This window comes from Styela clava, chromosome 8, assembly GCF_964204865.1.
Source record: "Styela clava chromosome 8, kaStyClav1.hap1.2, whole genome shotgun sequence".
NCBI lineage: Eukaryota > Metazoa > Chordata > Ascidiacea > Stolidobranchia > Styelidae > Styela > Styela clava.
In genome coordinates, this window is record NC_135257.1 from 11,980,170 (window position 1) to 12,124,348 (window position 144,179).

General features: G+C 34.9%; 10 protein-coding genes across 13 annotated transcripts; 4 read left to right on the forward strand and 6 right to left on the reverse strand.

Annotated features, from left to right (window-relative positions):
* Positions 1-337: 337 nt before the first annotated feature.
* On the reverse strand, positions 338-30,048 carry LOC120346427 (centlein-like). Its single transcript, XM_039416161.2, has 30 exons — positions 29,843-30,048; positions 29,617-29,747; positions 28,131-28,282; positions 27,247-27,372; positions 26,051-26,105; positions 25,483-25,629; positions 19,612-19,788; positions 18,276-18,379; positions 17,180-17,339; positions 16,494-16,621; positions 15,643-15,721; positions 15,078-15,200; positions 14,432-14,508; positions 14,016-14,186; positions 13,112-13,239; positions 11,693-11,882; positions 10,793-11,011; positions 10,157-10,343; positions 8,657-8,801; positions 8,094-8,147; positions 7,094-7,245; positions 6,340-6,420; positions 5,612-5,758; positions 4,875-4,981; positions 4,422-4,521; positions 4,194-4,349; positions 3,482-3,667; positions 3,050-3,144; positions 1,616-1,808; positions 338-1,179 (listed from the first exon to the last, which is right to left on the reverse strand). Exons 1-30 carry the CDS (start codon positions 29,865-29,867, stop codon positions 1,066-1,068), a joined length of 3,909 nt encoding a protein of 1,302 aa, XP_039272095.2. The 5' UTR covers positions 29,868-30,048; the 3' UTR covers positions 338-1,065.
* Positions 30,049-42,778: 12,730 nt separating this feature from the next.
* LOC120346451 (uncharacterized) lies at positions 42,779-48,218 on the forward strand. 2 transcript variants are annotated; one of them, XM_039416193.2, is made up of 4 exons: positions 42,779-43,080; positions 43,515-43,662; positions 44,421-44,530; positions 47,389-48,218. In XM_039416193.2, exons 1-4 carry the CDS (start codon positions 42,829-42,831, stop codon positions 47,677-47,679), a joined length of 801 nt encoding a protein of 266 aa, XP_039272127.1. In that variant the 5' UTR covers positions 42,779-42,828; the 3' UTR covers positions 47,680-48,218. The 2 variants fall into 2 exon arrangements, with proteins under 2 accessions (XP_039272127.1, XP_039272128.2); XM_039416194.2 differs by having other exon boundaries at positions 47,493-48,218.
* Positions 48,219-51,864: 3,646 nt separating this feature from the next.
* LOC120346450 (uronyl 2-sulfotransferase-like) lies at positions 51,865-57,708 on the forward strand. 2 transcript variants are annotated; one of them, XM_039416192.2, is made up of 9 exons: positions 51,867-51,883; positions 52,093-52,333; positions 52,926-53,197; positions 53,937-54,016; positions 55,036-55,192; positions 55,488-55,585; positions 55,910-56,029; positions 56,237-56,280; positions 57,052-57,706. In XM_039416192.2, the coding sequence occupies exons 2-9, from the start codon at positions 52,189-52,191 to the stop codon at positions 57,210-57,212; spliced, it is 1,077 nt and encodes a 358-aa protein (XP_039272126.1). In that variant the 5' UTR covers positions 51,867-51,883; positions 52,093-52,188; the 3' UTR covers positions 57,213-57,706. The 2 variants fall into 2 exon arrangements, with proteins under 2 accessions (XP_077971616.1, XP_039272126.1); XM_078115490.1 differs by lacking the exon at positions 55,910-56,029 and having other exon boundaries at positions 51,865-51,883; positions 57,052-57,708.
* An 11,245-nt stretch (positions 57,709-68,953) lies between these two features.
* LOC120346429 (uncharacterized) lies at positions 68,954-72,283 on the forward strand. Its single transcript, XM_039416163.2, has one exon. The coding sequence runs from the start codon at positions 69,011-69,013 to the stop codon at positions 72,179-72,181; it is 3,171 nt and encodes a 1,056-aa protein (XP_039272097.2). The 5' UTR covers positions 68,954-69,010; the 3' UTR covers positions 72,182-72,283.
* Positions 72,284-72,988: 705 nt separating this feature from the next.
* On the reverse strand, positions 72,989-77,045 carry LOC120346452 (ras-related protein Rab-12-like). The gene is made up of 7 exons (XM_039416196.2): positions 76,849-77,045; positions 76,181-76,326; positions 75,345-75,405; positions 74,623-74,761; positions 74,456-74,542; positions 73,989-74,090; positions 72,989-73,434 (listed from the first exon to the last, which is right to left on the reverse strand). The coding sequence occupies exons 1-7, from the start codon at positions 76,995-76,997 to the stop codon at positions 73,327-73,329; spliced, it is 792 nt and encodes a 263-aa protein (XP_039272130.2). The 5' UTR covers positions 76,998-77,045; the 3' UTR covers positions 72,989-73,326.
* Positions 77,046-80,583: 3,538 nt separating this feature from the next.
* LOC120346430 (uncharacterized) lies at positions 80,584-110,553 on the reverse strand. Its single transcript, XM_039416164.2, has 12 exons — positions 110,374-110,553; positions 109,916-110,062; positions 109,682-109,805; positions 109,100-109,341; positions 108,439-108,632; positions 84,911-85,167; positions 83,531-83,641; positions 82,989-83,279; positions 82,748-82,839; positions 82,473-82,633; positions 81,989-82,400; positions 80,584-81,664 (listed from the first exon to the last, which is right to left on the reverse strand). The coding sequence occupies exons 1-12, from the start codon at positions 110,536-110,538 to the stop codon at positions 81,158-81,160; spliced, it is 2,703 nt and encodes a 900-aa protein (XP_039272098.2). The 5' UTR covers positions 110,539-110,553; the 3' UTR covers positions 80,584-81,157.
* Positions 110,554-111,878: 1,325 nt separating this feature from the next.
* On the forward strand, positions 111,879-124,803 carry LOC120346448 (electron transfer flavoprotein subunit alpha, mitochondrial-like). Of its 2 annotated transcripts, none has more exons than XM_078114950.1 (8): positions 111,879-111,888; positions 121,617-121,695; positions 122,038-122,190; positions 122,456-122,720; positions 123,106-123,210; positions 123,711-123,815; positions 124,119-124,270; positions 124,358-124,803. In XM_078114950.1, the coding sequence occupies exons 2-8, from the start codon at positions 121,657-121,659 to the stop codon at positions 124,538-124,540; spliced, it is 1,002 nt and encodes a 333-aa protein (XP_077971076.1). In that variant the 5' UTR covers positions 111,879-111,888; positions 121,617-121,656; the 3' UTR covers positions 124,541-124,803. The 2 variants fall into 2 exon arrangements, with proteins under 2 accessions (XP_077971076.1, XP_039272124.2); XM_039416190.2 differs by lacking the exon at positions 111,879-111,888 and adding an exon at positions 121,357-121,507 and having other exon boundaries at positions 121,619-121,695.
* LOC120346440 (FAD synthase-like) lies at positions 112,637-120,786 on the reverse strand. The gene is made up of 13 exons (XM_039416180.2): positions 120,620-120,786; positions 119,394-119,524; positions 119,100-119,245; positions 118,398-118,546; positions 117,648-117,707; positions 116,963-117,041; positions 116,620-116,774; positions 115,829-115,920; positions 115,387-115,502; positions 115,051-115,149; positions 114,256-114,445; positions 113,696-113,769; positions 112,637-113,276 (listed from the first exon to the last, which is right to left on the reverse strand). The coding sequence occupies exons 1-13, from the start codon at positions 120,714-120,716 to the stop codon at positions 113,141-113,143; spliced, it is 1,524 nt and encodes a 507-aa protein (XP_039272114.2). The 5' UTR covers positions 120,717-120,786; the 3' UTR covers positions 112,637-113,140.
* LOC120346457 (COMM domain-containing protein 10-like) lies at positions 124,550-126,012 on the reverse strand. The gene is made up of 5 exons (XM_039416201.2): positions 125,906-126,012; positions 125,226-125,427; positions 124,997-125,152; positions 124,752-124,922; positions 124,550-124,677 (listed from the first exon to the last, which is right to left on the reverse strand). The coding sequence occupies exons 1-5, from the start codon at positions 125,926-125,928 to the stop codon at positions 124,639-124,641; spliced, it is 591 nt and encodes a 196-aa protein (XP_039272135.2). The 5' UTR covers positions 125,929-126,012; the 3' UTR covers positions 124,550-124,638.
* Positions 125,964-128,450, reverse strand: LOC120346442 (putative NADH dehydrogenase). Its single transcript, XM_039416184.2, has one exon. It carries the CDS (start codon positions 127,624-127,626, stop codon positions 126,226-126,228), a length of 1,401 nt encoding a protein of 466 aa, XP_039272118.2. The 5' UTR covers positions 127,627-128,450; the 3' UTR covers positions 125,964-126,225.
* Between the last annotated feature and the right edge of the window lie 15,729 nt (positions 128,451-144,179).

Below are 144,179 nucleotides of genomic sequence, written 5' to 3' on the forward strand. Positions count from 1 at the left end.
CTGCAATTAATGTGCTCAAGAATAGGTCCATCGAAAAAAAAAATCCGTTTAAAATGCGAATATTATACTGCCAAGTAGTCCTACATACTTTATAATTGGGCAGACTGCACATCGCATGGGTCAAATACGCAGTTATGACATCATGAAAGCTAAAAAAATTCGCGGGCGCGCTCATCAACCCCCATGTGGCCGTATTGAATACAAAAAATGCAATGTGGCCGCCAATAGCAAAAAGGTTGTGCACCCCTGGACTAGGGTAACTTTAGGTCTTTATTAAAGGTGACCCCAGTCTACCCATCGACGTTCTTCCTGTTCCAACGAAAAAGAGACCGTCAACTTCGTCATGAAAATATATGTATTTCTATAATTCGGAAAACATCCCAACAGTTCAACAGAGAGCAGCAATCTTTAAAGCAGCAAAATAGATTGTAAAGTTTCAAACGCACCACAGTCCGATAGGTGATTTTTGTCTCAGAAAATTGAAGATGAAAGTAATAATACAAGTAAGTTGTCGGGATAATACGAAGAGAAGAGCAGAAACATCGAATTGATGTATACAATTCAGAGTTATATAGGAATCAAGCATACTCCATTGCGCAATGATTTTAATACCTGAATTTGACATGAAATACCCTGTATATGACCATTTCTTAGTCTATGCAGAGTTCTACTTTTGCAACATTTAACAAAAGATCACACCACCAAAAATATAATTTTGCCATAGAAACCGAATAGATTGTGTGCAAATTACTGAACAAAAAAAATAATTTTCATTAATTTATAATATACAGGATTGAACTAAATGTTGAAAAGGATTTGATGAAATCTAAAACGCTAATTTCAACTTCTATTATGATGGTAATAAAACATACGAGGCAGATGTATATTATTATGAAAAACTACTTTACTAAGGCCACACCTATGAATTAAAATATCAAAATCTAACCAGTATTATTAAATATAATTTAATTCTAAACCCCTACCTGAACATAAGGTAAAAATAATAATAAACAATATCTTTGGATATATGAAAATAAAAAAAATTATGGTTTAAATGGTAAAACATCAAGTCTTTTCCGCAGCAATTTCATACTGCAAACGACATTTTTCTTCCGCCATATGAATAGCATCTTGTATTTTATCCCACAGCAAACGATTGAGCGACTTCGCAAATGGTGGCTAAAATAAAGCAAAGAAGAATTAAGTTTGACAATGTTGCTCAATGTTAAGAATAGTGAATCAGATACTTTAGAAATATTGTCAAACGAAGTAAAATTGAAAACTAGTAAGGGTATTGATGTTGAAATCTTTCCTTTGCAATAAACTTCAATGTCAACTGAAAATGAACTGTTGATGAAGGCTTCTCCATATGCTGTCTATGCCCTTCTCTCTATACAAGGCTAGCTAGCACCAATGTTAGGTAGGGAGTTATTATATATTTTTTCGCTAAAAGGCAAATTCCCTTATTAATACACATAAGTTGAAGATACGGTAATTAGGAGAAAAGTAGAAAACTGAAGAATGTATGTTGTCACATATAGATATACGAGACAGCTTAACCATACATAGGGTGAGCAAGTCACACCTTGAAATTTTGAGATATTAAATTCTATACCGTTTCAGCAGCTATTTCTTCTACTTTCATTTTCCAATCTCTATCTAATCTCTTTTCATCAGATTTGTTTTGTTCTTCTTCGTCTCTTTTCTTAGAATCGACTGGTGTCATCAATTCTTCGAAATCTGCTTTTGACATGTTTAATATGGAACAGGCAATTGACTGTGCACGAGACATAGAAGGATCAGATTCCCTGTAATATCAGATAATAAATATTGTAACATAGACTTCTATGATAACAAGGTAATATGATAAGCTGTATCAACAATAAACGTTGTTAAATTGACATATCAATTCCAAGGTGATAGGATAATAGGTTTTATTTTGCATATCATAAACCACATAACTGTTTCAAATAGTGTCATTTTCAAATTTAAGATAAAAGTATCAAATAAAACAGCGCTCCTAACTAGTTTCTTTGTGATTGAACGATTGGCATACTGATCTGACATTCTTGTCAAACCGAAACAGGATATACATTTGAATATTAAAAGAGAAAGCCTGCGAAGTCATTAGGAATAGGGATATGGTCTCAATCACCATCTGCAGGCATCTTTATTGGTAGGCTATCGAAATACCAAATACCAGATTTGATATCAAGACACCTACACAATAAGTGAACTGCCAATCACTATAATCGAACACAATTCAGAAATTCAATGTTTTAATCAGCTTTTAACATACCGTAGTTTAGTTTAATTCAATTGGACAATGCCGATCGAATCAATAAATATTTCCAATATTATAAATGATATATATTAGCGAAGGCCTAAGATAGGATTGGAGTTACATATTTATCTCGGGGGAGAGGAAAGCCGATTAGACAACCTAATCATATGGCGAACCAAGGCATCTCTTCCGGTTACCAGTCCATATTGGTTATTTGTTTTCAGATGCATGGACTTGCGTGACAAACCTAGTGGTTGGGCTGACATGGACAAACTACGGCCCACGGGCCAAATCCGGTCCGTTGGGTATTCAATCTGGCCGGCCTGATGCTGTCACAACCAAACTAAAGCCAAATTTCAATGTTTTTAGCTGAAAAACACATCAAGGAATTTGACGAGATTGCGATTAAATTTAGTTTAGGCATGAGGCTCATTGTTTTCCACTTTTGCTTTTGTAACACTGCAAATGAAATTCTGTTCATAAAATGTTATTTTTTATGTCCTGTTTATATGTCCCGCCAATCTAGATGGGTAAAATTTTTGGCCCCTGGTCGAAAAACCTTGCCCACCCCTGGGTTAGAGTGACAAACTATGGAGGCATCGCAGCCATGCCCACCATTCAAACCCCGGATGTATTAAATTGGGTGGACAACACTGAACCGTAAAGATTGTGATCCCTCAAAAAGTAGTTCCTCACTGATCTAGGAAGGCTTCTACAGAGCCCAGAGTCTTGTCTGATTTGAAACATGTATTAAAAAAATGTTACCTCATAATTTGTGCTTCCTGTCTTGCAGTCTGTTTCTGGTTATATATTGTGTTTCTTATATGACTCAGATGATCCAATAATTGACTTGATAAGATCTGGAATGTATATAATGGGGTAATCATCAAGAGTTATTTTGGGTAGAAATGAATACAACAGATTTAAACATATGAACTGAGATCAGGACATGAATTGAAAGTCTGTGTGATTTAGATTAGATTGTTAAAAATGATCTTCGATTCTGAAAATGCATAATGTCTACTGATTTGAATTAGGTCAAGTATTCATGATATTTGAACTGAGTCCAAAATAAATCATCATACGATATTGAACAATTGTCTTTCACAACAAAATAACTGGGAAAAAATGGAAGTTAAAAGTTAACAAAAACAGTGAAAAACCACCAAAACGTGCAAAAACGTAAAATAAGCATACCTGTATACAAGTTGAATATTCTCTATTCTTTTCCTGGCTGATGGAAAGTTGCGTTTGCATCTTTTCTAATGCTTGCTCACTTTTTGAAGCGAGAGTATTTAGTTGTTGTTCTACAGTATTTTCTAATTGACTCGCAAGATTTTCAGCCTCAAGCTTTCGAGCTTGTTCAACCGATACTTGCTCACGCTGAAAAAATATATAAAATAAGAAAATATATACTTGTGTTCACAAAGTCCTATTGTTTCGAAACAGTGGTTCCAAACCTTTTCAGTGCTATCGACACTTTTCCTGAATGTTATTGACTCCTCTCTAAGTAGTAAGTAATTAACGCCAATTACCGTAATCAACGTATTCGCCGAAGTTATCAAAATTTATATTAAGTGGAACTTGTAGTCGATTGTAAATTTCCCCAACTCCGAAAGCCTGCTCCACATATTATTTAGTTACTAATGTATCATACCCAGTGGCACGGTTTAAAATCAACAATTTCTGTGTGTCGTTTTGTAATTAAGAAATGGTATTCAATCCCCTGACATAATGCTAATAAATATTGTACATTGCAACAGTTACTGACCTAAAATTACTAGCATTTTAAAAATACAAATCTGTTAAACTGCTTCTGCAGAAGAACTTCATTATCATATCAATTAGTAGCTATAAAATCTTCTTATTCAAAGAACCCAATGTCAGACAACCACTACCCACAACTCACCCTTTTTTCTAACTCTGATTTAGTTTCATTATAAGATTGTTCATATCTTGCTTTGTCTCTTCCAACAGCTTGGACTTGTTTTTTCAATGAATCAATGTAATTCTTCTTATGGGAAAGTTCTTCTGATAATTGTCTTATTTGTGCTTCTAGTTCAGACTGAAACAATCAAGAAAGCCAGTGTTTAATTTGGGTAGACTATATAAAAAAATATTTACAATAAAAATATACCATAGTCTCTTGCTCAGTCTGGTTACTCTGTTCTGCTGCTTTTATTTTTGCTCTTTGTTCTTCTATAAGTTGTCGTTTCATTGTAATGTCACGTTCAAGCCTTTGTTGATAGAAATAGAATTATGAAATGTGGAATGAATGTCTATTTGTTCTTTGTCGGTGTGATTTTATTCAATAATTCGTTTGATTCAACATTACCTTTTGTATAAAGTCAGCAATATCCAATCAAACGGACTTCCCATTTGTTATAACACACATCGCAAATGCAAAGTAACAAAAATTTGAAAAACTTGCAAGTATGCTGCAATTTTATGAAATATTTTTTGTAGTGCATCGTAAGTTGAAAAAATTAGAGAACCACGGACATATCTAACGAACAGAAGGAAAATATAAAAAAATGCAGATTTGTGAGACTGACAAACTGGTAAAAAATGAGTTGCTGAACTCTATTACCTGGTAAGTTTTTCTTTCATACCAGTAACTGTTTCTATTTTTTCTTCATTTTCCTTTTGCAATTTTTTCATTTGATCCATATAGTGATGAGCATCAGCATTAGCCATCTGTGCAAAACAAATTTGAACTATACAGTCTGAGAGAATGCGCTATACCACCAAATGAGTCCCTTTAATATTCACCAAATAAATCCAGAGGCAAGCTCGAATCCTTATTTGGAAATCCCAAGTTTAAACAAATGGCCAGAGAAATTCCAAAAAAAAAAAAAAATAGGCCAATCTGCTTATAATAAGTAGCGATAAGAATTGATGAAAAAAATTCAAATCAACAAAAGAATATGGACCATTTAAATGCTGAATACTATTAGACAATCGGTTTTCAAAGGGTCCCAATGTACATGTCTATGATACTCGCTACTTAAACAAATTTCAGAAATGAAAGGTAATGAGAAATAGCACTGTCCTAAACTAAACTCAAAATGGACGAACTGCTGGAAGCTAAGCAATTGCACCAATTGAACTGTACAATGACATACAATGAATGAATGCTTAATATAAAGCATTGCTATTTGATTTCAATTCTTCAGTAGACCACGAGTCATCAGAAAAATTGTAAGGGGACTGTTACGCAAAATTTTTCAGAAAATTTGAGAACCAGTGTATCAGTGAGACTTAATTTTTTTAATTTCTGTGAGTTTTGTTCATATTACTCCAAAAAAATGAAAAATATAAAGATACCCTCAGTTTATTTTCCAACAGTCTATAGTCAGTATCTGAATGTTTCTGCGGTTCAGGCATAGAATTTTTAACAGATTCCAAATTGCGTTGAAGTTCTTCTTTTTCTCTTGATATTACTTCTACTTCTCTATGTAACTTTTGGATTGACTGCAACAAAAAATAAATTTTTACAATCAAAAGACATGCTTTCACAAAAATAAGCAATTCCACTCCTTGACGTCGTAGGGTGGTTCATGAAACCGCTTGCTTTTCATTGGTTGACTAATCCTAGAAATGGACTAGTAATCGTACACGGTGCCGAGATTTGGCATATGATTAATCTTCTTATCTGCATTCCTTTCCCCCCCAAAAAACAAAGTCCTATCCTATCTTAAAATGCATGTGATATGTAATTGTAGAGTATAGTTATAAACCCAGTGTTTTAGTCTGTAAGGTACAACTGGACAGTGGACACACAAAGATACAAAATGAAAAACAGCAGTGGACATACTTAATTAGTTCATATTTTCATGAGCTTTAGTGAATTATACTTAAAAACTTTTATCTCAAAAGTTGTGTACATTGTGCAAACTACTTCAACTGCTGCCTGAATTTAAATTCAAACTAATATTTAATGCCGCAGTAAGGGTGGCTTTTTGTGTGACGTATTTGGATTAGACTACTACAATAATATACTGATGTTTTTTACGAGCTGGCGAGAAGAGATATACGAAAGAAAGAAAACTCACTGCTTTTGCAGATTTCAGTCTATTTTGAACACCTTGAATCTCAGATTCCAGAAGTGTATTCTTGTCTTTCTCATCACTGACCTGGAAATTGAGAAGGATTCCATGAAATAGTATTTTTCAGAACTCAATCAGCACGTTAGCATTATTTGCTTGTATACTGCCTTAGGAAATGCAGAATGAATGTCTCTCAGCCTTGAATCCAACTGATAATGAAATGCTAAAGGGTATTGCTTCATATAGGCTACTGTTGTGGAAAACATTGTTTTTCCTATTCAGTAGAGAAAAAAGAAGCAGATTTCCGAGATTTTACATCTTGTATTACCTGAAGAAGTTAGACTATGATCTAACGAAAACTCATAAATAAACTTACTATTTCGAGGAAAGAGATTATGCTATTCATATGAATGTGACAGCATATAACAAAAAACACAATTTATCAACCACTAACTAACTAAAAGACAGATTTTAATCTTCTTTTTTCATTAAAACAAGCAAATATATAAGGACAATGAGAATGGAATGTTTTTGAACTTTTCAAATATTATGGGTATGAAAAAAATCACTATCATACTGTATATGTGTATGCATAAGCACGATGACTGACAAAAAATTTCAAAGTTGATATTATAAAACACAGCATTTTCTTGTATCAAAAAATGATGATCGTCTCATCATTAACTCTCTTATACAAGAGATGAGCACTGAATATAGTCATTAACACTACTATGCTATTCATAGACCTAGCAAAATCTACCTCTTTTAAAGCATTCTGTCTTTCTGTAATCAAAGTAGAACATTGTCTCTGCATTGAGGATAATCTTTGTCTGAGTGAAGTGAGATCATTAACTCCATATTTAGAAGATGACTTGGTTCGTTTTGGAAGCTTAGAAGAAACTGGTCTTAAATCTGGAAGAAAATTGATTTTGAAATTAAATATTAATTAAACTCTTACTCTCTAAACATGTCCTAAAAAGGGTTGAAATCCAATTGAAGACACTCTGGAAAAGCACTGAAAAATCAAGACGTCATCGCTTATAACAGGGGTATGCAACCTTCAATACAGGAGGGCCAGATACAGATATGTCGGTGAAACCGTGGGGCTTCCCTTCATTTAACAAAGACTTTCCAGTAGTTACACGCACAAAAATTTTGCTCATCGGTCCTAGGATATGCTTTGTTCGCTTTGCAAAAGCTAGTTGTAGGGCATTGAAACATCATAGGCATAGATAATAAATTGGACTCAAGTGTAGGCTTTGTAATGCAAAGGGATTGGAATTACTAGCTTGTAACAGATTAAAATAAAAACTCATTCCCCGGGCCACACCATTCAAAATTGGAAATTCTCCACAGGCCGCAGGTTGCACACCCCTGCTGGATACCAGCAGGCTGGTGAGGTGCCATACTTGCAGACTTGGCAATGCTCAATAACTTTAGCTGTTCCTTATAATTCCTCGCTGGATGTCGTGGAATATAGATAACGTAAAATTTCTATCTAATTATATGATTATAAATTTTTAAGAAGAGAAAAAAGTACCAAAATTGGACAAGAATTAATTTTATATTTTTTTGCAAAGTACTTGTAATCTGCACATGTGTCAAGCTAGAATCAACTCTGAAACCAATTTTTTTCAATTTGACCTAATATGGAATTCAATGAGGGAATAATACCAATTTTGATTTGCTATATTTAAAAAAAATCTCCTAAATGAAATATTTTCGAAAGTAATTTTTATACAAGAATAATATTTACTAACCAGGAACATCATCTTTAGTTAACGTATCATCATCATCGTCAGATGCTTGTGAATCTGAGAGAAAAAAAAAAATATGAAGATTTAAAAAAATGAACGAAAATTTCAACAATGCAAAAATTGTACATTCTGTGTTGCTCTAACGAGCAGGAGCAGCAAACTTGCATTGTATTACATCTAATAGGGAAATTCGAATATCAGGAGCTTCAAGTCAAAAAGATAAAACCTGAAAACGATTTTTTAAGACAATGAGAAAAACATATATTTTTCATTTTTGAGTCTCTGTCATTTTTTTTATTGAAATACCCCAGTAAATATGATTAAATTGGCATTACTTTTGTTAAAGTAGACATTCCATAGTAACAAATTTTATGAAAATACCGAAATTTTGATAGCCATATGATTTTAAAAGCAGTTTTATTGGCTTTCCTCTTCCCAAAAATAAATATGAAAATCCTATCCTAATCCTAGTGATTAATGAACTCAATTTATGAGCTGTTGGTACATTATTTATCTTAAAAGTAGTTATCACTTTTTTATACACTGAAGTCAAAAGAGATTCCAACCTGTTAATCCAGGTACAGATCGTGCAGCTCTCACAATTCTTTCACCGAGACTAGCTGAATCAGAATCATTTTCAGAGTCAACAGTTGATTCTTTGCCGAATGCTTCTCTCATGTTTCTGATTGAATTATTCAAAAATTTCTGATGCTGAAAACGAAAAAAATATTAAAAATTATTTATCGGAATAAATAAAAATAAACTACTGCAAAACACTGGCTAATAAAAAATAATAGTTATATCAAATATATTTTAAATTTAATTTCTAATTGCTCACAAATTAGCAAGTTCTAAGATATGGCCCACAAATAGATTACCTATAACAGGGGACAGGGGTGGCCGAACTATCGTGGACTGAGATCAACTAAAATCTTCATAACATCTTGCTATTGACTCATCGACAATGAAGCCATGCACAAAAATAAATGACTACCAAAAATCCTTAGAATTCTCCTTAAAATCTCAGAATTAATAAAAAAAAATAGAAACTGAAATGGACATTCTAATGTCACTGCTGCAGTTATGAATAAAATATATTACACTTCAGAGAATATCTTCCTTTGGGCATGTACCTCAAATTATTAGCAATTTTAGCAAGTTCCACTCCAACTGCGGTGATTGGCGTGTTGGCCACCGATACAGTATAAAGAACTAACTATTTGGTATTAACAAGAAAGATATAAATAATCATATATGAAGAGAGAGTAATCCTAATAGAACACAACCTATGGGTAGATTTACTAAATTTTTGTGTTGTTGGGAAAAAAACACTTTTCTCCACATCTAATGGAACAATCGGTTTCAAATTTTCAGTACTTGAAGATGAAAAGAGTCACTAGTGAGCTATTTTAGTCCTATGGGCCCCGATATTTCACCAAAAATGTTTCTGTTTTATTTTAATTGAATAGGAACACTTTTTATTGCATATTGTTCGACCGCCTTCGTATTGTTTATCAACCCATTGTTCCAGCAAACTCAGTGGATAGGATTTATATATTTATCTCAGAGGAGAACAGCTTAATCATATAACACACCAAAGCCTCTTGTTACCAGTTCATGTCAGGTATGGGATTCGTTGACCAGTTATTTGTTTTCAGTGGCATGGACTGAGATATAACCGACAAAAGCCGTAACCAACGAGTAGTGCGTACTCAAATGTGAGGAGTCCAGCATTCCTCTTGCACATAATTATCAGCCAGACCACCACAAGATTCAAAGTCATGCACGGTAAACAGAAGTGCGGTGACGAGCGTGACCCAGACTCTACCCACACATGGTGTAGTGAGCCGGTGGCAAGCGCATTCCTAATGCCTAGCACGATGCGCCACACCACCCCTCTCAAGTTCTACCATACCAATATTCGACCATCCTGCCCATATATTTGACCATAGTTCTCTTAAACAAAGTAAACCAATGATTCAAGCTACAGCTTGTTACAGACTGTTATATGGATAAAAAAATATTAATATGATATGTTGTTGATTTTTTTCTTCATATATTGTTACCTTTCTAGCAGAATCTGTGCTCAATTTGGTAGATGATGTTCTTGCTGAAAGTGAAGGTATTGTGTTGCGAGCACTAGTCTGTGTTCTTGAAGTAGCTTCCACTTCAGCAGCTTCGAGAGAATTTGTTATTTCTCTCAATTCAGCTTTCAGATCAGTCAATTCTGCACGCAAATCATTATTCTCGGCCCTTCAGAAAAATAAAAATTTTTAAACAGCGAAACGTGTACAAAAAAGTTTAAATTATAATAGGATTAAAAGATAAATAAGACGCAGACACAGAATAGCATAACCTTTGCACGAACGATTTATTATTCTGATATTACCGTACTTTTCTCAAGTTACTGTATTTTGTGAGGCGCACTCCACTGTCAATAAATTGGTTAAATCGACTTTTTATTCAGATATAGGACGTATAGGACTTTAAGATGCAACGATTACTGATTTTGAGTTTAAGCAATAAAGAATTAAGCACTAACTGATCCGTACTTTAGGTGCACCAACTTTTATGGCGTATAAATTATACGGTATAATCAATTTTTGAGAAAGAAGGGTTTGAAAGCGCACCTTATGGTCTGTAAAATACGGTACTCAGAAATGAACTCTTGGAGACACACGACACACACACAAAAGACCTACCTGAGTGCATTTATTTCTTCTCTGCTTTCTATATTACTTGCTCTTTCATTTGCAGCTTCTTTTAGTTTATTCTTTGCTTCAAATTCTGCTTCAAGTTTTTTGTCTTCTGCTAATTCAACTTTATGCCGAAGTTCAACAATATCTCTGCGTAGATTTGCACTCGATTGTCGACTGTCTGTGACATCACGCTTCAGTGATTTATTTTCTTCTTTAATCACCCTGGTAGTCAAAGTTAAGCATGTTCAAATCTCAAAACACAAAAACAACATAGGGCTGCCTGGCAGAAGATTACAGGTACAGAGTCAGAGATGAGTATTTTCAGTCATATTTTTCAAAGACTCGCAATGAAATTTTGGGTCAGTTGTTGTTGGGTGAGTGATCTCCTCTTGCCTACCACCTAACTCATGAGTAAGAAATGAGTAGCTTTATAAGAGTGGGTTTTTGTGAAAGGCCAACAACAACAATTTTAATACAGGTAGTACTGGGATATTGTATTTCTTCTTTCTACTGTGGATCCGTCTGTAAAGATTGCCACGAGGATGCTTGAACGAGATAGTTTTAAAATTGTGATAAATTAGAATGATATAATCTTTCTCCACGAAATAGCAAGTGTATTTGTGAGCTTTCATCAGATCATAGTCTAACTTCTTCAGACAAAACAAGATACAAACTCAATAGAAAAGGTGTTCTGATGAAAGATTGTTGAAAGAGATTATTGTCTGTATTTAACAATTTTAATCTTAATTAAAACGAAATTTTATATATATATGTAATTGTATTATTTGAATTTAAACAAGCAAAAAGACACCGATCGCTACAAACGAAATTATGGCTAATGAAAACAGTAACTCATATTCAATGGTGTCATTTCGTGAAGCATGGTACATGCTACCAGCATACCTTATGTCCTTGAGAAGCTGGCTTTTTTCTTTTTTCAATAGTCTTGTATCTTCTGTTGCATTTTCTAATTTTCTTTCAAGATTTTTTACGATATGACGAAGAGTTGTGTTTAAGAATGAAACAGGGGAACCTGCTTTATCAGGAGATGTTTCTCTTTTCTTAGGTGTGCTACTCAATCTATTTCCATTCACTGAAATAGGAAAATTTTCATTGTTAAATGCTGGAAATCATAACAAGCAACTACATCCCAAACAAAAAGAATTTCCAAGGAACTGAGCTAAGTATACTTTGGATATTTTCTAAGGATTTTCATACGGCTGCTAAATTGCGAGGCAAACCACGACATCTTATTGAGTTACCAGTCTTGTTTACTAGTAATGCAGAAGCAGGTCAAGTACCCCGACCTTTAATTTTTGGGTACAACAAATCTCCGCAGATATTGCAAAATGTTTTTGTGCAAAACTTTCCTGCCCCGGGAACCCCAACCCAGGCTATAATAGCCAATTAATGATTGAACATTCAACATTTTACAAATATAATAAAAGGGTTCATTTAATTTTTTATCATGGTCCTACGCTACCTATAAGTGGTTGCCAGTGGCCAGTGGTTCTCAACCTGTGGTACGCGAATTATTGCAACAATTAACTTTTGCGTTGGCCAAAATATGGCGGCAACGCTTTCTCTTCATCATTATTACTGAATAAATTTGCTGAACGGGAATATAGATAGAGATCGCCCCCACCCACTCCTGCCCACCTAAAATGAATCCTGACCCCGACGTGTGACGTCCACAATGCATCTCCAGAAATTGACATCGAAGAGCCAAGATACCATGAAAGCGCCTTTATACATCATACTGTTGTTACTATTGCTACCTGATGTATATGTTGGCTGATCGGCATAATCTTGAGTTTTATTATTAAATAATTTGGAGACTAGGTTAGGCAGTTCCTGATAGCGGCTAGAGTCCATCAAAATGTGTTCACCAGAGTCTTTCAGCTCAGACGGTAGACAACGCAAATTCTCTCGCCATTTTGCACGCAAGTAATATGTTGTTACTGGCTTACTGCATATAATTAATATGTTAAAAATTTGCACGAAGGTCTAAAAATGGATGTCACATTAAATACTCCCATAGCGCGTTTCTTGTGCCACTGTTCCCCATCTCAACAGGGGGTTTTGTCGGTGGTAAGCGGCCAAAGTAAAAACACAAAAGCGGTACGCAGTCAGTAAAAGGTTGAGAACTACTGCTATACACACTACACAGTGATTCATGGCCCCTTTGGTAAAAAAAAATTGTATGCAAGAAGCTTATGATCTGACAAAAGAATTCATTACAATTGAGAAGATTATATTATGACATGAATCAGAATTTTCTATGTTATTATCCTATTTTTCAAAAATATTATGTTCACATACTATTATTTCTCAGTTTTGTCATGAGATCATCTTTTTCTTGTTTTAAACACATATTCAATTCTTGAACTGTTGCTTTATCCATTGCTGCTTGCACTCTCAAATTATCCAAGTCTTCTTCTAATGAAAGTCTGTAATCGTTGGAAGCAAAAATATTAAAAATAAAATTTGTTTGAGTCAAACCTTTTCACAAGAGGGGTTTAAATTAATGTTAAATTAAAGAGCTGTGACATTTGGGTGAAGCTGGAGTAGGAGCTACCAGAAATTTTAGTGGCTCAATATCCTAACCATCCTATTGTTTATTCACATTTATAATTTGGTAATTCATACTTCATACAAATAAATCGAATTTTTAGTTAAATTTATATTTTTTTTTTTAAAAGTTCAATTTTGATACCCTTATAAAATAGCTTTGAGTCCTGCTGTCACAAAACTGCATTTAGGCTGATGGTTTAAAGGTAGTGGTAACACCGAAAAATCGGGAATGGGTATGAAGCCTAAGTTGGAGCGCAGCTCTGACGCAAAAAATACAATATGGGTCCGAAGCCCATTGTGATTTCGAACCAAATCCCCAGCCCTGTGTTCATATTCGGAAAGCAAAGCAAAGAATTAGAATCAATGAACAGCAAATCATTGACTGTGTGTAGAAATTTTACCATTGATACAACAGCAGTTGTTCGCAGTTGTTACACCATGATAATATGACATAAAAAACATAAGGATCAACCTATTCATAAACAATACCTCTAACTTGCCGTTTAAATGCTTACAAAAGTCAAAACTAGGTTAATCCCCTGATCAAAAAAAAACAAAAACTAAAGAACTGAATCCACAAAGTCAAAATGACAGGCTGAAAATAGAATATATTCGAAGTTAATAAAAATCTAAATAAAAAAGTGAATCCTACTTTTCGTGTATTAGATTCCTGTTTTCTCTTTTATAGTAAGCAAGTTCATTCCAAACAGCATCACAATCTTCCTGTCTCATGTCCATAATATTAGGACGTTTTGTTTTCTTTTTAGATTTGCTCTTTCTTGGAGAAAGGACATCTTTTTCAGAAAGAGTTTCTTTCAGCTCCCTAAAGGAAACAAAATATCTCGTCAATTCATATTGCTTTTAATTAGTACCTTGAATATTTGAATTAAATTTCAAACCAATTTTAAAATTTTAAGAACTACACCTACGCAAAATATTAGAAGGGCGAAGAAAAGACGGTAAATGAATCACAAAACATAAATTTTCACTTGAAAAAACAATCTTCCGTAGTTTTGAAATAAAAAATTGACACGCTGCATTAAAATTACTACAATCTGCAATACAAACCTGTAATGGGCTTGAACTTCTTTTAATCTCCCCAAACGCTTGTCATGGGCCTTCTGTAATTGTTTCAATTCTTCTTTCTGCGATATAGAATAAAACATTATCATTTACATCTTATTTACATATCGGTATATTTGAATCAGTAATTTGAAAGATAATAATCATTCTTGTTTGCTTTTATTCCTTCAAAGAAGGTGTGAATCACTGTGAACCATGTCAAAAATTAGTAAAAGTTTATTATGATTTCTCCGAAAAAAAAGCACGAAAAAAACAAAGAGCTCATGGTAGATTGAGAAAATCGGGAAAACTGGCAAAATCTCTGATAAGGTTTAAAACACATAGAAACACATGTGTAAGTTCACCCATATTACACACACAAACATAATATTTATAAAAAAAAATAAAAAAAACATAAAAACACATCATATGTTGTTCAGGCATCTAACTCGCTGATCCCCTGGAATGTGATGAAACCCTAGGAATCTAGGATGCTGCTGAAGCAGCTGAGACTCGCTGATATACATCTGATCTACATTATCATTTGATAAGATCTTTGAATAATATCCATTGAATACGCATGCTCAATTAGATGCCATCTCTCCTTGATTAGGTATGTCTTATACAATGAATAAAAAGTTGAATGTAATACTTTCAAATCCAGTAATCGTTTTGTTGAATCTAGTTTTTCTTCTGTTGCTTGCAAACGTCGATTTACAAAAGACATTTGACGACCATTCGGTGATAAAGAACGAGCTGACCTTTGACTCGGCAACTGTAAAAATTATAACAAATAACGAACAGCGAAAGGCTGATCATGGTAACTTATACCACAAGTTGTGTAATCAGTAACACCATGGCAACATAGTGACAGGCTATTATGTCAGTCTAAAGAAAAACTACTTATTCAAATTTTTTGCAAGCCTTGTACCTAAAATAAGCTAAATTAGACACAGTTATTAGGACAAAACTTAACATAATTTATATTTGAAAAATTTATTTATAGAATTCAAGAACTAAAATATCTGTTTTATAAATTCAACAACTACAAACTATTAATAAATAACCAAAAATATACAGAGGAGCCTCTTGAAAGTGTACTACATATTGAGTTACCACAAACAGAGAAGGTTATAAAAAAATCAAACAAACTTGCATCAGACATAAGTTTATCTAGCACTTTGAGTATAATATTTACTTAGAATAGTATACCGTACCTCCTTATCTCTTCCTCTTCTTTCAATGATTGGTGAGAATGTATGTTCTGACAAAAATTTTCCATTATCTCTCACAGGACTGCAAAATAATACAATTACATATTCATTTAAGTTTACTAATGGAAAGAATTGGCTAAGACAGTATACTGTCAACTGGGTCACATATTTGCATAGAGTGTAAGCAGGGGGGTCAAGGGTCGGAACCCCTCTCCCTTTAAAATACAAAAAAAAGCATTTTTCTGCATCACACATAGCATTTTTTCGAATCTCGAAACATCTTTTATGACCCCAAGACTCTCGAATACCCACAGACCTGCTGGCTGTTACGGTCTAACCTGGCTATTGAAAAAAAAATTAAGAATTCCTGAATACGCCCTTGACTGTAAGTTAGAAGCAAAAAAAATAATTTGAAATGAATTGGGGGCTCCCGAAGTATGCGAACCAAGATGGCGGACATCGGAATGTAATATGTGTACTAGGTTAGGGTTAGGCCATAATTTTAGGTATAAATACTACGGGAGGCTCTTGGCTAGTCTTCGAACTGATAATAGGACTAAAATAAGGAAAATTGGAAAAAAATTATCGCCTAACCCTAACCTGTTACCCATTCTACGTTCCGATGTCCGCCATCTTGGTTCGCATACTTCGGGAGCACCATGGATTGCCTACAACTCATCTTACTAGAATACTACAATCTGGAATATTGAATCAATTTAATGGAATAACAAATTTTTCTAACCCACAATTCTCATCATAAAACAGTGAAAGATCTCCTAATATTGCTCACAGTTCACACAATTAAGAAAGATACTATTTATTATGAGGTATATAAATTTTGATAAGCTTCTTACAAATAGTCTGAATTTTTCATTTCTGCTAATTGAACAGTTTTTTCTTTCAATCTTCTCCGTAATACATCGATCTCGTCTTGTTGTGAAGCAACATGAACTTCTAAATCATCGACCTCATCAACATTAGTCTAAACACAAATTCTTCATAGTACCAGTAATTTAACAGTAACAACAAAGGTTAGAAATACACAAGGATGCAGCTTGGTGTAAAAGTACAAGGATGATAATAAAACAGGGACTTGGGACATAAGAAGAATACTGGTTGATTGGAATTATAAATCTATGTTTAGAAGATTGGAGGCATCATGAGACAAGCCTTATGTCCAGCAGTGCGGCCCAGCTTAACAAAATCTTTTGGGAAATAAACAGTGAAATAGTTCCCCTCATTCTCCACAAAAAATGAAGCCACATCCACATACTTTGAGTGACCCTCAAACAATTTAGGCTGTATTAAACATTCTAGGGGGTAAACGATCCTCTGAAGTTGATGTGGGAAGTGAATTATCTAATGGGGTAGGGGGTGACCCTCACTCACATCATAGTGTACCATAACCCAGGTAGGTAAAAGACTGGTCTTTTTGCTGTTATTCGATATAACCACAACTAAGATAGAAATAATATCTCAATCGCGTAAGAAATAACATTGTTAACTATATTATATTACAATAAATAAAAATTGTATTCACAGTTCTTCTTCTTCTATGACCAGATGCCATTGCCAGTGCTCTTTTCCAGTTGTCTTTCCCTGTTTTACGCGATGTTATGCCTAGCGTTTCTGCGTTTTCTTTCAAATCTTCATGAACTCTTTCAAGATTATGGTATGATTTTTGCAGTGATTCGTATTTTCTTAAAATAAATTAGACAAAAAAAGGTATTTTATTTGTTATCAAATGTATTGTACAGAAATAAAAATTATTTTCTTACTTCTAAAAAGAAAAAAGTCACTCAGAAAGGGTTCTTATCACTATATATGGCATGTGATTGCCTAACCCAAGTTGTTGAAGTGTTGGACTTCACTTTGTTGACACCACCGGTACTTACAGTATACAGCAGCTCATACATATCAATGACTGCATGTACAGAGCGGAAGGCAGATAGAATTGTCATGTGAGAAAAATAATCCACATTGTTCATGGGTGGGCTGGGCATTTTAGAATAATTGGTGATTTCAGAATCAAATCGAATACTTTTTTCGTCAATCAAATCTCAAATACTTGGAAGATATATGTGATTGTATGTGATTTTTTTCTTCTACTGGGTCTCTTGTCACATAAATTACTAAAAACATAGAATATATCACTCATACAGTTCACTGAGTGTTCACACATGATAAGAAACATATTTCATCAAAAACCCACACAGAAAAAAATTGCATTGTAAAAATATGGCTTTACCAAAAAAAATTGAGGAATCACCTCGACCTTTAGCAGGCAAAAAAAGATGGCGAGAATCGAAATTTTTTTACCGATTCGAATAATTTACTATTCGATTTGGAATGCCAAGCCCTTATTCATGGGTAAAATTTGGTGATTTTTTGATGCGGAAGGGGAAAAGTACAAAATCGTATTATATAAGTGGAAGTATATATGTTGTAAAATATATACATCTATTACAAAAATTTATATTGCCGTTTTGAAAAAAAATAGAACTCTAGAGCCACAAACACCAGAGTAATTGAATAATATTTTAGAGTGCATTTGACAAACAAAATGCATGATTCATTACAGTCGTGTGAGAATTGAACCACAATGAAATTATTCTTTGTACAATGATTGAACCTACCTTGCTAGTTCTGAATAAATTTTATGACTTTTGCTTAATTCTTCTTTATATGCTTTCTCTTGATCTTTTAAAACACTTTGCGCGTCATTGTTGAGTGATTGGAGCTGAATTATGGAAATATATATCAAAAATAACAATTATAATTGATTAGAGTAGCATGTATCTAGCTAGCTATTGATGCCCTCTATATCTCTTTGTATTAGTGCAGGGGTTCCCTTTTTTCCCTTTATTGGCCGCGGGCCAAAATTAGAATCGAAAGGGTGTTCGTGGGCCGGAAGAGTGTAGTGCCCGAAAGTGTGCAACGGTTTAGCTGGGGTTCTGTGGATTCACATTTGACATTTTTTTAAACATGTTTGTTTGATTCATAATGGCGCTTTATGTCGTATTGTTTTATAACTTGAATAGTTCGTTGGCAAAGTGGACAAATCGCTGAAGTGTGATTCTTTTCAATACAGAAATACGAACGATGCCATTTATCGGAGTAACATCTGTTTTCAGAGTCTTGTATATTATTTGACATCTCTAACCTTTCTTATACGGCTGATAACTAAATTACTGCCCTATGTAATCCTAATACGGTACGTATAATTGAGATACCGATACCGGCATAATCGAATGGTTACCATGAACACCGAGCTTAAACTGTGATAATGACATAACAATAGGTGGTTTCTAGATTGTAAAAAGGTAGAAACAAAATCTATTTCATTGTTTCACTTAAGCTCGGCGGGCCATTTTATATCGTTACGCGGGCCGCGGTTTGGGAACCCCTGTATTAGTGGATCCGCTGTACCAACAACCAGGATACTGTAGCCAGAATCAAAGTGGCTACATTGAGTGGTCAGTCAAAATGTTACAGATTAAAAATAGTGGAAAAACGTGTCTCAAGAATCATGCAATGAATCACTTAAAAGCATAACTTACTGGAATTACAATGTAAAATATATGCATACATAAAATAATGGAACAGAGAATTCCATAAGATATTATTAATAGAACATAACTATATCCTTCATACAAACTTGAGATGAAAATATTTCAATTTACAAAAGTTTTAGATGGGAGTTGGAGAAAAACTATCAGTGTGGACCCCAGTTAGAGTGGGTGACAATATATAGCTGTCTGCTCTTTGAGTAGATTAGCTGGTGACGATATTTTTGCCTAAGATTAAAAAAAAATGGAAGAAAAATGACACAATCAAGACATAATCTCGAGGCATCTATTTGACTTTTGATAAAACATTATAGATAATTTACTGCACAGGTAGCCTATACATCCTTTTATCAATTTATATTTTTTTTACTGTAAAACAATTTAAATTAAAGACATATCTCACTTGTAAAATAATACTCTTTTGTTCTTCTGTGCGGCTTTTTAATTGTTCATAAGATTGTTTTATTTCAAAGTGACTTTGAGATTTAGAATCAAGTTCTCTTCTCGCTGAATCTTCACCGTCTCGATAATGTGATAAATCAGTCTTTAATTTCAATACTTCTTCAGATAATGATTCTCTCTAGATAAAAAAGACAGTAGGATTGTCATCTTTATTCCTTCTTTAATAAAATCAAATCAATTCAACGGTAATCCTGAAAGTGTTAAAATTTGAGGCTTATTTAGGTGGGCATCATACTAATGAGCAGCAAATCAGTGGTACACAAGAAATTTACAGAAGGAAGCTTTCAAATTTAATATGATACATTACACCTAATGATAGGACAACATTGTCTTACCAAAACCTGTTCAATAAAGCAATCGCATAATAAGATAAATGAATAATGAATCTGTTGAAGAAATTCTACAATTTCATATTTGCTGCACCAAGCAGCTACTGCTAGGAATATATAAAAAGTCTTAAAATTAATAAAATACACCCTGTTTATGAAGTCCTGTTATAATTTAAATTTGTTGCAAAGTCAGTTATCAATATATCTTAATTAACCAGGTTTGTTTTATTTATTCAGTGTTTATTCAAGTTTCTAATTAACTTCATACAACTGTAGGGGTCAACAAACTATATATTGTAATAATGAATTCCCTTTGCAATTTAAAAAATTTTAGACTCCATAAACAACCTGAATATAATAACTAATAATAATTTTGAATTTCTGAATTTAAATATCAGCATATAATGATTCATCAGTTCACAAAATGCTAATTATTTCTAATTTTTTTTTTAGTGACACGAGTTTGTTGAACTTTGAACTAGACTCGCTAAGGATACTGTTAAACATATCTTGAGAACACTTCTTAAATGTCAACAAGTACTAGACTAGAAAGTAGATGAACTTCGCTTCCTTTGAAAAAAAAAAGCAAAAGCTATAATTTCCATCTATTTTTTTCATGGCACAGATATTTCTTTCCTATATTTAACCTTCATTATTGCTTTGGAAGTTGCTGTTACAATAAAAAGTAAAAAGCTTTGCAGCGAAGATATCAAAAAAAAAAACTAGACTGGATCAAGAGTACGGTATGTTGCCACTGCCAGTTATCTATTTCATCTATACTATCTTGATCAACAATTAAGCTACAACTACCTGTAGCTAATATTTACTGAAATTGGATTCATTACAATTTAATCTATACCAGTATATGGCGTAGTATTATCTTTTACAACGCACAAAAATACCCTTTTCATATGATCTCATAAAACCATAACAATTAAAAAAAAACAGCTTCGAATACCACAGCACTAGACTAAATGGCACAGTAAATTAGTAAAACTTACTCAAACTGTAATGAAACCCTACAGCTTAGATTCTGACCATTGAGTTCATATTGTCCAGTACAATCTTCTATACAAACTACTTTGTACAAAATGTTGTTCTCCTTATGGAGCCATAAAATGCTATGCAGGATTAGTAGACAATGAAATATAATCCACCACAAAAAAACATTTTTTCATTGCGGATCATCGAAACAAACATCGTGGAATTTTGTTTCTAAGCAGTTTATAGGAGCTTTGTTAAATACAACCAAATTTACATTCAATATATCCATTTGAAAACTAACTGTAGCTTGCCCAAAATATTCAAAACAATGACTTCCCTTCTCTGTGAAGATTGAAATAGACAATAAATAAACCAAGTATGAAATGGAATTTTTTTGTATACTTTATAGCTAGATTTGTATAATTTTTCTATGGCCAATGCTTGAACAAGTATGTTTGAGGATTATGAAATTTTCTATTTGAATTGTCTTTTAACAAATGTTTTTGTGTTTTTGATGTAAGGATACCCTATGTTTACTATAAACATATACACATTGACATATGTAAAGCGTTGTTAACAACTAATGTTAACAGTCCTAGATACTAATCATTGTATTGCTTTGTATTGTAAATGCTTTGTGTGACTGTATGAACCAGGGTGCCTAAATTTTATATATTCAACTTAAACAACAATAAAACACACAAATTTAGCAGTACCAGGGGTGTGAAGACAAAGTCAGAAGTTTGGCATGTTTTTATTGGAGTCATATTTGCAAATTCACTGAGTCTGAATGCTGAGGTCTAAATTTCAAATACTCCAGACTTGGAATATCACAGTTTTAATAATGATAATGAAGACAAAATTTTCTACAAAAATTCAAAAACATCAAGATTTTTCAAGAGCTCCTAACATGCTAGTAAAGAAGGATTTCATATGCCAAGTTTTTATCAAAATTTGATTTTTCCAGAGTTCAGAGCTGGAGTCAAGAGTTAAAATTTTCTACAACCCGGAGCTAAGAGGCTGAGACAATTGTAAATTTTTCTAAACTTCACATCCCTGAATGAAAAGATCCTCTTTTATCCAAAAAGTCCCCTTTTACTTTTTGTAACATGGGAATGGGATGAAAATATATAAAAATATTAAACAAATTGATTTTCTGCGGAATTTGAATTGCCATTTGACTCCTGCCAGGCTGCCACCATTTGATTCCTGCTTCTGAGACACCAAAAAATTTTATACACAATTTGGCGCCACCAACTGGAAAACCCCATCAGAAATTACATAAATGACAACACCAGGTAAAAGTGCCCCCAGTTTTGTAGTGATCTACATTCACTGGTCAGTTAGGAGGGTAATACAAATATGAGTCAAATAGGTCAATAGGATAAACTGCCAGATGAGGAAAAAATGTACAATCAATATTTGTCTTGTAATACAAAGACCAAGATTGTTGTAATATGGTTTGAATGGGATTGAAACTGCAACTGTAAAAAAGATTTCAGTTCGAGATATGGTTTCTGCAACCTGAAATTATACAATTTGATTGGGCAGAGTTGTGAGCTTTCAACCCTTCAATGATAAACATCACAATCTACACTCTGCACCAAAATTATGCGATGGTGACATCTAGTGTATACCAGAATGAGGCAAAAGCCTTTTTTCTGTTAAATAAAATGACTTTTTTAAAGACTCCAATACTCGAACACTGACGACACAAACTGCCAGAGAGACTTGCAATGAGATTCAAAGACAATTTGAAATGGCAACAAATATAAATCAGAAACAACTTAGTTAGGTAACAAATCATGTTGTCCATCAATTCAAAAAGAGTTGGTGATGTTAAAGTAATCCTGGAATTCATCAATTAATAGCATTTAATAACATACCACTCAATATGGCATAATAAATTGGGTAGGTAATGCATAAGTGGAAAGGTTCTGTCTGATCCTTCCAAAAGTTGGTAATTTTTTTACCTAGCAGCAGCTGCTTGTACAGAGCCTTAGTCTAAGTGGATGGCATAAAACATCATTAAAAGATAGAAATAATGACAATTCGAACCTTACACCCACACTATAAAAGATAGGAAATTATTAGAAGACTAAAATCTCGGCATTCTTTTACTTCTTGATTTTGTCATAATCGCTCATTGTTTTTTGTCACCGAGTTCGTTTCGCGGTTGACATCCTAATGTTGGTAAGCTATAACATTTTTTCACAAACAATCAAGACTCAAGAAAAGAAGCCACGATCTATCCGTGTATGAAGATAATGAATTTAAAAAAAAAAAAATTTATTCTGGTACAGAATATAGCTGACCCATTTTTAACACTCTTGGTCACGCTCAGGGATGGCCAATTCGAATAAACTATTCGAATGTATTCGAATATCTCGTCATTCGAATATCGGAATTAGCGTTCATAAGAATATCGAATATATTTGTGTGACGTCACACATTTTCGACGCCGCTTCCAAGACGTTTCCGTTGGATGAAAACATTCTCGATAGAAACTTGCGCGTGATTGTTTTCATCACTTATCAGCATAACGTGTTATTTAGGCCGTAAACGCCTTTACGTTTGTGTTATTTTCTCTAAAACGAAAATTTTCCACAAATTTGTTCCACGATAACGATGACAATTATTTTATTTTTGTACGCGCACGGAATTGTGAATCTGGTAAATACGTTCAACGGCGGCGAGTTTCTAAAGACAACGCAACATTATGTTTGGTCGGGCGTTTAGAAACATATAGTCACGAATTGAGGGCGGGATTTGCCTGATTATCCATTACTTCAAATTGCCGTCGAATATTTTCGTGTTAACATTATACAAGGTTTGAAACGCGACTTTTTCCCGGTTTGTGAGAATGTATATAATATAATTAATCTAAAGTATATTCAATCAATTTTATTGTGATGAAATAAATTTTACTCTGAGTGAGATGTTACAGCAGATTTATGTATTTTTCGAACGGTTTTATCTAAAAATAATCAGAGTGGCAGCATTTCGATTGAGCGGAGTCACTGTTAACAAGTAGGCCTACATCTAAATATTTGCCGAATTCGCAAAATACGGATCTGAACATTATTTAATCGGGCAGTTTACCACATGTTTTATTCTTATGATCGCGGATTGCAATGGTATATAAGAGTGGTGAGGATTTTATTTTGTCGACGCAACCGCAGATTAAATTGAAGACAATTAAATTAATAAAGCGATACATTTTAAATATGCCCGTATCGGTCACGAATTCATCACTTTGCACAACAGCAAAATATATATTCGTTATTATATCAATTGTTGTAAAAGTCGACTCTTTTAACAGATGGCATAATCGCGGCGATATTATGTATTTTTAATTTACTGCTAAACTTCATATGTATATTCATTGTATGAAATGAATTATACACTACACTTAACAGGATTTTATATCATTATTTGAGATTTTTCTAACGGCGATACCGAGTTGGCAAGATTGCAAAAATACGTATTAAAATTAAATACATCAGGCGGTTTATATCGTACTTTTAGGTCACAGATTGCTGTGGACCGAATAATAATGGGTTTTTTTTGGCGTAAGAAGAAGCAAACGCGAGTTACGTTGGACACAATAAATTAATATATAAAGATATTTTAGAATCTCGTAGTTGTCATGGATTGAATATTTTATGTAACAGGATGATCATTATACGCTGAAAAGACGGCTCTTTTAATTAACGAGCGCGGTGGGCGTTACAGGCGGCAATGGGAATTCCCGATTTCGAAAATCCTGGCCTGGCTGGCAGTGGTGGTCATCTATTCTCTATTAATTTATTTCTAATTTCAAACACATCAATATGTTACACATATTAACAATATGGTTCACATAAATTAATATACAATTATACTGGTAGGTGGTAGAATACTCAAGCTTAAATATTAGAATTTTTAAAGGCATAATGGATTTTCGATTGTTGTCGCTTGTTTCAGTTGCCTGTATTGCCAATAAATTTGATTACTCACAGAAAATATACACAATTATCTGAATACAAGTAGTATTTTTGTCAATAGACTATTATCGTAATATCGTGATACCAATGATAGAAAGCGTCAGACAACCCCTTGGCTATCTTTTCATATGGTCATTTGTACAAAGTGAATAATTTTAATAAACTGACTGTGTCACAAGTTGCTATTATTTTTTATTGATAGCTATAAATTATCAATTACTTTGTGTACATATACTGTTGGTCTGTGGCTTTATTCTGATATTTCTATTGAAGCTTTTTTTTTTGATTTACTGGGTTTTAATAAACTAAAACAAAAATGAGTTATTTTTGATTTTAGAATGTATTCGGAATTCCAGATTCGAAAACATTATTTTAGAATGTATTCGGAATAGTTTAGTATTCGGAAATGGCCATCCCTGGTCACGCTGACTCGAAATCATAACATATAAAGCAAATGCAAAGTTTAAATTTGAACCAGATCTGCATACTACCTTATGCTACCATTACACATACCTCAGCTTGTAATTTTTGACATTTAGTCATACGTTCTCCATTATCTTCTTCTAAACTTTTGCATTTCCTTTTCAACTTCTCATTTTCAGCCTCATTTGTCTGCGACTCCATTCTAGCTGTTTGCAGATCAATCAAAAGTTTGGTCACCTGGGAATGACAAGAAAATTTGAATTATTCAAATGAGTCGACACAACAGTAGACAAAATTTTTACTGGATACAAAAAAATCACCAATAATTGAATTCCAAATATAAAATATTATTCAAAATGTAAACAGAAGATGCCCGGAGTTTCAACAATTCAGAACTGTAGGGTGAGCATGGAGAACTAAAACTTTCAACAAACAATGCCAACAAGATTGGGTCCAGCGTGTCACATGAAGCTATCCCACTTACAAAGTATTCCATGATATGACATTTCAAATTCACCAGGAACCATGGTTATGATAAAGATTATAAATCTGTAAATAGCTTACCGGTACATCAAAATTTGCAGATATTCTTACTGAGGACAATATTATTTTATCTTAGATTAGATTGGAATAGATTATTCACAACAATAGTTCAAACCTTATCATTCAAGGAATCTCTTTGTTCCTTCAAATCTTCAACAGATTTTTTTAACCTAAAAATAAATTTTCAAAATTAGATGTTTTTTTTTAAATAAAATACTACAAAGGCTACAAATTATTGGAATTATTTAAGTGAACAGAAGAATCAATCAACAATTTTGCAGAACCAATTGGGTTATCTTAGATATTTAATCGATTGAACATTCAATGAAAAATTGATAACTACGGATATGTATGATATGGGCTCAACAATATACAGGCTGTTTAACAAAGTTTAATATACATAATTTTTGAGAAAACACTTCACAAAGAGTTTATATAATTGAATATGGTTCCTTCGGGAATTATATTCTCATGCATTCTGAGGGTAATGCAAAACTGTTCAATACCATTGTAAGTGAAGATTTTAAATGAGGGAACTCTAAAAACGCTGAGCTGGGTATATGCAGGGATGGCCAAAACCGAATATTTTACTATTCCGAATACATTTAGAAAAAATATTTTTGAATATGCAATATTGAATACATTTTAAACTGAAGGCACGTTTATTTGGAAAATTACATCAATTACTATTTTCCTGTTGATCACATTTAAAGAGATACAACATAAAATGTCATTCATTTCTCTGAGTTGTTTTTTACCAGCAGATTTTGCATGATTTGATCTACTTGTCTGACATCTCAAAACCCTAATTTTTGAATAAAAATGTTCAAATTATTCCTAGATTTTAAAATTTACCATATCGAATATAATGAATTTCGAATGTATTCGAATATTTGATTCGTTTTGGACATCCCTGGTATACAGGCAATCTTAATCACAGCAATAAATAAAAAAAGAAAGTTGTTGATAAGGATAATTATACTTCCTTTTATTCGCTAGTGGAGTTTGTCTGTATAGGTATTTGAACTACACTGTTTGCTCATTAGCAGTTGTGCTTGTATTCTCATAAATAAACCAGTTAGCCGCCACTTGCTATTTTAAAGCTGAGCTGTGTTGCGTAGTTTCTGGCAACAAACCCCAATTCTCTGATCATTTAGATTCAAATTGATCTTTAAATTTTAGAGTTTTAACTAATTAACTAACTACTTAAAACAAAGTGAAACCAGCTTTTACTTTTTATTCTAAAGAAAAGTATAGCAATTACTTATACTTTGTAATATTCCCAAATCCCAGATATATAGTTATTCTCACCCAACAGAATGATCCTTTCCTACTGCCTCTATCCTTGCCATCCTTTCATTCAATACATCATTGTTTCGTTTCAGTTCTTCATTTTCTGTTGTTAATAATGATCTTGTCTCTTCTAAAGACGATTTCCTGTAAATTGACGCGAATTATGCTCAAATGCCCTTCTCGTTTTTAAATCGGAATTATATTTATTACTATTATTGAATAGCAGCTTTGATGGCTATAATTTTAATATTATGGTTTTGCAAGTTGCAAGGAAATTTTCTGTGATATGATAAAAACTTTTTTTGTTGTCAGTTTGACAATTCAAAAATTATGGGATCGGTTTTAGATTACTGAATACTTTGTTGAGGCTGTGTCTACACAATTGTGTTGATGAATTCAAGTTAAGAAAATACAAGAATGTAGTAGAAAAACTAAGGAGACATGTCACTCAGGTGATCATATTCCAAATATTCATATCATATTCCTTAAATTCATAATTATTAGAATTATTTTGGTTCAAAACACGAATGCACATCAAATTAAATTTAAAATGAAACTAATTTTATAACGTCCTCCTTTCCAGATTCTTTCGCAATCAATATTTTTTTTTTGAGTGAAGTTTGCCTTTCTCACAAATGGTACCATGATTCTAATATTTGAAAATTTAACGATTATAACAATTTTGTTAGGATTGTCGTTCAAACTAGAGTAAGGTTTTCCAAAGAGTAATAGTTCGTCAAGTGTTCAAACAATAGAACAAGTTAGAATAATTGCATTTCAGAATAATTGGAGACCAAAATATATAGCGAAAGGCCCACTCTCTGCTATGCCAGACACAAACACATATATAATAACCAAAATTCTGATTGTCATTCACTAGTCCTGAATACAATCATTCTTACATTTGAACTAATTTATCAACTTCTTTCTTCAAAGATGTCACAGTATCTTGTAAATTTTCGATCTGTTCGTCTTTCGACTGAAGGATTTCAAGAACTTTTCTGTCTTTCGTTTCACATTTCTCTTTTTCACGTTGCATAACCAAACTTATTGCCTGAAAAATGACAATTATATAAGATAAACAAAATTCCAACATCCAAATTAATTTCAGTTATTCAGTTATAGCAGAATTGATAAGCAGACTTCATGAGATTTGACAGAACTTCACGACAAGTTGACAGAATGACTCAGCCATGGGGATGTGGTTGAAAATTATGAGCTGAAAAGGATAGATTTCATTATTTATAATTGTGAAGAGAGCTGGAGCCACTAACGTTCCACACAGCTCTGGTGAAGGTGTTCATCTAATAGACATATTTTAATTTTGTACGCATCAAACAACAGAGAGAAATCTTACGCTTGAAGATGTCTGATGATAGAGGTTGATACAAATTAATGAATGAGATATGTATATAACATTATGATTGAATTTGTTCACAAAAAGTAGGTACCTATATAACTTTTAAACACAAGTAACTAATTTTTAACATAAGTCAACACAAAGAATTTAACCAAATCAATACAGAAAAAATTGAACAGTAGTCCACATACAACATGTCTGAACATGACTTATTGAAACTTTTAAACACTATTCATATGTATGTGGTTTGTTTGTTTACTTATATCCTATGATTTAATCCGAAATAAAAACATTCACCATACACCACTAACAGAAAAACATTAGATGAATCCAAATTACCTAACTTGCTATACTTAAAAAGATGCTTGCTAACAAAACATAGAATTAACGACATCAGTTCAGTGCTTTCATAAGGGATTACATGAAACTTGACTATAAAAACAAAGATTTAAAAAATAACGATTTAAAATAATTTATGCTGGTATTAGAATTAAAAAGCAATATGAAAATGCCTAACCACAAGAACAGCCACACAACTTTGACATGAAAAAAACCCCAAAATTTGAATAAGTTACAACACTTTATTAAACTATTTGTATGTAATCACTTCATTATAAAACTATGACATATAAAATGATGAAAAAATTGAAATACAGTAATAATTTTCACAGATATGCATTTTCAAATCCAAAAAAAACAAAAAAACATTCATCACATCCTAAAATACGTCAATCTAAGTTTTTTTAATTGATATGATCATCAGATTCAGAGTACAGAAATTTTCTAACAAAGGATCGAGCTAATAGAAGATTAAATAGACATTTTAATAGAAGATTAAAAAAATTGACATAGAAATGTACATAGTTCAAGCTAAAGCAGCCATTCATAATTACCGAAATTTTAAAATTCTTTGATCCATTTCTGGAAAGCACCCAAAACAAGAACAATTTTGCAAAACGATTCTCAGACCTTCTTTGTGTCCAATATCAATGATTAATAATATATGTTTTAATATGCCCATGCATTACCTGAGTCAAGTCCGGAGATGATACTTGCAGGCGTTTCCATAACGACCAAACAAATTCTTTATCAGCTTGACATTGGCGAAGTTCTTCTGATAATTCACGATTGTCAGCCAATAACTTGACAATTTCGTCATCTACAAAGAAATATCATATAGATAAAAAGTCAACAGTCAATGAGAGAATGTTTTTGAGCGAAGTGGTTAAAATATTAAATCCTTAAGCTGAATACCTTTAGCCTTGATGAAAGCATCCATCTTCACTTCAATCGGATCCAGGCAGCATTCAACAAGAATCTTTCCGAAAATTGCAATGCAAATTGTAAACAGTAAGAGTTTGATTTAGATAATATATCAATAATTAAAGCTTCATGGCGATGTTGAGACAACACAAACGAATGGTGCAAACTATATCAAAATTTCATAAAAATGCCCTATCACTGAAAATAGAAAATTTGAGAAAACTTCATTTTAATTTCACCCGATCGATGCCTTGAATGATAAACATTAATTCAAGTACAGTAGCTGCAGCTAAACAAATACTTCAAAACTTTGATTCTAGCAAAGCCCTGTAATCAAGCACGTAGTTTGCGATACTAGGTTTAGAACTGGACTTGTAGCTAAACATTGCAACAAAAACCCGATCTGATTTTTATTTTTGATGCATAATTCTTTCAAAAATAGAGATGATGATATTTATCATCATTCGTTCATTTATATGCCTTTTGCTTTGAACAAAACTATGCAAAAGCAGCAACTGGTAGGTAAGAAGATACTATAGTTTCGGAGGATCCATATCTTGGATTTATTTCTGTTTATCATTTTCATTCACCAATTATATTTGATCAAACAACAACAGCTTTTAGAAGAGTAACATTTCAGGTCATAAAACGAGACAAGACTTAAAGTATATTGAGATTAATCTGGACAATATCAATTATCAAGCTGATACTGTTTATTGTCAGAGTGGCTCTAAGTACTACAGTACTGGTTTGTTGCTGAGCATAGGTATTGTTCTTACAAGCCATTGAAATCCTCTCAAAAAATTTTTTAAATTGGAAAATCAACATGGAATTAGAGAGACAATTGAAAGAATAACTTATGGTACTGTAAACAATCGTGAAAAAAAATGTGTTAAAAATATTAGGTACTCCCGAAGTATGCGAACCAAGATGGCGGACATCGGAACGTATAGTATGGGTACCAGGTTAGGGCGAAATTTCAAGTACAAATATTATGGGAGTCACTAGTCCCTGAACCCCTAATAAAACTAAAATATGGAAAATTGGAAAGAAATTACGGCCTAACCCTAACCCCATACACATACTACGTTCCGGTGTCCGCCATCTTGGTTCACATACTTCGGGAGTACCAAATATTATTTATGAATTATCGTTAGTTGCAATTTAGAAATCATGTGTGATGTGTGTAACAATAAAATGCTTAAATGGACTATTATGATATTAAACCAAATAAAGAAAGACACTAATATACTATAATACTTTTGGTATTTACAATGTAAATATTTGAGATGTACTGATACTATTTTTCCAACGTTACTGATCCAATACCGGTGAAAATTCGCCGATATCAACATTTGATAAAATTGCCAATATCACAAATATTCCAATAACATTATGTGATTTTCATTGATATGCGTACAATGTTCTGAAGTAGACGGGATAAAATATTTGTCTTTGAAGAGTACTCACAATGGAAATTATTTCAACTAGAAGAAAAGATATCCCAAAGCATGTGAATTAAACAAGCTATCCCAAATGGCAATACCCTGTCCGAATACCATGGTAAGTACATGCCCTAGATCCCAGCGCTTTCTGGAAATGCAAGAGAGCAAAATCCATTTTGCACGCCAAATTTTTTTAGATTGCTTACAATCAAAGCTATCTGGCAATCTAAAGAGTGGTAAATTAAACAGTCCAACATTTGAAACTGACTGATTATAGAGAATTTCTCGTTTCGCGCAGGCATGCCAAAAAACAGTCAACAACCAACTCTTAAGTGTGTAGTTTTTGGTTCATTTAATTCGAATAGATCACCGTTAAGTCTGTTTTTGTGCGGTAGGCTATGGGTTGTTTTGCAGACGGGCTCCAGGGCTCAATCTCCGACATGTTGTGGTAATTGATTGTACTCAGGCATTTCGGATTTGCACTGCGACAACAAAATATGTGAAAGCATGCCCGATTTCTCATTAAAGAAAGCCATGAAATGCAGACTGGGCCAATACAAATACATCTCTAGTAACTACGGAAATAGTTACTAGGCTAGATTCAGAGATTGGTTGGGTCTTGTAAGTTTAGTACCACATGTCCTTCTAGCTGGCCCGGCTTAACAATTTTTGCATATGTCATTCCTAACCCTCACCTGACTACGACACCAAAAAAATTATGTCACTACAACATCACAGTGACATAATAAGGCCCTCACAAGGCCCCCCTAAAAAATCGAGCATGCTATTTCTCTCGTTTTTTTGTCGCAACAATCCCGGTATGAGAGATCGCTGACGTTAGTGAGTACGATATTGGCGGCGTAAGTGCTATTTCGGGCTATCGAAACTATACTTTGGCAAGCTTTATGACGTGATTGTGTCTCCATGGTGACCTAATTTTTTGATGGCATAGCCAGGTGATGGTAAGAATAACATGCAAAATTGATTATGCAACGCCCACTGGAGGTACTTGTGGTACCGTACTAAACTATACTAGGATTTACATATCTATACCAGGGGAGAGGAAAGCTGATACAATGACTTAATCATATGGTGAACCACGGCCTCTCGTCCGGTTACCAGTTCGGCGTACGGTATCATGTTCGAAGCGCTTAGCACAATGCGTCACACAACGAGGCCTGATTGGTTAACGCGATTATTTTTGTGTTCATTAACTTCAATAACTTGATTCTGTTGTAGGGAATATTTGTTACCTATTTGGACAACACTGTAATTGAAAATGAGTGTTTTCAATTTCACCAATCGATCAAACACTTGACACCTAGCCTACCGTGCCATAAAATCCGAGCCTACCTTGCACCGTACTCGACACAAGGTCAGAGTAATAGATATATCTTTGAACTATTTTCAAAAGGTTCCAGCAATTTTTTTTTGTGCTAAATAAATTACCTAAATTCCAAACAGAATTTTTGTTTTGGGGTTTTAGAATCGAATTATTATATTTTAAACACAAAATTTTTTTGTTTCCGTGTTTTTGTTTTTTATTCAATTGAAATCCCATTCCCTCCAATATATATGAATAATATAGTAGAAATCTAAACAAATACAAATTCATACCATCACCATGATGTCATTAATTTAATATATTCCAATATACAGATATAGGGTCTAGTATAGTTTAGTACCACAAGTACTTCCAGTGGGCGTAACATAACGATTTTTGTATATGTTATTCCTAACCCTCACCTGACTATGCCATCCAAAAATTACGTCACCATCACGTCATAGGGATTGCCAAAGTATAATTACGATCGCCCGAAATGGCATCTCTCTCCGATAGTGATCGTTGCGACGAGAAAACGAGAGAAATAGCTTGCTCGATTTCGGGTTATCGTCTGCGAGTTTTGGACGACCATTCGCATACTTCGGTGGGCCTTATTACGCCACTGTGACGTCGAAATGACGTAATTTTTCGGTGACGTAGTCAGGTGGGGGTTAGGATTGACATATGCAAAAATTGTTGAGCCAGGCCAACTAGAAGTGGATGTGGTACTATATAAGTATAAGTATAAGTTTATTTCGACTCCATAATCAGCAAAACAATAAAATGAATGCTAAAAATAAATAAATAAAAACTGATTATGAAATCAGGAGAGCGAACAAAACCTTAGATAAGGTTTAAAACGTACAGAATGTATATAAGATGGAAGGTTTTGCCAAGAAGATGTGGTACGTGTTCACTCACCTAAAATAATTGAAATATTTCACACACGCTCACACGCACCCACACACACAACCATATAGAAGTTATTAAGTAAAGGGAACATGAAAAATTACATACTGGTAGTTAATAAAAAATAAATAAATAAAAATTACTTGCCACACCATATTAATAAATTTATCATGATTGCCACTGCCAAATTGATCAATTTTATAAATGGGAGTGAACAGTAAAAATAAACTTTTTATAAAAAAATATATTGTCAAGCTGATTATAGATGGAGTCAAATGCCAAAATGCCCAACCAAAGTTGCCAGAATTGGGTGCATGAAGAGGTGGGCTAGACCACTTCATTGCCCAAACTAGAGCCTATTATTGCCAAATTGTAGTCCAGATTGCAATAAGTATTTAAATCTATCAGTAACTTTATAAGTATGAGTAATTATAATTAATTTGGGTAGAAAGACAGGGTATAGGAATATGTTGGTTGCTAAGGTTATAAGGTTTTTTTTTTTCATTCTTAGATATTGACTTCTGCAAGGATAAAGGAATTAGGAATAAAGGAATTAGTATTGTTATTTCACAGGATCATTTCTTCATTTAATTATTATGGCGTAATAGGTTCAAGTTTATCGTGGATGAGACATCAGCCTGCGAATTTTGTTGTTGTAGACACCATTTATATTCAATAAACTAGCCATTGTATTGATCATCACAGAACGACCTGAAAAACAGAAAACAAATCTGCGAGTAGGATATTCAAGGGTTACATATTTGGAAACAGCACTACCCTACACTTTTGTTTAGAATTAATTATTATTTCGAGTAGATATTGATTATTAGTTATCTATCTATAAAACGCTAGTTCAAAGACCAGAGTTGAAATATGGTTGGGACACAGGGTGAATTCCTCGCAAACCATGCAGAAACTCTCAAACCACACTGACCATTCGTATGTTGGCCTTCACATCAACTTCACAGCAGAACTTCAACCTAGGATAAAATTTTGTATACACACAAAACAAATCATAGAATACCACAACAAATTAAAATGAAGGGGAGAATCCAATATATCTCCACTGGTCGCCTAATTACAATAATAGGTACAGGAGCTAAACTATACGGTCTACAACCCTCATAAGGTATCACACCACCCATATAGAAACAAAGATCATGCATGTGTAATGTCAAAAATCCAACGTTGAGCAAAAAGGGAACATGCGCATGCAGATGTCAGAGTGTAAACAGCCATTTGAAAAATAAATAAATAAAATAATTTGCTGTGCATGCTACAGAACCCGACACACCAACAATAGATGTAGAACAGGTGGAGAGAGATTAACTGCCGGCTCAACAACAATCAGCAGCTGCAGGAGCAATAGCAATATTGTAGCTGTTTAATATTTTCATGAAAATAAGTATGTGCAAGTGAAGAGTGTCCCAACTTTCTATCATGGTCATTCATGAAGGTTCAATATTTTTTGTGTCCGAGCTATCAAAACGTTGTAGCTAATTTCATACGAAAGAGTATATATATCAGTGTGGTTATGGGAAAATAACTTTTAATATTTGGATACCAAGTACGACTTAACTTGTTTCTGAAATGATTTTTTGGATTTTAATGACTTCAAATTCAAGGGGAGAGAGTTCCATAGCTTAGGTCCATTATAGCATAGGGCATGCTGACTCACAGATTTACTCATAAACGGTATAAATAAATTGGAATTACTTCTTCGATTGGAGGTGGTTTTGGTTAGTATGTCGTCAAAGCAGTTTGACAATGAGTTGTCATGAAAATCATAAACTAATGATAATACTTCAAATTTCATTATGTCTTCAACCTTGAGTATATTTAGCGATTTATAGAAATGATTTACGCTTTCACGTTTACTTTTCCTAAAGACAATTCTTAAAAAATTATTACAAATGCTTTGCAATTTCGAGACAAGTGTTTTATTACCATGGAGCCAGACTGAGCTACAATATCGGATATGACTTAGTAGTAGAGATTGAAACATTGCTAGTAAAGCTGATTGATCAACGCACTGGGATACTTTAGCAGCAACTGCCAAGTTCCTTTTTGTTTTACCAATAACATGCAACATTTGTGATTTCCATGATAGATTTTCATCAAAGATAACTCCTAGAAATTTTATTTCTTTCACTCTTTCAATTTCATTGTCATTGAGCAGTAGTGGTTTTGAACAACTCACACTTTTATGCTTGCTTGGGTGGAATAATACAAATTTAGTTTTGTTAGCATTAAGAGATAATTTGTTAACCAACATCCAGCTATGAATGTTGGTTAGTTCTTGGTTCGCAACTGTGAGTAGATCTTCAAGGTTTTTCCCATGAAGAATCAAGTCAGTGTCATCAGCAAACATGATCGACTCAGAGGATTTCAGACACCTGGACATGTCATTAATGTAAGCTAGAAAAAATAATGGGCCAAGTAAAGATCCTTGTGGAACTCCGTGCTTCATGACACAAATATTTGTAGAGAATGAGTTGTCATATTGCACAATTTGTTTCCTGTCTTGCAGGTAGCTCCTGATCCAATTGAATGGGACGCCTCTAATTCCATAGTGATAGAGCTTACTTAAAAGGATGGAATGGTCAATGGTGTCGAAAGCTTTTGAAATATCAAGAAATATTCCAATTGCATGTTGTTTGCTTTCAAAGGCCTTGGTCAGTTTGTGTACCAAAACATTAGCAGCCATAGCAGTGGAGTGATGCTTGCGGAAACCAAATTGATGAGAGTGGAAAACATTGTTAGTTTCAAAGAAGTTTGACATTCTACTATACATTATTTTCTCAAGAATCTTAGAAAATGATGGTAAAAGACTAATAGGTCTATAATTTCCAAGATCTGAAACACTACCCTTTTTAAATAGAGGAAGAACTTTAGATGTCTTGAAGCTTTCAATGAATAACCCACTAGATAGTGAAAGATTAAATATATATGTCAGGATGTCAATGATATGTTCTGGAACGTGTTTCAATACTTTGAATGGAATACCATCAATTCCAAAACTTGACTTGGGCTTCATTTCGCGTATAATATTTTTTATTTCTAATGATGTAGTTGGCCTTAAAAACATGGATGAGGATTCTTGCTTTCCAAGATATGAAATGTAATTTTTGTCACAGCCAGCTGGTTGTGGCATACAGTCGAGCAGGGTTTGTGCCACTTGGGAAAAGTGTTCATTAAATTTATTTGCAATTTGTGTATTACTGCAATCGAGTCCAATCAAAGGACAAGAACCTGTTTTATTTTTACCAATAAGTTCATTAATTGTTTTCCATACTGCCTTGATGTTACCTTTGTGAGAGGCAAATTTAGATTTGTAATAATTTGATTTCTTTTTGTAGAGCAATCGAGTATAAAGGTTCCTGCATTCATTGAACTGTAATTTGTGCTTGTCATTTATGTTTTTATTGTTTATTAATTTCTTATAAAGTTTTTGTTTGACTTTGTTTAGTTTACGTAACTCAGTATCATACCAAGGTTTGTTTGATCTGTTTGTTTGTTTTTTGTAAGGAAAAGATTGAGAGTAAGCAGTAGAGAATTTTTCAAAAAATTTTTCAAAGCAAGTGTTGGGATCCTGGATGCTGCTGAAGTCATCAATATCAATAGAATTCAGTTCGTTCATAAAAGTATTCAAGTTGGACGAAGTAAACTGGCGGTAAAGCGTTTCAATTCTGTTCTGAATTTGCTTTTCTAGAAGAGAGCATTGTACAATTGGCAGATGATCAGAAACACATTCTGCTAAAACAGCACTATTAACTTTTTTATCATATACGTTTGTCCAAATGTGGTCTATACAGGTAGCAGAACTTGAAGTTATCCTGGTGGGACAGTTTATCAGAGAATAATAGGCCAGGTTGTGCATAATATCAACAAATAGGCTGGTATTCATATTGGACTCATCAATAAGATTATAGTTGAAGTCACCCATTATATAATTATAATTCAACTTGTTCATCTTTGAGAGAACTTGGGACAAGAGATTCCGAAAGTTAGCATTGTTCAATTCATCAGTTAGTGGTGATCTATAAATAGTACCGCAGGTTATTGTTTTATTTTCCAATAATATGTCAATAAATATAGATTCGAAAACCTTTTCACACATTATAGTAATATCCTTGCGGACAATGTATTTCAAATCATTTCGAATGTAGAGACCAACACCACCACCTCGGTGATGAAATCTACTGTTAGTGATAAAAACATAGCCATCCAATGTATTGAAATGGCCATTTGTACCAGATACAATCCATGTTTCATTTACAGCAATTACATGAGGCTTACAATTCAGTGAATTCACTAGTGCTTCAAATTTTGTGTAGTTTTTGAAAGAGGCTAAAGATCTGATATTGAGTGAAAGAGTCATGAAACCACTTAGTTTAAAACTATCATTGAATTTGAGATCATTGACATCACTAGAGCAAATATACTGATTTGAGCTGTTGTACATGAAAACACTGTTTATGTTGTTGAATTCATCATTGTCAGTATTGGCTGACTCAAGAAACATTTGGTTTAGGTATTCAGGATCAAGAATTTTAGTAAGTGCCTGGGCTTCAGCTTTTTCTGAATGAAGGGAAGTACATGATTCTAATAATTCAGAATCAGAGAGAGAAGAGAATGGTATGCAATCTTTTTCACAAAAGAAACAGCACCAAGGCATATCATCAGCTTCAGATTGCAGGTTTTCATACTGCTGGTTAGAGATATTGGTGCATTTTAAATGTATCCAATGTGAGCAAATGTTGCAAAAAATAGCTTTCTGATTAGTTCGGACTGATTTGTGGCAATTTCTACAGGGATATTTTGAATTATGTTTCATGGTGGTGGCAAAGTAATGAAATAAAAAAATAAAAAAAGTATAGTGAAGTAAGACAAAATCTAAAATACAAAGCTTAAATACAAAGTTTCCAGGTGCAGAACTTATGGTTAAATAAGTACTAGCCTAATTAGCATAAGGAAAATAAGGGTGAAAATAAATTGAGTTAAATTAAATTATATTATCAACCCTGTGCTAAAGGCCACCACTATACCAATGAGACCAAGTTGCAAACAGTGTGCCTATTTGCTAGGTCCCATTGGGCGAGCAGCAGCCCTGGAGTACAGGGGACGAGAGAGAGTAGTGATATCATTTAAACAAGATATAACTCGCCTTCTGTCCAAGTAAGCGTATATAGTCCCATTCATTGTCGACACCTTATGCTTCCCGAATGCTTCCTTGGCAGCGGCGAGGAGCTTGAGCCTATTCCGGGTCAAGGACTCCGTGATGGACAAACCGCTGCCTTTTAGATCTTTCTTCCTACCATATATTAAATTTTTTGTCGATCTTCGGACAAATTTAATAATGATGGGGTTCTTCGGGGACTTGGATCGCAATTTATGGGTTATATCAATATCCGTGTTAACAATAGGCTGGTCAAGATTGAAGTTATTGTTCAGGGTGTTAACAACAAAGTCTTCAAACTTGTAGTACTCAGATTCTGGAACAGATTTGCAGCCATGAAGAACAACACAGTTCCTCCGGGTGTACTGTTCCTGATCATCTTGCTGTTTTTCACATAACTCCAGTCTTTTTATAATCTCCTCGATCTTAAGAGAGATTTGAGCCACATCATGCTGGAACTTCTTAACAGCTTCAGACTTGCTGCCATGGTCTTCAGTGGCAGACAGTTCATCTGAGCGTTGCATGAGCGCTTTTTGGTTGGCCTGGAGGGATGTAACAGCAGCCAGAATCTGGTTATGAACTTCGTTATTCATATTGATTTTCCGTGGAGTTTCGAGTTGAACAGGTAATTATTTCAGCAGAATCCAATGTAGTATTATGATCAGAAAGGTATATTCCGTTTGTTGATATAATCGAAGGTAGCAGGCTTTAGTACTTAAGTTAACCAAAGATTAAACTATCATCTGCAAACTTGGATAGCAAACAATCTACAATCTACTAAACTATACCAGACCCCAGATATATGCCCACACTAGGAGTTCCGTTTATCCCCATGTTGCAGCAGTTGTATATTAGTTATATTTATATATAATCCACAGTTAATTGTTTTATTCAATTTAGCATGAAAAATGCAACAAGAATACAAAAATTAGACAGAGAATACCGGAATAAGAATCGGTAGGCCTATACCGGTATTGGGTTTTCCTATTCGCCACCTATGTCTCATACATCTACCTCTCATGAAAATAATATACAAGCTATAACATTTCGAAGGCCCTCACAGGATATTGATCATACTTGGCGTTGCATAGAAACTTACATCATGATTGACCTCGTTCCAGCAATTGATACCGGGCACCAGCAACGTAACCCAAGACTGCAAGAAGAAGAACGGTTTGTTTTGGCCGGGCATTAGACTCGACGCAGTCTGTGTTTACAACTTAACCAACCGTAGCTAACTATGACCACTAGCGGAGATAAAATACAGCGACACGTTTGGTTCATAGTTTGGTTGCGTTCATGCAATGACATATAACTAGGCTTACCATACGTCCCGGTTTAGCCGGGACAGTCCCGATTTTGACAAGCTGTCCCGGCCGGTTGAATCAAATGTCCCGGTTTGTCAGCACGGCTTTCATGGGTAAAAAAATTATATTCATTATTATCACAATTTTTTTTTAACGGTGACAGCCCATTTACCACTGTTTTGCGACACACTTTGCTAGTTCAGAGAGAGAAATTGCTCTATTGTTATGTCACAATTGGTATATGTTTTTAATGCGTTTTCTGGCGTTAACTGCAATGTCGTTAAGTTGTCGAAATGCCAAAAAGAAAGTACATGTTTTCTGATGAGTTGAAGAAAGATTTTCTTTATTTAAAGCAAACTGAAGCAGGAAAGGTACACTGTACGCATTGCAGATCTGTTTTTCTGTTAGTCATGGCGGTCGTTCAGATGTCAACGATCATATCCAAAGCAGGAAGCACAAAACATTGAGGAATCGACTCGACTGACCATTTTTGCGATAACAAATTCGGGTGATTCTGTGTCGTTGGCAGCCGACATTTGCCTATCACACTGCTATTCATGACCAAAGTTTTGACTGCACCTCTAAATTAATTTCAAATTTTTTTGAGGCTAAATTTGCATTAACTTGTAAATATACACAGTTAGAATTTCTGATGTCCGCTGTCTGATAAGCGGATTCGCTGATTTCGCACGTTCAGCCAGAAATAAATGAGAGTCGGTGCATTGCTCCGCTGTTCTCCTCTGAATTTAATGATGATTTACTTCAAACTCGAATGGCAACAAAACGCAGAAAAGTTGATGCTAAGTGCAAAGGGTTCAATGGCGCTGAAAATATTCAAATGGCATTTTTTGAGATGCAATGAGGAAATAAATCTATATTCTATTCGAGAGATGTATCACTGCTTGATTTTTAAAATATAAAGTATCATCCGTTCAGTTTCAACTTTCTAAAAATATGTGCGGCCCGCCAATGACTTGCAACCCTTAATTTTGGCCCGCGGGTGACAAAAGGTTGCCGACCCCTGCCGTAGATGTTGCAAATATTCCGTCAGAGGTGAAGCTAAATTTGCAGGAAAAAAGAAAAGTCTGTTGGTTTCGTCGCAATCACTTGTACTTCTGGAATCCTTGGAACGCTCTGTCGAAATTGACGTAACTGTATATAAAAAGAATGTTTGCGATTTTTACGAGAAATGTCTATCGTATATAGATGAAGCCTACAATGCTGCCAGGCCACACATATGGACAAATTTGAAGAGTGAAATAAACTGGACTGAAGTGTTTGATCTGCAAAATTGATAAATGATATGTTTGGTTAGCTGATCAGGTTTTGAATAGCGATGCACTTTTCGACGAATACTGATAAAGAGATATTTATCTGAGCATGGTTCAAATGCAATTTGGCTTACTTTGCCGGTTGAAATTAAGTGGACAGAGATGTTTAATGTTTTTTCTAACAGAAATATTAGCATTTCGAATTTGCAGCGAATTAGTTGATTTTGTTTCCCGGAACATCGGCATCTGTTGAAAGGATTTTCTCCATTGTTAAAAAATTTTGGTCCGAAAGCAGGTGCAGAATGCCAGAAGAAAATATAAAACCACTCCGTAACCTGCAAATTTAATGGTGATGTCTCTTGTTATCAGTTTTATGACAAAATCAAAACAAGAATTTTCGAGAAAGGTTCCATCTGCGGACAAATACTTTTGGTCTAATAAACTAAATGAATAATACAGACTAGTTTTTTCTAATTCAATGATCAGTAGAGATTTACAGCCGTATATACCCGCAATGGCATGGTAGACGTTCCAATATTATCAAGACTGGCAATCGACCGAATGTTTGCCAAATCGCACCGTCCCGGTTTTTTGTTTCAGATTTATGGTAAGCCTACATATAACAATGTTGTTATATGTCATTGGTTCATGTGAAATCTGGATATGAAATAATAAGACTTTCATAAAGTGATTCATCACCGCAGATTAAATTGTAACGCAATATTTTCAGTAACTTAATTGACATATAATAAACGTTTTCTTTTACAATAGGTAGCATTTTGAAATCGAAAAGTACCAGACATGAATGTACTTTTCGATAGGTTCGTTCAAATACATTGGCTAAAAGTTTCTCGCCCACCTCCTTCTTTTTAGGCACCACAAAACTCGGAAACTTCTCTACATTCAATAGTATCTTGCTTCAAATATATTTTGAAACTTGTTTACCATAATAGTTTCACCATTCGAAATGTTTAGACTGGTTTTTCTATCAAATTTACTACCAATCGCGTTATTATTTGCTCTGATATCACTGAGTAAATATATCAAAGATGTGACAATATTATTCGTACTGACGTAAAACAAGAGGGCTAACCAATACACCCAAAATCATAATATCGCTAGCTCGGACAGACAACATTATATCATTATGTGCTGACAATTGGAGGTTGAGTTTTTAAAAGTGATGAGCTATGCGATGCTTAGAGGTTGGCACAGTGTTTACACATAAAAAGTTCAAAGACACAGAGAGAGATTTTATGGAAATATTTTTATTCCTACAAAACAACATTAACACTAACAACTATTTGAGATTGAACCTTGGGGAGTGTCTTAAAGGATTTTCTTCGCTATTTTCGTGGTACTATAAAAGGCAGTCAGTTCAGCCTTTTTTAGTAATCTCACTATGCGAACTCTATACTGATACTGATTTTTGCCTAGTGCACTTTTTATTCTGCTTTAATTTAAGTATTTGCTACATTGTCTATGTAGCAGCGCATATATCTCATCTTTATAGAAATCTTAATTTACCTTAAATAAAACACAATGAAAGTTATTGTAGCTGGATTCACAAAGACAGGAACAAATACAATGAGTGCCTGTTTGGCAGCATTAGGATACAAAGTTTATGGATATGAACAGAACTTTTTCTATCTTCGAAACGAGTGGACCAAAATTCTCACAAAAGGAGGATCCAAGGAAGATTTTTATAATATGTATAAAGATATAGACGCGGGTTGTGATATTCCTTTTTGCATATTTTGGGAGGAAATATTGGAAGCATTTCCGGATGCAAAGGTACATTTTTATCAGAAAATACAGTAAATATTTGGTTTGCTACAGTTTGGATTGCTACAAGACGAATAAAAATATGGGCAATTCTCGGTGATTCGTGGAACACTTTCACAATAAAAATGCTATAATTTTAAGGTTTTTTTTCTATTTTATTTATTAATTAATATGGTTCGAATATAGTTAGAGACAGTAAAGTTTTACCGCACGCAATTAACATGTTTTTAGAAAAATAGAGCATCTCTATAATTTTCAGAGTGTGATTTTCATGACAACATAACGATGTTGAAATCTTCGTACGCCGCAAAATCAAAAACCAAACAATAAGCGAGCAACTTGACAAACAGTAGCATGACGATAAACCGTGCCGCAATGTTTGTGCCATAACTCTGTGCTGATTTGATACTTTGCTAAAAAAATAAAACTTTTTTATATTTCAGATCATATTTATGAAAAGAAAAAGTGAAGATGATTGGTTGCGTAGTTGGATGCGGCAAGCCGATAACGTTGAAAAACATCCTTACCTATCCACCCTGGCTTTCTTGTCACCAACTGCTTTTTCCATGTTCAAATATAGCAGACATGTGGGTTAGTGCGTAGTTAAACAATAAAAATTCCTATTATCCTGGGATACCACAAAATGTATTTGCTTTTTTTATAATATTCTAAATGACGATAAGGGAGTTTAATAAAAATTGACCACCAATTATATATGTGAGGTGAAGCACTTCGGTTTCACTGTATGTTTATAACACAAGTCAGAGCGTGCTATTCAATGAATTTATTTAAATAAGATGAATTAAGTAAGGCGTTGTCGGATTAGGGATTACGTCTCGCGCTCACTAAGCCTGACTGTCAACATACAGAAGTGGGGTAGATAGGATATTAGCTTATTTTTACTGGAGTCGAGGTCGTATTTTTAAATTCCCCGAATTTTGAAATTTTGAATCCAATTATGATAAAAAAGGTCAAACTCTTCTCGGAGCCGAAAAACGGAGTCAAAATCAACTACAATTTGCAGTCAGAGTCAGAAATTTTTCTTGACCCGTAGTCGGAGTCGATTGTAATAATCCCTGACTCCACGGTCCGGTGCGAACAGAGGAAGTTTTTTTCTAGTTTCAGTTGTTAGTGCACGGCTGTCTTCTGCTATACAAAAAAGAAGGAAACACAATGAATATGCTTAAAATAAACGTTCAAAATTGTACTAACTTTTAATAGCACATCATATAGATTAAGTTTTTGTTATCAAATGCGACTCTGAAGCGATGTAAACAAGTTACTCGTGTTTATTGACAAACAATATTGTGTTTATTTGTATTTATTGTAACAAATATATTATTGTACAGGCCGTGTAGCATTCTGTTCCACACCTCAAGCTTTCTTCGCATGTTACAGAGGAATTAGTAGTACGGTCGCAAAAAAGAGATATCGAGACCACAACAATTCAATATTAACGGTGAGTGATTTCATGATCATTTGAATGAATGGTTTTTCGAAAATGGGCTGCTAGTAAAGCTATTATAAAGCAAATGGCCTCTTTATTTTGGAATACCCATTACTGAAATGTTTGTGTCTGCAATGCTGCCTTAGTTGCAATTTTGTTTTCATGTCAGCCAACCTGAGCAAACAATCATTGGAAACCCCGTCCTTTGTAATTGCGTATACCTAACGTCATCGGAATTTTAACTAACAAGATAGAGTATGATATATATTTCCCAGTTTTCAAAATGAACAAAATAGAAACTCAAACAAACAAAATATTGTTAAACAATTCGATATTTAAGACTAATATTTCAAAACAGACAATCTGAGATTTGAAACGTGGAAGTCGAACAAATCCGCCATTTTATCTTCAAGTGTAGAGATAATTCGAAAAATTTAATTGCCTTTTTATAAAACGTGCGGGTAAAGCCTAAAAAGGAAATTCAAAATAATGTGTAATGTGCCAAATTAGGATAAAGACGCTGATAGGGTTGATCACGTACTATACATATAGGTAGGCTTACCATACGTCCCGCTTTAGGCGGGACAGTCCCGCTTTTTAGTGTCTTGTCCCGCCGTCCCGATAAGTCAGCTAAATGTCCCGCTTTTGCGTTCAGCCATCCAGCATAATACACGAACATGTTCTCGTTACTGTTGTTGCTGTGTAGCGCAACGCTAACTTACTTACTGAAGGTGAATGCGTTGTTTTGTTTGTTATGTTGTTTCCCGCTAACATTGTTAACGAAGTATCGCATGTAAAATCAATTCTTATTGGTCCTGTTCGGACGTTCACGTGAATGTAACATTGAGCAACGTTTTTTTGAAGGTTGTATTCTACAGAAAAGCATGCTTGGGCGAATAAGTAAATTCTCAATGCTTGAAAACAGCAGACTATTTCATTATTCTTTATTCCGTTTGCTGTACGAAAAAATCTAAATTCGGATTATTTGTATCGTTAGCGTCTATTCCTTTCTATTTTTCGAACTGAACCCGGTATTTAGACAAAGAATATGCGCATGAACTCTCGATGACAATATGGCCAATGAAGACAGCCGGGATGGCTTTAAATGTAGGCCTATGTAGTAAAATCGGAAACTGTAAAGTTACAGAATTACAGCTATAGGGTCGTGTCTTTGGCGGAGTCCCGCTTTGAAGTCAAAAAAATATGGTAACCCTACATATAGGAAGAATATCATCATTCAGTAGATCCCATCTGCATGTTTCGTTCGCATGAGGAGCATCCAGAATCAACCATTCGCATACATATGCGGAAGGTTGCTTGAAGATACACACATTTTGTGATGTAACAATCACTTTATTGAATGAACTATCGTTTACCAATCGGTAGTCACTCAACTTACGACAGACAAATTCAACTAAAATTCAGTGGACGTCAATGTCATGACGTGGGAGTCCAAGCAATTAAAACGCATCGCAAGAGTGTTTTTAGGGTGTATCTTCGCTCGCTGACAAAATGTGGTCTTGCTGCTTTCCTTTTTAATAAGTTCCTCGAAAGAGTTTTTATTTATAATCACGTGACAAGTGACTGACGAAGCATACATTAAATACGGTATGCCATAATTAATAAATCAAACGTTGAACGTCTCGCATCGTAGCAATTTAATATATTATTTTACACATGTCGTCAGTCGCTTGTCATGTGAATAGAAATAACCATTTCGGGGAATTTATCTAAAATGAAAGCAACATGAACACGTTTTTGGGGCGAGCTAAGATTGGATATCTTAAAATAAAACATGTATGTGTATCGCCACCTTTTTATGGTGAATGTACAGTTATAATTTACTTCGAGCTTCGAGACAAAATCTCTGGTATATCTTAAACATGGTTCCATTACATTTGAACCCACGTACATTTGAACCAATGACAATTGCACCTGTATGCTATTGCACCTATGGAATTTTTTTTGTTTCACGGATAGTTAAACCCATACTAACCCTAACCCATGGGTTTTAGCACCCGCATATAGATTGAACCCGTGGATATACGCATGGGTTCAAATGTACATGGGTTCAAATGTACGGTCACCCTTAAACATACGTGCACGTATGAAGTCTATTGTCTGCATATGTAAACCACTTGATTGGGTAATATTCTCGTCAAGAAAATAGGTGAAGCAATTTCGTAGTATTTTGTCTAATTGTTAAATTTGTACGCTGAGCTCATAAATAAATTAGCTTACCGGTATACGTAAAGAATATAATTGATTCCAATCACACATATCGTGTAAAAGGACAAGCGTGCATCCGGATTTAGTGATTGATTTCAAGATTATCCACAGCATTGTCAACTCGTAATCTTTAGTAATATATTTTCGCCAAAAAAACTTATTGATGACAAAGTAAAATCATGTGACTGAAGTAATTATAATACGCGATCGAGTTATTTAATTACTCACCAGAAAACGACCCAGTATTCGAATAGTAAAATGAGTTTTTATGAAAATATCACTATTAATTCTCAAAAATCACAAGAATTTCAATATTAAGGGCAATTTAATTAAGTCTGACAGTATTTTTGAGTGGAATCTTCATGCCTAGGCATACAGCAAATTGCACTAAGGTTTTGTAAAAATATTGAATTTTTGATTGAAACAACCAATAGAAGAACAATAGAAAAATTTCATTGGTTAGCCCAAGCCCTAAAGCATTTGTTGGTAAAGTAAAGAAGTTAGTATTGAATGTCTAGATACAAGACACGGGAAATGACAAAACCCTCAATCGTGTATTGAATAATGCAAGCTATCTACAGCATGATGCAAAAAAGGTTTGAAAAATTCGTAATATATCTTATACATTCAATTCATTTCAGAGGGCACCAAAAGACCAACTTTTGCTTTTCTCTCTATCCGATGGATGGGGACCTATGTGTGATTTTCTTGAAAAGCCAATTCCAAACTTCCCATTTCCCCACAGAAATCAACGAGCCACAATAGTCGAAGATTACATGAGACACAGTCCGATTTTCCATCGAATGAAACAAGAAGCGAAAATCACATTGACAGGATTTGGCATTTTGGCAACTATCGGACTGTTGTATTTGGCGAGACGCATCGTTCCCGTGACCATCCCGATGCCTAAAAGCATAACTATAAACTGGTAACATATTTTGATGATTGTCAATATTGTGGTAATGAGGGTTGATGGACTTTACCACCACAAACATTTTTTTAATTATATTGTGTGTGTATTTTATTATCAAACTTTTTGCTTCTATCATTTGAGGTCATATATTAAATTTATCTTCGAAAATATCACTCTAGCTGTTTCAAGTACTGCTGCTTAATTGTAGAAGTTGATTGGGATAGTAGTGCACGAAGGATGCAAAATTATTTTTTATGTATATTGTGAGTTTGACTGGACATCTCCTTCATTCGCGGACTTAACCGATTTAGATTTTACTGGTTACAAAACAAATTTTTCTATTTAAATTGTATTGTAAATTGTATTTAAAGGCATATAAGTTTCTTCACTCTTCCATGAATTCATAGGTTTTCACATGTGAAAATTTTGATGTACGACCAGTTTTTTATTTCATTCCCACAGTTTTTATAACAGAGTGTTACTCTTGAGTTACTCAACATTTACACTTTGGTTTACTCCGTGGTTCGTAGATTCAAGCCATTTGTTTTGAACAAGGTAAGCCAAACGAAGAATAACCTCATTCAGTATTATCTGCGATTCAAAATACATGCATTACAACGATAATATTTATTCAACTTCCGGTTTATATTCAAAAACACAATGTTTAACATTGTCTACATAATAAATCACTTGTACTTACTGGAGGGATTTTTTCTTCCTCCGAAATATAATTTCCGAATGGAACGCGATTATGAGAAACATATGTTTATATTTGCTCTGGAAACATGACGACATAGTTATTTACTAATGTATCCATCCCTGAGTTGGGGACATCTGCCAATATTTGTACAGTAGGTAGGATATTATTCGCATAATTGTATTTCATCAAGTTTAGTATTTCTCGAATGGGGTTTTTCATATTTTTCCAGTAAATGGAAAGTGAGCTTAATCATATGGCAAACCATGCCCTCGTTAACTTAAAACTTTTCGTTAATCGTCGTCGGGGAAGGACGCTCGTTTTCCGTCCATTTATTTATATATGAGCAAGACAAGATGGGATTTTTCTTATCTTTCGGAACTAGCAATTGTATGGTTTCGATTGTCAGGTAAAAATATTCATGAATTAAAATGAATAAATGAAACAAGGGAATTTGACAATGAAGTCTACCCATTCATATACACAATGATTTTGGTGGTTTTTGACGGTGCATATACGAAAGAAGCTTGAATGACTTTATACAGAGTCATTAATAATGTATAAGGTCAATTACCATAAGTTAGCTAAAGCGCAAGTTCGCCAGGTTTACATTTGTGTTTCAACAAGTTTACATGTAGTGTAATTGACGTGTATTAGAGGTACCCCTTGTGTGAAAACCTGATCTGCAAGTATGTTACGCCTTGTCGATCATGCAGTAAACAGTTTTTTGTTTGTTCGCTGAGGTATCATACAGTCTTTGGACATTTTCAATTATGTATAAGACACTTATTCACTTTTAGATGTCTAAGAATTGGGCAAGAAATAGACAGTTACAAAAAAATATACATTATTAAAGATTTTGTTGAGCAAAACTCATACAAACAACCAAGCTCTGACTAACCTAAGTTTCTGGTTTTGATATGCCGAGAAGTACTAAGAATATAATCTTTCGACCATCTATAATTGGGCATTGTTCATCTCATAGACTGAACTATATGGATTTATATATCTATGGCACATCTTCGGGAAAGGGCAATTTCTAATATGGGTAAGATCATACTAAACGTATCATGTCTCAGTTTTCAGTATATTACGCTTTTCACGCTTTCAGCGATGGGAACCTTATGAAGCATATAGAGAATACACGGTTTTATGTGACATGGCGATACGCCTGTAACAAAGAATTGTGGTTACGGGCGATTGCCGGTATATGCCTTCGTTAGAGATGCTTCTCTAAATGAAGCCAATTGCCAACACCGGTTGCATCTCCGGAAACTATGGTCCATACTCGACCGTGTACTGCGTATCATTGTAATGCCCAATTAGGTGAACGCGATAAACTCGTTCGCTCATTCTTTTAACGCAGAATGTTAGTAGTTCGTGTAAGCTACCACAACATGCGACGCATCTCGCTCTGGGAGTTCTTACTGTTAGACGCATAAAGCAGGTTAGTTACCCGTGCAAATATTCCAAGAACTGAGATGACAGTGACGTATGTACGATGTTGTGTAAGTTGTTGGAGTGATAACCATTTTGTCATGGGAATTGGGTCGTATTTTTATGCTAAAAATCTTCTTCAAAATTAAGACCCCGGCAAGTTGCATTTAAAGGCCTGTTGTCGAATTTTGAATGAAAGCAATACTCGCAACTCTCACAGACTAGCGAAGTACGCCACCGGGCGTAATATAATATAATTTTATCCAAATGGAAAAGTGTACTCATTTAAGGTTCTACCGTAATTGTAATGTATCCCTGGATAAGGATGTTTTAAGATACTTCTAAGCTCATTTAATATTAAGAAGGCTTTGAAAATAGGTTATTTAAATCGCCATTTATGTGAAATATAAATCCGGAAATATTCGTCAGCTGTGAATGGTTTCAATAAAGCGATACTCCCGGGAATACAATCACTTGTCGGTTTCTAGGCAGCAAATAATGACGTTACCCCATCCTGATTGAATTAGTAATTTTCTGGAGATGCTTATGCAGTTACCAGTCGTTACGAAGCGCACCATAAGAGACCACCCAAAACAGAGCCAAAAAATAGTATGTTCGTGGGATGGAAAATTCATCCAAATTTACTTTGGAAACTCAGACTATTTATGAAGTTGGTATTTCAATTTTTATGTTTTAATGGGTAAAGAAAAGTTTCAGTCAAGCAACCATTTACAATATTCACCCAGTTATTATTATATAGAAAATGCTTTACAATATTTTCTTCGAGGTAACGATATTCGGCAATTTAGATTCCACGAGGTTAGATAGCATTGCCCTGAAAGTTTACAACAACGGTAAAGGTTAGAAGTGGATTACAATATACTCCTCGATCTCAAGTGTCCGGACTTAAACAGAAAGAATCACGGTATATATCCATATTTAATGCTGGCATATCTTATCGGTAGGCTTACCAGATATTTGAAGCAAAAAAAAACGGGACAGTGTAGATTTAGCAAGCCAACCTTGGTTCGATTCCGAGGCTCAGTAATTTTTCATACCATTATGGGTAGATAACGGGCATCAAAATTTATCTGTAAACCTTATTAAAATATCCTCTATTGGTCTTTGCTTCAAATAATGGACAGCTAACTTGAGCTTACTCATTAGAAAACTTGCACTTTGTTCTCGGTATTTTTACCATTTAACGACAGTATAGTTGGGTGTTAAATTAACGTATATATTGTTTATAACTGTGATAAAACAATTTCTCTATCCGAACTAGTGAAGTGAGTTCCAAATCAGTGGTAAATCGGCTGCATCCGTTAGAAGAAAAAAAACTATATCGATATCAAATAAGAAAATATTTCTGACAGGCATACTGCAAAACCGGGACATTCAGGTTTACCGGCCGGAGCGGCGGGGCAACTCATTCTCATTAGGAAAAATGCGTCCAATTGGGAATATTTCATGCGTGGTAAATAGTTCCACAGGTCTAGTTACATCTTATCGCATGGTTTGACAACTACCTTCGAACGCGATAGTAAATATTCTGACCAATCAGAGCTTACTTTTGTTGAGTTCTCTAAATAGATATGCGTCTTTCATATTGGACAACTAAAAGCTCCCCAGTGAATTGGTGGTGAAGGCATGTCTTGCATTATTGCTATACGTTCTCAATAATTTTCAATTATTACAACGGACATCGGTGACCTAATAAGCTAGTTGTATGAGGCATCGACGGAAATCACCGATCGCGGTAGTTGAACTTGTATTAAGCAGGCCAACGACCTAACAGGTCTAAAGTACGGTGACATGACGACGAAGGGCTACAATGCCGAATATGAACAGTCCAATGCCTCGAGGACATGCAGCGCTGTATAATTGTGTCGTTTCATTGTAAACCACGCGAAAAATTAAGGTTTGTTAGCAGCGTGGAAAAATTGCCACTGAGTAATACGATATAGTTTAGCCGTTAGACTGGAAAGATTACATATAGAATAACGAATAACCCAAATAGTCCTAACTTATTAGAAATAATTCAGGATTGACGGAATTTGTTGGCCAGTCTTCACCTAGTTCAGGCCAGATGGTAAGCATTGCAAAAGGTTCAGAAAAAATTCTGGACATCGGAACGAGAAAGTTCAAAATAAACATAACGTAGGAGTCTCATATATACCAGTTAAACTTATGGTATAATAAAGTGATTCCCATAACTGCTATGGTTGGCAACAAGAAATCAAAAACCTAAAGTTGCTATTATTACTAGAACTGTTGGTCTAATTGTTTTATTTTGATTAGGTCTTTGTGGGAGGATGAGTGACATATCTTTATGAATTTCGTTTGTGTTTAATCAAAATCTATAATATTATGAATCCTGTCTGATGAATAAACAGTATGAAGCCTTTTGGGCGCCAGAGGAAGTTGTGGAAATTTTTTGCATCGTTTGCCCTTTTGGTCGTGATTTACGTCATGCGTGATAGAAATTTGAATACTGTATACAACAATACCGTGCGGTGTGCCAACGGATATAATGCAGAAGGTAACACTTTTGTTTGAAAATTGTGCGTATAATTTTTTAACCTGTTTCCTCATAGCTGGGTCACGCTCAATGCGCACGCAATGCTTCGCTTCTCTATTGGATTCACTGTTGATAAACCTAATATGAAAACAAATTGCCATCAAAATACTAGGGACGTTATCGACTCGAGACCTATCTCAGTCTATTTGCGTTTGTTCTTGTGGCGCTCGAGAAGAACCAAGTGTAGAAATTACGTCATATTACACTTGTACTGATAAACTAAGCAAAACTGTTAACATGTTATTGGTGGTAAATGGGCTGTGTCACGTACTTTTAATATAGGCTACTGCTTGTATTATTTATGCTTTACCGATTGGGTGTTATTTTGGACGCAATATAAAATTGCAGTAAATACGAAATATCATTACCTCAAAAGTAAATATTGCAAGAACTACAAACATTAAGTAAACATGTGATACAAATACCAAAATGTAGGAAGAGTCCAGTTGACAACGTTTTAACTTGATTTAACATAGGGTTGCCAGTTTCTACAAAAAAAAAACTTTCCCAATAAAAAAAAAATTCAGAGTTTTATTTTATTCTAAATATCCAGGAAGTTGTAAAGATTCTGATCGAATGCAAGTAAACCGTGAGGCAATCGGGCGAAATTTAGAATCAGTTCCAAATGACGAAACCCACCATTTTCATACCGACACAATCGCAACGGAAGCAATATGGCCTGGTATCGTTGTTTACAATCGGGTACCAAAATGTGCCAGTTCAACATTGCGTCAACTCATAACGAGATTACAGAGAAGAAACAAATTTCGATATGAAATTCATAACTGGCCTAATGTGAAGCAATCATTGACAAGCAATGAAGAAGTGAGTAGAATAAATCGATAAAATTCCTATTTTCCTCCTATATAATGCTCAAAAAAGGTTCCATTACATTTGAACCCACGTACATTTGAACCCATGACAATTGCACCTGTATGCTATTGCACCTATGGAATTTTTTTTGTTTCACGGATAGTTAAACCCATACTAACCCTAACCCATGGGTTTTAGCACCCGCATATAGATTGAACCCGTGGATATACGCATGGGTTCAAATGTACATGGGTTCAAATTTACGGTCACCCTCAAAAAATATTGTACTGTTATTATTAGGCATAACAGATTTACTGTAATGGAATTCTGTAATTTAGCACTAAAGTGTCAAAGTTACGGATATAATAGCTTTCTATGGAACCGAATACCAAATGTCATGCTTCATATGTAAAAGTAACGCTATAAAGTGTAAAATTCGTGTTGTGCCGTATGAACTCCTTTGTGCTATAGATTGCATGGATTAATATATTTGATATTGTATTCGGAGTGTTTATTGCAGATATTTATGATCACAATAATTGAATCCCATAGAATGGCCGAACTGAAGTCTAAAAAAGCAGTCTAAAATTCTTAACATAAAATATTTTTCATAAAGGTTTGTCACAGTAATTAGCGTATAAAAGTAACGTTAACCTTTGGTTGTAGACCGCCAGGTAGAAATAGACTCATTAAAATGCTTGGCACTTTGAAACTAAGAATGAAAAGTGTAATTTTATTTCATTCATTTCAGAGCGAATTAGTTGGACAAGTGACGTCACTACCTCAACCATTATTATTTTTACGTCACCTGCACTTTGTTGACTTCGAAAAGTAAGATCGACAGAACGTTTGTTTTATGCTTTTAAACTAAACCTGAACAAACCAGTTTTAAAGATGTACATGCGCTATCCGAATCTTTCAAAGTAAACTCATTTAAATTAGTTTACGCTAACTATTTAGAGATTGTACCACTGTTACAGGTTCATAATATTGTAATTTATTTGCGATGAAAAGCTAGAAACATTCAAATTCAGATTTTTGTTATATTTCATCGATTTTGTGACAGAAAATAATTTGGCCTAATGCGCGTGCCAATTATATGTATTATCGAAATTGCTAAACGTGAGAGGTAATGAACGGGGAGTATATTATGCGCACATGGCCTTCAAAAATTTTAAGAGCACTATTTTCTTTCAATCGCGGAGTCGCCGTGTTAGTTAATTATGTTGCAAATTCTCAATAAATCTGTTGTACATTCAATGTGCAATTTGCCGCTTCACAATCAAAAGGTACCATAGAATAGATCAGGCCTCGGCTAAGCATGATACATTACATTACAAGCTTCGTGATGGTAGTATGAACCTATTTCATTTGAGTTTCCGCATTCCAAAGCCTCGTTGCGTGAAGCGTAGCTATTGTATCTTTCAACGACATACTAGATCCTTAAAAATATGGTTAACCGCTAGTCATCAATATTTTTTGCTTTGTAATCTGTCAAATATTAATATCCAAGGGCAGTGAGCATCGTAAACGAATTTGCGTATCAAATTTTCTTAGACTACCGAAGTGGGCCATGTTAAATAAATAGGTCATCTCTCAGAGATATGAGTTAGGTCGCATTTCGGAGGTTTGTTCATAAAGATACAGGAATGCGTGGATCTGATTTAGGGTAAGTGTGAAAATCTCCCGCACTTAATACTAGAAGAGCCGGATTTCGTATTAGCATGCCTTACTCGTTCCCGTTATGTTTAAATTTCTGTTGGTGATACTTGGCCTTTCTTTCATATCAGCAGGGTGGCAGGGCTGACAGTAACTGCGATTTTTGTAACTAAATTATATATCGTTTTCAGGTATAATGTAACGAAACCGGCCTATATCAATATGATCCGCCACCCTATTAATAGATTTGTGTCGCATTATTACTTTTCACGTTTTGGTTTTGTAAATTGGACGGAAGAAAAAATCAGAAAATGGTTATGGCCAATGTCTAAAGAACGACGAGAAATGGTGAGCTTCATGATATTATATATTTGAAAACTCGAATATATATTTGATGTTGCAGCTGATACCGATTTTTCTGCTATCTACAGACTAGACATATCATGAAAATAATATTAGTACAAATTGTCTATTCTCTAAATATAACAAATCTGCATCGCCAGAAACGCACAAAAACGATTTTAAACAGATATCTCGTTTAGGAGATTATGAATTGCTAAAGTGAGGGTTGGTTGTAAATAAAAAATTATATTTTTGTTAATATTCTTCGAATAATATTCAATTATACTGTTTTTTTATATAGAGTTTGGATGAATGTGTAAAAAACGGAGCGGAAAAGTGTGTTGTAGAAAATCATGAAAATTTCATGCAATTCTTTTGTGGGCAAGATGTAAGATGCAAGTAAGTATTACCAAATGAAAAATTAAAAAATTATCAATTTTTCAAAATTTGTTATGAAAAAGCTCTTTCTTTCTAAGATATTTTCCCACTTGGTGAACTTATTACATAAAAATGCGAAGGCTATTTATCAGACTATTCCATAATAGTAGGCTTTGTTGTTAAATTTTCGTTGCTCATACCCTGTCAGTTGCCAGACATTATAATATATTATTATATATATATATATATATATGGTATGGAATCTCTAATTTGAAAATATCGTCGCAGTTCTTAGTAGCCTAAATACTTCTTTGATCAACTTATTTTAATTCATGATCTAATCAGAAATCGCGATGACTGGGCGTTGGAAAAAGCCAAAACCAATATTGCTAAGAATTTTGTCTTCATTGGAGTTTTGGAAAAGTTTGAAGATTCAATCAAAGTGGCGGAGACTATTTTACCAAAGTGAGCTTGAATAAAACTAATTATTTTGGCCAAAATTAAAACAAGCTTATATCCTTCATCATGCTTTTTCAACAACACCTTTATCGTTAGGCACAGAATCCCAACTTTAAATTAAGCTAACAACTGGGATGCCGCGACTCAATATATATAATATATATATGATGATTCTCCATCAATATTTTTCATAAATAAAAGTTCTCGTTTCAGGTACTTTACTGGAGCAACAAATATATTTCAAGCTTCTCCAAACAGTAAGTTAACATATTTCCATCTATATAGTATATAAAAATCATGCTTATCAGACAGTGCGTGAAATGACATATTAGAGCGTCTTCATATTTATTTTCACGTTCCGGATGAGACCAATGCACGTCGAAATTATTTCTAGAAACATTATGACTAATTGTGGAATTAGTTTGTATTCATATCAGTAAAAAGAGAAAAAATAATACTGCAATTAGGCACGATTACCGAATTTTTATTATAAAACGTTAGAATGGCCGCTGAATATGCCATATTATATACACCGTATTACGTGGATGACATAAATTTAACCATCAGTTCAGTGGTAATGCTCATTTAGAATGTGAGATCGAATCGTCTCGTTTGTTACTCTGAATGATTGCAAGCTCACAGATATCGTTAGAATGTACTATTTTCCACAAATTACAAATGTTGTGTAAATAGCATCTAACTTTCATACTTTCCCTCGCTTGTGAATTTTTGCACCGTCATCTATAACATATTTTATAATTTATTGATTTTTATACGTATATTAACACGCTTTACGTTCAAGTTCGTCTGCATTTCGCTATCGCTCAATAATTTTAAAACTTTCTGTATGTTTCCGGGCCCCGCGAGCATAAACCTATTGATTTTCAGCTCGATAGAAATATTTTTACTTCTTTGGTCTTCCATACAATAGAATTTCCATTGTTATATTAACAAATATACTGTCTGAATATTGAGATTTTTTCAATTAAGTTGTTTAGTTGTGACAACCACTTTCGTATTTATTTCAGGTGGAAGCCACACAAAAACTGCCAACAAAGTGAAGCCTACAAATGAAACTGTTTCGGTTTTATCTGTTGCTTTGAGTAGAGAAATTGAACTCTATAATTTTGTTAAACAAAGACTTGATTTTCAAATAACGTTTTTGAAAAAATCTGGCAAAATCACGTGACCACAAATCAACGTAATGAAAGCTGGAATGAATGAACGAACCAACTAACACGTAGAAGGTTGTTATACCATTGATGACTTAACAACCTGTTAACATTCCTGTTAAGGTATCAATGGTTATACGTAAGAACATTCAGAAATATGCCTGACTTCTTCATAACACAAAGGTTATGTGCTCTACAGTCTACAATATGGAATGATAGAGTCAATGAACGCCGCAAAAAATTGGTGGACACTGCTGGCAAAATTTTAATATCTCAGGTACTGGAAGTGATATTTGATCTGATGTTCCAAAATTCAAAAATACGTCTACACTAAATGAACCGATATTTATTTCACTATGAAACGCATAATTTATATATACTATGTAATATATTTGTTACGGATTATGCAATATTCTGCGTCAATCAGTGTGGAACATAATGAACCTGCTATGGAGATTCAGCCCTGGAGATAAAATATGAAGAACGTGTCCTAAAATATTTAAGAGAAATAGTGAATAATAATAAAAAAAATAAGTAATAAAAAATATCAACAATTTGAAGTTTGGTGTGAAATTATTCTTAAATGCATGAAGATGAAGATAAATCTCGCTGAAGAATCCATCCCTATGACTCGCTTTTGAAAAGTAACATACCTGACATACAAATTATAGATCTCTTTACTGTGTTTCAAATAGTTAGAATTTTCAAGGTTTCACTTCTTTGTACAAAATGTCTCGCGTGCTTTTTGGTATTGTTCAATGAGAGCGTTTCCCTCTTGAGCAAAACCTCTCTTCACAATCAATAGCGCGATAGTTCACTCGGATTGGATCTATAACAATTCACTGGTTTATTTGAAAGGTGAATAGCTCGCGAAACAATTTCTTTGACTCATCGAGAAAGTGTTTCCATACCTTCCTCAATCAAATCAAATGAGTAATAGTAAACTTTTATATTAGACAGGCTTTGAGCAAATGTTTAAAATGTTGGCATTATCAAACTGGATATCATTAAGCTACCAAAACACCAAGCCGCCAGCGAACAGAAACATCTGCGAAATTGTTTAGTAATTCCCCCGAACTGCACAAAATGGGTATTTACAATCCTTGTGTATTCTACATAACACAGACAGCCGTTGTGAAACTAACAGGATACACGAACCAGCAGGCAAAGTCTGGTGTTTCGTGTGAAATATCGTAACCATTGGGTTGCTCTTCCCGACAATGCGCAATTACCCTAATAGTGAGGCATGTTCACGTGTGAAAGCTCACCTTTTATGGACGTGTCATTTTGGTGCTTCTAATGTGAATTAATTTATTCAAGTTGGCCGCGGAAATATAATGTGTTTATGAAATACCGGTATGGCGGTATACTCCATTGTTCAATACTGTAACATGGCAAATCAGCACATATCCGCGGGGACATAACAATTGAAAGCGTAATGGTTTTGCTAGCTATTTGCTAGTTTTCCCAAATTTGAATATATAATTCAGAAAACTCGATGGTCGTGAATGATGTACTAGCAAAAACTAGTTCCGAAGAATCAATAGTATAGGTGAGTAAAAGTTACTATCAAAGTACTTGAATTGAACGTCGTTAAATATTTTAAATTAAAATGATGGTTATGAACCTGTAAACTTGTTTGTAAGCACCAAATCCCAAAAATACATCAAAATAAACATCAAATTTTTTAGTGGTCAAGTATAGGAGAAATTGTGGGGCTCGGGGTTCATGAAAACCCCTCCTCCGTCAGCTAACTGTAGAGGTGAGCCCAAATCCCCATAGCGGTCAAAGCGCCTCTCTCCCCATAGGCAAAGTACGCTCCATAGAATATATTTTCGACTATCATGAGTGCAAGCGTAAACTATTTGCACACATGACATTTTTTGGTACTCCCGTAGTAGAAGAACCAAGATGGCGGACACCGGACCGTAGTATGTGTACCAGTTTTGGTTTCGGCGCGGCGGTGTGGCTCAACGGGCTAAGCGTTAGAAATACTCTCGCCACCGCACCTCTAATTACTGTGCGTGGGTTCGCAGGTTCGAATCCCATGCAGGGATGGTTATGTGCGAGATGATTGCTGGACTCCTCGCCGTCGTTGGGTGGTTCACGTAACCGCTGGTCGGTTACGGCTTCCTCCACCACCAAGTCCATGCTTCCGAAAACAAACAATATAGCTAATCCCATACCCGACTTGGAATGGTAACCGGACGAGAGGCCGTGGTTCGCCATATGGATAAGCCGTCTTATCGGCTTTCCTCTTGCCCGGGACAAATATGTAAATCCTTTCCTTTCCTATAATTTTATTCCAATTTTATCTTATTTTAGTTCTATTATGAGTCCCGTAGTATTTGTACCTAAAATTATTGCCTGACCCCAACCCGGTACACATACTACGTTCCGGTGTCCGCCATTTAGGTTCACATACTACGGGAGTACCCATTTTTTGACAATTTACGTTTTGAAAATTCAGTCGAAAATCATTGAAAACGTCACATATGACGTTTATTTGACTCCATGCAGCACGTCCTTTTTGATTGGGGATTTTCCCTGTTGTCGAACCCACGCATGCTTTTTTACTACCTTTTGCTGTATTGGTTACGTGCCGTGTAGGTGTTACGTTACGTGAGGTGCATGAAATTTTTTCCGACGAATAATGAGGTGGTTGAAGTCACTAAAAAGCTGAACACTAAAAGGAAGAAGTGGATAAAATTTCTTCCGACGAATAATGAGGTGGTTGAAGTCACTAAAAAGCTGAACACTAAAAGGAAGAAGTGGATGAAATTTCTTCCGGCGAATAATGAGGTGGTTGAAGTCACTAAAAAGCTGAACACTAAAAGGAAGAAGTGGATAAAATTTCTTCCTACGAATAATGAGGTGGTTGAAGTCACTAAAAAGCTGAACACTAAAAGGAAGAAGTGGATGAAATTTCTTCCGACGAATAATGAGGTGGTTGAAGTCACTAAAAAGCTGAACACTAAAAGGAAAAAGTGGATGAAATTTCTTCCGACGAATAATGAGGTGGTTGAAGTCACTAAAAAGCTGAACACTAAAAGGAAGAAGTGGATAAAATTTTTCCGACGAATAATGAGGTGGTTGAAGTCACTAAAAAGCTGAACACTAGAAGGAAAAAGTGGATAAAATTTCTTCCGACGAATAATGAGGTGGCTGAAGTCACTAAAAAGCTGAACACTAAAAGGAAGAAATTTCTTCCGACGAATAATGAGGTGGTTGAAGTCACTAAAAAGCTGAGCACTAAAAGGAAGAAGTGGATGAAATTTCTTCCGACGAATAATGAGGTGGTTGAACTCACTAAAAAGCTGAACACTAAAAGGAAGAAGTGGATAAAATTTCTTCCGACGAATAATGAGGTGGTTGAAGTCACTAAAAAGCTGAACACTAAAAGGAAGAAGTGGATGAAATTTCTTCCGACGAATAATGAGGTGGTTGAAGTCACTAAAAAGCTGAACACTAAAAGGAAGGAGTGGATGAAATTTCTTCCGACGAATAATGAGGTGGCTGAAGTCACTAAAAAGCTGAACACTAAAAGGAAGAAATGGATGAAATTTCTTCCGACGAATAATGAGGTGGCGGAGGTCACTGAAAAGCTTAACACTAACAGAAAGAAGTGGATGGAATTTCTTCCGACGGGTTGTGAGGTGGCTGAGGTCACTAAACACTAAGCTAAACACTATAAGGAAGAAGTACGTTAGGGTTAGATGATAATTTGTCCTATTGATTTTGAGGCGGTTGAAGTCACTAATATACCGAACATTAGGAGAGTTAAATAGCCAAAACATATCCCGACGGAAGTAGGATTGGATGAAGACCCTGAAAGCGGACTGATAAGTAGGCATGCCACTTTTAGATTTATGAATTGAATCGATTCAAATCGCAATTTTTTTCGAATCTGATTTACGCGAAGAGAGTCGTTTAGCGAAGAAAAACAAACACTCCAAATAACACCAATTGCCAGACGGGAATGTAAATGAATTTTTCGTTATTTACTTTTATTGATCTGCCTTCATTCATTTTCATGTTCAGCGCAACACACCCTGATCATCACTCGAGATGCTGACGTGCTATGTGGGTAATTAATTTCCTTCAATCTGTCAGTTGAGTATTCCACTGAATGACCTAAGTTTCTATCACACGCAAATTTAAATGGATCGTATACCCGAAAGTTCGTTGCAATTTTGTTAAAAATATGCAACAGCACACCTTCTCTGCGACTAAGTTATGGTACGCCTTGACATGAATTGATAAACGATCAGATACCGACTTCTAGAAAACATTTAATTTTTATTGAAATTTAATTTAAACTCCGTTGAAATTGAAATATTGGTACTACTGAAGTACGTGCACCAAGATGTCGCACAACCTGATCCCTAACCTCGTACACCAGTGATTTTCAACCTTTTTTGTATCGCGGAACACTTTTTTTATTCTAAAATTGTGACAGAACACCAAATGAGATTTTTGGAAATAAACTATATTATGCAAATAACTGACATCGATCATTTCGGAATAAATTAACGAAATTAATAATAGCTTGTCAACTTCAGCTGGAAAAGACGTTACACATATTACGATTCAGAGCTACCGATGAGCTAGGAACAGAAATGGTATTTTAATGTAATATCTGGGCCTGTTTCGATAAGTTTCAATATTTTATTCTGGCTGGAATTTAATTGCGAGAGACAAACACGCAGCTCTTTCTCGATGACTCTCAATTTTTCGTGTTTTTTATACTTTTATGGCGGCCAAGAAAAGGGTGGGCAAAATCGAATATTTTTTCCGAATCAAATAATTCGAATATTCTTAACAAATACCGAATAGTCCAATACCGAATATTTTTTTATACGCAGCAGGGCCCAGAACGTCGGAGGTAGATTTGGAAGTTAATAGAAACATTGAAAACCGGCAACAAAGCGATTTTTACTGATTAATTTCGTCATAATCGCTGATATTCCCCTGAACGTTTTTAAATTCCCGCCATTTGTTCTTTTGCGCAACTATTAATTACTGTGGGTCGGCGGAGATCGAAGTTTCATATTATTGTTATAACTATGAGTTCACATCAGCGACAGGTTTTTATGACATTAAGGAGTGATATCAAAGCCAAATTAATTGTAATCTGATATTTATCTTTTGCGCCGACTCTGATCTATCTTATCGCCGTTTGCAAATTGAACGTCCCAGTTTTAAGCAAATAATATTATCATTATCGTCAACGGGATGCACACATTTATTATTAAGACGACAATTGACTTTCTTAGGCTCAGTGTTATTTTCGAAATAAATAAATTTTATACTGTGATTAGATAAATATGTGAAGCTGTGATTGCGTGAATAAAGAATGTTGATTTAAAATCTGAAATAACGGCATTTCTACGTTGTCGTTTGGCAGCACTCTTGAACGATATTTTACATACGCGACCTGATACCAAAAAAATTGTAAACAATTTTGTGCCCAAGTGCTTTTCGTACCTAGTAGAAGGGAAGACGCTAATTATAATTAATCACCTCAAGTCACCATTTATTTTACAACAAATCAATACCCCGACCATTATCATAGCTAATATCGTTACCGAGAAATTCATTTTTCAATTTTAATTCCGGGATTTTCAAATTCAACACTCCACTTGACGATGCCACGCCCTAATTAATACTGCAAGAAAAGCTTCAAAATGCAACGAATGTAATCAATTCCGATGATGACTCCATCCATGGTCGAGTATAATGTTCACATTTTTGAAACAGTATTTGGTCAAGGATAAAATGGATCACTAAAAATACACGCCGAGCTATTAGAAAGTCCAATAAAAGAAAGTATGGCCTGTCATTTCTTATCTGGTTATAAGTTTTTATACCGGCTTTTCAAAACTCTGACTCGCCATTTTCAAATCCATGCTATTTATATGGTACTCCCGTAGTATGTGAACCAAGATGGCGGACACACGAACGTAGTATGTGTACCAAGTTAGGGTCAGGCCACAACTTCAGGTACAAATACTATAGGAATACCTGGCTAGTCCCCGAACTCGTAACAGAACTAAAATGAGGTAAATTGGAACAAAATTTTGGCCTAACCTGGTACACATACTACGTTCTGGTGTCCAACGTCTTGGTCTGCATATTACAGGAGTACCAATTATATAACTCGAATTTTCTGACGACCTAAAATTGCCGTTTTCACCATGTATCGAAAACGTCTTTGTAACTCTTAATGTCCGAAAATGATTTTCTTTTCGGGTCATGCATGCGGAGGCTAATAACATCTTTAAAATCTGGTAACCTCATTTTAGATATCTTATTTGGGTTGACGTTTCTACATTTACGGATTAGTGTCGGCACGCTTTTTGCAAAATAACAGTGGAACCGAGGGTGAATTCTCGCGTAATCCAAGCGATCGATTTACCGGCGTGAATTCCGTGCCCAAGCAAAGCGGTACAGATTACGTGGTATTGTACATACGAATAGTAAAATGCCATTCGAATATTTTAATATTGTATTCGCTATTCGAATATTTTGCCCAGCCCTAGACCGGCCATGCTTAAAAAGCTCATTTCGCAAAGATAGGTAGTGGAAAATGATAGCATGATCGGAAGCGCTTGTGAACCGCGCTTTGTGAAATTTATATAAATCCATCGGACGGTTAAATACCAGTTATGACGTCATAATACTGCAAAAAAGCAAATTTTCCGCGGAACACCCGGAGGTCTCTCGCGGAACACCAGTGTTCCGCAGAACACCGGTTGAAAATCACTGATCTATAGTATATGAAGGAATTTGCATACAATAAACAATGGAATAACTGTTATCTACAACATGACTATATTACTATGCATTTCATGTTTGCAGATTACTGCGATATATTTTTATATACCATGAGTTACATTATCAGAATTAAATTAATAGGGCAAGCATTTAAAATAGTGCTATCGGTCATAGATTTGAACATTTTGCGCAACACAAAATCATCCTAGTAAAAGTCCATACTTTTAAATACCAACCATTATCCAAATTATTTGCCAAAAAGCGGGATAAATTAAATTTCTGACTTGCGATAATTTTTTCGTGAGTACGTAAATACGAATGTTTTTTTTTTATATTCGGGCACTTCAATGTCCGCATATATATCTTTTATTATTTTACAAATACGAAAATATGTATCAAGAATTAAATATAATCGGGCAGTTTACCACACATTTTAAGTCCATGGATCGCCGTTGTATTTTGTAAATACGAAAATAGGAATCAAAAATTAATAATAATCGCGCAGTTGACCACACATCTATGTACATAGATTGCCGTGGTATTGTGCCCGAATATAATTAATTTTTGATTCCGTATTTCATTCTTTGAACTTAATATCTGTTTTATAAATTTTGCAAGCAGTTCACGCACGAAGACTTTGAATAATGATGTATTAGTAAAATTGATGTCCTGTTAGAACACTGGTTCTCAACCAATGGGCCATGGGCCACTGGTAAGCCTCAGAGGCATTTTGAGGTGGACCACAAACATATTATAAATTACAAGGTTTGTTGATTGGAAAAATTGATTTGATAACAAAATCAGCTCCACGCGTCTTCAAAAACAAGATATCTATTTGCAAAACATGCCTCGCCGTAACCACCCATTGTGGCGCAACATACCCATTATACGGCAGGAACAGCTAGATATGAATATATATATAGTAATTTGTTTGCACGTTACATCAAAATTAAAAAGAATATAACGAGAATGCCATGGCCTTCAATATTCGCCAGGCTCGAACTGAGCATAACATATAAAAAATTAACAAAAAACGAATCCACGAGGACATTGCCTCATAAATACGAACAGAACAAACATTAATTTACCCAATTCCTAATATATTAAATTTTCAAGTATTCCTCACTATCCGTCGGAAGAAATTTCATCCACTTCTTCCTTTTAGTGTTCAGCTTTTTAGTGACTTCATCCACCTCACCAGCCGTCGGAAGTAATTTCATCTACTTCTTCCTTTTAGTGTTCATCTTTTTAGTGACTTCAACCACCTCATTATTTGCCGGAAGAAATTTCATCCACTTCTTCCTTTTAGTGTTCAGCTTTTTAGTGACTTCAACCACCTCATTATTCGCCGGAAGAAATTTTAATCCACTTCTTCCTTTTAGTGTTCAGCTTTTTAGTGACTTCAACCACCTCATTATTCGTCGGAAGAAATTTTATCCACTTCTTCCTTTCAGTGTTCAGCTTTTTAGTGACTTCAACCACCTCATTATTCGTCGGAAGAAATTTTATCCACTTCTTCCTTTTAGTGTTCAGTTTTTTAGTGACTTCAACCACCTCATTATTCGTCGGAAGAAATTTTATCCACTTCTTCCTTTTAGTGTTCAGCTTTTTAGTGACTTCAACCACCTCATTATTCGTCGGAAGAAATTTTATCCACTTCTTCCTTTTAGTGTTCAGCTTTTTAGTGACTTCAACCACCTCATTATTCGTCGGAAGAAATTTTATCCACTTCTTCCTTTTAGTGTTCGACTTTTTAGTGACTTCAACCACCTCATTATTCGTCGGAAGAAATTTTATCCACTTCTTCCTTTTAGTGTTCAGCTTTTTAGTGACTTCAACCACCTCATTATTCGTCGGAAGAAATTTTATCCACTTCTTCCTTTTAGTGTTCAGCTTTTTAGTGACTTCAACCACCTCATTATTCGTCGGAAGAAATTTTATCCACTTCTTCCTTTTAGTGTTCAGCTTTTTAGTGACTTCAACCACCTCATTATTAGTCGGAAGAAATTTTATCCACTTCTTCCTTTTAGTGTTCAGCTTTTTAGTGACTTCAACCACCTCATTATTCGTCGGAAGAAATTTTATCCACTTCTTCCTTTTAGTGTTCAGCTTTTTAGTGACTTCAACCACCTCATTATTCGTCGGAAGAAATTTTATCCACTTCTTCCTTTTAGTGTTCAGCTTTTTAGTGACTTCAACCACCTCATTATTCGTCGAAAGAAATTTTATCCACTTCTTCCTTTTAGTGTTCAGCTTTTTAGTGACTTCAACCACCTCATTATTCGTCGGAAGAAATTTTATCCACTTCTTCCTTTTAGTGTTCAGCTTTTTAGTGACTTCAGCCACCTCATTATTCGTCGGAAGAAATTTTATCCACTTCTTCCTTTTAGTGTTCAGCTTTTTAGTGACTTCAACCACCTCATTATTCGTCGGAAGAAATTTTATCCACTTCTTCCTTTTAGTGTTCAGTTTTTTAGTGACTTCAACCACCTCATTATTCGTCGGAAGAAATTTTATCCACTTCTTCCTTTTAGTGTTCAGCTTTTTAGTGACTTCAACCACCTCATTATTCGTCGGAAGAAATTTTATCCACTTCTTCCTTTCAGTGTTCAGTTTTTTAGTGACTTCAACCACCTCATTATTCGTCGGAAGAAATTTTATCCACTTCTTCCTTTTAGTGTTCAGTTTTTTAGCGACTTCAACCACCTCATTATTCGTCGGAAGAAATTTCATCCACTTCTTCCTTTTAGTGTTCAGCTTTTTAGTGACTTCAACCACCTCATTATTCGTCGGAAGAAATTTTATCCACTTCTTCCTTTTAGTGTTCAGCTTTTTAGTGACTTCAACCACCTCATTATTCGCCGGAAGAAATTTCATCCACTTCTTCCTTTTAGTGTTCAGCTTTTTAGTGACTTCAACCACCTCATTATTCGCCGGAAGAAATTTTATCCACTTCTTCCTTTTAGTGTTCAGCTTTTTAGTGACTTCAACCACCTCATTATTCGCCGGAAGAAATTTCATCCACTTCTTCCTTTTAGTGTTCAGCTTTTTAGTGACTTCAACCACCTCATTATTCGTCGGAAGAAATTTTATCCACTTCTTCCTTTTAGTGTTCAGCTTTTTAGTGACTTCAACCACCTCATTATTCGTCGGAAAAAATTTCATTCACTTCTTCCTTTTAGTGTTCAGCTTTTTAGTGACTTCAGCCACCTAACTACCCGTCGGGAAGAAATTTCATCCACTTCTTCCTTTTAGTGTTCAGCCTTTTAGTGTATTTTAATTTTTCACCTTTGGGAACACTTCAACTTCCGTTTTCCCTCCACTTCATCCATTTCTTCCTTCAGCCTTTTAGTGTTGTCCTTATTGTTCTTTGTGTTGTGATCACTGAATAACGCCAGGTGACAACGGACTGCATTCGCGTTACTGCATTAGTTACTATCTGTTACAAGTATTAGACGGTGGTTTGATTAAGTTTGTCTATATTTAGCGACTCGATGTAATTACTGAATTATGTTGCATGTTCTTGTGTTTAGGTTAAGATGCGTTTTTAGTTTCTTAAAGCCATAATATTGATCATAATAAATAAACTGTTACAACACAACTGTCAGACTGTTGAATTATTTTATTGTATTCGGTATTTAGAAATTATCTGTAGTAATGATATAAAACTTATGTGAGTCATTTTCTTGTTTACTAATGTACGTACAGACGTACCAGTACCAGAGTACCGATATTGGCGATAGGCCTATCTACAGATCTACATTCTGAACTTACCATTGAGGAATTTATTATCATTGTATAGTCAGACAGTATTATGTTATACCAGGTGCACTATATTTCATAAAACTGTAAAATATATAGGCTATTATATTGTGGGATGGTATGTCAGCATGTGCACATTTTAAATATCAATTCATCTTGAGGTAACAAAATGATGTCAAATTGCACAAACTGACAAATGAATGAATGATACGAAATCTCAGTAATAGGAAGCAGAGCTGTTTTACATTTTTTAAGAAAATATTCGCAAAGCAATTTCTTGTTCATTTAGTCCTGTATTCAGAAGTAACAAAGATTTACCTGATAAGCAACTGCTGCAGTGCCACTGGAATGCCGGTCTTACTACTTAATGAATACAGCGCGAAACACCGCAAAGAGCGCAAAACAGAGGGAAACAGTGCAAAACAGTGGGGAAACAGCACAAAACAGCGCGAAAGAGCGCAAAACAGAGGGGAAACAGTGTGAAGCAGAAAAAAATTTTGCGATGAGTTCGGGGCACCTTGTTTTGAGTTGGAGTACCACGGCAGCAAATTAAAAACACAAACCAACGTATGTAGCCAGTAATGCTGTAATGACAGGTCTGTCCCTGCTGGTGACACATTTTGGGCACCATAATTTAAAACATTTTCCATATGGATATGGTTGGCTTTAGGGTTAGGGTTAGGTAAAAAGGGACCTCCGGAAGTATGTGCACCAAGATGGCGCACAACCTAAAAATAGTATGTGTGTGTGTGTGTAGCGGATTAAAGTTGTGCGACATATTGCTGCACATACTTCTGGAGCACCAAATAGGTAGATAAAATTTTGCATGATAACCTATAATCCGGTACATAAGCTTGTAAATATACCGGAAATAGCGCCATAAAACCATGGCGAGAGGCGCCGTGGTTCTTTCGTGGCAGGAGGTGGTAATGACTGCGTCTCCTGTTTTGCGCTGTTTGCCTCTGTTTTGCGCTGGTTTCCTTCTGTTTCGCGCTGTTTTCCTCTGTTTTGCGCTCTTTGCGGTGTTTTGCGCTGTATTCAGTAAGTAGTAAGACCCCTGGAATGCCAAGAGCTTGAATCCTATGATATGATGGTTCATTGCATTAGGTTAGCTATCAGTAAAAATGCCCAAATGCACTCCATGCGTCATTTACTGTAAGCTTCGTTTATAACTTGGCTGTCTTTTTGGCTGTTTGTAAAGCTATGCCCTTTTTTATTTTTCAATAAATGTACTATTAATAGTTAAGGTATTGTTATACATCACCGGAATTTTGAAATGGGAACAACAGAATTTACAGTTATTGAAGGACTCAAAAACAGCAATGCTTCTCTTCAACAAAATGATGACATTCGTGCAGATAAAGATTACCTATCATGGCTGAAGCCTATGACAATTGCTATGAATGATATTGAACATGGATTAGGTTGTAAGAATACTGAAGAAGATAAAAGATATATGAGATTCAAGATTGCAAGTATATTATTAGCCAAAGTCTTGGAAAAAGAAGAAACTGTTTTGCATACCACAATGTTTGAAGCATGTTTTGAACATCTATTGCTACATATTCCACATCTTACATGGAATAATTTTTTCATTACCATATCAAGACTTGGTCTGGCCCCTGAAATTATGGAGTTGATACTCGAAATGAACGATGAGATACAGGATTTCATTACGAACAAATTGTTCACCTGGTTGGATGCAAGCATAGAACAACAATGTGGGTACGAAACCGCAGAACAGTTAACATTGGTAGAAATACTTGTGCTTGTGATGGCGATTTATATTAGTGTAAAGTTACTTCAAAAGAACAGTGACAAAGTTGAAAATGTATATGACAGTTTGAAAAAGGTGCTATTATACTTGTCTACTGCTAGTCTGGAATCAAAACCTTCTTCATCTTATAATGTATCATGTGCTTCAAATATGGTTAGGAGACTTCAATCAATGTGTTCTACTTTCAAACAAGTAAACTTCAGAGAAAAGCCTGATATGTTATATCTTTACCAAATTCACCACTCTTTGTCAGAATCCCTAATTAGAAATGTGGGAATTGGGGATGCAGATAAAACCTATTTGGCGTCAATTCGTAGGGAATCACACAAGAAAGATATTGATACTGATTCACAAAAACTTACAACAATATCTGCATGCAGTGAAACATCGAATTATTGTGCTCAACTTATAAAGAAGTCCTTAAATTGTTTGAAAAATGGAAAAAATAATTCACTTTGTGAAATATTACTCCCTCTAAACAGGACATTGGAGAATATTTGTGAAGATAAATATGATGAAGATCATCATCATCATCATCATCATCATATTGAGTACCAAAAAAAGCTTTACATTATTCAACACTTCTTGAATGGATTTAGAACAACAACTAAACAACTTCTTGAAGAAATTGCAGAAAGTCCATTACTTCATAATATGTGGGAAGATGTATTTGATACATTTCTTGTGAACCCTGAATGTTTGGCTCATGTGGATACCCTAATTATCCTGATTAGGTCTCTATCAAGATGCACGAACGAAAGTTCTCAATATTCTAATCAACAAGACTATATACCAGTACTATGTTTATTTCAAAGTCTGTTTTGGGCTGGTTATCAATTGCTAAATCTCAAATGCAAATTGTATATTGTGGAATTTGTTATTTCTGATCCGCAGATCATCCGTCTACTTTCTGAATACCCTTTCGAGGAGTCTGAAAATAATGCTTCAAAGATTGTAAAATTTAAAAACAAGCGGGAAAATCTGGCGAAAAACTTTATTGACAGTCTGACAAACAAGGATAAAGCCAGTGATTTTGTTCTGGACAAGGCGTGCGATGTTTGTATATCCTGGCCAGAAGGAATGATCCAAAACTTGATAGATCATTCATTGAAAAACCAACAGCAAGTTGAACTTGTGATAAATCTATTTGGTCATTTCAACTGTCTTTTTAATGTTAAAACGGAGGACTCATCAAAATCTGTTGTATGGAATTGGTACTCAGAAAGTATGAAAAAGTTCTGGAGAAACGGGGATTCAACCTTTGTTGACAATGGGTTGAATTTCATACAAAAACTTTTTAATTTGAAAAATATTGAAAATCATGCTTCCAGTTTTGTAAAAGAAACATTTCATAGTATTGCTGAGGGCTTCGCTGATAATGAAGGAAACAACCTGTCATCAAAGCTATGCCTCAATATTCTTTCATGTCTAATTGAGACACATGCATTTTTTGACAATACTACAATAGAGGAACTTCTTTCACTGTGTGTTTGCCTAGGTGTTGAAATTGATTCATCTCGTCACTTTTCGAGATCTAATGTAGATTTCAACTCAGAAAGGCATGAGTTACTCATTGAATGTTTTGAGTACCTGGTGTGTAAAATTGTTGATGTATTACAGAATTCATACTTGACCAATCAGAAGATTCTGATACAGTTTGTTCATAAGGCTATAGCAGAATTTACATGGACCACTAAGCTCCGCTATTTACCAATTTTTAAATTGGACTCTTCTATTCGAATAAGGGTTCCAGGTTGTTTAGCGGAAGTTTGCAAGCTTCCTGAAATATTGCAGGCATCAGAGGAGTTATCTTATGGCGCTGGAACCGGTTTGCTGGCATGGCATCAATGTTTTGTTATCAACCCAAGCCTTTGTCCTCTGGCCAGTCTTGACATTTCCCAATTAGCACCTAAGGAAATTAAATTATTTACTCATGGCTGGACTGTGACATTAGCACAAGTTTTACCATTCTGTTTACCACATGAGTGGCACACACTCATTGAAATTACTAAAATACTTCTATCTGAGTGTAAATTGCATGTTCCATTTAGCCCCAAACATGTTGTTTCTCTTCCTAATATTGATATGAATGAATGTCAAATTGTATTGGGCATTTTGCAAATATTAACCAATGCTTTTGGACTTTTATCCAAAGAATGCTGTATTTTGTGGACATCATCAGCAATGTGGCTTCATTTCAGTAAGTGTTTTTGCATTTCTTTGAGCAGTATTGTTAATGATTCCCCCGAGTTCGAACGGTTAATGCCAGATTCTCAGCTTTTTATGCTTTCTCAAACTTTTTGTTGTGTGTGTTGGGGTATCGTATCATTATATGATCTCCCTCTGGACAAACAAGGCAAAAACTGCCACGAAAATTTGTTTATTCTTTGTTTGGATTTGATAAGTATTTTTGAAAAATTTGCTTCAGGAGTGAAAGAACAGTACAATGATTCAATTGATAACACTTCTCAAACAAGAGATGATTCATCTAGCACTTCGAGTACAAGTAGTGATGTTTCTTCGCAAGGGGTATCTCCTGGGTCTGGTTACTTGCAAATGTTACTCCAAATATCTGAAAGGCTGCATGAAATGTCGGTTGCAACATCTCTTATTCCCATCCAAAATTATAGAGACACTTTGGGGCAAAAGTTATCATGTTTTGATTTCTAGTATCAAGGATTTGTGTCATGCTTCTTGTTTTTTTCATTATTATTTATTCACACCTGGACACTTTGATTCATATTCTACTTTTGAATAAAGTAGTGAAAGCGACTCTTCAACTGAATTGATAAGTCATTAGGACTGGGTGATTTGAATTGGTACCGGTAATCGGCGGAATGTGAAAATGGGCTTGGGGTGGGTTGGAAGTTTCAGAAATTCAAATAAAGTTGAAGGAAAAAAACACGAGCCGTTTAATTTAGATAACGGTGCGAAAGGTATCGTTTTGTGATAAACCCGGGAAAAGCTAGTGTTATAACCGACGGCGCAATAAAATTTTCGAACCACCCAACAACTGGCGCCCGACTGCGGGCCAAAAATATCTCGAGACCGATACAGCAAGGTTTTCACAGAGAAAACTTTGTTTACAGAATTTTTCGTTCTATTTTAAATTTTAATCACGACCATGAAAATAAGAAGTTACGATTTCGACAACGACTGGGGGATTGGGGACTCCTTGGAAATACGATTCCGTCTCCAATACCATTATCAAACACTTTTATGCAAAGAATATCAAAAGTGTAATTTTGAGTCCCTGCGATATTTTTTAATATCTATTCGTTTTTATCTAGGTATAACGGGTTATTTACTTTTGCGTCATTGGATTCAAACAGAACCACATAAGTGAATTCCTACTTAAATGTTTATATATATATCATGGAACATTTTGTAAATGAGGGTGCTCAAAGCACACATCAGCAATAGGTTTGTATTATTTTGAATAACCCATGTACCTCTCCCCTATACAAAAAACAAAGGTATAAAATTTATTTTAATTATAAGCAGAGGTTAGAGTTCAACATCTTTAACATTAAATTTTATATACGACATCAAAAATGTGTAAAAACAATAAAAAACTCAAAAGTGGAGAATATCGAGACACTCAAAAGTGTTCCGATTTTTTCACTCCAACTTAACATTAATTTGTACCATGTCTTCGCTCTCTCTATATTTGTACTTCGCTGAATTCTATTTTGCCATGTACTGAATATGAAAAGAGGAACAATTAATCTAAATCTTGGTTTGATACACTGCATAATGGACAATGTTTTCCGTTGCATTACGTGTTGTGATAAGTACTTGCTTCTTGCAGGTTGTCAGCAACAACGAAACGATTTTTCTTGTGCGTGTTGTTCTGGTTCTGGAGTATCTTCTCGAATTTGCGGTGCGCCGTTTATTGAGTTTCTATCCCTTTTTACGGGATGCTGTAAATATATATACGAAAGTATTGAAACATTTTAGCGCCTGAACGAATTCTACGCTATCCAATACAGTGTTTGCTTCTATGTTACTAAAGTATAGTGGAGAAATATACGACAAAAAATGCGGGGCTTTTGAAAGAGATAAAAGAAAATTGGGTATTTATTATATTTCATGCTTCCCTCTAGTAAGTAAAACGTGTTTCAAAATTGGGGTGTCGTTGTCTCTTTTTGGGTTAGGGTATATATATACATTGTGGGTTAATGTAGGAGTAAGAATATGCAGTAGAAATCATGCTACGTTCTGGGTTAGGATAAATATAATAACATCGCATAAGGTTTGAATACTAATATGAAGTGAGATTCATACAATTTGAAGATAAGTGTGGACGCGACATTTTTAAGACGCCCAACCTGACGTTGTGTGGGAGAGCAACAACTAAGGATGTTTCTATTAATGAATTGTTATTTTGTGACTGGCCATTATTTCGATAGATTACCTACAAAATTACTCCCTCGATCACGACAATTCAAGATAGCATAGGTGTGCACATACTAACCTTTTTTAATACTTCACTTATTAAATGTAAAAACAATGCTTCAATATTCATATTATTCTTTGCGCTTGTTTCATAAAAAAGATATCCACGTTCTTGGGCGAACTGAAAAAAGAAGACATGATTACCGAGGTCAAAACAAAGGCACTTTTTATTTCCACTGAATGAAATCAAAAATTAGAACAGTAGGCAGTTCTAATATAACCTGTTCTGAAGAGAGATAAAATTTATTAGAAAAGCTAAACTTTGCCAAAAAGTATGATGTGCAAACTTTCTGACACAAAAACTTTCAAACACAACTTTCAAACACAAAAAAATGAATTAAAGTCGACCAAGTATGTCAATCTCTGTTTTTCAGGAATAAATCACCTATTTATTTCCACTCTCCAGGTATTAGTTTATATTCATATGCTCAACCTTAATAAGCAACCTTTCAAATGCAATCCCGCAAAATTGAATAAAAAATTAACCTTTCTTGCTTTGTTTTGATCGACTTGGTTTCTTTTTATATCGTATTTATTTCCAACAATGGCAATTACTGCATCGCTCCTACCGTACTGAAAAAAATATGTTTTAATAATGAAATATTATATGAATCGGAAAAAATTTCAATAATATGATATGAAAGTATTTTTACCTCATCAACTAGCGTCAGCCAATTTCGTACGTTTAAAAAGGTTTCAATACGAGTGACATCGTACATGACGATTATACCTCTGGCGCCTCTATAATAAGCAGTCGTTATGCTGTTAAATCTCTCCTGTCCCGCCGTATCCCTGTCAAAATAGTTAGAAAATGAGTAATGTGTCAGTTATAGATATAAAACAGTGTCCATTTCAAAACGTTTGCTTTGTAGCTAAATATCATTGGGCATATCATGTATGATTGGTCCGCACTATTCACATCAGATACATTATTAACCATATTTTTATGAAACTCTACACATCGACTTGTATGTCTTTCTAATTTAATATTTGAAAGGTATTTATTTTATTTTCCATACCTTCATGGATCTAATTAATCAATTGAGATAATTTTCAATGAAATTTGCTAGATTGACAAACTGACATACGGTTGGAAAAGACAAAGGTTTTTCCCGTCGTACTAATGATTGCCAAACAATATTTTGATACAGAGTTTGACTTGTCTGGCTGTTTTCCGTAATGCTAAAGAGGGCAGGTAAATCAAACCTGAGTATTGAAATTCAATCTTTATAGACCAAAAACGTACGAATTGTGGCGATATGCGCTATTGGTTAAAAATTCCTCTCGCATCAGCAAGTAATCATACTAACGAAGAAGGCTTTAAAAGTTATTTTAGTGAAGCAGCTAATTATCTAAGACATAATTTAAAAAATACCATATTTGCAAACGAATAGACTTTTCTCCCACAGTGATTGTTTTGAGTTTGAAATCAATGCCTGGACGAGAAAATAAAAAAGCAATGTAATATTGAAGAGGGTGGAGGCACTTCGCAAAAAATTCCGGAAGTTACTAAACTTGATATTTGAATAGCAGCTATGCCTGACGTACTGGTTTGTTAGTAGATCTTTCATTGCCATGCACGCGATTTCACAGGTATTCGACAAGAAAAAGCATTGCAGAATTGACTCGTGGAATAACTTTGTCGTCATATTGATTTCTTGATAAATTTTTGGCTTACATCATGATTCAATTAGTTGTGCTGCACATTTTAAACACGCTTGATGGAAACGTTATAATGACGGGTCTTACATGTATAGTGGGTTACATGCAGTGATATAAATCGGGTGGAGATTTTAAGGATGTGAATAAATTTTGACGTCAAAGCGCTAATCGAATCTTATCAATATTTTGTTATCTTCGCTTAAAGGTAATTATTATTGTAAAATGATATAAAATGAAAACGTCAAGCGGAGTTTCAAAAATACATTTTAAATTAAGTCATGGTTCGAGATGCAGCAAAACACTGTGGTTTATTACATTTGATATTTTGTTTGCAGCACTTATTGATTCAATGTGAGAATTGTACAAACTCACACGAATCGATATTAACTTTGCTCTCATTTTGTGTTGAACAGATCATCAATCACATACATACTTCGAATTCTTGATTAATTTTACATGGTAAATAATAGAATTAATACTGAGGCAGTGCGTGACAATAGGATATTTTATTTATGGGTTAGTTAGCTCGTATAAAAGAGTCTATCCCACCTACTGTTGACGTCAAATCCGTGTGAAATTGATCTTCTGTGAATCGTTCGAGCACACATGTTTTACCGACGTTCCGGTCACCGATTAAAATAAGTTGAATTTTATGTTGTGGAGCTGGGGATAAGCTATAAGACGGCAGAGGCGCACTGAAAAACAAAACAGCAATTCCTCAATATTTTCAATACGGCCTGAACTGGCGGTTGGGTTGCAATTAAACGATAGGATCTTTTGTACAAAACCCCCGCCAGTCGCCACTAATGCAAAAATGTCCGCTCCACGTTTTAAAATAACAACTTAGTAAATATCCAGTTAAGGATATTTCCACTAATTTTCTCATTGTAAGCGTTGGCGGGGCTTCGTACAAAAGATCCAAACGCTATTGTTCACATTTATTTGTCTGAAACTTATTTAGTTGTATTTGCGTATGTTATAGTTTTAATATCGATTAAGTAAAAACTATCTGTTTTGAAATTCGATTGACGATATTGTTGAGATTTTCTTGAAAAAAGAGAGTAGAAACAGTTTCAATATATTTAATTCATGAATATTTAGTTTCGTTTTTCGTGTATCGTTCAATCAATTACAAGCAGAAGTCGCGGTCGATTCGACACAAAAGGATTACGTCATCCCCAGTTTCAATGCAAATCATTCAATATTAACTAACGAACCTAGGCCGTCTTCGGTGTGTTGGTGTGTCATGGTTCGCAGTAGAAAGCTCCCTTGAGACGCTGCTCCTTGTTCTCCGTACTACACGGTTTATTCCTGACTCATCGGAATAGGATTTCGGCAAGTAACGTGAATTGCTTAGCTCCATCATATAAATAAATAATAAATGCTTGTTTCATTAGTAATTTTAAATAAATATAAATCTGCAAATGAAATTTTTAAAAACAAAAAATAATCGTTCCAAATTCAATTACATGTACAAGGTCGTATGAGTATAAATTTGAAGTATCAGTTTATGCGCTTAAAATATATAAAATACAAATTTAGGTAAGAGCACCACCCGCTGGTTACGAACACAATGCGAAATGTTACATATACCAATACACATATATAAATATGGAAGAGCTTGGGTATTTTGGTATATTTAAAATAATTACTGATAACTCATTCGGGTTTATACGCTTTAATTAGCACAACCAACATTAAATAATTTTTTTTTATATAGAATAAAACACAAGAGTGTAGTAAATTTTATCGAATAACGGTACAAAAAAGTTAAAAATTACCGCATGACATAAAACTACACTAGATTTATTCATTATAACACAATATTAATGTTCCCTCAACGGTGTAAATGGCCCTGATATATATATTGTATAAAGATGCAGGATATACCCAAACCAAACATATACAGTCTTACCGTCTACTATATGAATTTATTGTAAGCCTACCAAAAATATTGCAGTTATGATCCGCTAGAAATGACTAATAAAAAAACGATAATCATACTAATAATTCATACTCAAATTAGTTTCAACTTATATGAATATACAAAAGATGTAATGACTTAGCTACAACATTTTGTGCAGCCCAACCCTTCTAATTCTCGTTATAGCCTATCGGAAATACTGAGCAAACAAGTCGTACGTCTGAAGGAGGCACGATATGCCCAGCAGTTTTTGGGATTGTAAACTCCCAAAGTAAATACACGATGACGTAATTTTAGAATTGGCTTCCTTGGTAAACAAATCGCTATAACAATCAGATAATTCCAAAACGTTCGGTTATAGCTCATTACACTTAACATAAAGAAAATAACCTTACTGGTAGATATTTGACTTCAACCAAACTTTGTTTGACAGATTTAATTTTTTGCAATTTGCGACTATTGTGATTACTATTCCGATTGCAACATTTTCTAAAAAATACCAATGTTTTCTGCCTTACCTAATTTTCAATAAAATACAACAGAAATTCACTAGAAATACATCTGCGTTGTTTCTTGGTCAACCACCAGACCAACGTAAAATATTAATGAGGTTGGATTTGCAACGCATTTGCGAGATCCAGTATTGTAGTTTAGCTTTTTTGTGCCCGGTATTTAACTTTACATTCACAAGTCAAATTTATTTGACATCGCTTTCTGTCTCTTTGACGACTGTTTGCGTTTGACTGAAATTGAAAGAAATAGTGCCTAACTGTCCAACCGTAAAAGTTGGCGTAAATTTACACAGCGTCGAGAAATCCTAATCAGACTCAAAACAACGAAGCGCTTTTTCTGTGTTATTTCTTGCAACATGCTACTCATTCTTCACAATGCCTTTTGTCACATTGATCAATACACCACACCATGACTGATGTATGCGTTGTGGACTCATTTCATCATTGTCTTATAATCAGCGAAACAACCTTGCCGCATGGCCAGGCAAGATATGCGGATCCATTAGATGGCTAGCGACTATTTGACATTTTTCTCGAATACTTTCTAACTTTTCATTTTTAGAGATATAGAAATGACCCATGACAATGCAAAAAAAAATATTCAACTGAATTTGTGCACTCATATTCTAGTATTTCAGATTTTTTTAAATCATATATATGTTTTATGATTGGGTCCATATACATTTGGGTCCATTCTACAGTCTTCGAAATTTAAGGTGGCCGGCGAGTTCGCTAGCAAGTAACATCTTGTCTGAAACTGTATCGAATTTCCAGCTTAACGCATACTGATTTTCATGACACGTAATATTCCCCCAATCACAGTTTTAATGACCAATTCCAATAAATACCTTTTGTTAAATTCAGACTCACAATTAAAACATGCTACCGCGTTCACTGAACTTCTTCTGCACAACGAAGGTTGTTCGCCGTCATACATGAGTGGGTATCGATTTGTTTCGCTATCTATTTTTCAAGAGATATGCGCTGGCATCTGTTTATGCTACGAAAATCGGGAAAAGCAACGCAGACATGGATATATATTTTTGCCTAGCCACGCGGAGCGCTATTGAACCGTTGTATTTGATGACAACAACATTCTTGTAGCTAAAAGCATGACAGGATAAGGACATTTTGTTGTACTACTACTCGGAACCTTGAATGAAAGAAAGAATACTAGATTCAGATATTTCTTGTACTATAATGCATGCTGTTACTAACAGAAAGAGCTTAAGAAACTGGCGCCACTTGGAACGCAAACAAAATACTCCAAAAGCAACAAAGATACGAGGCCCACGGAGATAGCAAGAAGTTCAAATGTTCTGCAAAGGAGCTGAGAATTAACAGGTGAATTGTAAACGTCCATATTCATGTATACGTTATTTCACAGCTCTATATTTCTGTTATTAACAGTTGGGGTTACGTGAAACTAACTGCCTTTCCTTGCTCTATGCGCAGATGGATCCGTATGCGTATAACGCAAGGATGCTGCAGCAAGAGTGAAAATGACTATTCTATTTAATTCAAGAGTCTTGCTGCACACTAACACAAATGTATTTCCGTAACGTTTCGTCTGACCGAGGTCATACTTCTTCAGACAAGCATTTTAAAACTGTGACAAGAAAAGCAATGGCATGAAATTGTTTAATTTACTTTTTAACTGTCACTCACTACACTGTGGGATATTTATTGATGGTAAATCAAATTTAGCTTTCCTATTGTTCTGGCACCTGTCCCAATCTTATTCTCTCTATCGAAAACAGACCCAACATTTGATACCATTATTCATGTGCATGCCATTGCGTTTCTTGTCACAGTTTTAAAATGCTTGTCTGGAGAAGTTTGACCTCGGTCATACGAAACGTTACAGAGATACATATGTGTCAGTGTGCAGCAAGACTCTTGAATTAGGTATATATATATTTCTGGATTACATTTTGAATTGTATATTATTAGAAACATATGCGGCCTTTATTTGAATGCGTCGTAATTGATGCATGTCGTTCTGATTCATACAGATAAAGTGTTACCTTGGTTCGATAAATGCTACGTTTCCTGATCAGTTCAATTCTCAGTGTCATCATTTTCGTACTCGAAATGCAATAAGTCAAACCCGCAATCTAACTGATGATAAGACCTGCGTCCTGTTCTTATTGCCATACCATATTGACAAAATTATTGAGCCTTTTCTTTTTGAGCATCAAGTAATGCTCTTGTTAAAACGAATACCACCATATCTATCACTACAGAAGATGACTAATTTACTAATAAGCGTTGTTGCTCGAAATCTGTAAATATTATGCTTACTATCAAGGAATTTTATAAAAAATATGGAAATTTTGTACGCGGATTTATCGATGATGCTAACGGCCACTTTGTATACTTCATATTGAGTCTCATATCTCATCCTGTAACATGTTATGATGTCATTGGGTTTCTTTGCGACATTGGATCTCGAACATGATTTTGTTATAACTTCTTATAGGGAATACCCCAACACATAAATAAAAACCAACAAATCAGCATTAAGATTTATGCAACAGCATAATATAACAACACATGGAACGTACGAACAAAATAAAAATGAGAAAAACAAGAAATAATAGATGCTGGGTATTCCACCAGGATGAAAATGTAATATAGTAGGCAAGATATAGATGATAGTCTGTAAGGATGTTGACTAGATGTGATCAGATACCGAGTGTGTAAAAATAACTTGGCCGAATTTTCCGAAAACATTTTGTATTTTTTGACACATCTTTATGTGACTATCATTAGTTTAGAATATGGTTGTTTCTGATAAATTCACTCTCTTCTAAACACCATGAAACTACCACCAGGTATTAAATCGTTCTGAGAGAGAGAGGAGATGTTGATTCCAAACCATTTATTGAACAATGTTATGTTATCATATTTGGATAAATGACATAAACTCTTGAAATAAATAAAGGCATGCTTGCTCAATGACAAAATATGATGTTAAATTTGCGCGCGTTAGCACTGAGGATATCGTGAGCAACGATGAGACCAGCACTATTGAATAGGATCGGCAATCCAAAACTATTGTTAGGTTGTTTATATTAGTATAATCCTTCACCTTTTGTCAGAACTAATTTTCATATCGTCTAAATTTAACAGTTGATGTTCACAATAATTTCTCGTCGGGTCAATAGCATTAAGTGCAAGTTGTGGCGAAGAAATGCTAAGTCCTTTGGACATTGGATCACTTTTAGATTGTTTTGAGTGTTTTCCTTTACCTCCCCGGAAGGACATAAGTCTGGTGCTCAATCTATTGCGGGGTTTTTGTGTTGTGATTCCTTTGGGCGCAACTGGTTTTTGCTTTCCAGCATCCAATACTGGAACTGACGTATCCAAGTTCGAAACTTCTTCGTCGTGCAGTTGTACGTCCCATTCACTTTTTGATGGAACACTACTTCTCCGCTTGTTAAAAGAGTTAGATTTATGACTTTTCTTCGTCGAAAATCGTCGGAATATTGATGTACTGCGGGATCTTGTTAAATTTGTGTCCTTTGTTTCTCCTCCTCCTAGGAGACGCCGGAAAATCTTCCAAGGGCTTTTTGAGGGGGAGGATGTTGGTGTCTGAAACGAGAAGATATGTTTTTGAAAATCAATCAATCAAGAACTAGATTACATGCCAGAAACCTCATTGTTGCCATAAAAAATAATTAGCATTGGTTTTGTATTCATCTAGAAATATGATTCGAAGCGAATTTTCACATATTCTGCCAAAAGTATGGCTTTTTAAAATTAACGGTGAAGTACGGTGAGGCTATTTAGCTGAAAATGACCTGACTGACTAGCACTCGAGCTCGCCAATTGTTCACATGGTATCTTTGGTGCAAATTTTTCATGATATCTATGAATATTTCTGTATAAAGAGTTGGAATACATTCTTTAACTTACCTTATCATTACTTTGTGATTGGTCATGGGATGAGTTGCTCAGCCAGCTCCATCTATTACTCATGTTGCCAATGTTTGTATTGAGATCTTCAGTGTCAATTGGGGGACTTTTGGGATCGTTTCGCCAGCTCATGCTTCTGTCCAGGGTTGCTGTAGGAGTTATGACTTCGTCATTGACGTCAGATGTCATCATTAGATCACTAGTGAGATGGCTTCGCCTCGTATTTAGAGTGCTCGACTGATTAGGTCCATAAGGAATGTCAACAATTGTGTAATTCGATCTTCGATCAAGAGATGTTGATTGTGAAATACGGTCTGACAGAGGAGACAAAATGTCGTCACCTTCGTTGCAAGTGGATGATGGTCTTGATGCCCAAGAGTCTGTACTGATTTGCTTAGATGCTTTGCGACCCCTGTAATCGAGAAAAATATGGTAAGATACTAGTCCATTGCTTTGAGAAATATCAACAAATGATTATATTTACCGAGGCGCATAGGTTGCGTAATTGCTGAAGGAATAGTTTTTCGACTTCGTTTTCCTTTTCAAACTGTTGAACATACTTTCTTCTGGAGGTTTTTCTTCTTGCGGAGGTTTTTTTGCAGATGTCATAATCTTTTTATGTCGTCGTCGCGTATGAAGAATTTTCTGAAAATGAATTTTTTTCGCATTCATTTATGATTCCACAAAGCCAAAAGATGATTCTACGAATTGTATAAAAATGAAAATTTGTAAACAAAAATATTTTTTAAATGTACTTACAGCTAAATCGAGTTCCGCGTATTTAGAATTTGGTTCATTTGACGTAGTACTAGTATTCATGTCGTCTTCTTCCATAATTGTGTTCTGAATATCTGGAAGGTAATTGAAAAATTAAATATTCATTGTATGGCACAATCGGGATTTTGTGTTTAGTTTATCAGTGTTTAAAACGATTGAAAATTCCCAATGGCCTCAATTTGATTTGAATATATATGATCCCACTGATAAAACCATACGATACCTATATTTGCTTCAGTAGGTGTCGAAATGAACTCCATAACTTCGTCGTATTCAGCATCCCCGTCAATAAGAGATTTACGATTATGTGGTTCTTCTTTTGTCTCGATTATATGAATAGTTCCGTAACCGTCGCTTAATCTCGAGTTATCGGCATCTTTAACGTTGTCGCTGAATCCCATCCCGGAATCCGTTGATTCTGCATGGGACAGTCTTGGTCCTTCAGACTTGCTTTTTCCCACTTCGCATCCACCCTTCATTGCCACCTCCGCCTCAACGTCGAAGGCATCATAGTCTGCAAATCACAATGTTATAAATAAATTTTTGATTCTATGTTGATTTGTGCCTATCAATGAAATTATGTGCATTTTTTCTCTTGTCTAAAAGCTTCCGCTTTCTGATCGAGGACATAGTCCCGGGGGTGCTGAATTGGCTTGTTTTAAATCGCTTATCAAATACTGCTATCGCATGGATGAACATTTTTTTTGTAAATTATTACAGTTTCGTTCATACCAAACTTTCATAAAATATGTAAACGATTCTTACTCTGTCGGTGATTATCGTAGTCCCCGTCGTTACTGATGACTCCATCGTCGACTTCAGCACTTTGTCGTTCACCATTTCCCTTAGTGAAATACGTCTTTGAAGCGGCCTCATCTGAAATTTAACAAGACTATATTAGATAGATATATAATCCAAAATCGTAACATTTGTATTACTGCTGAGTGCTGACAATTTTGGTATTAGATTATATGTATCAAATGTACATTGCGAAACTCAATAATTTCAACATATTCATATTTCGTGAACAGTAATCTCATTAACTATCTTTATTTTAGGACCAACAATTGTAATGGTTATTGGTCTATTAGAAACTTGATTATGTGAGCTTTTTATTTCATTCAGGCACGGTGATTTTGTAGATAAAATGCTAGAATAGATATAAATCTAATGGATTTTAAATCAAAGAAGCGTATCCAAGCGTAAATAATAAAACTGCTTTGAAGAGGGGTATAAATCTTAATATATTCAGTGTATTTATTGCTTTTACTGATCCTAAGTGGTCGAAAGAGGTTCTATTGAGCCCAACAAATGACACAATGCAAACAAGACAGTGTGGTGCGATCCCATTTGTCAGCGGTTAAATCGGTGATAATTTTTATGTAAATATAACATAGAAATTGTCTGAGCCATCACTTTTTCTAGTCATTATAATAACGCTGTGTTGGAACAATTGTAAAAAATACAGTTCGCTTGACTAGTCAAATTTTCAGCAAAGTCAGACATACTCCAAAAATAAAGTATAAAGAAATATTTTTCTTATATACATTTCATTTGAAAAAAGTCCGAAATCTCAGAAACAACTCCTCACAGCAATTATATGAAACCCAATTAATATAGAATGGACGTGAGAAACAAACTTAAAAAGCTATACTATAAAAACTTTAAGTGACATTATCAAAATTGTGAGTTCAACACTATTTGATTTTCCAGAGCCTCGGCCAATGACGTACATTCCTGAGCTTGTTAAATATGATTAGCGGTTTAATTTGTAAATCACACCACATGAAAGGCTTATTAATATATATTTTTGGAAGCATCGCCCTGTAATTGGCTTCAATCCCTTCCCGATTAGTATAAAAACCTTCCGCTCATTTATTAAGAAATTCGGAATAATTTTCTTTGAGTCATATGTCGTCGTAGAAAATTCGAATGTATAACTTCCCATTTGAGTGAGTTGTATATTGACTTCAAAATGGAGGAAGCAATATAGTCGTTCGGTGAAATTTAACTTAGACCGAGCCAAGCTTAATTTATTCTTAGTATTGGTATTGAAAAAGGGCGTTGGTTTATAATTATGCGCGGTATTCAATGAATAAATAAATAACAATGCTATACGTCTACGCGTATAGATTTCAAACTTACCATGGAAGTCACATGACAAGGCATTTTCTCCTGAAATTCCATTATGACGATGCATCATCATTGGGTGACCGTTTCCAATCGTATTCTGAACAGTATAGAGTCCGATATTTCCGTGAGTCACGTGGCGAGTGACATCACCATTGATTACGTCATGTTGCAACATTGGTTCGGTTTCTTGTGGCTCACTTAATTCGATTACGTCTAACTCAACGTCGTCGGCAAGCCTTCGCCGTAGTCTAATAGCGCTTACGTTATTTCTGTGGTAAATATAAAGAACAAATTGAATGTGGCAAATTGAGTTACAAAAGAACATAAATAAACCAATACATAAATTCTTTTAAAACGTAATGAAAATTATGCGAAAATATCTAAATAAAATTTAAACCGTTTTTTCTAACACGCCTGTTCTGCTAATAATCTCTGAGTTCAGAGCCATGATAATTTGCCAATAAAATTAGGCCATTTCATCGTTATCCTATCTATATCAACCATTTACTCCCTTCTTCCTCAATATTCAACTCTAAGTCTATTAATCTTGAAAATAATAATAGTAAAGATTGGGAACTGGTCTACGCGACGCCATCTTGACAAGACACAATACAAACTAAGCACGATTTACAACAATAGGTCAATATGAGAATCTATCAACGGATAACAATAATCAGTTTGATCTTGGAATCCTACGTTTGGTATGGATATAGCAACCATAGAATTATGAATACGTGTTTATATTGAATAATTTTATATATACAGGCAACAATTTCATTTTGGAAAATATGAGCCATGATGGAAGTGTTGAAATGTGCTTTCTTAAATTTTTTTTTTTTTAATTTTGCGTATGTACGTGAACGATAGCTTAAAATGGGCATCATTCTGTCGCCTGACGTAATGCTATTATTTGAAAACCATGTTCCTATTTTCGGCGAACGCTTTGCCTATTTTATTATTCCAAAATGATTCTCCGCAATCTAACAATAATCACAATCTCTAAATCCAATTTCTAAACACTGATTTTCCGCATTCCATGAATCTTAGCTAAGCCACGCGCTTAGTTGACTTGTAGTCAGAAAAATGAGTGAATATTTTCTGACTGCGTATATCATTGTGGGCACATTAGCTTTCATTCATCGCTTAATCCTAATGTCGATCGTGTCACCGGAGCTTGCCTTAGGCGAAATCAATGCATTAAGCCGCAACCTGGTGTACATTAAAATACAGGATAAGCAAGTCCTTGGAATTTGGCCTAAAACAATAATGTCAATTATGATTCAATATCATAGAATTGAAAAGCAACGAGCTGCCGCACCACATATTTGACCATCAATCTAAGCCCATCCCTTTCTGAGATGCCATCAAATGCGCAGCTATCAAAATATGTGTTTATTCAATATCGCACAAGAGGGGGAATATTAAATTTAGATTTGATTCATTATCGTACCATTAACACAACACAATATGTCGTGATTTCACAAATCGATACTGTTATTTTACTCTCTTCATTAAAAATGCACATTTTAAACGCCTGACATACGGCTTCTTCCAATTTAGTTTTGCGGAGAATGCGTTACAATGCTAGTTCGAATCCCTGTGGAGAAATGGAAGAGTGAAAGGCATCAATGAGGAACATTGTAACTCTTACTAACAGAATACTAAATTCTGTTTTTTGTATGTACGGTATTCGCTTTGATCTGAAATAACTGCCTTCTGTTAGGCCTCTATGGGCTATTTGCATTTTGTGGCTGGTGTTTAAAATCAATTTTACTGGACGTCAGAAAATGTGGGACACTTATTGCGACTTGTCTCGACCGTTGTAATCTAAGACTTGTTTAGGATCACGAAATTTGACTCCTCTTTGCATTACTTGGGCTTAATTTCGTAAACTCTCTCGGGGAAACTGGACACTGCCACTCGAGTCGCAAGAAATTATACACGGCGATTTCATGCTTCGTAGCCTCGTCACAAAGGCATTTTTGAGCTTTGTTTCGCAAAGATGCCTGTGCCGTGAATTCTTGGTTACCATTTGTTTAAATATAAGCTTCAGATACGCTCAAACTATTTCACTATTTATTATAAACTTTCCCACATGGCGGCCCAACGTTGCACAACCTAACCCGGTCTGATTTGCGTGAACCTACAATTATTACTTTAAAATTATAAGCTACAAAATTATAAATCCTATTTGGTAACAATTGGACAATTACACTACTTTATTTGACTTTAATTCATGGCTTCTGTGTGGGAGCATTGTAACTTTCTTCCAAGTATCAAGATTACCTTATAATTCACACGCTGAGGTTCTATAATTTGACCGCACAGGCCACGATAATGTGAATCATTTGGGAACTTTCGGATTTGCTGAAATAATATTTAAAAGAATAGAATTGTCCGCTATACGAAATGAAGTAAAACATTTTCTGGGAAGGATAACGCAATGTCAGTAGCCTCATACTTTTACAAACTGTATCTAGCGATGAATTGGGTAGTTGGAAATCTTAGCTGAATAACAAATCGTAGTAACCCTTCATTAAAACCACGTCTCGCAAAGTACGTTTAAATATAGGTGAAAATTATCTGCTCAATGCGGTTATAAATCGATACTCTATCCACTTCTGGTTAACGCACATAAATCTTATCTTCTGGCTAGATCGTAATCCACATTAAAATTCCATTTTTGTCCAATACATTTCTCCCGTCCTGTTGCACAACATACAGCTTAATTAAAAATTAATTATTTTCTTATGTATAGCAGTAGCACGAAACTTCAACTCGATCGACAGTTTCAAATTACGCTGTAAACACTGATTAAAATCGCCGCCGGACAACAATAAAAATATCGATTACTTAAAAATTATTTACTATACCAAGCACGCTTCATCGACTTATGCAATTACGTACGTGTGGCTTATATTAAAACAATTCGATCTTATCGTCACTCGTGTCATAAGTCTGAGCGATCGGGGCACCACCTAGCCCCAATAAATCATCAATGCCTTTGGGCAAATTTCGGTATTTTTTGAAACTTTCTGAATTATAGTATTTTATCTTTTTGTGTGATAAATTATTTCGATTAAATTCCTCGTTCCTACGTTTTGTAGGTGGTGACAATATTCCCACAATTTAACATCATTAGACAATTATATAATATAACTTCAGCAATAAAACCAGTATTATCTCTGGTTTATTACGCGTGTTACGAAATATACTTCACCATCTTGCCAAGTATCAAATACCTACGGAAAACAATGATATAAATCAAAAACGGTGTTCATCATTATTTAATTGAAGTCAATTTTTTATACAGTAAGTTTATCTTCGTCAACATAATAGTGTCATGATTGTTATAAAAATGTAATTTATGGTATGTACAAGAGGTTGACACATTGGCGTACCGTTAACCACAATGATATTATCATTTTCGGTTACGATCCTCGCTTATTTACGTGGTTTTGCATTAAAACTAGTTCAACAACCTAAAGTTTAAAAATCATCGAACAACATATAGCGTCGCTGTTTATTTTCAGAATTTCGTGGATATTCAAATTATTAATTACAGTCTACCTTTTCTAATTAGATAGATATCGTCTAGTTTTTATTCGAATAGTACACATAATAATATATTAATTCTAATTATTCATTCTTTTCCTTACTTTTCTCTGATTTCAACTAAATTGCCCGAAAAAGACTATCATAAATAAACAATAATATATATATATTAATTAATACATCATTATTCTCGTGTTTAATATTTTGATATTTCCTTTTTCATAATCTGTAATCTGTGTTAAATTAATGCTATTTCCTGTTATTACTCTCGACTAATTTTGAAAGACCCTCCCTATTCGGGTGATAAAGCAATATGTTCTAACCCAGCCTAACACCGGGCGAATAACGAGAGACAAACTTGTCGCGTTTTTCGTTTTTATAGTTTACCTCAATTCTCTCGTTTACCTAGACGACACGGCTACCTGCCTATATTCATCTATCAAAAATGTAAATTATACTACAGTTTCAAACAGATATATACAAACATAGATTATAAAAGCGTCGCTTGGAGCTAATACAAAGTGTGCCACTCATACATCACAAATGTCCAGATAAAGCCGCTCTACGTATACCGCTTTTACATAATGTATTAAGGTTTAATAAGCCACAATATAGAAATGATTATTGTGCTAACATTGGATCAACAATCGAGGCCAGACTATCAGACGCGAATATCTTTTGGCTTATTGTATTAGCGCTGAAGAAACAATCCAAAAGTACACATTTGGAGGTCAATGTTTGCCAACAAAAATTTGTAAAGTTTTGTTAAGCCCTCTTCAACTATATAATTATGCTTTCATTTATCCCGCTCTGCTTCGCAAAATCTGTATACTCGTATTGATCAAGCAATGTAGATTACATTTTAAACGCTCAATGTTCACATAACTTGGTGTTTTTACATTTATCACAACTGCCAAATATATTAAACATATTGCCATAGGATAGGTGAAACCGCATACACAAGGCTTGGACTCAGAATTGAAAGTTCACATTTGCCCACCACAAGTTCATCTATTTAAGCAGTTTGCTTCCGCCTTTTCAAACAATTGAAAACAATGATAGCCCACGTGTACATCACTTAAATATACAGTAGCGGCCAGAAGATCAACGTCGATTTGTTGTTGAAGGCAAAATTCGCGGTAAAACAAACTTAATGATGATTCAACACGTAGAGTAGGATTCGAATGACTCCATAAAATCAACTTAGAAGGTCGTTAATATGTGTCACCTTTACTTACGCAATATCGCTATGCCTTTAACTGTGTTTACTCGTGAGAAGTTCGTAAGGGTAAAAGAATGTTAAACTCGCGATCTTTAAGCATCTTTAATACCATTTAACACCAAATATTACCGAAGTTTACAATTGCCAGGAACAAAAGGATGGCTACGTTGATAATGGCTTGTATTAACGACGCCCAGTACTTAACTGCCGGTGTAGAGATATTTATTTGAATTTATGTTAAGGATGATTACGGGGTGGTGCATTGGTATGTCGGATCCGGAACAATAAAAAAAATGAATATTTTACTGAAGTTTTCAAGTTGTAACTGAGCGTATTGAACGAGGCATTAACCCGTAGCTAACACACAAATTCATGTTAAATTTGCTACGTCTTGCTGAAACGGTGCGTCATCGCATTTTTGTATAATTTTATAAACTAGACATGAGTTATGTTATTTGAATATTTCCGTGTACCATTTCTGTATTTTAAACATTACGCTTATAGCAAATCCCCCACAGTCCGCTCATTTTTGAGAAAAAGCATTTGAAAACAATTTGAAGATTAGTTTATAGGACAGCACCTAATAAATACTTGTCCACGGAAAATAACATCGGTAAAATAAGATGTGAAATACGATCAACGTGAGACAACCCTCAGCGTTCCGTCAAGTCAACATGAATCACCGGCTCTCGTGGGTGTATCAAGAGCACCGGTGTTCGTAATTCATAAAGTTTGAATACTTTACATTTTTATGCCACTTGTAGACACGCATGCATAATAATGAAACATGAACATATGGGCATTTGATGAATTGATTAAAAAAATGGGTTCGTTGGAAAGCGACAAAAGCATTAAACTCAAAGAAATATTCCGAAAATAGTGAAATTCTACTTTTTTTTAACCGAGATACTGTTTGTGAGAACTTCGCAACAAGATGGAATTTGCAAATATCATCTTCAATTCCTATAACTAAAAGAAATCGAACTTTAAATGAAACAGAAGACGCCTGTGAACTTGACTTTTTCAGACATGAAATGTTAAATCATGTATTTAGTTTTCTCTTACAGCAGACATATCGGACCCAGAATCGTCTCTTTATCCTAACAATTTGAAGCGCGGTTTCCTCAGTACCTTTGCAATTTCGAGCACGATGCTTATTGAAACTTGAACAATACAATACTTTGCAATACAACCATTGCAGCGAATTTGATCGGACTCAATGCCAACAAAAAGATGTATTGTATCAATTACTTTTCCAGTGCCATCTCACTAACGATTTGTGTTGACAATCGCTGATTCACGGTTTCCTTAATTAAACATAAACTTTTAGAGCTGCAACCTTGGCTAGCTTGTATAGCGCGGAAATGGAAGACGACACAGTACTGTTAAAGACTTGCACACACATATCTACCAAAAAAATTTCAAGGGCCAAAGACCCATACTCAGTTCCGCTATTCAATGTTTTGCGATAGAACAATAGTTTGGTGTTTTATAAGTGGCAATTCTACTGGTTCAAGTACCCTAATCGGACATTTTTGAGTCAATTGAACGTGGACGAGTACATTTTTAGTATGTGAGTTTGTACGAAATTAAAATGATTAACGGATGAAAGTTTTGCTTTTCATTTTGCTTCGCATATTATGACGTTTGTAGGCACGAGAATATGCAATAACTATTCAAGCAATAACGTTAAATAAAAAGCGAATTTCTTGGTGTAATATAGGATTCCCAAATAAATGATCCCACAAAATCGGTAATCGAAATAATGGGTTTCATTTATTTTGGAACACCCTGTATTTACCTGTACAGAAAATACATATACCCAATCAAATTCGGAGGATGCTTTGGACCTGTAAAATCCTAGTTCTCCACGTGATTTAAGCTATACTGGCGACTTTCTATCCCGAGATAAATATGAATTATGCAAAAATACTGTATATATTTTTTTACTAAAATTACTCATGTTTCACATATATTTCCAAAGCGTATATTATTTATTTGCAAAAAGTGTTATATTCACAGTTAAACGTAAAATATTGCTATTTACTAAAATGTTAAAACGCATCAATCATTCTCAGATTTAAACAGGCTTTAAATGAACAAAAACAAAATTTGGCTAGGTAGTTTTCCGGTATTTAATGTCAGTGAAAACAGCATTAGTTCATGAAATATCATTCAATATATCCGAAATGCACGGATATCCCATTCTCAAACATTAAAATATGCCTCGAATTCACTAATTGAGAAAAGCGGTATAACCACACAACCAGCCGGATAATCCCAAACAGATACAAATTATATTGGCACCAAAGCAAATATTTCCAACCGAATTGTAATCGTTTGAAGTTGTGTTTAACCACTTAATCACTCAATAAATGCTGATGTTTGTACCGTAGAACTCTAACAAATCATTTTTCAAACTAAAATTAACGCGTCTTACTTTTGAAGAGTAAAATCGGTTATTTTAGTCCCATTTCATCTTCAAGCTCGGAATTATTTTTCATTTTCAAGACTTAACACTTTTTTTCAATAACTTTTTGTCAACTTCGTTTCATAACCACTTGAGTCGTAGGGTTTCGTTGTACATTTTCCGTTTTGTGATCTTTTACGGGTATTTTTTCACGGTTTCCCTGGAGATTACCACATTCTTTTGGTCAACAATATTTGGCTTAATGCGTTACCAAAAATGTCAAACTTGACGTTACCCAAAGCAAATACAGACTTAATTCGATGTTTGTGTAATAATAAACACATTGGTAAATACATTTTTAAGTATTTTTGAAAGCTTACCACATCAACAAAACCAATTTTCCTAGTCATACTCGTAAAATTGAAGAGATGATTTTTGCGCGTGCGCTTAAAGTTTTCCACCTCTCGATAGCTAGATTTTGACATTAATCGGCGGTACTGCATGAAGGATATGAAGTACTACACTACGCTGACAGATTTAGCTATCCCTCTCCCTAACAAAATATCGGTACTCCTGAGATATGTTATACAGTATTTGAAATGATTGAAGCTCTGTCACTATCGAAATCAAAGAAATGAATCGAGTAATCCTATCAACTAAAGCGGAAAATCGCTTGGTTACATCAATTGCTTGGGGATAATCTTTACTTTATGACAAGATAATATTGCATACGGTATTTATAATTTCGCGGCAATTGGTTTCAAATGATTTCTACTGGGCGATTTCGTTCGATTCTAATATGTTACATGAGATCTTACTTTCTAATATGCCTCGTATTGTAACTGAAATCTGATATTCGATAGAATGTTTTGGCAAACGGACAATCACTACTTTAATTGGCACCGACATGCTTTGAAGTAACACAATTGCATTATTTCGTGCAGGCCAGCAACAATAATGCTGACTCCGTAATATTTTTACAAACAGCAACCCGTTGTGCTGCAACTTTGGAAATATAACAATGAATAGTCTTAGTAGCGGGTAACTTATTTACGGGCGTTAAGATCACCCGCAGGGCCTGGTATTGAAGCTGTCTGGTTGTTTTACTTGTTATCTTATTCTGTCTTTAATCAACACCTGTAACTGCGCCGATAAAGACTGAAAGTAAGGTTAATACACAACATACAATCGACCTAACATTGTCTGACTGACTATTGTCGCATATACTTCATACTGAGTGCTATAAAGTTGAAGCTACTGGCACTACTAAACGTACGAAATACATATGAAGAAAAAGCACATAAAGTGAGTTTAATTGCTTGTTTCCTACCGATAGACTGCCTATTGTTAATACTCTTGACAGTTACCACTCGCTCTTAGCCAGATATTCACAAATCAAATCAAGAAAAGATAACTAAGTGCTTCTGGCTTTTCACATACAAAAATATCTGAATATAATCTAACCAACCAATGTTATTTCTTATTGTAACTAAAACAGCATGACCTTCACACCTCACTAAATAGTCTTAAAACGGAAAAGGTGGAGTGCGTTATTTCCCACGCTTTCATATGTAAGGCATGAAATCAGCGCCCCGCTACGCCAGCGGATGGCAGTGTAATTAGCGCCCCGTCGCAACGAGCTCCCAGCTAAATACACAAAGCGACGTGATTCCTAATTGAGGCCTGGAAACGTAGCAAGTATGTCATTATAAATTCAAAGCAAATACACAAATAAAAGCTTTCAATACCCATCTTTGCATACCTGTACTATTTTCTCACACCTACGCTAATGGAGACTGTTGTTCCGTACAAAATAGAAGTTAGAAGGATCAAATTATGACTTAGATAAGAAAATCCAATCACGATGGAAACGGCCTTCGACGACTTGCACTTGGCATTGTATGAATATAACAGACTTAAAAAAAAACGGAATGTCTGTATTTTAACTCTATAGTTGGGTAGCTATACCTATGCCATTATATTCCGCAGTTATGGACATTCATCGTAGTCATTCTCATATTCCTAAAAATATTTTTATTCCAAGTAAATTCAAATTCGTTTTCACATTAACCGAAAGTTAAATTACACACACTAATACTAAATATGGTAATATGTTATCAAATTGAATGTTTACAGGTATGACCGCACCCCGGAAAATCTTGTCGCAAACCAAAATTTTGTTTGTATGTATACAAATAAAAGTCGACACACCTCCAAACGCGTACAATCGTCTAAGTGTATACTATTCAACCTCCCACTTATTAACGCAAAAATAATGAGTTTATTTTTTAGAATAGTTTGTATATAACTCCTGTAGAGTTCATTCATATATTAGCCATAACTCAGTAAAACCATCCCCTTACATTCTCATAAAATCAAATTATTTGATTTTAGGGGTTTAGTTCAGGATAATTTTTTTTATATGTTAGCTATACAAAAGATAATATGCTATTCACAGATTTGAACGACGCTTTAATCTTATTCATTTCAACCCACCTACTGTGAAATCGGAAAAGAATAATGCCTTCTGCCCCTGAAGCCGTAACGCAATTATTCTCGAAGGAGATGATTTCGCGATATTTATACAAATTCAATTTTTCGTGACTGTTCCATTCACTGTCTAAATCTGTACTATTTGTGCCGCCATAACCTAGGTGCCATTCCACAAAGATTTGTTTGTTTCGTAATACAGCCTTGCTTAGATGAACTTCGACCTATGCGTATTTTTGGCGCCAAGTTCTATTGAATACTTGGAGCCAGCATAATGTTATATAAACATTGTCTGTGAGGGAAACGATTCAGATAATAACTCGTGTTACAATAATAATACAAACAATATATGATTGATAATACGATATCAGGTTACGTATACGAGGGTTATACGCCCAATCTTGTACCCTCTCAAATGTGCTGAAGGTATGATATATACATGAAATGATGAGATGTCGCTTTCATCGTTGAAATGTCATCTGCACTGAACGTAAATATATAATTTACCAACAACCTTAACAATGATAAAAAAAATTCCCTTAATTTTTATCTTGTCATGCGGAAGTTAACAAATAGATTTTCAATATATTCACTTTTCTTTAATTCCTCATGCGTTGCTCCACAAATCTCTACTAATACACGCTTATCTATGCGTCATTTTATCAAAAAAAGATTCGGTGTGGGTCGAGTTTTTGAAAAAAAAAATAGATTTGACCACGAATGCAGCAGCTGTTTATGTGGGTTCATAAAAAGATAGATATTTCAACTCCTTGTGGAATTAAAGAGGAGCGAAGAAGACAATAAGTATCTATTGTTTCCAATTGGGAGTGAGTTTAATCTCTATTGTTCTTGAAACTGCTAAGAAGTACAATTGGTAGCGCATCATAAAACTCAATCTTCAAAGGACCCGATTTATAAAGCTTCTGTATTTCTGCGATTTCGTTAATTACGTAATGGAACTTGCTGGACGTATTTCACCCTATATCCAAATTGGATATTCCCCTGTCCAAAATGAAACTGTAACTCAAAAGAAGAAGTGTTAGAAAAAAGACATGTTAACATCTTCACACATATAGTTTAGGTTAAGAGATACATCCTAGGCCCTTTTAATACATAATTGAAAGCGCACAAATATGTTATGTGTCCGCTGCGTTTTGTCGGAATTTCCAATGGAAGTAACTGCATAGTACTGACAACAACTGAAACTATCCCGAAAAATCTCGATTACATAAAAAAAAATACATTCTTTGCCGATAACAAGTAATATCATTATACACTCGTTTCTAATATTCAAAAGCCCAAAATCTGCATTATTTTAAATTATCAATTGTTATAGTTTAGCTCTATTTTATGACAGAACACCCACAAAGTGGTGAATATACTACCGGTATTATAGTATCTGGGGTTATAACCACTACAGCTCGACCAAAAGTACCAAAGATATTTCATATCTGTGACTGATTCAAATATTTGATATTAATTCCAACCTATGAACTATTTATTCCCAATACTGAGCTATACTCCGAATACTAAACACTCTACATACGAACTAACTGAACCGATATGATTGCTATCAATGGACAATCAGAATGTAACTTTAGCCTGACAAAATCTAACAATATGACACTCAAGTAACTAAGTAGGATTTTCGTTGATAAATTGAACTATGAAGCGACGCTACATGCGAACCACTTCAAATATAGTCCAACGCTCAGGAATGCGTTGTCTACTTCTTAACGTTCTAATTTCGTTACGAACGTTATCTGAAAGTTTACACAGATAAAACAAAAAGGCGCACACAAGTTAAATAAATAGAAACTGAACAAGTAAAAAAGAGAAACAATCACAGCATGGTTTGTCTCTTCCTATACTTTTTACAATTGAGAGGCGGACATGGATCAGAGGGGTGTCGAATGAAAGCTTTTGTTTCTGTAGCACTTTCGAGTTTCTTTTGTATAAAATCTCTTTGATAAGGTCACAGATACTTTTTAATTTAACAAAAGAAGTTTTGATTATTTTTCTAATGAGTTATTTAGCACACAACGACATTGCGAATAAAAGAAACAGCGGTGGTCGAGGAAATCGTTAATCAAATAGGGTAAAAGGGTAATTAGCTAGTCAGTAGCAATTAAAGTAAACAAGGACGCGCGCAACTTTGCAAAAACTTCCGAATCAAGATCAAACATTATGATGTAATAACCTTAATAAGCAGCATGTTGTTAGGAATAGCACGTGACAAAATTTCGAATAAGCGGAAAATCTACGTTTCAATGTCAGCAAATTATATGACTTCAATGTTTTGCTCATCTTCATATCATCAATAACTTAATCAGAATACTAAATCTAAAAAAAATTTAAGCATTCGGCTGACTTATCGATAGAATTAAATTCTGAGTTTGCATTGCAATTTTATGCATTAATGTTAATTGATGGCGCCACTTTTGACCATTTCAAGTCGAACAATGAATCGCACAAAACAATCCGCCATGCAACACATGGAAAGATTTGCCCGTTATAACACGTCGGATATCATTTTCAAATTCCTAAAACGGTGGTTATAATGACTGAACCATTTTCAGCCAATCAATTAGCTTCCTCATTTTTAAGTATTGGATGTTTCACAGCTTTTCTCCGAACAGGGCCTGAGCAAGTAGCTATTTATATGTAAAGAGTTGCTCCTGCAATCCATCGGTTCAAAATATCTATCATAAATATTGAACATTTTATCCTATTTACAAAATAATTGTATTGGATCAAACAGCAAATTTCCACCATGCATTGACGTTACCCCTAGCCCTGACTAAAATAAACTATTTGCTGGTTCTCTATCCGTTTGAATACGTATCGTTCGTAATGCATACAAAGGTGAAACTATATAAAGTGTTTTAAGCTTCATCGATATATGTGAAACACGGAAACGATTAATACCGCATTAAAAGTTACGTTTGCACGCAAATAATGTTACGTTTTGATGACGCAAATGCGTAATAAAAATAAAATCGATATAAATATAGATTTTGCAAATGAGTCAGGTAAACAATACAAATAAAGTAAAATGGGTTTACACGTAGTTGTATGCATGGGCTTGAAGCATCAAATAAATATACACGCCAATAGAGATCTAATTTTAGCCGTTCGGGCTCAGAAAACTCTGGGTCAGTATTGGGAAACACATTTGTTGGAGCTCAATGCCTATTTTTATCTAGGATCCCACCTGACAAATATTGACAATAAAATTACTTTGTTGTTGTTGTTGTATTGTACTTTTTATCTATTATATCTTGGCTTATCTATGTAGTGCAACATCAAATGCCCTCCTGTAACAAGGTACTTGTCTATAGGCTATGATATTTGGAACAACCCAATACAACCTACTTACAACTACCTACAACTTTTTACTACTCACAAGAACAAACCACTATTTTCCAAAATGGTTTTGCAATATTGATGATTACTTCAAACTTTGAAAAACTCCGTATGTATTGAGATGTGATAAGAACATCATGACTTCGCTCACAAAGTGCACCAAATCAATTGTAACATGCGAATTCCACAAAATTAAACTAAAGTCTATAGTTGATATTGATGATATAAATTGTCGACATAATAAAACGACTTTCGCTTCTATGTCAATGATAGTATTATTTCCAGTTTGCTCATCTCAATTATGATGCTTGATTGTATAGGCATAATAAGCCAAAGCTCACTTGTAGCATGCGAGATTCAAGTTTGTTTCGAAATAGTTTATCCATTGCGCATAATTTTAATGATCGTAGTGTTTTGAATCAGGACTGAATTGTTTTGTAAAATATGAGTCAAACAACGTGATGCTGCATATTTTGGTCGTACGGGCGATTATTTATAGGGAATTTTTACGTCCACTCCTATTACAACATACACGTGTAATACGTCAAGTTGTTTTGACGCAGCGTTTGGTCAGATAAAATGAAGTACGTCAGAAATGGCTGAAATCACGCATAACGGAAGCACAATGGGGAAAATTTTCAGTATTTGTTTAATTATTAAAGATGTTGTGACTTGAAATGACTATAATCACGTACCCGATCGTCTGCGACTGAAAATTTTCAAAATATTATCCACTCCTAATGCTATACAGTGATACATTTTTAATGATATTTATTTTTTACCCCTTTCCGCACCTTGGTCTCACGTCATAGGAGAAACTCAGTAATTCCAAATCACAAGTAAAAGATCGGCTTAAGTTGAATACGATATAATGTACTTGGAAGTATAGAAGACAATAAAAAAAACTAGATTTGATGATCACATACATACAGATATGTATTTCAACTGTAAATTCAATTTAATTGTTGTCCATAGAAATGCACGAGGGAGATTACTAATTTATGTATAGCGAACAGGTTTTATCCGATTACAAGTTTTTATTCGGGAATTTTAATCCCATGTACTTACCTATTAGTTTCACCGTTTGATTGGTACAATATGGTATGTTAATTTATTGTGAAATACAGCCACTCCCTGGGCAATTCTCCTAACACTGGTTATGATTTATAATGTTAGTATTTCGGAATTCTATTGAAACAAAATAAAAAATTACAGGCAGTTCTTATGTTTAATTAAATGGTATTACCATATGTTCTGATGTTTTCGTTTTGTTATTAACATTGATTATCGTGCACTGGCCTATCTTGTACATTAGATTTAGCAGAGAATGAATAAATAAAAGAAAATTGGTTGTTATCACTAACGACATGTGAAAGCTCATGATCATACAATTTTGTCTTATAGATTCATTATAAATAAATTCTAAGATGTATTTCTTGCAGTTACCATCGCTCGGTTAAAAGTCATAATACGGTTCTGCAAATTCTTTCGACACATTCCCTATAATCTTGTAAACTGTGACACGTGCTGATTTTAATCTTAATCCGATATTACGTTAATCCAATGGAAAGTAAATCTGCTCAACTTGTACGGCTGTTACGGTAATTGTTTGGTATCCAGAATTTATGCGCGTGGAATCGCGTACAACAGGGGATCGAAAGTAGAGCAGTAAGATAAATACTACGGCGTCTTTATTTCCCAGAAATATCAATTTTATATTATTTCGATTTAAAAATAAATTATCTCGTGTATAATTTTAAAAAATTCATATAAATTCAGCAAATATGTGATTTCCAAGTACACATCAGCACTCAATTGTAACCAATAAATAGGAATGTCATAGAGTAGACGATTCGATCCCATAAAAACGCTTTTCTGAGAATCGGATTTTTATGTGGCTAAATTTTCATATGCATATTTACCAGCATTTACAGACGGTGATCGATGAAAATCGATTTTTTATCTCAAATCATTGTTTTTTTACCGCGATTTCATAAAAAAATATCCAGAAAAATCCGCCATGCTAATAAAGACGCCCATTAACCAGAAGCCACGCCTTTCTGAATTTTCCTTTTATCTGGGAAAAGTATTTCGAGTATCATGTTGACACATGTCCTAGAACGTTTAGAGAGTGTTTGCTCAAGTATTCAACACGTCAACCTGATACAAGCTTCATACGAATGTAGCAAATGGCAATAAAAATACGTGTTTTATACACGTTTAGCTCTTATATTACTATATGGGCCGTCGACGTTCATTGATGTATCGAAATAAAGTGTGAGGTTTGGGACATAAAGAGGATTATGGTATGCGGTATTCTGATCATAACTATTATAGATTTTATATATAAGTTGACGGTGGGATAATCGAAATGTGGAATAATTTTCACTCTGAACATTGTCAAGCGTAGTCATTCACTGTACGTAACATCAACGCCACTTATAACCTACATACAAAAACAAAAATGATTCAATGTTGAAATGAAAATCAAAACAAGTCCATTCGAGATCATTAAATAGTTTGTAGTTCTACTTAATTACGCGTTATGCAGAACGGACCAAACATTACGACAAACATTTTGAGTTCATCAAGGTAGACTTAACGTCTCAACAATAAGTGTTTAGTTCTATTTATCGTGTGTTGCGATCCGTTTCGTCTGCAGTAAAATCACATTTGATGATACTCACTTTAAAATAAAATGAGTTTTCATTTGGTGTAACATTCTTCGTGTAACATTTTCATAAACCACAATAGCTCCAACCATAAAGATAGCTTTCAATAACTGAGCTCGGTGCTTTCATCTTTAATCAAATATCATTTCAAATACGAAAGTGCTATTATTACTTTATATGAAATCTGGAACAAGACCTATTCTATTGCTAACGGTTTCAGTCAAACCAACTCAAACAAATTCATAGGCTCAATATCAAAAACCTTATGTGCCAATAAAACCATTGGAATGCTCTATAGTCTATTCTAATCAAATTGTCTTGCGAAATTCTAGAAAATAATTAAACTTCCTATTCTGCATATTGCGTTCGGCATGTGTCTTCCGTCCTACGTATTATTTACAGAGGTTTTCTGCTACAATTGGTAACATAGAAACCAGACATTGTGAACAGAGGTTCTGTAAATCATTGAAATCAATGCGAACCAGACAAACCATTAAATTCTATCAATAAAATAAGAGTCATAAATAGGCGGAACGCAGCAGGGCTCAGACACAACCAACCGTTACTGTCTGTCTGACAACTGTGTGTCAGGAATTTTCAGACAATTAAATAATTCCCATAAGAGTTTTCATGCGGCAATCAATTCCAATAAACGGATAATTCGAATGAAAATAGCAACAAAGCACTAGCACTATTTTAAACCATTGCTTTATTGCACATGTGCTTCTGCGACGCTATATCCAATGCCAAGAGGCCATTGAATATGCATCTTATTTTATTCTTCGATTTGTTTTTATGCCTCCATATCATTTGAGAATACATGACAAAGAGATGCTCAATTTTTGAAAAATCATTAGGCATAGAAATTATTGACTGTTGCTTAATGTTAAATCAAGATTATTGAATTCCAAAGCAAATAGTAGCTCATAATCATTACACAAGTTTATATAAATATGACTGCCGCACACAACAAAATACAAATATATTATGCGATTGATTACCTGGCCCCTTACAAGCAACTGCAGCTAAAACATGGTCTGTGCATCATTCTATCTGAAAATTTTATTTATGTTTTGCATTATGAAAATACTCTGTAAACCATATTTTTGAGGAATTCAGTCATAGCGGAAATATTATTTCCTAATTTCCTTTTAGAATTCCGTGAATACAAAGTCTCGCAGACCGATCGGTTTCATCGACGACTGCTCCAAAATTACTCCGAAAATTATTAGCTTTTGAGTATGCACGTCTGCATAATAAATTGGATTTAACTACATTTCTAGCGCTGCTCTAACTATGTAAAGAAGAAAACTCAACTCAAAGTAAAGAAGAAAAACGATTTTGGGTCAAGAGTACCCTGTTTAAAAATTTAACAACCAATTTATTTTGAGCTTTCTATTATCCTTAAGTTGGGCAAAGATTTTCCAATATTTGTAAGTTAACACGCTTTTTAAATATGAATTTCGAAAACAAGATCAATGACAAAATAGGGTTTTAAATACATAACTTACAAGTAGGACGAGGTATAAATTGATGGACTGGTTACTTTGTTGTTTGCAAATCGCTTTCCCAGTGTGCAACCCCATTTCAAGGAATTCTTACTTTACATTTCATTTGTGTCAAATTAGTCTAAATCATTTTTTTGCGCAACGACAGCCAAGCCGTGAATTATTTGGTTTAATACATGGAACGACGCAAAATGCACCTTTATTTATTGTCCAAAAGACATAGCTTGGTGAAATCATCCCCAGGCTGCATGCCCTTATGTACGTAAAGACGAGATTAGATCATTGCGGAACGGCCCACCCGCTTTTTCTGAAGTTTCGTTCGCCTTTGGTGAAAAATGAGACAATACACAATAATGATGTACTGCAATGACTTCTTGGATCCAAAAATACGCAAAACAAGTATATCAATAATTCATAATGCGACTGGAGATATCAGCAGACCTTCATCGTTAAATATGGAAGTACATCCTTGATTGAAATTAGAGATTATTACGATCACAGGGCTAGATTTTTAAGTGAATTCTGGGTCGCGGTCAGTCACATGATTCAAGAAGATTCGCGAGGCCCTCTTTGGATAGTCGTGATAAGGGATCTGTTTTTGTTTTCTGTCTTAGGCCTTAGATTAGTCGACCAAATCAAATAGGTAACGTACACGCAGCTGAAGACTTGCGTTATATTAGGCGTATGTATTGGATTTACGTGTTCATATTCACGTATCTTACGTAATGGAATTCACAATATTTTGTAAAAAGAGGGAACCTGTTATTGAGTTGGATAAAAAACTTGCTCTAAAAATATTGAACCCCATCACTAGTCACGTCCTTCTTATCGACGTTTAAAAAAGTACAATTGTCACAATTGTATTTCATGAAGTTAGTTTTGTAACATTTTCACTCCAGTAATTCCCTTGTAAGTTTCCAAATACTTCATTAGTGTATGGAACTATGGGGGCATCCTTTATCCGTATCAGTAATGCTGATTTATGTTATTCCACAGATTTTTAGGATCCTGGCAAATATTGTTTATCTTGTATATTGGCACAGGTAGATCCGCTTAAAACATTCGATGGTAAAACTGACTTAGTTGCCTGCTGTTTAAAAGCCAATCCTATTAAATAAGTTGTTTGTGGTCAATGATTTAATCAGAAAGCTATTATAATGTAGAAGAACGCTGTGGCCGTAAATATTTGTCTATGGTGGTCTGTAGGTCCACATCACCACACGCGTCTCTGACGATCTTGGATCTTTTGTTCGAGAGATTTAATTTTTTTCAACAAATATTTGGATTATTTCTTAACGACTTCCGTGGGTTTTATGTACTCGGTTCCGTTTTTGTTTTACGGAAATAGCCTATCACGGGTCTACATTATTAAAGCGATTTTGAAAAGCAATCGAAAGTTAGGTGAACCATTGACGTGCCCGATTTATAAACTAATGCAAATGAAAAATTAGTAGAAAGCAAAAGAAATGAAAATGAAATAATATATATAGGAAAACTTAATTCGGTTCCACCATTCGTTTGTTTTTATAATTTTTTATTCGAAAATTTGATTTCTTGTTTACTATGTACGTATGTCGTATAATTCATGAGGAATGTTATAAAGCAAGAGCCTAACCCGAGAACATGTAATTCCAACACGTATAACCCAGACTAAGCGCACAGTAAAAACGACAAGTATACCCGCATTTCATCGTGGCCTTGAACTTTTCGGTTATCTATCGCTCTATTCTTGAAATATAAACCACAGTTAGAATTGATATGGGAGATCCATGAATTTTGTGATATTTTTAATAGTGTCAGAGGTAATTGTTACACCTGCCGGTATCACTCATTCAGAATAACAATCTTATGGCGTAATATATTCATTCATGTGCAAAGGCAGGTCAGCTATTCAAATATATTTCGCACCCAATAATAGTTATATTGACGTTATTCACGGCTAGCGTACAATAGAACATTTACGGGAGAAAAGACGTTTCTATGTTCCGTATAAATAAGGTATATATATTAATGAAATATTGCATTCCGAATCGATTTGACATTGATGCATTTTAGCCAAAACCGGTGTACAAAGTCCATATTATTTTATATCAAACAGCGCAATAGAACTAGCACGCAGAAATATACAGATGGATTTTATATATTGATTCTTCAGAACAGGGGTTCACAAACTTTTGATGTTATGTATCTCATGAAGAGGTTGACTATTATGTACGAAGCACCGCAATAAATTTATGAAAATAAAAACACATTGTTACTAACCGATTAATGTTCCTGAATAAATGAAAATTACTTATTTATTGAGTCGGATGTATTTGCTGCTTTGCATTTAAAAAATATTCAAATTGCGGTCGTCAAATTTTATTGATGTCGTTATTGCGTCTTTGGACAGTTACAAAATTAACCAAGTCAGTATTTTAATAAGTAAACTAATATCTGGCGGAGCCCATCCGTCTCTCGCATGGAGCCCTAGAGCTCCGTAGGGGAACCACTCTGAAAACCCATGCTCTAGATTTCTAGAAGACAAATGCAATATCACATAAAAGCCTATAAATCAACTTTTGGGAGTAAATATAGGGATTCTAATACTGAACATTATTTGTGTTGGTCCACCGTGATTCAGTTTACTAAAAATCCTGATATCGTGGGATTTACAACAGGTTTTGTAGCCATTTCTCGTTTAGTCATATCCCGACCACGTTTTTCGTCGTCATATCCCACGAGAAACAAGGGTCGCTATAATTCTGTGAAATGAAGTCATAAATTATGACATCATAACGGCTAATTATAACCATAACAGCAGGAGAAAACGCATACGCGCAAAGACGCATTTTGGTTGTAACTTGTGAAACTGTTGTTTTACTTTATGCAGCTCAAATTTGGGTTATGTAGAGCTTGAAACTCAAAACCGACCCTCGTCGTAAATCGGTTACTTTTTCCGGAGCTTTGCTAGATTCGATGATGAAAAATACAACGAAAAATTCATTTATCGTTGTAGTTAAAGTCAATCTTACTTAGCATCCCTAACAATGCTTTGTAACGGTTAAAATGATCTGAAAGATTTACTTCGGCGCGTTGGTCGCTGAATCACATCCCCAAATAAATAAAACGGATCAAACTGAATTCGGCATCGTGGGTGGATAACAATGACTAATTTAATCCCGTCCTTTTGATATTAAATACTGTTTATGTTGCCAAAATTAAGGTTTTTCTCCAAGCTAATTTAACTTTCATAGCACGCTACCTAATGTGACATTTTGAAGGGTTGACAGAAAATCAAGATTGCTATGATGACAACGATGAAAAGTTAATTTAGAGGACTATAATAACTTATTTCAATTGTACAAACGTCAGTCATAGCATTTTTTTTATTTCAGATGGTGCTCAATCACCAAATTACTTCTGACGAAATTCCAAGCATCATTAGGAAATGAAATATACATTCATCTTTTCAAATCGTCGATTTGCGCGGGTAGACCACAATTTCGGTTTAATGGGCTTTGAATATATAAACCAGCTTTTTGACTACCCAACAACAATCGCCCATTATATATATGGATAAGACTGCTTCAGAATAGGTAACAATTTCAAGGTGGTAGTGATATATCTTCCATATATAACTACGTTTTATCCGAACAAGGTACCTGTGACCCCACACGAAGGTATACAAAGGAAATTCTGGCACGCGAGATAAATTCTAATAATGGAATAATTCTTTTCAACAACGACAGAGGTAAACCATGCAGGGGTCGTAATACCCAGACGGAAAATTACGTCACCCCCAACGCTTTTAAATAGAATCTGTTATCGTTTGCAATTTTTGAGAGGTCATTTTACAAATTCTAAGTTGTTACATTGAATGGAATAACGGAATGTTTCGCATCGGCATAGTTCGCAGGTTATACATAGAAGGGTGCTCCAGAAGTTTGTGTACCAATATGAAGGAAACTCATTTTTGTCGCCTACTTTACATCAAGTTGTGTAAAGGAAATGAAGCTTTTGGGCGAGCGGTATATTCACTTGGCTAACACAGACAGGCCCCGAACTCGTAATAGAACTAAAATAAGGAAAATCGGAATAAAATTATGGCCTAACTCTAACCTGGTACACACACTACGGGATTACTCATAGATAGAAGTATTTGCAAAATAATTAAAAATTCGTATTTGAAATCGGCATCGGCAATATATACCAGATTTACCATAGATTTGATGGAACTCGAGTTAACTCTATATCGGATGCTATGCTTCAATGAGCATGATCCCGCGGAAGGCGGTGTCATTTGAAGATTACTGTAACGGAAATCAAGATATTGAACGTAAACAAACCACTGTTTAGAATCAATTATTTTTATGGAAACGGATTTGTTTATACTATTATCCTATAGATATTATTTGGATTATGCTGTGGGAAAGGATGAAAAAGAGAACGATTAGATCGGCATGGCTTTCGCAAGGATCACAAAATTATTTCTGAATAACGTAACTTTTTACCGCTGTAGGAACGAAACAATTAGTTGCCGAGAATAAATCCATTTCGAAGCTAACATGTTTCTATTATAGATTCGTAGACAGAAATGAGCCTATTTATAATTCTAGGTACATGTTGGTATTATCACACAAGGTAAATTTCCATGTCGCCAACTTTATCAGCAATGTCATATACAACATTACAAGACAATTTAACTTGGTTCGCACATTTGCTGCCAGATGGCCATATTTTCAAACAGATGGTCAAACGCATGGTGCTACTGGGGTTTAAAAATTTGAAAACTTTTTTAGTTTGTATTTTAAATGTATTCCTTACACCCTAACAATAGATCTAACCGGAGTTTGGAATTCGTGAAATCTTCATTATTATCACATATTTGTGTCATGTGTGTCAAATCACCCTTGAAGTTAGGAAGTCAAAAAAATTGTTATCGTCATGGTCACTTAATAATATTAAAACACATCCATAGCTGTCGAGACCACCAACCCCTCGTAATTCTATCTCGTTGCAATTTCTTACCATTTTCTTAAAAATGAAGAACGAATACGTTTTGTGTTAGGGATTTGTGATGCCGTTCAACCCTACAAGCTAACAAAGCGATAAAAAATAATTTTATTGTCAATGAACCAAAACTGAATTTCCACGTTGCTCGTATTGAATCATTTCAAAATATTTCAACACCGCAAGAGAAAATTGTATTTGATTTCAATTCAGCCCAAATCGGCGATGAGAAGCCATATATCCGATGATTACATGCACAATTGGTCTATTCGGTATACATGAAATATTTTCTGCTGGGCACCGAAAATTATATTTTAATGTACGATTTGCCCTTCTACAAATATGGCAACGTTTGCGGTTAAGAATTAGAAAATTATATACATGTTTTTGCCTTTGAACCTGTTAATTGACATAATGCCATATACTTATTTGAGACTTTTAAGAAGGAGGCTTTTCACAACTTTAAACAGTCCTATTTTAAGATCATTCATCTTAGAAGTAAACTCTTACGAAAATTAAGACTGCGATAAAATCAACCAATATTATGAAAGTTAACATTTAAGTTATCATAAGTTAATACATCTATCAATAAATAATACATTTTCTTAATTCCTGTATATATAATTTTTTTTTAATTTTTTTAAAATTGTATTCTATGGAGTGCCGCAGAAAATAAATTTTCATGAACGTATTACGCAACTTGATAAATATTTGCTGACTTGAAAATTTTATTCAAAACACCAACAAAATATTTAACATTCCGTAATATTCTTTTAATTGCGCTTATTTTAAAGATCTACCACAGACGGTTTATTTATGACATTTGAGATTTGACATTTTGCGTGACATATTTTTCATAATTTGTCTCTAAGTTACAGCAAATTATCTGAATTTGGAATTATCGGTATTTATATCATATACAATAAGAAAGAATGCTGAATATCTTGTAAACACACCCGCCACATGTTTTTCTGTTTTCATGGAGATACTAACTTTCTGTTTGGCCTCATTGTCGACAACTAGCGACGGCAAATATGCATCTTGTTTCTGATGCCCTGTTATTGGTTTGGCATCCTGGTTTTCGAAAATCACTCACGTTAATTAACTAGGATAATCTCTCAGAATTTACAGCAAGGCCATTCTTAAAACTGATAATACCTTCTAATCTATATAGTTTATTCTTTGCTAATACTTCCTAAACTGAGTTATGATTTTTCATAACATTTTTTCTTTGCAAAATAAAGAAACGCGTTCATTGTTCAGAGAAATTTCGAGGAACAAATAAGACACAAATACAATTCGATTCAAAAATTTATAGATCATACCTTCTCTTTCGACTGCAGGTTTTCGATCTGGTGAACATGATCGCCATTAAAATCGGAGAAACAAATATTGTGGCAATGGTGTTGTATACATTTCCCGGGCAAGATGTATGAAAAACTATGGACGCCCACTTGGCAATTGTAATTACCATGAAAACGATTCGAGTAGCAATGCCCCACCAACATCTGAATGACACCTACGATACCAAATGTAATATGTTCAGTTGGAAATATCTGTGGATGCTAATTTGCATGGATGCCAATGTACATGGGCAAGAAGGTGCTGTCGCCGTTAGGGTTATATCATGCAATAGTTTCAGCTAACTGACTGGGTACATAAATATAGATTTTGTTCAAAACAGTAAACCAGATATGCAAACATCACGTCCAATGAAAACGGCTATGGTATCTATTATGATTACCTATCAATACCAAAACCGACGGTTAGTATGGGCAATATATTACGATTCATAATTATTGGCGTAGGCGTCTTATTAACCATTTGTTCGCTACCTCATATATGCATTTATCGATTTTAACTTGGGCATAGCTTAGTAATTGTTAGAATATGCATATATAATCATTAATCAAAATTGTTATTATCGCAATAGAATTTTTCGTTGTACTTAAGCTATATATATATATAAGTTTAATTATTTAATACCTGGATTCCCCGTAGTTCCATTCTCAACAGGTTTGCAACATTCATCAGAGCTATTACTGAGCTGATGATCGCAACAATGCCTGCTATTGAAGATGAAATTTGTACCGACGTTGCATTCCACTCAATCCAACATGTCATTTGTGAATTATTATCATGTACAACCAATGATTCAGATGCGACAGGGACAAATCCAGTCTTGCCAAGAATGCAAAACATAAGAAGAATCATAGCCGTGGGTAAAACTGAAAAAGGAAATGTTGCTCAAAATTATAATACAGGTGTGACGAAAATAAATAAATAAACGAAATTTCTCCAAAAAATGAATTTATATAATGATATCTTGTTGAAAATAGATTGATCTGACCGTACTGCGCGTAAGCTTTTATGGATAACCTATATTCTTAAGCAAATGGACAATATGCTAGTGTAATGAGATCATAGTTTTTCCAGCTTATAGTTACTGCTGAAGGACAATCTAATTATGTATTACCATTCTATTTAGATACAACTAATTATTTCGAATGCTTAGTTTAGTTATTTTTCGTATCTACCATGAAACACTATAATCGAAAGTGTAGTCACCTATAGAAAATGCCGTAAACTTCAGCAGAACATGTTTGCAAATGTTTCGTGTCTCCCCCATTATACTGTAACGATGCAAAAATTGTTCTGCTACAATCAAATGCATTTCAATAGCAAAGAATATCTGTAAACAAAATATATTAAATACAAGTAACTACAGTTTTACACATTTAATGAAAACATATCAATGAAATACAATGAATGCCGTAAACATCCATTCAAAAATATACTCACTTGCAAAGCGACAGAACACATCTCCGGAGTTAAGATTTCATCTGTACCACATTGTAAACGAGAAAATGCCAGAAATGCTATAGAAATCGAATATATCCAACATATCATAAGACGAATAACAGTTGTTTCGAAGAGCGATGATGTATCCTGAAGATGTGTAAAACAAATCAGCGTTTAAATTATATTTAATTTATGCATGTGAGTAGATTATATATAATGAATTTGCATGATCAATATTACAACCTGGGTGAACTGGTACAATTGAGCGATCAATATACTCTCGAAAAAAAAACGACATGATAATGTTCATGCACCCTATCGGTGTAATGTAATAAAACTGCGGTTTCAAATTCAGCAGCCCTAAGTTTCTAAATAATTAGCTCTTATTTTTTTAATTCTAATATAAATTAAAGGCCAAATACAATCTTCCCATTCATTATGACAAGAACTCCACTCACCTCAAATTCATTTCCGAATCCGAAAGTTTGCTTGTTAAAACTGGCATGTTTGAATTGATTTGATAATATCAATATTGCCAATATGAGCACAGTCAGAACAAAATATATTGTAATTCCAACTAGAGATATGTCCTCCCAATTCAATTTATAAAAACTTATGATCATATTTTCTTATTCTGAAAACCGATCAAAGAAGGCGTTATTTACTAATTGTTACTTCAGACCATTTATTTTGGATTCCCCTTAACATAAATACAATTAACTCATCAAATAATAATTAAAAAGACGTAACCTAATTGACTACAGAATTCTGTAGGCCAAAAAGTGGGTGTCTTGCTGCTTGCTCTGCGGGACTGCGGCTGAAAATAATCGCTACGAACGCCAGTTGTCCAGTTCCATTTTTCGTGCTACATTTAACTTCACCCTTTTCAATAGTAATCACAATTCATTCTTGATTATTATCCAATACTCATCTATTGACCGTTTTCAAATGTTCAGAGAACTTAAAACATTCACCCTAATCCAGTGACAAACTCAATAACCCTATTTGTGACTCGTTCTCGTCCCAAGTAAGACGTATTTCTCTATTGATGGAGGAATTCAATTTATACCTTTGGTTTACATCGTAAATACTTCTAACGTTACTTAGCTTCTTTTGTTTTTCTGTGTTTAGAATATTATTTCACCACTGTTAATAATACCCCGTGAAGTTATGTCGTATCTACCGGTATCTAACGCCTCGCGGACATCATTTAAACAGCTTACATACAGCATTTATACCTTATATTTTTTAACACATGCCACAACTAGAAACATACATACTATATTAGTTTTGAATAAATGTACAAACTTCAGTTCTTAATTTCTTTGATACTATGGACGGCATAGATAAATAGATTGTTTATGAAACTTTATGTTTTAAAATCGTAATATCCAGAAGGAGCATCAAATAGGTATTGTGCGCTGACCCCCTATCCTCAGTTATCTCACACAGTAATAACCACAGCTAATTGAGATGTAGGTCTTCGTCGACATATTATACATCTGACACAATTTTTACTAAACATAGGCTATTACTAAATAGTTTCACTGTACGTATATATAACGCCCAGGTGTTTTCAGTAAACCGATTTCAGTAGGTACATCGTTGTTTTCCAAAATACACTGCATGACGCTCAATGTTTTATTCATAATTCGAATTGATCGTCGTTTCGAAACGTTAGTAGAGGTATACATTCCCATTCAATTGGCATATGTATGAGTCCAAATAATAATTTATGTCAACAACGAGAAAGCATATAGCCTACTGTATTCTATTAACTTCCAATTATATTCGTACCCGTAGCATCTCACCAAGCATAAAAATGATTTTTGTATGTCGAAGCTTGCCAATTACCAACACTTTTCTGAACTTCTGTTTTTACAACCACCTGCACCGGAGTCTAAATTGATTATTCTCGTTCAGCCTGAGATTTTGCTCGAACAGTTACCATACCGCAAGTGGGTGTTGTATTATGGGAGACAATACGCCGGAGATTTGCTTGTTAGCCTTTAATGGGCAATTATATTCCATAGAATAGTAGAAAAATCGAATATCGACATTTGGATTATGACCCAGAATGAATTATGCGGGCTTAATGACAGGATTGTGTGCCGGGGGTTCAACGCAAGAATATTCGGATGACTAGTTTTTCAACTGAATATAATTTAGATTCCCCTTCATAGGCGTAAAAACGGCAAATTATGAAACACCTGATAGATTTTCATAAGAGCTTTTGCTATTATTTATATACTGTATGTGAGTTTTTTATATGCAAAGCTTACTTGTATAAGCTTCAAAGTTCTAAAAGATTCGCCATTTTGAATACAAGCAAGTAGACAGACAGGAAGCAGAATTTAGTTGCCAAACATGTGGTTAGAATAATATATAGTACACATATATTTAGTATATATAGTATAGTCCGCTTAGACTACTGAAAGAAAGTGAACGGATTGATCTTGAATCATACTAAGCACGGCAATGATTTAATAGCGCTTAGTAAATTTTAGAATATATATCAAATGATAGCAAAAATGTAAAATAAAAGGTTTTCATGAAATTGCTAAAATGGAGCCTGATTATCACAAGGCGAAATAATTGTACTGAATCCAGCCCAACCCCAGTGTATGTATGTCGGGGACAAAAATTACTGTTTTAAAATATACTCCGGATACACATAGCATGAACTCCTCACAAAGATAGCGAACTAATCATTGAGACATGTTATGAATAATTGAAATATAAACAACTGGTAAAATTTGCTGGCTCTTGCAGACACCTAATTCTTCAATAAATATTTGATGAGCCTGTTGTATTCTATGCACACCAACTGCAGTTCATAATTCATAAGCAAATAGGCAAACACAATTGCATGCACAATATTAATTTTTAAGATATTAATGAAGAAAACCAGAATCACATCAAGAAATTAGGAACATTTAAATGGCATATCTAATCTGGTAAGGTTGGCATGTAATTAAAACAGAATGGGATATGGGACATATTGATCATAAGCAACACCAAAAAAGCATAACTTTGCACAGCTTGTAAAAAAATCAGTAGCATAAAATAAAACGCCTCATAAATGTAATATTTTTCAATATCATATTAACCATCTTATCTGCCAATAAAACTAATTTCAACAATCTTAAATTTAAAGCATTTACAGAATTAATTTAGTATCTCTATGTTCGATTTGAAGCAATATACACAAATATTTAGGAAACATTATAATCGTCCATTCCTTTCAAAATCTTCATCTTGCAAAGTATATGCTTGCCTATATTTAATTCTTGAATCTTCATCTATATACATCAACTTTTCATTGCGTTTTGTGTTTTCTCTGCTTCCCAAACTAGTGTATCTATGAATAAAGTCACACATCAATAGTACTCCCAATATAGGATTTCGATTACTTAAGCTGGAAGTATGATGTAGCAATAAATCATACCCTTTTTGTGTGGTTAACATGCTGGGTCAGAATAAGTTACCTACCTTATTCTGTTCAACATTACCAATGTATTAAGGTAGATGGCGGAGAAAGACCAACTGATTGACACTTGGCAAACCCAGCACTCCTTTACCATATGCTTATTCATTCGCCAGTCTTCATTCTTTACAATGAGTCATAAGAGCCAAACATCAATGGAATAGGAATCTCCATATGATCTTTTATTTTATATAGTTGTAGTACTTGAAAATTCGTTTGATTTGTGTCTACAAACGCCAGATTACAAATTACAGTACAAAATCAAGATTAATAATTCAAATTAAATTTTTTACCCTCTATCATATAATACACAGTAAGGAAGGTGTAACGATCGTAAGAATTCCCAAACATCATGGTAGCTCCAATCCTGAAAAAAAACATTAGAAGAGATATAAATGGAACGGGAACACTATTCTACATTGGATATCCCAACTGGACAAGTTTTCAATAGATATACCCAGATTTCATAACATTGTCATGCAACAAATTAATAAATGAAAGTCCTTTTTCTAAAATCAATATTGTCGGAATTAAAACATATTCCTAAATCTTCTTAAATCAACTATACTCGATAATTTATTGACATAATATGGGAGTATTTTTATATCATTTTCATTATCCATTCATAAAAAATGCATATCGATTTACCAACTAGAATACTATAAAATATTTTGAATACATTCAGTATTCAAATTTTCAAAGTCGCCCGTTTTGGCCACAAACTCCTCTCGTTTAACAACTCTTCTTGACTACAAAGTGAAAATACAAATCTTACAAAGGATTCAGTAAAGGAAATAATTATAATCAAATATCAAAAACGCAAATGATAAATAGACAGTCAATAAAAACCAACCAGCATTGGATTAACTCTCATGTATGATGGCCAGTCATCATCAGTTGGAGAAAATGCTGCTAAATTTCTTGAGTATGGATCTGTATATCTTGTTCCCATTAATGTAGCTTTAACTTCAGGGTGTTCTAACTTCAACTTTTCAAGCGCTGGCTTAATTTTATCATCGATTGTGACTAATTTCAATTTGTACCTAAAAAAAAACAAAAGGTGTACAACTCAAATCTAAGGTGAATATATAGCTGTAATGCAGATAACACTACAAGATAAATAAAGAATATATATTTATCCCAACTAACCAAAGAGTTGATCAGCCTGCTTAATCATATAATGAACCAAGGCTTTGTCAGGCAATCAATCGGTAAAATTCGGTATGGCTGAGATATTGTATAGGAACATCTAACCAACACTCCAGATGAATAGATATAATAGGTACAGGAAACCATATTCATCCAATAGATGATAAATGAACCACCCACCCTGTGATAGGAAACCAGTAAATATTCCTACTTATAATTATCTTCCAAAGGATTCAAATATGTGGCCATGGCACACAGTCACAAGGAGTTTGATGTTGAGGGCAAGTGAGTGTGTGAACCCAACTGAATTTGTTGTAACTCCTAAAAATATTGTTGGATTCCTCCCTGCAACAGGGTAGTTTGCATATACGCTGCACCGCAAATAAGACCCTTGCATTTGGAGCACATAATTAGTTAGCTCTACACAGACTAGAGATACTCAATATCATACATATTGCTGTGTTCAATATCTGTGAATAAGCGTTTCAAGGATCTTTACCGTTTACATGATTCCTCCATGAATCTACGAACTTCATCAAAAGGATTCGGATCTTTAACATATAATGATAATATTGGTTCTTTGCCTTCTGGATATTTTCTGAAATTACCAAAAGATTATTGTTTTTCTTTATTCAAGTATAAAGAGTCTAACAATCCATATTACCGATTAAATATTATGTGAGGCTGTTAAAATACCTGCTCCATTTTTGCAATATTTACAGCCATTTGAAATCCATACCTCATAACAGGACTGATAGCAAAAATTTATGATTGATGATATGATTACAACATCTAGGGAACTAACTACAAAAACAATTTGTTAGACACAACATACCTACACAGAACTGCATAAAATAAGTGAAGCAATGCAGTGCAATCTTTTCCACCATTAAAACCAATGCACAATTCATTGAATGAATATCGTCTTAGCGCTTCTTCTATAATTTGAACCTGGTGTAAATTATATTCGGATAAGAGGTATATGGTGATAGTATGAAATAATATCTCGAACATTAAAAACAACAAAAGTAAGCAAAATTCAAAGTCCACATTATTATTCAATTACAAAATGTTTCAGTTTATTTAAAATATACTTCAAAATGGTGCAGTTGAATAATGCCAAGAAAAAATAAAAATATAATGCTTGAAAAAAATTGTAGGAAAAATACTTTTAATTTTATTTACAGAATTTTGGATAGCAGTTTGCTAAATTGGCATATAGTATCATAGTGATCGAAGAGGTTCATTAATTATTATTGTATCCATGTAATACTTACTGCCTCATCAACTTTCTTGGACAACGACTGTGACGTAAATGTCTTCTTGAAAACATCTTTACCCTGTAGCTCAGTTGGATTTTCTACATAATCTGAACAATTAATATTTTATATCAAACTTTTTACTGAAATAAATATGATGAACTAAAAAGGTCAAAAGTTTTCAAACATACATCGGCAGTGAGAAGAGCTAGGAATACGCTCGCCACCATATCTCTGATTACCGAGCGTGGGTTTGCAGATTCGAACCCAGTGGGGATAATTATGTGCGAGAGGATTGCTGGAATCCTTACCACCATGGGATTTCACTTAACCACTGGTCGGGTACATCTTCCTCCAGCATCATATCCATGCATTTGGAACTAATAACTGGCTAACTAATCACATACCCAACAGAGTGGCAACCAGACAAGAGGCTGAGGTTCGCCATATGATTAAGTCATCTTATCATCTTATCTCTCCCTTGGGATAAATATGTGAATCCTATCTTGTCATATGGTAAATCTTCCAGTGTAATTGGCTCTTCTGCTATTGAGCAGAATTCAGATCACAAATCATTTAATTTTTTTTGCTAATTACAGCCATGTCTATGCATCAGAAACATAAAAGAATGCAAAGTGACAAGAGAAAAGTCAACTAGTTTTGAAACTAACTGAACATGATGTAAAGCAATGAAAATAAATGATAAATAGTTGCACTGCTATGACTACCATTAAAAAACTAAACCAAAAAGGAAAGCTTAGCACCTGGACATGATAGAAAAAGATAGATAGATAAAACCACTGACTGACCTTTAACAACTAGGTGCTGTGGAATTGAATCCATCAGATATTTTGTAGCTTCTTCTGTTGCTTGAGAATTGATAGATTCTACAACTACTTTCACCTTATAGTAATTGTTGAAAAGATCAGGATATGATCCAATAGCAACACCAGCGGAGTGATATCTAAATTGAATTTACTACATATTATTGAAAATTCACTAAGAGACATTAAATAAGATATTTATATCTATTCAACTTTTCAATTTTTTTTTTCAGTTTGAATACTTTGCAAACACTATATCTGTATTTTACTTAATCATGAATCCTGAGAATAGATAAGGTTGATGTATAAAAATCAATAAGAATCATACTTTTCTTGGCAAGCCGACAAATATTTTGCTATTCCTGTTTCTAATTCATCAACCAAAATTTTATTTGTATAAAACTGACCTGAAAAATTTCATTTTGTTAAATAAGAGGCAGAGGCAGTTACAAATGATATCATTATTGTTTTTGAGGTCTGGACAAGTGGTCGGCAACTGCGGCCCCCGGGCTAAATGCGACACGCAAACAATTTTTTTGTGGCCCTCGAACAACTTCACTTTTATTGCATAAAACAAGAGTTGCTCATAAACTTATTATTATCTGTGTTTGGATATATGTCGTAACAATTGCTGTCGCGCATGTTGTTCGTTTTGTAGTAATTATGCAAACGTACCTACTGTTAGTTGTAATTGCCACAGGAATAGGGGTTACGGGTGCGGCATATCATGTTCAATGTATCGATTGTTTACAGGTGGCATTTAATGTGGTCCAACGCTATCAAAAATGTGTATGGTCCAGTTTTACATAAAGTTTACCAACACTAGTCCAGACTATTCCATCTTCTGTTGGTTAAACTTTACCAGAATCTATAAATAGCTTGACTTAATATGAAATATAACGTGGTTTAAAGTTAATAGTCATGACAGATGACTACATTTTATTTAATTAATTTATTCAATTAAATTAATTTAATGTCCACAAGAATAAACTTTTTATAATTAACCATCTCACCTTCTCCTTTAAATAAATGCTTCAAACTCACTGCGGACTTCTCAAGTAATGAAGGAATACCTGTGAAGTAATAAGGCTGAATTTAGTATTTATTGCCCCAGGATAAAACAAAATATATACAACAGGTTGTTTCATAAACATTTAGGAGAGTTATATAAACTATGGTTTTGTAAGCGTTAGAATGGTTATGATAGACAGGTCATATTAATGATGTATTTATTAATAAACTAAAAGCAATAAACTGAATTTAAAAGCAATTAAAACCAATGGGAATATGTAAAATGCCACCAAAAAACAATATGGGTTCGAATGTAGTAAGAAATATACAAAAGGTAGTTAGGTATATAGGAAAGGTAGTTTAGCTGGAAATGGCATTCATAGAATTTTACATTTTTTTTCCTTTCAATATTCAAGGATGTAAAACACAAATGAACTACTGTAACTCTTTGCAGCGTTGCAATATACTGTGAGAAGGATTTACAGAAATAAACAAACTTACCTATTTGTACAATGATAATGTACTTTTAAAATTTTGCTTGAATGATATGGATATGCATCTACGCCAGGGGTTCCCAGGGGTTTTATCTATTTTACATAATACCACCACATGACCAAACTCGAAAGTCCAGTGAAAGAAGCTCCGAAGTTTCATGAAAAAAATATATATTGGCCTGGGGTCGCACTTTAAAGTTGTCCTTGGGGTCGTCCTGAAAAAAGCTTTGGAAACCCTGATCTATAGTTTTAAAATACCTGGAAATAGAAAAACATTTTTGACTGCGATGACTGGAAATCGAAATGAACGTCCTGTAGAAGCATCATGTCCAAAGTGAAGTACATCAGATTCTGGAATATGAGCCATTTTCATTTCTGGTGAATTCATTGGCTTATTACCAAAATACCTGCAAAAATGAAAAATAAAACTAAAAAATGTTTTAACTAAGCATTGGTATACATACAAAATACTGTGGATCAAAGTAATATTAAACTAATATGTTGGACAACTAATCACAAGCTAGCCCAGGTTTGTAAAGAATATCAGCTGTTCATCTTCAAAGCATAATTGTCAGTTACAAATTCTTGTATGTCGCTGCTCACTCGATAAACTTATTACTGTGACCTGTCTTTCCATCCATGTTCTTTCAAAAACTTTGTAGACTCTTACACTTGAGATACACAAATAATTAATTTTTCAACATTTTCGCTGGTTGCACATGAATATTTCACTGTGATTTTACTATATCAGTAGCCTTAATTTCTCACTTTATTCAATAGCACAAGCATTTTCAGAGTGAACATAAATCAAGATATATAATATATCCCAGACAAATGAATATTTGTGCCAGGAAAAGTCAATTTACTTTTTTAATGACCACAAAGATGCATAGAAAATAGATAAAGAAAGAGAAAAGTATGAGTCAAATTTGTCATTCCAAGAAGCCCAGCTTTCCCTACCTTGTACAGAGATCTACTAAAGTTTGGTTGGCCACAACTGATTCATTAAATGCATTGGCAACTCCATCAAAGGTTTTATCATCATGTGTGGGTCCGATTCCACCAGAAGTCAACACATAATCATATGCGTTTGAAAAAATGCGAACCTTTCAATGAATAAAAACTGTAACAATTAAATTTCAGTTTAAACAAAATTTATACAGAATCATGAAATATGAAAAAGACAGATACAAAATTAAGAAAAACAATGATATAGAAATATATTTTGAATTTTAAACTAAATTCTTGGAATACCTCATTAGAAATTTCTTGAATATCATCTCCAATCACAGTTATTCGCTTTAATGAAACTCCCAAAGAATGAAGAAGTTGACATAAAAAATTTGAGTTTGTGTCTTTTGTTTGCCCTTTCAAAATTTCGTCACCTTGAAAGGATAAGTTGTAAATTAAGAATATATCACTTCAATCTCGAAAATCAAGAAACATATATTGACAATATATATATATGTTTCAATGATTCTCAACAATGATATTACAAATAGATTTTCAACAGTCAGACAGTACAGTAGGAATCATTCATTTTCATATGGGTGCTTGAATGGGAGGCGCAGTTCTTACCACTTCATGGCGGCTCCTGCCACGAACACACCCCGGCGTCTCTTGTATTTAATGGGGTATGCATCTAAAAATGAATACCTGGCTAACTAATCTCACTAGCAACTAATCCCAACATGGACTGGTAACTGGACGAAAAGCCATGGTTTGTTATAGGATTAAGTTATTATATTCTTTTTCGGTAGTCCCGAAGTATGTTAGCCAAGATGGCGGACACCGGAACGTAGTATGTGTACCAGGTTAGGGTTAGGCCATAATTGTATTCCATTTTACCTTATTTTAGTTCTATTACGAGTTCGGGGACAAGCCAAGTGACTCCCTTAGTATTTGTACCTGAAATTATGACCTAACCCCAACCTGGTACACATACTTCGGGAGTACCCCTTTTTCTCCACCCCGGGATGAATATGTAAATTCTATCCTAATATCAGAATATCTTCTTAAAATATTGAGAAAGAGATTTCAAATTGTCAAACAAAGTCAACAGACTCAACATTAACACAAATCTAAAACAAAGCGATAAATGGCTTAATATATTAATGATTAATTGAACATGTGTTTTGTATGTTAATATAAAAGACTGATATAATCCTAAGCTTCAAATTAATTTATACAGTTATATATAGTGGATAGGCAACTAATTTGCCGACAGTATTACAAATAAAATAAATAACATAAAATATGTATAAAAAAATTAGCAGTTGATATTATGGAAAGTCATGAAAGACTTCAATTTTTTTAAGACAAAGGTTAATTTAATTCAAATTCTATTTAATTTTCATCAAATAACATTTATACTACTATAACGGTACAATGAAATATTTCCAATCTAAGTTACAGCAAAAAGCAAACTGATGAAATGCCAAAATGGAGCCAATTATTCTAGGCATATTAAAAGTTCTCACCTATTACAATAATTCCCGCAGACTTCGGCATTATGAAAGTACTGTTTTGTTTATGGAATGTTTTGAACGTACTCCTCACGCATAAACGAAGAGACATCGGTACCTACAGTACATTACCAGACGCTAAAGTCGAGGTTCAGAAGTTCGAGGGAGTTCGAAATAAACTTATGGACCTTTCCACGACCTTTAACCCCCAGAAAATTCTTCCTATACTTTACCATTGCAAAATTTCCGGGGCTAGTTTAAGAGTGCTTTTGCGAGTTGGCGTCTGTAAAATGGGGTATATGTTTCAAACCATCATTATGATTTATTGCATACAACAATCTGTTTTTTAAAGGTACCGGTAAAGAATTTCAGGCTAGTCTATCACAGCTATTTCTACACTAATTTTTATTACTGCAATTAAATAAAAACTCCTAGGAAGACCGAGTGATCATTGAATTATCTGATTTATATTTAAGTTTCCAAAACACAACTGAAAACTAACGAATAGAGTTCAAAAACGCGAAAACGAGGTAATGTTTACAACCACGCTTGAAAATCTGTCTGAGTGAATAAAGTGTCTGAGCGGATGCGAAAAGGGGGCATTGTTACGTCACTTTTTGCATTTTGCTGATTGGCCAATGTCACGAAGTAAACAAGGAGGTCGATGCCCGGGGAAAGGTCCATACTTATGTAAACCTTACCATAAACTACCACAAACAATTTTGTGATTGCGCAATGTTTATTGTTGCGATGGATGATTGATTTTAATGTCACCACAAGATGTCGATATAGAGCTGATTAAATTTTTAACGAAATTAACTGTGATTTTGACATTTTTCGTAGGTGGGGGAAACTACCGGTATGACGGGAATACTGGAGTGGGCATAGGAATCTTTCTTCAGAGTGAGATAGGAAAGATAATAATAGGGATAAGGAAAATTTATGTTAGCCTAGTGGTTATTTGTGCGCACCTCGTATTTCTGTGATTTGACCTGCATCATCATTGTTTTTCAGATTTGTCAATTTGTTTGAATCAACTTTTCTGTTTCAAAATGTTATCTTCGATCGGCAGAACCAATTTATTTCGACAGGTGTGTTTGAATAGCAGCTATAGTGTAGGCCTATACGATTTGTTTTGTAACCTCATTTTACATTCGCTTTGGGATTTATTGAATATTAATACAAGTCGATTTATTCTGGGGCTAAAAGTCTGTAAACCGACATCTTATACAATACCGGTCAGCCGGTACGAATAAATAAATGATATCTTTTGAGATATTTTTTTTTATTTGTTGGCATAGTTGTATTATCGTACTGTATTAGTACCGGTAGCTATTGAACTTTTCCTATGACAACAAAGATGGGAAGACAAATAGTCAACATCTTCTAAATACAGAAATATAGTGGTATAAATATTTTTCTTCATTATTCAGGTAGGAAATGTTGCGCAAAGATTTCAGAGTACCCTTGTGATTGCTGAACAAAATGGTGACACACTTTCTCCAATCACGCTGAACACTATTACTGCAGCCAGCAAGCTTGGCGGTGATGTCAATTGTCTATTGGCGGGAAAGTCTTGTGCAAAGGTAAAAATTGTGAATGATTCAAAACCTACCCAAAATTTTAGCCAAGTAAATGGAAATCATATTTTTGGGTTTGTCAATTTCATTTGGCTGTTTGAACAGGTTAAATTTTGACTATTTGGAAAGATTTTTAAAATTGTAATGAAATAGATAGCAATTACATAACATTTAGAGATGTTTCAAGTATATTTCAATAATTATTCTAGTGGATTCTGTAACTTTCTGTTTGACTTTGTGAAAACAAATTTGTTACTGTTCATTTTTAAAGGCTGCAAAAGAACTAAGTGGAGTAAAGGGAGTTTCAAAAATCTTAGTTGCTGAAAATGATGCATTCAGTGGATTTCTTCCTGAGGCTCTTACTCCTTTAATTGTTGCTGCACAATCTCAGTTTTCATACTCTCATATATTGGCTGGTGCTAGTGCACTTGGAAAGAACTTGATGCCAAGAGTGGCTGCAAAGCTGGATGTAGCAGCGATTTCTGATATCATAGATATAAAAGCTCCTGACACTTTTGTGAGAACAATATATGCAGGTATAGTTTGTGATCCTTTTTCTTATCACAAGTTCATTAATTATCTGTAGATAGATTTCATCAGATGTACTCTCGTAGTGTGTGTACCAGGTTAGGCGATAACTTTACTCAGATTTTCCTTATTTTAGTTCTATTACGAGTTCGGGGACCTTCTGTGTTGGGCAAGTGAATATACCCCATTGCCCATAGACTTCAGCCCCTTTACGCAACTTGATGTGAGGTAGACGAACAAAATTAGTTACCTCCATATTGGTACACAACACACACTTCTGGAGCGTCGACCAATTATATTCTGATGCATTCTCAGTTCTAAACACAATTTGGCCAATTATATTTTGAGCTCTTTATTGTTTACATTACTATTAGCACATACTTTTTTTTTCAGGCAATGCAATTCAAACAGTTAAAGTAACAGAATCAGTGAAAGTATTAACAGTACGAGGAACTTGCTTTGAAGCAGCAGAAGATGGTGGGAGCGCAACTCAAGAAGGTAGGTATTACTTGAAATGAACCTAATATAAGAAATATTTTCCAATGTAATTCGTTAAACTTTTATCACATCACCTCTAGACCATGGGTTCGCAATTATTCGATGTTATGGACCCTTCTGATGATATGCCTAAGATTTGTCAACCACTTCTAATAAATAATACGAGACAATAGTTGGTATGTGCAAGTTGTCATAGAGAACTGCCTTGAATTTATAAGGATTATATTAAGTCCAAGATTTGCTCTGTCATAAACTCACATAGATAATTTACTGAACTTGAATAAAAAAGTCTGTCCATATGAGCGAGATCTTGTGGCACTCTGTAGCCTGGTGTATTGAGTTGCCCACGTGAGGAGACCCGAGTAGTTACATTTTTTCATTACGCAAGCAAAGCTCTTCAAGCCCTATAAACTTCCCTGACCTCTCCAGACCAAGCCTGATACAACTGCTGTGCAATGCCCTCACTCCACGCACACAGATTATTTCTTACTACTTTTCAGCTTTCACGTCTGATGTTTCAAATGACCAATCCAAATTTCTTGGACAAGAACTGAGCAAGAGTGACCGCCCAGAACTCACTGCAGCAAAAACTGTGATATCAGGAGGTAGACAAATCTGCATTAGTATAAAATATGCTTACATCCCAGTGTAGTATAAATATAAACTATTCTTTTTATCTTAGTATATTGGTCTCAATTTTGAATAATTGCACATCTTTATTTTTAAAAGAATGCATATTCAGCCAACAACTTATGCATTGGTGAGAGAGATGATTGAATTTTTGACAAATTTTATTGGCACATAATATACCCTTGCAGATTTTGGTCTGCATTTTGAAAATGCTTATTATGAAAGTTTTCTGTATAGAGGTAAGTGAAGGGTATTACAAATTTTATTTCCAAATTCAGGCAGAGGAATGAAGAATGGAGAGAATTTTGAGCTACTCTATACTCTTGCTGACAAACTAAATGCCGCTGTTGGTGCATCAAGAGCTGCGGTTGATGCAGGTTTTGTTCCTAATGATATGCAAGTTGGACAGACGGGAAAGATTGTTGCCCCGGTAAGTGCCATTCTGCTTACCGCTAACCGTGGCCCGTGACACCATTTTTTTTCTTTCTAATAAATTTACATTGCACTCTTCTTGCAGGAATTGTACATTGCTGTGGGTATTTCCGGAGCTATTCAGCATCTTGCCGGAATGAAGGATAGTAAAACTATTGTAGCGATTAACAAAGATCCTGAAGCTCCCATATTTCAAGTTTCTGATTATGGATTAGTTGAAGATCTATTTAAAGCCGTTCCTGCGATGACAAAACTAGTCGAATCATGACAGATTAAATGATACAAAGTGACTTTATTAATGCTTAATTCCTAATGAAAAAATTTAAAAAATATCTAATTTATGTCATGCAAGCCTGTTGTATGTTCTCAACTTAGGGCATCCATCTGTTCTTGAATAGTTTCCAGCTAAAAATAGAAGTTGTTAATTAGTTGCCTTACCAGATAGAGTTGGTGCTTTTGTTCTATTTTGTCTGTCCTACCTTATTATAAAATGCTAAAAGCTCTTCGTGATTAAATTCCATCAGAACATCATGACTGCCTTTCTCACTGGGATCGTTCACATTTAGCTGCAAAACTACATTTGGTTCGGTGATTTTTGACTTTGATCCCTGTGCCACTTGCAGATTGAGATGCCAGTCCACTCTGTCAAGCTAGAGATATAATAAGGCACATGGATGAGTGCTGAATTGTTTGGCAATCTTTACTATTATAAATCAATTAGTACCTGATTAGCTGTCAATGTCTTTTTCTTCAATCGGGACACTATATCTCTTCCATATTTTTGCCAACCCTGTGACAGCATCCCACTACGTTCTTCATCCATACCAAGAGATGACAGTTGCTCTGATAAAATGGCTGGTTTCCAGCTATGGTATGCTGCCTGAAAATAACATTCTATGGTCATCCTTCAGACATGGGTGGTGGACAGTTTGTTCCAGAATTGCTCGTCTTACCCTCTCATATATATGTTTTATTGCTTCAAGCATGTGGTTGACGCTATCTGTATTGATTTCAAGTACTTCAGATAACTTGTATTTCTCATCATCAGTAAAAGGTGTCTTGTTATCTGTCCCGATACTCTGAGCTACCCGACTAGCAAGTTTTGGAAGCTTAGATCCCTCGGTGGAATTCAGCACATCAATTCCCTTGGAAAATCTGAAAATAATTATACAGGGTGGAGAACTATTTTAATAATATCCAATATTGGAATAGCTAAGTTCTCGTATGACTTTCCAAGGGAAGTGCAATTGATTTGTTCATTGGCAATATGTAGAATGAATGCATGGACATTGGAAGAGTTCGGAATAACAAACTTGATTCTCGTATGACTTTCCAAGGGAAGTGCAATTGATTTGTTCATTGGCAATATGTAGAATGAATGCATGGACATTGGAAGAGTTCGGAATAACAAACTTGATTCTCGTATGACTTTCCAAGGGAAGTGCAATTGATTTGTTCATTGGCAATATGTAGAATGAATGCATGGACATTGGAAGAGTTCGGAATAACAAACTTGATTTCCAAACTCTTTTTGGACCAAGATTTCAGCAAAATATGCCCTATTTTTTTTAAAGATCATTTGATTGCAATTCACTGTAGTTTATGGCCAATTCAACATGTATGAAATGGATACCTGATTGATTCCTCGAAGGCCATTATTGAATGTTTCAGATTACAATTTTATTTTTAAATCTGTAAGTTAGAAAATACAATTGATTGGGCACTGGTATAAAAAAGTTTTCTGGGTCGCAGTGACCACAACGAAAAAACATATCAACTATATACATTAACAGTTTATTAATCTGATTACCAAGGAGCATCTCCCAATATATAACACCACAGATATATAAAATTCATTTACAGACACACTTGACAGATCTGGTGTATGTAACTGGAATAGGTATTATGCTGACTTGAGTTTTAAAGGTAGAAGATCATTTGATAATATAATGGTTAAAACTGTGAGGAGTCTCTGCCAAAGAAAAACGTTTTCATCCAGTCAACAGGTACTTGCATTCTGAGTTTCCAGTTCCCAAGCCGAGTTAAGTAGGCCGAGCGCCATAGTATCCAAGAATGGAAACCTTTCAACTTTATATCTGCACCACCATGTGGAAGTTTCATATCAGTAAGTGCAGAATATCCTCCAACATAGGCGAGCATGCCCATATTTTGAAATTTAAAAGGTTCCGTTTCTTCACCATTGAGGTATTTAGCTAGCCATCGACCTTTTCTCTCAGCAACTTGTGCTGTGCTAGGCAAAGGCTTGTCTTTTATTTCGGCGCAGTCACCAAGTGCAAATATTGTATCGTCTGGTGTATCAAGAACACTAAGATATTCATTTGTTATTAATTGATGTTGCTTGTTTTTCGGAAACTGTAACCTTCTTGTAAAGTTTCTAGGTGAAAGTCCTGTTGACCACACCACTAATCCACATGGTATTTCCTTCCCATCTGTTAATACAACCCTATCCTTTTTTACTTCAGAGACTGTTGCTTGAAGGAGTTCAAATTGTTCCCTTTTTGCAATTTTGTTCTCTGCATAATCCCGTAAAAGTTTGTCGAAAGATGCAAGTATATGGTTAGCTTCTATTAATGTCACTCTAACTATTTTTTGCATATCGCCATATAGAAACGATACATCTTGTTTAAGAAAATCATAGACCTCGGCACCAAATTCAACACCAGTTGGTCCACCACCAACTATTACAATATGAAGTAGCCTTTCTTGATCTTCTTGAGTGGATTTCGGTTGCACTGCCAACTCAAAGTTGTTTATGATCCTGCTGCGGATCTCACGGGCGTCTTTAATTTCTTTAAGAAAACATGCATGTTCGAGCACTCCCGGTACTCCAAATGTGTTGCTGACAGCACCGACACCTATAACAAGCTTATCATAATGAAGTTCATATCTGACAGATTCATCCACCTCACTTTTACATAACAATACATTTCTTCTAGAGTCAACACTCACTGCACTGGAGAAGTGATAATCTTTGCTGTGGCGAAAATGGCTATTCCTCACAGGTTCAATGATGCTTCGAAATTCCAATGTACCAACAGTTGTTGAACACAGTAATGGAGTAAAAAGAAAATGATTTCTAGGGCTTACTACCGCAACATCGTATTGCTTTTTGTCAATATTTTTGAGAACACTATAACTTCCCCATCCAGTGCCTAAAATTATGAGTTTTTTTCTTCCCGAATTATTGCTCGATAAATTTCTAATGATAAAATGATTTGTAGACCAAATAGCAGATGGCCACATTAACGACATAACTTGCCTCAACATGATAAATTGCAGTTTAAAGTATGACACACTGTAGTATACAAAGACATATGTCCAGTATGTCTGCATAAAAGATTAGATATAGAAATATTAATAAAATATGACATTAATAATATAAAGAGGGCAGACAGCACCAAACATCTCTTTTTTTTGATTGGCTCACTCAATGAGTAATTTCAATAAATATGCAATAAATGTATAAAATAAAGTCCATACTCCATTTTGCGTTCATAATCCATTTGTTGAAATTGAGTTTCATAGTTTTTCCAGTTTGTTTCAGCAGTGATAATTAGTCATAATCATAAAGTTATTTTGATAATTACAATGATATAATACAATAAAAAAAGAAAAAAAAATTAGTTGATGTATAAAACTTATCATAAACCTGATTTACTATTTAAAATAATGCTTTACATAAATTCTGTTATTCCTTTTCAAAGGGTTTGTTACTCGGAACTTTCTATACTTTTTCTATACATTCATTTTTTTCTGCTTTTTAATAAGGAGAGTATTATCAGGTATTTTATTTTCAAATATTATACGATTTCTGAACTATTGATAACAAAAGAATAATTGCATTTAAATCTACTCTACTTATAAATATTAAGGACTTAATAAAGGATCATCAAAAGTCAATACTATACAAGAATCATAATTCATAACAAAATGTATTCTAATTATTTTAAAATTAAGTAAACAAAATCATCACAAATTTCCTGGGTAAACTCACACTGTCACAAGACAAAAAAAATGCGTGACACAAACCGGTCTTCACTGCGTAATATTACAAACATATTTCATTTCCAGCCACTCTTTCAATACTGCAATATCTGGTTTTGTTTATCAAGGACAAAATATCGCCGCCCAACTGCCAACGTCTTTTACTGGGTTAACTGTATGTGCAGAGTGCAGTGTAGCGCAGGTTTATCGTGTTTCCCGAAAATAAGACTCGGTCTTTTCTCAATTTTCGTTCGAAAAATATTTTGGGGGATGTCTTTTATCAAAAACAAAATTACAAAGTGGAGAATTACGAAATTTTAATTGATATTTTCAATATTTTGATCATGGCTAATTTTATTCGATAATATAGCAAACAACGGCCTCAGGTCCGGTTACCAGTTCATGTCGGATATGAAGAATGTAATTGATACCAGGGCATGTCTTTTTAACACTTGCAAACATATGGATTATACTCTTCCACCCAACAATGATTTCGCTTTAATTGTAAGTTTAAATAAATTTTATTGTATGATAAATGAGAACTACAAGCACAAAAGGAACTATTTAAAAACAAAAGAATTTTTAATTGTTACCACTACAGAATCGCGCGTAACATTTTGTAGGGGAGTGGGGAGACCGGGGATAGTCGGAACATCTGACTACTTAATCGTAATTATTTCTGCAGTCATGTACCACATTACAACGTCTTTGGCGCACAACGTATCTATGTTATTGCTTCACCTAACAGTAACCTTTAGTTTCCCACAACGCATTTCGTCTGCAAGAAATTGGACCTCGAATGTGCGCGTGTAATTCGTTCCAACTTGCCCCGAGGACGGGGTAGCTTGGACCAGTCATGGGGCAAGTTGAAAAGTAAAAGAAAAATGACGAACAAGTTAACAAACTCTAAGAATTTTTTTAAATTCAACCACGGGACTTCACAAAGGATCATATGGGGATATATCTACAGCAAAAGTTAGCTTTTCTGCACATCTTGCAGTGCCACCTATGCGCATCGGCGCAGGAAGCTTCTTCGTTATATGTCATCTTTCGGTGCAAATAGACGTCTTCTTCACGCGGGTACAAAAATGCCACGGCATTGGTTCTTCTCATATCCACTCGTCTTAAAAATCTTGTTTTCATCTCTACTACGGTTTCTGCGTCGCTCGTACCAGAAACTTCCGGAATTTTTCCGATATGGTGCGTGATGGATAGAAATCCTCGGAATCTCACCACAAAAAATCACCCTGCTCGAATGATTCGGCCTTTTCCTCTATATCTTCCTCGCTATCATCAGTGGTGTCGTGAATAGACATAACATTCCGCTCATCTGAGATCGATTCATCATTGACCATCGAACTTTTCCTGGGGATCTTGCGTTGCATAGTTTTTGTACTGGATGCACTCTTTTTCAGATATCTAGCAAAGCCAGGTCTTTTTCAGAAGTTCGAGTTAAAATACAGGATTTTTTCTGTTTTCTTCTCACAACGATCTTTCGCACCTGTAGCTTGGGTTTTGTGATTGGTCGGACTATTTCTGGAGTCACTCCGGTTTCAGACTCGACCTGCGATGGCCCTCGGTTATCTACGTGAACTTCTTCTGGGGGCGGACGTTCAGTGGCCAGAGATGGGGAGAAGTCATCTTCGACAAAAATATTTCTATCCAAAGGGTAGATACCTGTTTTGGAAAACGACCTATAGAAGCTCTGGGCGTTCCCCCTTGTTCGAAATTAGTCGACTTTCTATCGCACCAGCGTAATATTTTTTGAAAGCAAAAAAGACTGATACATCCAAGAGTTGTAGCTTGTGTGAGCAATGCGGCGGGAACGACAGAAAAACAATCCCATGAGGTCAATGGTGCAGCGCACATGGGCCTGGTAATGTGCCAAATATTGGACAAAATTTTCCATCTTCATCCATCCAGAACCGTTTTCCTCCCCGACAGAGCCTGCTGGGCAGCAATTAGGGAAATATGAGCAAAAATTAACTTTTGGAAATAAGATAATTGGTGGCACAGTGTTTTCAATAGCGTTTACAGCACAACAAACTGTTATCGTACATTTCCCAATATCTCTTTAAAAAGCTTATTTTCGTCGCTTCCCACTAAAACCCGCCTGAATTAAGTAGAGCAAACGCGTCCCGACCATACGCCGGTAAGAAGAGAGAATTTTCCAACAATTTTGAGAAAAAGTTTTTCACTTTTAACGCTGTGGTCAACACGTGATCGATATGCGAGAAAAAGAGTTCTCTTCTGGACGAGCTTCACGTCACCTTCAAAACAAAACAAGAGTGGGCTTTTGAAGTGAAGTGATATTTGTTTTATCGAAGAGTATTTGATCGCGTGCTGTCTGGTATCTTTGTTTGTTTATTATGAGCCGGAAAACGTTGCTCGCGCGTTTAAAATACTTCGTTTTCAACTAACAACAGATTCTTTGTTTATTTTTAAGCTTTGAAATCCTCATACAAATAAGTTTGACCTTGTAGTAAAATGAAAATTATACATCAAAAAAATATGATGACGTCCCCATGGTTAAGAACACTCGGATCCAGCATGGATTATAGTTGGATGCTTAAAATGATTACATTTGTTAGTGCCGACAAAATTGAAATACTGGATACAAATCATATCCAAAATTGATAAATTTTCCAAGATCTTGGGGTTTAGGAGAAAAAGGGTCTCATAGAGCTTAAAATGGTACTCGTTCATGATTTCATACAAGTTGTCAAAAAATATTCCTACATTGTGTTCGTTGAAGGCAGACATCCGTGCTATCGATGTTGATTCAGGTGTTTATACCGATATGTTTTTATTTCTCCTCATAAAATCTGAGAACCAATCACTGCCAGCCTGCTTCTCTTTTTGCCAGGACTGAGGATATTGTATTTTCCTATCCTCGTGACTCTCTTCTATCGCCCTCGCAAAATCATACTAGTCCGCGAGCCGAGGCCATTTATCTTTCAGTTTGGTGGCGCACATAAGGTAACTACCTGAAAATGATTTTAAAATGTTCCTTAAAAATTTAGTAACAAATATTGCCTTGTTCTCACTTCCAAAAGTTGCACGTTTTACAGAAAAGACTCATACACTACAATAAATATGTGTGACCATCTGTCCTATTTTCTCTGCTTTTTCGGTATCATGGGCCAATGAACGCAGACTGCTGCATGACGTAACAACCAAATTAGTCAGCTGTAGGTGGATCCCCAGTGGTCGGATGAATATCAGATGTACTACTACTGCTCGCTTTTGCGTTGAGTAGCCTTTCCATAGTTTTTTTTTCAGTTATTATTAGTTCAGTTATTCTAAGGAGGTGTTGAAAAGTATAAGTAAGATATTAAACACTTGTATAACCTTACCATAAATAGCCATTTTAGTTGAGCACTAGCTCATAAGACGTTGTTGAATAGGTACGGTGCGGTAACTCCAAGGAAAGCTAGACCTAGAATAATATATCACAAACAACGATATTTTCTGGCTTGCATGAAATGTTTATGATTAATTTAATGACTCTTCTTGACTATTCAGCAGACTTATAGACTATGGAGGACTTACACGGGTCAAAACAAAAACGTCCATTTGGCTCCTGTCAGTTGCAAGTCGGATTATACGTTTCCGTTTTGTTTGGCTGTTGAAAATGGTTATTTCGTATTGTTCCGTTGGCTGTACGTATAGTATATAGACAACGAAATGGATCTTAAGGGGTATTCCACTGATTTCAAAAGATTCGGAACGTCGCGCAATGTGGATATCATCTATTGCCTTATTTGCCTATTGACAGAACTGCTTGGTGTCAAGTCCAGAAGCCATCTCACTTGTGTTTCACTGTTTGCGGACAGCACTTCGTTGATGGTGAGTGATAATGTGGTGATAGTGTGCCGTTATCAATTTCTTTAAATATTCACAAGCTCCCTCATTTCAATGGAAAGCAGATGACAAACTACTGTTATTAGTAGGCCTAAGAGTGGGCTACTTGCAGTTGCAGACTTGACTTGTGTAAGACAGTAAGGAATTAATAATCAATTGCTATAAGCCTTATAGTATAAGGTATTGTTTCCCTAATTAGCAGGTAATCTATTACTAAGTGTGAAAGGTTGAATGGATAACTAAAGTTTAACACCACGGGGCCTGGAAAAAATAACGAGAATTCAATTGAATTCGCCATCTAGGAATACGCTCGCCACCGCATCTCTGATCACCCTGGTAGTTTCACAGGCTTCAATCCTATGCGGGGATGTGCGAGAGGATTGCAGCTCTATTCCCACTGAGGGTGGTTCACATGACCGCTGATCGGTTACGACCATTCCCCACCATCCAAGTCCATGCTTCCGAAAACAAATAACTGGCTCCACCCCAGATAAATCCTATCCTAATTAATGGTGCTTGTACAACTGATTCAAAAAGATATGCTACCCGGAATCAAATTCATTTACGACTAGTGGCTGTGGTGGGATATGGACATAACTTTCAGACTTCTTGATCGTTAAATTTTATGAAAACTCTATCTGTATCCATTATCTTACAGATATCCGTGCGACCAGATGGATGGCAAAGTATAAGTTGCAACAAGACCACAGTGGCACAAGACCTCAGCTTGCGTGACTTGATAATACATCCTCAGTTTATGACAATTATTGATTAATACCTTACACGAGTCAAGTCTGCAAGTAGGCCTAGGCATACCAATTACAGTAGTTTGTCATCTGCTTTCCATTGAAATGAGGGAGCTTATGAATATTTAAAAAAATTGATAACGGCACATTATGATTCACCATCAACGAAGTGCTGCCCGCAAACAGTGAAACACAAGTGAGATGGCTTCTGGACTTGACACCAAGCAGTCCTGCAATTACAGCAATAGATGATATCCACATTGCGCGACGTTCCGGATCTTTTGAAAACAGTGGAATATAACTGAAGATCCATTTCGTTGTCTATACCAGTGATTCCCAAAGTGGGCGATATCGCCCCCCAGTGGGCGAAAACGATACAGAGGGGGGCGAAAAAGTTGAAGGGGGCGATAGGGGGGCGATTTCGCAAAACCTGTTGTATGTTCGGCGCACCTAATTCTGTAATCTGTGTGCATTCGCAGGCTTGAATCACGTGGGCGATTATCACACGCGAAAGGATTTCTGGACTCGTCTTCGCAGTAAGGTACGGTAGTTGCGTATCCCAGTGGTCGGCAAAATACGGCCGGAGTAAAATAATGTGGCCCGGGACGATTCACTGAATGAACCTTCCCCGACCTTTGACCGCGGAAAATTCTTCCCATACTTTACCATTTTAAAATTTTCGGTGTTTATTTTAAGTGTGGTTTCGCGAGTTGTTGCCTGTAAAATGGGGTATTTGTTTCAAACTATCATTCTAATACACACCATTCAACAATCTGTTTTTTAAAAGTACCGATAAAGAATTTGAGCCTAGTCTATCACAGCTATTTCTACACTAATTTTTGATTCCTGTAATTTAACTGAAACTCATAAGAAGACAAAGTAATCATTGATTTATATTTAAATTTCCGAAAAACAACTAAAAACTAACGAACATAATTCAAAATCGCGAAACTGAGGTAATGTTCACGACCACGCCTGAGAATCTGTCTGAGTGAGCGTGTCTGAGCGGATGTGAAAAGGGGCATTGTCACGTTTTTTGCATCTTGCTGATTGGCCAATGTTACGAAGTAAACAAGGAAGTCTATGTCCGGGTAAACATTCAAACGGCGGTTTTGACGATGAAATTTTTTTATTTATAATCTACGCTCGAGGAGTAAATTACATTTTTTTACGTAACAGAATTTATCGTGAGACACGTTTGGACTAAATTTTATTATATCCTAAAGCAAAGAACTGGGATTAGTGATTCCCATTTAGAAAATATTCCAATCTTGGCGTCGTAAAGCTATCCAGCGTGATGCAGCAACAAGACAGTGCCACATTAAATGTCATTGTAATATTTTTTCAATAAGACGACTGAGTTGAGTTCACGAATTGTCGCAGTTTTCGCGCACTGTTCCTTTTTTAATTTCAAAAAATTATGGCAACCCTGAATTTTGTCCCGCGAGCGACATAAAATTTGCCGTCCCCTGGGCCGTAGCCGATAGTCGATCACGGCTTCTTCCACATCCGAGTCCATGAATCCAAAAACAAATGGCTGATTAATTATGGACTGGTGATCGGACTGGAGGCCGTGGTAGGATGAGGAATCGAGGATGAATTTTACCAAAGTATTTTGGTGCATGTCATCATGCTGTACGAATAAATGAGATGTACAAAAATCATTATTATAAGTTTGGGAAAATTAACCTTGTTTTTATTATTTTAATGTGAAATAGAGTGAATTTAGGAAGTGAAATACTATAAGGCAAGAGTACACGGCGGTGTTTGAGGAGGTAGAACCCTGGATTCTTTCATTTCCGACCTATTATATGGTGACAAAGGGGTTTTCAGCCGTGCTACTATTGCTATCAAAACAACAAAATAGCCTTTCCACCAGTAAACGGGGTAATTTTAGACACAATAAAAAAGAAGCTAAAGAACACCAATCTCATCTATTTCATTAAAAAACACTATAAACTATGATTTGTCTTCTTATTTGGTCTGTAATATATTCGTTTCTGACATTTTTTTGTATTGCCGGGGGGGGGGCGATGAAGTTGTATAAACTACTATAGGGGGGCGATTGTCAAAAAAGTTTGGGAACCACTGGTCTATACTATACGTACAGCCAGCGGAACAATACGAAATAACCATTTTCAACAGCCAAACAAAACGGAAACGTATAATCCGACTTGCAATTGACAGCCAACTGGACGTTTTTGTTTTATTGCCGTCCAGTAAACAAGGTCACGTGACCCGTGCAAGTCCTCTATATATGCCACTTACAGACTATATAGGCCACAGAATATTTGGAAATAGAAATTAATGGCTGTTTCTGTAATGCACGGTTGTGTGAAAGAGAAGAATTTTACTAATGTCGGCTGGTCTAAATCTAAATTCATAGAGTCGACAAGAACCTGGGAAGCAATGATGAGTTATGCCGGAGTGGAAAGAAAGTAGTACTGGAAACGATTGAGAGGTGAAAAATCAAGTTGTAGACAGACAGTTGATGTTTTAAAATAGTCCATAGTCCATACTCATACAGTCATAGGGCATTTCAGACTGTGATATATCAAAATTTAGTGTAGATATAGTCTAGTAATGGTATGCAAACACTGCTGGACTGTAGTACATGCAATGAGCTATATACTTTCATTGAGTACGTCAGATAAAATGCATTATGTATTCAAGGTATTAGTTAGTATTTATTTAGTGGTATTTTTACATTCATGCTGTTTCAAATAGGATTTTCTTCCTCATTTTAGATACTGTACTACAAAAGAAAACGGCAATGTTCCACCAATCCGACCTAACGCAGGCTCTCAGTCGTAAAGGTATATGAAAATCATAATAGTTGCAAACAGCTTAGATGGGCTATTCATATTGAAATACTTTAGCACATTTCTGCAATTGGAACTGCTCATCAAACTCATGTTGGAGACTTCATTGAGGTTTTCAATTCATTTTTTTCTCAACTATAAAGATCTTTTAAGGATAACGAGGCATTAATAAATAAAGCTGAGGAATTTGTTTGTTCACTGTATGAAGAGGATATAAAGAATGTAAATGATACCAGGGCACGTCTATTTAACACTGGCAAACATAAGAATTTTACTCTCCCACCCAACAATAATTCACTGAAGAAGCATATGGCCCTCAAATCAGTTATTGAGTTGGCAAACTGCAAGTGTAAGAAAAATAGTCAAAATAATTTATGCAAGTGTGCCAAAATCAACTCAAACTGCTTAAAGCTTCAAACTTATAGAAGAAAAGTCGATTTTTGAGATAGTGGATTCCGAAAGCAATTCAGAAGAAAGTGAATTAGATATTGCAGTTGATTTAATAAGCATCATTTTTTTTTTGAACATTTGTTAGTGTCGTAGTCCTGTTTCTAGAAATAATATTGCCTTTTATCAGATACATAACCACATAAACTAAAAAAAGACCAATTGTAATATTTCTGTTCACTATGTTATGTACATATTGTACATTCATTTAATTTTCTTTACTTTTCCGGTAAATTTCTAAGTGAGAAATAACTGATTTATTTGTGTTTTCGTGCTCACGATGTTAATTTATAACCTCATTGCTTAAAAATGAATACGTTTGATAGCTTCTTTAAAATGGATGTAGCTTTTTATGCTGTTCTTGTTGTAAACTGCTTGTGGTTATTACATAAAATTTATTCGCTAATGTGAATCAACGTTGTTGGTGTCGCTGCTTTCGAGGTCACTCGCGACTCCTGTAACACAATTGAAGTATTTTTTGTTGTTGGTTACATGTATGCCATATTTTTCGTAATCTACCTAATAAATTATGATTGAATGAGGAAGTCCGATTTTGGTCAGGCAAAACATTACAGGAATACATTTGTGTTAGTGTGCTGTAGGGCTCTCGAATTGCATAGTTCTTCTGTATGTGTTGTGAACTTATGGTTATTGAATTTCCGGGAACCTCTTATATTCAATTTTGCATCAGGATTGTGGAACAAGATGTAATGCGTTCAGTATGTTCATTTTCACACAAAACTGAAAAATTTATTTAGTTACCAGATGTGCGCTACAAAATTCATTTTCTGGGCGTTTTCAAGGCTTCGTCTCACGGCCCATATCCGTGGTAAAGATCTACAAGTGTTTAATAACTTACTTATACATTTTTCAACAACGTCTTAAGATAACTTAACTAATAATAACTAAACAGGGCTATGGAAAGGTTGCCCAACTCAACGCAAGGTCGAGCAGTAATAACTAATATTCATCCGCTCGCTAACAGCTGATTCGATTCAATTGTTACGTCATGCAGAAGTCATTGTTCATTGCCGAAAATGTAGAGAATATAAGACAGATCGTAGCACATATTTCTTGTAGTAAAAGCGTTTTTTCCGTAAAACGTGCAACCTTTGGAAGTGGGAACAAGGCAATATTTGTTACTAAATTTTTTTAAGGAACATTTTAAAATCATTTTCAGGTAGTTACCTGATGTGCGCTACGTAACTCACTTTCTACGCGTTTTTCAGGGCCGCGCCTTGCGGCCTATACGCTACTCTCCGAAGTTCCAAGGGTGTAAGACCGAAGAACAATTTGGCAGCTCTGATTGCATACTCTGCTAATTCTTTTTCTTCACCTGCGGTAAAGACGAGTCTACTTTTCTTGTAGCCTACGTATCGAACATCAGAATTCATCCTATACTTTTTAACATATCTATTGAGGGTCACATGGGGAATACCAAATTCTTTGCCGGCCTGTCTGATGGTTTTTTGATTATCTACAACTTCCATTACCGCATGCAACATTTCTGTTTTTAAAGTTTGACCTTGTTCACTTCTGCGTTTGTATTTCCTCATTTCTCATTAAATTATTTTCACTAAAAATGATAAAACTTCGATAAGCTAAGCCAGTAAATTCATAAAGTAATCACTTACAACTGTCCTAACTGGCACAGCACGGCGACCGGATGCTACCAATAAGCTTAGGATAGCGGCCTAATCGATGGGTGAGGCACATGGGGCAAGTTGAAACGGTCATATTGCCCCTTGCAGCAAAGTTTCAACTGGCCCCGACGTGACTAGGCAAAAGAAAATGGCCGCCCTAGCCGGAACAGTTAGCGCCATGCAGCCGAATCTCTGCTAATGCCAGCCTCTCCTGCATATGGGTCTAGTGGCGCAATATCGGACGGATCGCCTATGGTACCTTACATACATGATCAAACATTTGAAAAAATTACCTTCCTGGTTTGACCAAAATTTCAATCCGATTTGGAATGATATTGCTCTACAAATTACAAAACTAGCTCTAAGCCCTGCCCCATACCAGGGAAATGGCGATGTTGGTCGCGATTTGTTGCCAAAAGATGACGTGATTTAGGTGCGTCATGTCGCAGAAAATTCGACTGTTTCAACTAGCCCCTTATACCAACTGACCCCGGTCTTCCATACATTCCGTAGTACGTGATGAGAGAGGCTCTCACTAGGGGTTCAAGCTTTTTCTTGTGATAATTGTGAAAAGCTGATTTTACCTACATCAATAATATCCGAATAAAGACGAACATTGGCCTCCTCGTGACGTTTTTTTGTCTGGAATGGAGAGCGCTAATAAACCCCATGGAGGTGGACAAATATTGTATAGCATACAATTTCTGAAATTTTCAGTGGTTGAAAATAAATTTTTCCAATTTTTTTCAGAAGGCTATTCCATTTATTTATTTCTAAATTTGTATGAATTCCATGACATTTGATATTTTGTTCAAAATTTCGCTGTATTATTTTTATCCATGGGAACACGGATTTTAGTCCGCGTGATGACTGACTGTACGTTTTGATTCTGCAAAATTCTTGCTACTGGGAATCCGGAACTTTTTTGAGGGTACCAGTAGCGTCAAACAAGTGCAGTTTTAAGTATTCTGTGGCGTATGCAGCTGCCGCAAAACCATGGCGGTGTTTCCATGCCATTGCCGTTACGGCCAAACCTATGGCGACCATTGAGGTGTATATAATACCTCAATGATGGCGACTGACTTTTTAGTTGCCACAAACCAATGACGAGCTGCCGTTACCGTACTGCTGGTGTAGTCGTATGCACTGCTGGTGTAGAGGTATCATGCATATTCCCATTCTTGCGACCCGGTTCGATTCCCGGGCAGTGCAAAGTTTTTAGGTTCGCAGGTTCGTTTTTAGGTTCGCAGGTTCGAATCCCATGCAGGGATGGTTATGTGTGAGAGGATTGCTGGACTCCTCGCCGTCGTTGGGTGGTTCACGTAACCGCTGGTCGGTTACGGCTTCCTCCACCACCAAGTCCATGCTTCCCCGAAAACGAACAATATAACTAATCCCATACCCGACTTGGTAACCGGAACTAATCCCATACCCGCCCGGAATGGTAACCGGACGAGAGGCCGTGGTTCGCCATATGGATGAGCCGTCTTATCGGCTTTCCTCTCCCCCGGGATAAATATGTAAATCCTAAAGACAGGGCTGTCCCTTATGGTGACAAATATTGGGTAAGTTAAAACGATTTTCTTATGGATACAGTTTTGATGGATTTGTGGTTAGGGTTTAAGTAGATATAATTCCGCATGATCTATTGAAATCTGGTACATTAATTTGTGAATATACCGTTAATACTGAATAACGCTATAAAACTATGACAAGAGCTACCGCGGTTCGTTCGTGGCAGGAGCTGCCATAAAGTGGTAATACCTGCGCCTCGCGTCAAAAGGTACCGGTAGGGACGGATTCGCTCTCGTCTACGTGTCCATAAATTTGAGCGTTGTTTTCATGCGCCTGTCACCCAAGTATAATTGTAATATCTTTTTCATTTACAGAATTATTTTCAAGTTCAATTTTTGGGTACTCCCGAAGTATTTGAACCAAGATGGCGGACACCGGAACGTAATATGTGTACCAGGTTAGGGTTAGGCCATACTTTCAGGTACAAACACTACGGGAGTCACTGATAAACACTGAAACTTATTTATTGGACACGAAATGGGCTCATGAGTCGTTTTCTTAAATTGTTGTTGTTCATTCTTTCTAGTATTCATCTTGTTGCTGCATTTTTGTTTTAAAAAAATTTTTTTTCCCTTTCACAATTGGACCAATGAACTATTTACACTATGTGGCGGCTCCACGATCGCATTTCAACGATCTAGTGATCAGCGAAATCGTGAGTTTTTTGATAAGGTAGACCAGGGTGGTCCAGACCCTGTCATGCTGATACATTCCCGAGATTCAAACCCTTTTTCTATCGCTTTGTGCTTTTATTTTAGTAAGACACTCCTCTATTTACAAACGCCGGCAATGTGACAGTAGTGACGAAACGCAGAGCCCACTTAACGCCGCGCAATCCATTTTTTTTTTAGCTTGGTCCCGAAATACCAACTTAGACGGACTTGGTTGGTATTTGACGATGTCACTAAGCTTGCTCACGCTGCAAGTTTTTAAATTACTCAATATAACAATTCGTAATGAAATGAGTGTCGCAAGAAAGGTGACATAAGAACAACACGGCGGAAAGGTATTTCCTTGCCCATTGCTCAGTGTCTGGTTTGATTTCTGTAATATCTGTCACGAAAGAATATAACTTGAAGCGACATTAAACGCGAGATGCGCAAAATACAACGATAATTCTAGGGAATTAACTTTAAAATAACTGAAGGCTTTATATATCTTCTTTAAAAGAACGCCACCCATGCAACATAATAATAGTCTGATTATAACGGTAAACTCTCGTTGTTTATTAAATTCAAAGAAAGTAAACTCGCAATATTTCGATCACTTTGGGTTTTTTCCGACTTGCGGCCCGCGAGACCTTCTTAAGGTCCTTCAACCCAGCAACCTTGAACCACTCTGAGGTAGACTACTATAGGTACCGGTAAAATTTCAAACTACAGTTGTGACTTGTATCCTTTGGTATTTCGATTCCACGTTGAGAAAGGAAGCATGAATCTTTATTGTCACACTCCCTAAGGATTAGAGCTCAACCGATATATCGACCCGATGTTGCGTGTTTGCCGATATATCATATCAGCTATATATAACAGTTAAAAAACCTAAAAACGTTCGTAAAAGTTGTTTTATTTACTGTTGATTGTGATTATTTTTAATGGATAATACACTTAAATGTGGTTTATTGTTTTTATAAATAAATCACACATGAGGGGGCACCAAAGTCTTCAGTGCTTAGGGCACCAAAGAGGTTTAATCCGCCTCTGGTGTCAGTGTTTATGTTGTGTATATATTTTTATGTTAATGTGCTCACCTCTGTTCAATGTTAATCAAGTAGTAACATTCAAATTTGTATTCTAAGATTTCTATCGCCAATTACACGTGTGAGGAAATATATATCTCTTGCTTTCTTTTTGTCGACAGAGGCTGAACGTCGGTCGCTTTTTAATTGTGAGTTGCCAGAGTCTAGTCCAGCAGTCCTCTCTCTCGCATTTAATTATCCACCACAGGAAGCAGAGTTGCCGTACAATAAACAACCAATCGTAAATCTTCTGACCTATGTACACACAGACGCAAAACCTAAAATTTGGCATTCCCTACATATCCGTTGCTAATTGCGCAGAGCCGTTACTGGTGTGATAACTTGAAAACGACGTCAAGCAAAATTAATAAAATGCTGGTAAAAAGGAAACAAGAGCAATAATAAAAATGAGAAATCGGAATTTCTGCGCATTTGTTCGAATGAAGAAATATTCACACGATTATTGTACATGTAACTATATTTATAGACCAAGATAGATTTGATTATAATGATTTTAATCAAATTTGCCATAGATCTTGGTATTCTCCATAATACATTAAAAAATTATTGCAAGAAATAATGCGTAATAGGTGTGATGGCCAAGCTTAACGGTTTACGCCCGGGGTTCCCCCTAAGCGGCAACAGAGCGATTGGATGGCGTCAGGGGGGAGGGCACAATGGTAGGCCCAAAACTAATCAAATTTTTTATTTACGATAAAACTTCTTGTTCTTCTTAGTTCCATTGCTTGATAAGATAATTCCGGAGGGTGTTTTAAATTTCTTGTGCATAAATGAATTGAACATAACGGGATTTAAAATCTAGCAATCAAAATATCCCTACAAATAACACTCTAGCAATTTTTGAGAGGTTTGGCACACCTGAAAATGTTCCTGTAGCCCAGAAGGGAGCATGACTCACTGATTCAGAACCGGTGCACTAGGGAGTATATCTGATACAGTATACCAAGGAATAAAACCACGAGATTCATGGAGCATCGTTTTTGTAGTGTTTATTTATTAACGATAATGATTGCACAAGAGAGCAATGCGCAAATAATTGAACGAGAAAACGATGCTCAAATATAGGTTTGCATACTAAGTAGGTATGCAATCTGCCACAGTGGTCTACCAGTATCTTACCTCCTAAACCCCCTACGCAATAGAGGAATCGCCACAAGAAGCTCAATTTTCAAATTTGATGACGTGATCCAACACACAAATTTCAAAGCGATGGGTCCAGTAGTTAAAAAAGGGGTTTTGTGGTAACAAGAAGAAAAAGAAAATACTAAAAACATGATCAACAACAACTTAATAAAAAGACGATCCGTATGTACATTCCGTGCTCAATAATAATCCACACACGACCTAAATAAGAGTCTTTGGGGGCTTATCAGCGCAAGACAAATCGGTGTGACCTCGCCATCTAGCGGCGATTCACGAATACTACAGTCAGCAAACGGCGAGCGGAACTAATTTTCAAATCGCGGTCGGAGTTGTTATTGAGTTATGGCAAATTACCATTCCAATGTCGCAGTGTTCAGATATCTTTAAATTTTGGATCATCAAAGTTGTTTGAAATTTTTTTGGTAAAAATGTATTTAGATGCTTGACAATCAGCAATGTTTACCAATTCTAAGCAACAGATGTGTTGTTTAGCTATTACTAAGTTGATTCGTCAGTCCGAATATTCTAGAAGCCTGCTTTGAGTAATTGTCATGGTAATCAGCGCTTAGTCCGTGTCGATTTGAGTGGCATCACTCTGTCAGCAGTGTGTGCGTTGTCAACAGGTGCAAAAGTGTGCATGTTTACTTGTGGCAATTTTAAGGCGGGTGTATGAATGTAAATAGCACGCTTTGAATACGGTCAAAAGCTGTGAAGATAGATCAGTTTTTCCATAGCAATATGTATTGCCGTAAATATATACTACTACGGTATTACTAGTTCAGTGGCGAGGCATAAAAAATACGAAAAATTTATAGTTTTTATTCGGTATTTCCCTGTTATTTCTTCTTACCATGTGTATTTTTTACTTGCAAAGGAGTTTCCGTAATCGGAACGAAATTAATTTGGTCCAACCCCCTTCGTAAGTGGAAAATTCCGTACGGACGCATCAATGGAAAGGCATTGTTCCGTTCCAAGCCCCCACAAAACTCGGGACTTAATATTTGACTAGGACTAGGCTAAGCGAAGACCGCAGATAGTTGGAGGGCGGTGTCTGAAGTTGAAATCTGAAAGCGAACGTAATGTACGAAAATGAGCACACGTACATGAAATTCAAAATACAATTTACTCTTTTCATTTTGCAGTTTTATATATATATTTTTTTATTTAGTTATAACTGTTACGCGTGTCATCGTCTTCTCAACTGAAACTGAGCGAGACTAATTGTACGTACCCGTGGGAAACAAACGGGACAATGGAATATTGCTCACGATACCATTCGTTGATTCAGAAAAACGAAATTGTATTACGCGATCATTGTCATTATCAAATGAGTGAACCTGATTCCCAAATTCCCATCTGCCAACAAAAGAGAGTGAAGACCGGAAATCTTTTTATTTTTCGATTCTTCACTGATTTAAGTATTTTATGTCGGCTGTTATGATTTTATTTTCGAATATAAATTAATACCGTCTACTTAAACTGAACGATGTTGTCATTAACGACGCCGCGGTAAACACTAAATAAGATTTAAGAGCTATTTTATACGCTCTAAATTGCAAGTAATGAAAAAATTTGCCCTCATGTTCGGTCACTATCAAAATAAAAGGAATCAAAACAATTAATTACAACACAATTTGCTTTTAGATTTATTGCCGAGGCCGCTCAAACTACCTCGACAAAATTTAAATATACGATGAAATTTGTAAAATATTTTCAATCAAAAACATCCTCAAGGTGTAATAATCACTTCAAGACAGCACTTATTGACTGCCACACACGAATGTCTCCGATCACCATAAAACATGAAATAATTGTAAAATGTTTTTTGGGAATATCCATAAGTACTTTTTTGATGACGTAATATTTTCTGTTCGAATTTAAAAAAGTAAGCACTCCTCTTGAG

Coding starts and splice junctions, on each gene's coding strand:
- LOC120346427 (XM_039416161.2), bottom strand. CDS start 29,867: ATGGATGCTTTCATCAAGGCTAAAG. Junction 29,748..29,842: donor TGCTTTCATCAAGGCTAAAG/GTATTCAGCTTA, acceptor ATTTCTTTGTAG/ATGACGAAATTGTCAAGTTA. Junction 3,145..3,481: donor AATATTCAACTTGTATACAG/GTATGCTTATTT, acceptor TATACATTCCAG/ATCTTATCAAGTCAATTATT.
- LOC120346451 (XM_039416193.2), top strand. CDS start 42,829: ATGAAAGTTATTGTAGCTGGATTCACAAAGACAGGAACAAATACAATG. Junction 43,663..44,420: donor CAAATATAGCAGACATGTGG/GTTAGTGCGTAG, acceptor ATTATTGTACAG/GCCGTGTAGCATTCTGTTCC. Junction 44,531..47,388: donor ACAACAATTCAATATTAACG/GTGAGTGATTTC, acceptor AATTCATTTCAG/AGGGCACCAAAAGACCAACT.
- LOC120346450 (XM_039416192.2), top strand. CDS start 52,189: ATGAAGCCTTTTGGGCGCCAGAGGAAGTTGTGGAAATTTTTTGCATCG. Junction 56,030..56,236: donor GCGGAGACTATTTTACCAAA/GTGAGCTTGAAT, acceptor TTCTCGTTTCAG/GTACTTTACTGGAGCAACAA. Junction 56,281..57,051: donor ATTTCAAGCTTCTCCAAACA/GTAAGTTAACAT, acceptor TATTTATTTCAG/GTGGAAGCCACACAAAAACT.
- LOC120346429 (XM_039416163.2), top strand. CDS start 69,011: ATGGGAACAACAGAATTTACAGTTATTGAAGGACTCAAAAACAGCAAT.
- LOC120346452 (XM_039416196.2), bottom strand. CDS start 76,997: ATGATGGAGCTAAGCAATTCACGTTACTTGCCGAAATCCTATTCCGAT. Junction 74,762..75,344: donor TCTATTCGTTTGCAAATATG/GTATTTTTTAAA, acceptor CTATTTTGACAG/GGATACGGCGGGACAGGAGA. Junction 74,543..74,622: donor GGCTGACGCTAGTTGATGAG/GTAAAAATACTT, acceptor TATTTTTTTCAG/TACGGTAGGAGCGATGCAGT.
- LOC120346430 (XM_039416164.2), bottom strand. CDS start 110,538: ATGATCATAAGTTTTTATAAATTGAATTGGGAGGACATATCTCTAGTT. Junction 109,342..109,681: donor GTTTACGGCATTTTCTATAG/GTGACTACACTT, acceptor TTCCTTTTTCAG/TTTTACCCACGGCTATGATT. Junction 85,168..108,438: donor ACCTGCAGTCGAAAGAGAAG/GTATGATCTATA, acceptor TATTTACCACAG/AAATAACGTAAGCGCTATTA.
- LOC120346440 (XM_039416180.2), bottom strand. CDS start 120,716: ATGTCTCTTCGTTTATGCGTGAGGAGTACGTTCAAAACATTCCATAAA. Junction 118,547..119,099: donor TTAGTAGATCTCTGTACAAG/GTAGGGAAAGCT, acceptor TCATTTTTGCAG/GTATTTTGGTAATAAGCCAA. Junction 115,150..115,386: donor TTTTATGCAGTTCTGTGTAG/GTATGTTGTGTC, acceptor TGGTAATTTCAG/AAAATATCCAGAAGGCAAAG.
- LOC120346448 (XM_039416190.2), top strand. CDS start 121,372: ATGTCACCACAAGATGTCGATATAGAGCTGATTAAATTTTTAACGAAA. Junction 121,696..122,037: donor GAACCAATTTATTTCGACAG/GTGTGTTTGAAT, acceptor TTCATTATTCAG/GTAGGAAATGTTGCGCAAAG. Junction 123,816..124,118: donor AAAAACTGTGATATCAGGAG/GTAGACAAATCT, acceptor TTCCAAATTCAG/GCAGAGGAATGAAGAATGGA.
- LOC120346457 (XM_039416201.2), bottom strand. CDS start 125,928: ATGGCCTTCGAGGAATCAATCAG. Junction 124,923..124,996: donor AGACATTGACAGCTAATCAG/GTACTAATTGAT, acceptor TTATATCTCTAG/CTTGACAGAGTGGACTGGCA. Junction 124,678..124,751: donor TTTTAGCATTTTATAATAAG/GTAGGACAGACA, acceptor TTCTATTTTTAG/CTGGAAACTATTCAAGAACA.
- LOC120346442 (XM_039416184.2), bottom strand. CDS start 127,626: ATGCAGACATACTGGACATATGTCTTTGTATACTACAGTGTGTCATAC.